Source organism: Nesoenas mayeri, assembly GCF_963082525.1.
Source record: "Nesoenas mayeri genome assembly, chromosome: 5".
Taxonomy (NCBI): domain Eukaryota; kingdom Metazoa; phylum Chordata; class Aves; order Columbiformes; family Columbidae; genus Nesoenas; species Nesoenas mayeri.
The window spans coordinates 50,310,320-50,418,507 of NC_137548.1; the positions used below are offsets into that span (position 1 = coordinate 50,310,320).

A 108,188-nucleotide genomic window follows, 5' to 3' on the forward strand; every position below is an offset into this window, starting at 1 on the left:
GATCAGCTACGCGTAGTTAGAGAGGGGAAAAAAATCACCCGCGATCTGTGCCGCTTTAAAGAGATATTTAGAAGTGATCCGTGTCCTCACGGACCGCACGATTTCCCTCCCGGAGAGCAGCGTCCGCCGACCTTCCCTGCGGCTTTCCCTGGTACGAAGGCAGCCCAGCCTTCAGCCTGAGGTGCCACCGCGGGGCACCGCCACCGCCCGCGCGGGCTGCCGAGCTGAGCTCCGTGAGCAGTGACCCATCTCCGGACACACGGGGCCGGGCGGGGCGCAGGCAGCCACGCGGGGCGCAGGCAGCCACGCGGGCCCAGCCCCCCCGCTGTCCTCGCGGCCTCGACACCTGCCCGGCTCGGTGGCCTTTGCGCCCCCTCCCCCCACCCCAAAGCCCGGGGCCACCGGCCGAAGGGACAGCGAGCCCTCTTGGGATATCAGGGCCCCTCTCAGGCCTGCCTCTGAGGGGCAACGAGGAGGCGCCGGTGGGAGACACACACCCCCATCCCCGCAGCCGCGCTGCGCTGCGCTGCCCGCTAGGTCTGAGCTCCCTCCTCTCAGGGCGGTGCGGCCCCGCCCTGCCGCGGCTCGCAGTGGTACAACCCGGTGCACCCCTCCTCCAATGGTTCACTCTTTCGGCCGCTCTCCCCCCTCCCGCGAATGGTTTATCCTGTTGCCTCTCCCCTTCCCGAGCGTCCCTGCCGACGTTCGCGTAGTGGTTCAGTCCTGCTGCCACCGGCGCTTTTGTGACCCGGAAGTGTGCCGGCAGCGCTGCCGGGGCAAGGGGGTTTCTGTCTAGGCAACCTGCTAAGGGGCCCGGTTATGTGAGCGCTGTGCCCTTCTCCTCACGTGAGTGCCCAGGGATGGGGCGGCTACCGGGGCCTGCTTGGTGGAGGGGGGCGGCGCCGGGCCGGGCCGGGCGGCGGCAGCGGTCCGAGGGCCCGAGTTGCGCGGAGCGGCCGTTCCCCGCCGCGGCAGGCTGCCAGCTCCGGAGGGAAACTGCCCCGCCGCGCTCGGGATTGTTTATACAGTTTTGTTGCTATAAACGTATTTATTCATTTATTCTCTGAGTAATCGCTGGCGGCAGCTGCCTGGCGGCTGTCGGGATGTGCGGCGGAGCGGCGCCGCTGCTGGGGGGGGCTGCCCCTGCCCGAGGAGTGTTCTGGGCCGTCTAGAACCGCGTTTCCCGGGACAGCGGCCTCGCGCCGGTACCGTTGCCGAGCGCGCGGAGGCGCCGTTGCCAAGCGCGCGGAGGCGTCTCTGTGCGCGCCGTTAACGGCGCCGGCCTGGGGAGCGATCCGGCGCCGGCCTGGGGAGCGATCCGGCGCCGGCCTGGGGAGCGATCCGGCGCGGCGGCGCAGGCAGCTTCATTTGCTTCGTCGTTCACCCCTCCTCCTGTTGTTTGCCGTGCACGGGTGAGCGCGTTAGAAGTTAAAAGCTATTTCGGCTTTCTTCAATGGGTCTTGGTGGCCGAGGGCTAACAAGTAGAAACGAGGTTTTCGTGCATTTTTTAACACCCATTAGCCTATTGCAAAAGCGTGTTTGGGCTTGAAAACTTCCTTGAGGGCCTTGTGCCTTCCTGACGGGTTTTTAAGCTGTGTAACAATGGGGTGGGTGTGCGTCTTCACAACAGAATAGAATGTCCTGAATTGGAAGGGACCCACAAAGACCATCGAGTCCCCTGCTGGTTGTTGCATGGATGCGTTGCTGATGCGTTGCAGAGGCCTCAGCTGTGTTATTTCCTTTAGGTCAGTAGATCTTGTTTCCTTTGTTATGCCCAGAAAAAAAGGTCGTTTAAGTAGGGGGGTTGTTTGGTTTTGTGACGGGTTTTTTTTGTGTTGTGGTGGTAGTTTTTGTTTGGTTCCGGTTGGGTTTAGTTGTGGCTTTGGGGTTTTTTGTTGTGTTTGTTATTGGGTTTTTTGTTTCGTTGGGGTTTTATTTGTTTGTTTGTTTCTTCCAGCTGTGCCCATAAACAGCAGGGAAAATGATACATTAAAGATGGGAATGGTGTTAAAGACTGATGCTGAACGGGAACTCACTAGTAAGGGTGACTCTTTCTAAGAAAATAACCCTGTTAGGAAAGAGGAGGATGTGCAGTGTTAAAGAGTGTTTGGTTCACAGCTGGAGATGGAGCCAGTGGTTTCAGGGAATTGCAGGCTGGGAGCTGCATAAAGCTTGGCTGCTGTTTTAAATACAGAGGTACACAACACTCAGCTGCTCCTCTGGGTAAGATGCCACACTTCAAGAGTGCCTTTGCAAAACGCATGTGTTGCTTTGTTTGTGTTACAAACTCCCTGATGGGTGCAGTGTCAGCTTCTGGAATGGCTTTGGTGGACAGTTTTGGGCCTGGAATTCAGGGTGGCTAAATTTAGAGCAGGACCAGGATGGGGGAATGGTAAGTACCCCCTTACCTACCCTGGGATTAATTTTCTGTGCCTTATTTGTTAAGTTCTTAGGCACTTCCATTATTTAAATAATTACATGGAGAGTTCTGATAGTGGTATGTAAGAATTAATATTTTTATAATTTAAACATGGGAAAGTTGGATCTAAATTCAGATTTGAGGGCTTTTTTACGGCTTCCTGTGCACACTAGATTTGCATTGTGTGACTTTAGGCTGTAGGAGCTTCTTGTAAATTTGAACACTTTTCTGACTAGTTCCTCTTTTACCTTTGGAATGTGGTGGTGGCAGATACTAGTCACACCATATTCAGATGCTCCAGGCCCCTAATAATCTTTGTAGCCCACTGCTGGACTCCCTCCAGTAATTCCTTGTCCTTCTTAAACTGGGGAGCCCAGAACTGGATGCAGTACTCCAGATGTGGCCTCACCATGGCAGAGTAGAGCAGGAGGAACATTACCCTGAATGTTACCCAAGCAGATTAAAATAAATGCCTTGTCTAGTAGCTCTCCTGTTTCTGAAAACTAGAAACTATGGTAAGAAGTTGGTGATGAAGGGAATCGGTGGTGGAAAGGTGTGTTTGGCTCAGAGTCACTCCCTGGTTTAGGTGGCTCTGTCAGCTTCATGTCAGAATGAGATGGAGCTTGAGTGTGTTTTGCAGACCATATCTCCTCTTTTGGTTAGAAACCTGCACTTCCCTTCTAGCTGGAACATACTCAAAATACATTAAAATACTGATTTGTGGTAATGCATAAAGATCTTGGTTCAAAAAAACTATGTGTTTACTGAAGAGCTTGTTTGATAAACACTTATTCTGGAGGAAATAATCATCTTTGTTCTTAAAGCCAACAGAAAACCCTATTGCTAATATAGCTTGAAGAAAGTATTTGTAATTGCTATTTGTACAATTAAAATTACTTAAGGCAGCTCGTTGCTATTAAGACAGATTACATTTTTACAAAGCCCAGGCTTACAATTTATATTGCAGCAGCAGCTGTGCTGCAGTAGGCACACAGCGCTCAGTGCAAATCCAGCTTGGCCCTTGTGAGGTTGTGCCCTTGCACAGGGAACCTAGGGCTGGGGAAAATGTGCTTGAACATGTAAAGTGATTGAACACCAGTCACATACTCATTGCTTATGTGGTTTGGTATTTTAGTAAAATATTGTGAGGTTCTTTTAAATGAGAATTTAAGAACAGACAGACATTAAGGAGTACGGTGTCTGCCTTTGGCAGACCTAGTATGCAACTTGTATTTCAAATACTGGATGTGCTGTGCGCAGACTACCAATGTGTAAATGATTCACCTGCTCAGGGAACTGAAATGGGCTTTGCTGTAAGCGGTGACACCTTTTGTTAGTGGTTTTGAGCCGAAAGACGAGATCTCCGGCCAGGTTACCCTGCATCTGCGTTTGGGAGCTGCCTGGTGGGGAAGCACCTTAATTACTCTGAATAGAGTCCTTTAAGTGGGGTGCAGAAGAGAGGATCAGCAGATGGAAGAGCCTCCACTGCCAAAGGGAGTTCTGCACATCACGGGATTTTCCAAGTGAGCAAGCGGAGAGGGGTTGGTTACAGTGGTGAGGGTAGGTCCTTGGTACCTCTGGAACAGGGATGACCAGTTGCTTTTCAGCAGTCTGGGCTTTTATGTTATGGAAGTGTGTAGTTAAGGTTTGCCTCAGAGGAATGACTACAGTCTCCTTCTAACCAAACTTCTTGGTTTACCTAATAGTAATAAAAATGCTTCCTATCTATTTTATCTGCTGGTTCTAGCTCGATAGGACTTAGAAAAATTCTGATGTGGTAAGTGCTGGAACAAAAGCTGGGCTTTTGTATAGGTAGGTGGGTGAGCTTTCTGAAGTTTATAATAAATGTGTTTGTGTTTTGCCTTCCATAAGGAAAAAAAAACCCAACCAAACAAAACAAACAAACAAACACAAACAAAAAACTTTGGAAATGCTGTTTATTGTTCTTAAAAAATAAGAGAAAAAGCTCTCATTAGGTCAACTTTGGTTTCCTTTTTTTTGTTGTTGTTGTTTGTTTTATTTGTTTTGTTTTTTAAGAGGAGCTGCCCAGTTTGGAAAAGGTTTTTCCTAAAGTAAGATTTATGATGTGCTTCAAATCTCAAATTCACTTCATTTTGCTTTCTTTCTCCTTGACTCTTTCCAACTGTCCTCAAAAGAGGCTTTTTTTTCAGTGACAGGATTTGAAAATTTGATTGTTTGCTGCAATACCAGATTTTCCTTAACTCTGATTTTTGCCTCCAAGCAAAGTAGAAGCCTGCATTTGCAGCATAAATATTTCAGTTTAGATTGTCACGTCACAAGTGGTGATTTGTTTGCCTCTGTGCTTAAACGATATCCTTCTGTGGGGTAGCAGGGCAAAAATAACATGAGTAGTTGTTTTATTCCACGGCAGTGAAGACATGCATGCTGTTTGCACAGCAGTGATTTAGTATAAGTTGTTCAGAACTGTGGTTTGTGGGAATCACTTGTAAAAATAAGCACAGTCGGGAAAGGATCTTTTTATTGCTTTGCTTTAAGGAGAACTAGGGAGCAGGGGAATTAAGGTCATTGTAGCAACAAAGTGGAGGCTCATCCCCGGTTTACCCCCACAGTGGCTGTGGTTGGCCTCAGAATGCTGTCTCTGGCTGGATGTGGCGGTGACAGCCGGGCAGGAACCCGCTCTGTTCCCACAGCCTGCCAGTGGAGAAGTGATACAGGCAGAGGTTCTGCATAAAATCTAAATACACTGTTTAAATTCCTGCTGTGTACATAATAGGCCTGCTGCTGCCCTGCTCTGGGCATGGTGCAGCCAGTCTCTGCCCTCATGTATCCTGCCTCTAATGTCACCACAAGTTTTGTGTGGTTAACTTAGCTTTTGGGAGGATATTATATAATTGAATTTGTTTGAATAATTCATACACATACACTGCTGAAACTTGAAAAATAGTGTTCTTCCTATTTTTTTTTTTCAGTTACCTCATGGAGTGATTGGCTTTTGATGAGTTTCTGTGTTTTCAGCCAACATAAAATGTTTTTAAACACAATACTGTTAACAGCCACAAATTTAGCTAAAGATTTAAACCTCTAGGCAAGATTCTTACTGAAGTTAGGAGAAATCTTTACCAAAAATTTGATAGTGTTGGGGCTGAATTGTTTTTTCTTCTTAGGTTTGTTTGTTTGTTTGTTTTTTTACCCTGAGCATTTAATGAAGACTCCATTTGCAGTCTAGTCTAGTTTAGCGAAACCTGCATATTTAAGGGTTTTAAGTGCAGAGCTGTGCTATATGGCTCAAAACCAGACCATGCAAGTAAAGGTACACATCAAGAGCACTTGAATAAAACCTGGTTTGTTCCAAAAATTCTCTTAATATGCAAGCTATATAATGTGGAGCAGGGAGAGTGGGATAAGAACGCCAGATTTTGGCATGCTTGTAGAATAATCCTTTTTTTTTTTTTTTTAATTGAGATATGCCATCTAGCTTTAAGTGTCAATTAATTACATTTTCCCATGAGTTGCTCATAGAAGTTTGCAGGGAACTCTTTCTTAATGCTTTGTAGTGTTATATATTATAAACTCTGGTTTGGTTGTCTTGAATTCCGCTCATGTATCTGTCAGTATCTGTCATTTTTATTGCCAGTCTGTGCTAATTCACAGTAATTAATGTGATTGCATAATTAATATGCACCAAATCAAGTCATCTCCTTCCTGTAGAATAATGGTGGTGAGTTCTGAGACTTCTCTATTTTGTGACAGAGCTGTGAAAAGGCCTTTTTTTCGAAAGACTTAAAATATGTAATGTTTCTTCTTTTTTCTTTTAAGGTGAGCAAGATAGAGTATTTTGATTTGAAACACATACTGTCATGCTGTTAGGCCTTGGTCAAAAGGTTTCGGTTGCCTTTCATTTTTGCATTTTATTGCTAGTCCACAGGATGGTTTTGGTTTTCTATTACTATTTTCAGTGGAGAGTTCTGGTTATATATTTTTGTGTCACCTAGGAGCCCAAGATAAAGCTGAATCTTTCACCTAAACAGAGTTTCACAAGCAGCTGGTTTCATCTAGCTCAACAGGGCTGTGAAACTTGAGGTAACGATAACTGCTTACCTGTAGACACCTCTGACTTGAAACTGAGAAAACTAATCGATGTGAGGATCCTTTGCTGTAGAACAATGTCCCTTCTACCATTTGCATCTCCACAGATGCATTAGATGCCCTTTGCCAGGCTGATGCCTGCTCTGCTTGTGTAGATGGTGCACTACCTCACTGAAGTCTGCCTTCTTGCAGGGAGGAGATTCCCAATGTCTTGCCATGGATGATGACAGCCAGGATGAACTGATCAACAAGAATGCTGCTCTAAGCAAGGGCAGAAGACCAAGTTTCGTGCTCCTCAGTGAAACAGGTAAATGCAGCCTCTCTGTGTGTGCACGCTTCTAGGTTGGGAGAACCTATTAGTTTAACTTCCAAAGAGAAGTAAAGATATATTTGTGACCATTTATTTCTTTTTCTCTGAGATTTTTTCTTTTTTTGTTTGCTTTATAAATTCTGCATCTCAGACTGCTGGCATGCTTCCCTGGAATTTCTTAGAACAGGCAGCTCTGATACCACTGAGATTTGGGCTTTCACTTCATATATAACATCCTGTGTAGGAATACTGGTGTGTCCTTCACTGTTCTGCTTGTCTATCTGCATCAAATGGATATTTTCCTCTTTTCTTTTTAAGAAAGCAGTAGTTCAGAAGATGATACCGGAAGTGAAGAGGAAGAAGATGACACTGAGGAAGAGGGAGGTGAGGACGACAATGGAGAAAGTGAAGATGAAGACCTAGGTAGGTCTGCTAATGTGCATTAACAGGCTTGCTTTTTTTTTTTTAATAGTTGGATGAAAGCTTTCCTCTAGAAATTAACTGTGAAGTGTAAATCCACAGATGCTGCAGTGTCAGGCCAGTGCCCAAATCCTACAGTAATAAACAAACAAGGAATATTTCCCAGTTTCTAGGTTTATAAATCATTTGTATTTTTGAAGACCATCTACTAGCCAAAGTGATGTAGTTATAGTCAGTAGGAGTGAACCTGCCCCAGCATGAGTGGAAGAAAAGTCAAAATCACAGCAATGGCTCATGCTGTTTTTTCACTTCAAAAAAGCATGTATGTTTGTTTGCTTTGGCATGGGGCTCTAAAATGAATGTTGTGATGGGGAATTTTGGAAATAAATCACTATTACTGTTAAGCCTAGGGAGGAGGGAAGAAGGTTTGATTGACTTTTCTTTGAAAAAGGAGTGTGGATGGTACTTGGATTTTTTTCATTTTACTGAAACCATACTCTGTAGATGCATGTACTTCTGAAACTGCTACACTCAAATTATTATTTGGATAGAAAAAAACCATTTTTTTGGTCACATCTCAAAGCTTGTTGGGAAGCCAAGAGCACAGTTTTCCAAGATTTGAACACAGACTAAAAGGTTGATACCAGGTGCCAAAAAGCTTTATTGATCCGTCATTTAGAGTATTCTCTGCTGTGTCCAAACAGGAGAATTCAACAGAAAAAACAAAAGACAAGGACCCCATTTTCATTATTAAAAAAAATAAAGCCTCCCTCCACCCCTCCAAAAATCAATCAAACAAAAAACCAAATAAGTGGGAGGTTTTCATAGGTGACTTTTCACTGCTTCTTGAAAATGTCAATGTATTTCACAGGTTTTAGGGAAAGACTAGGACGTTTCTATATTTTGTACCAAGAATAAAAACACCTTTCAGCAATGTGTGTTGAGTGTTTAAAATAATTTTACTCAAAACCAAGCTTATTTATGCAATCTTCAGCTGGGCACCCAAATCCCTTGATTATCAAAATAATTATTTACTATTGCTATCTCTAACCTGTTCTTCTGCAAGTGAGCATGTTGCTGCTGCTTGTTCTCTGGAGTGTCTATTGAAAAAAAATAAACAAACAAAACCAAACCAACCAAACAAGCAAAAAACTGGATACCTAATAGCTCTTGTATAACTTTATTTTTTTTACTTCTGTGGTAGCCTGACATATCCTACTCTCTTCTTGTTTTGTTAATCTGTTTGTTTTTCTGCTGTCTGTCCTTTAAATCTCTTGCAAGATTAGTCACATTATCAGGCTTTATTTTCTGTCAGAGTAGTCCATTGCTTTTGAGTGAAGGGATTTAGAAAAAAGAAAACGGCGAAAAATATTGCCTCAAATTGGGGAGGTTGTGCTTTGCCCTTGTAGACCCATAAAATAAGTTTACTTGGAATTTTCTGTGAACGTGGTACCCCATCCTGCCCACCCCCTCTGCCCTCGCTGCTGAAGCCGTGCAGCACACAAGAGCTGTTTGTCTCACTTTTTAAGATTTTGAAGATGATGATGAAGAAGAGGAGGAAGAAACTGAGGCCACTGTGAAGGGCTTGGCTGATTCTCAGAAATTAGAGACACATGTAAGGAGAGTGGGCGTTTCCTCAGATGAGGATGGTGAAACCTGCCCCATTTGCCTCAACACGTTTACGGATCAGGCTGTTGGGACTCCTGAGAACTGTTCCCATTTCTTCTGCTTGGACTGCATTGTGGAGTGGTCTAAGGTGAGCTGTTTTTGTCCCTGATGTCATGTGGCCTTCTGGTGTGCTTTGCTCTCTCCCCTCTGATCATGCTGTAATGAGAACTGTAATATTTATATTTGCTTGCTTAAGCTTTTTTACACAGACCTGGGTTACTGCTCTATTTGGTAGGACTCATGTTTGTGAAGTGTGGATCTGTTTTTCTTGTACCTGTTCTGATCTGTTCTGTTCTCTGAAAGCTGCAATGTCATAAGCAAGTGGTTTTCTCTGTGTATATATTTCTCTATATCTATGTTTGTCTTGTTGAGTTCTGTGTTGTGGCTGTTGGATGGGGGTCTGTTGTGACAGTGATCATTTGAACATGCCACAGTACCAGCAGTTAAATTGAAAAAAATATCACTCTTACTAAATATATTTGCCCAAAAGAAAGAAAATGCTATAAAACATGAGCACTATTTAAGGCAATGTTTGGAAGAACTTTGTTGCTTTGGCAATTGAATAATAATTAAATAACTGATATAATCACTTTTCTAAAAATGCATGTTTTCTCTGATACAAGGGGTTGTTTGTAAGCCACATAAATCAGATTTAAGTACTTAAAGTATCAAGACCAATAGCTGCTAAAATGATTACTGCATTAATGCTTATTACAGTAATAATTTAATATTTCCATTTAAAAATGAAATCAAGAGAGGTGTTAATTAACTGAATGGTGTGGGTGGTTTTTTTTTCTTTCTAGAATGCAAATTCCTGTCCAGTGGATCGAATCCGTTTTAACTACATTATCATTCGGGCACATTTTGGTGATAAAATCTTAGAAAAGGTAAGCTTTCTACTCTACCAAGCAACAAGGCCAATTAAAATTTAAAATACCCATTCGAAGGTTTATACTTCTAGCATGTTTATCTGATATTTGGCGTCTTGATGGATTATTTCTTAACTATTTTGAGATGGCCTTTTAAGGAACTGTTACAATTTTTCTTCCTCTTTAATCATGTTTCCTGTAGTATTGTGTGTGGATTGAAGTCTGCCATTGTTTCTGATGGCAAAAAGGTGGATTTCATAACTGCCTCTTTTGCATAGTGGATGTTTGACTCTAAGCTGTTCTGCATTTAAAAGCCTGTCCACATGGGGGAACTTGCCCTGTATACTGCATGTGCTGTTATAATAAGAATAGGAGTAATCAAGGTTATGCATTATCTCTTCCTTATGTCTTGCAATCAGCTACACTGTGTAGCAGTTGGGTTTGTAAGGGGAGAGAGATGCAAGGCAATAGTAGAGCTCTTGAAGGCACAGGTTGAGTGTGCCAGTAGTCTCTCACAAAAGAATATTGAAGAGCTGTCATTGCTTTTTATTAGTATCAGGAACATGTTGGTTTTCAGGGGACATCATGGAGTTTGATGCTCTGTTTTCATAAACTGATGGTTTATTTTTAAGTGTTTGCATTTTAAAAGAAGTGCAAATTATCATTTAAATCATATGTTTAGGTGGGGAAAAGTGCTAATTTTGCTCTCTTTTGTTTTCGGGGTTTTCTTTTTTGTCTGACTACTTTAGATCTTATTTTTGATTTAATTTTGGTTTCACTTTTTCTTAAAATGTAGCTCTCTGTAGTTGGTGTCTGAGAGTAGACAAGTTCAGTAGATATTGTCAAGCATTTGGTCCTTGATGTTCTGAAAGAACTAAATGAAGGCTCTGGTATTTAACAGCAAGTTTGGTTCATTCACTTTTAGATTTCGTTGCAAGTGCTGTTGATGTGACAATGGATTTTAGAAAGTGCCATGTTCTGTATAAAATGTGAATCCCTCTTATTTAGATTCCTACTCAGAACGCGAATACTCAGAGTTATGATGATGATGATGATGACGATGATCCAACCTACTGTGAGGTGTGTGGCAGAAGTGACCGTGAGGATCGCCTGCTGCTGTGTGATGGCTGTGATGCAGGGTAAGGAAGGTTGAAATGGATGCAGCACCTGAATCATTGCAGATGGCACTGTGGGGCTGGCCAGTGTTTGGTCCACAGGCACTATCTGGTCTGTAGGCTGCCCCTCACAGCTCTTTTCAGGTTCATCATGTGGCCAGATTTGTATCCATGTCCTTATAGTGCAGACATCCCTGTGATGTGATAGAACCTTTTCTGGTCACGTAGCAGCATCTGTGTGGAAGGTCCTGCACATGTCAGTGCTGCAGTCCACGGAACAGGTGATGAAGTTGTTTGTGCTCATCCATGCAACATCTGAGTGCAAGAAGGGTGAAAAGTATATACCCTTTATGTCTCCTTGAGAGGGTGCATGACTTGTCCAAAATGACTGAGCATTAGTACTGTGTGGAAGCAGTGCTTGTTTTGAGGTCTTTTCTTTATAGACAGAGCTATTAAATTATTCCCTTACTCTTGCTCATTTCTGTCTCTAACATATTTTTCCCCCTCTTAGATTAATAAAATAAGTGTTTAAGTAGAGGCATCAAGATACTTGAACACAACTTTGGGCCTACATTCTTCTGCTAGAATTTAAAGCTCTTTCACTGTTTAATCAGTCTTGCAGCATTGTCAGTTTGATGATGTCAAAAGTTACCCATTGAACAAAGAGGGATACTTGCCTGCAATAAATATGTAAAATGATCTTTCAAAAATTACTTCTAGCAAGCTAACTAGGCATCTGCTAAGTCTGGTTTTGTCTTTGTTCTGTAGTGTCCCTATACACTGATTTACCTTCTGGAGAAGAGACAAAATCAGGAACACTAAATATTGTTAAGCATGTCATCGGAAAACTAAGTTTAAAATACTTAACCAAAACCAGTGTTTCATAGGTCTTATCTGAAGTCATGTCTTTCAGTTTTCCTGAACTTTCATAAGCCTTATCTGAACTCAGGGTATTGCTTCAGATTTTCCCTTGTGGTCTCTCAGTAATTCCTCTGATATTTTTTTTTCCCCCAAGTCTGATACAGTTTTTTGATTTTTATTATAGCTTTCTAAAATAAGTTCTTTATAAATGTGTGACTTCTAGAGTTAGCACTTCCAGAAGAAACAACTTAGTCTTTACTGTCTCTCTGTGGCTGACGTTAACTCTAGAAAAATGTAGAATAGATTGCTTCAAATCCTAGTCTTATTCCTCTACATTTTCTCTGTCACCTGACACTAGGAGTGAAAATTTTCAGTTATTTTTGCCAACAATTCTTAAGTCAGTGGAGTCATCCTGTACTTCCATTTCTTTTAGCTAGACACAGTGTTTAAAATGTGTGGTATAATGCTATTATTTTATTACTTTAAGTTATAGTTTAAGTAATCAAATCTTTTTCCATTTAAACCATTTTCAGGTAAGACTTGTTGGAATGTGCCAAGATAACTGTCTGAACTGTGTAACAATAGCACTAAGTTTGGTATGAATACAAAAGTACGCATGTCTAGACACTTGAACAAACAGTAGAAAAACTGTTAATTGCATTAATGGCATGGCACATTAATGTGTCACTTCTTTCAGGTTATCAAATAGCAAGAAGAGAGTAACACTGATATACAGATAGGTGTCAAGAAGATGAAGAACGGGGATACATCCATTACCAAAATTCCTTAATTTCATAGCTCTAATTTCTCTCATTGTTTGTGAGGACTGAGACAAAATAATGAGGCAGAAGGTCCCCAAAAGTGTCCATTCATTCTTTAAAGGTACAAGAAAGAAGTCTGAAATCAGTTCTTCACTGCCAGTCACAGAGCCCAAGAGGTGTGCTGAGGACTTGATGGCCACTGTCTCTTGCGCTCTGCATTGCACACAAATAATCCTGGCCAGACTGCTTGGGCACACAGAGTCTTTGTGCTTATGTGTGGTTGGGTGCAAGAGTGCAGTTAAATGAACCTGGGAGAATAAGTGTTAATAAAATCAATTTACTCCCGAGTGTTTGAGGGCTTGGGGTTTTTTTGTTTTTTTTTTTTTTGTTTGCTTGGTTGGTTGGTTTGTTTTTGTGTGCGTGTGTGTGTAAAACAAGTATTACCTTATCCTTCTATAAGATATGGCATTGAGTTTTGTTATGATGATTTCCTGTGTGATGAATTTCTTTCCCTATCCAGGGGACTCTAGATAGCTGTTGCAATAGGCTCTCCAGTGTCCAAAGTTTTAGGGCTGAAAGTCTTTGCTTGTCAGGCAGGTCATAATGTGACTTCAGAACTGCCAGAGATAATTTGAACGGTATGTAGTGAAGTTCTTGCTACAAGTACTTTTGTTATGACTTTGGTCTGAAGCTAACAATATTACTTGTCAGGATACTGCTCTGAGGAAATTATCTCATTCCTGATAGCTAGCAGTTGAAGAATGAGCTCTTCTTTCCTGGCGAAGGAAAATACTTTGCTACTCTAATTTTAAAGTAATTATTTGTTACAAACATTGTTTTTCAACGTCTTACGTTTCTGAAAGAGCGTAAAGTCCCATCTACTGAGTGGTAATCTTTCATGCAAGAAGGACATGGTATTCTATTTTGTATTGACAATATATTTTAGTGTAAACATAATATTGGTGGATTTGACAGTTTAGCTGCAAATTTAGTTTATCACAGCATGGTTGGGAACAGGTTTGTAAGACACAATCTGAAGTTGGAGTGATGGGTGAAAGGTAAACTAACAGCTGTAGTCTCTGGGATTTTTTTGTATTGTTATAAAATGGGGATAGAGCATCAGATGGATGCTCCTTCCCTTTACTTACTCTGTGGCCAGGCACTGAGATGTATTATCAGGCAGTGAATTTTGGCTTGGGAAGGTGAAACAGAGAGCTTCGGTCTTTTTCTTTTACTTATTTCAGAGTTAAACACTGTACTACATCAGAAATCACAGTAGGGTTTCCCCTTTTAGAAGAACAACAGAATTGGTCATAGAAATGTTGCTAATTTGAAGCTGAAAACTTGAAGGCTGTGGTCTCCCTGTGTTCCTTGTCTAGAGATCTTGGTCTAAGTACTTAGTTTTCATGGAAAGCATCTCATTTACTTGGGAAATCTGTTTTAGTGTAACATGAACATGAGTTGCTTCAAAAATTCTGTGCTAGTAACATGTCACTTTGGCTGGGTTTTAATTGCTGAAAATGAAGCTGAATGAATTACGGAAACCAAGTTGGGTAATGCTGAAAGGCTTTCATGGGTAGCTTCTCTGTAAGTGGTTGGTGAGACTGTTCAGAATAGCTGCTCAGCCTCTTGGGTAGAGAACAGTTGAAGAGGCCTCCCTAAGGGAGCATCATGCTCTCTTCTTACCCTTTTGAGATTTGACACAGGCAAGCACAGTTCTCAGTCAGGTGGCGTTTGGAAGTCAAGTGTTGTTAGTCTCCAGTCCTGCAAGCAGCTCTATGGAGTCAGTGACTGACCAGTGCTCTGCAACCTACCTTGTGCAGTCATGCAGAAATCCTTACCACCAGTTGCCTTAATCAGGCCATGTATATGTGGGATGCAATGCATTTATTTGATGTAACAAGGCATTGTACTTGACCTGTGTCTAGTCATGCAAAATAAAATATTTGTGAGTGCCAGTAATGATAATACTATGTTGGTTTGCAGGAAGCTGATGTTTCTTGATTGCCTGTCTTCCCAGCACCTCAATACTTGTTTTCTTTCTCTTTGCCACCATCAGTTTTGGCTCTGCACATTTCTCACAGCCTGGGTTCAAATGGCAAGCAAAACACCACACAGCGAGGGAAAAACACTCACTTTTCTGAGCTTTTTTTGACCCTGAAGTGATGAAAATAGCATCTAGAATTGAAGACCCTTATATAGCTATCAGGTGGCATTGTCTTTCTGGAGATTAGTAGAAGCTGGTGCATAGGTCATAGTTTCAAGCTTAAGAAAATACATGCCTTAATGTAGCGTGTGGATAGAGGTAAAAGGCTCTCTTCCCTTTGTAAGGAGCATGTAGTTTGATTTTTTTTTTTTTTTTTTTTTTTTCCCCCCTCTTATTTTATCAAGGTATCACATGGAATGCCTTAATCCACCTCTGAGTGAAGTCCCTGTAGATGAATGGTTCTGTCCTGTCTGTGTCCCCATGGAAATCGGTATGGCTGCAGGTAAGGGTTTTGTGGTATCCAGTCAAAGTAAATATTTTTCTCCTGACTTATATGATGTGAAGCATGTGTCGTTTTGAAGAGATGTTTAACCCCTGGTTTTATCTGTTTTAAGTAATTGTTTTAATAGGCATTCTCTCTTGAACCTAAAGAGTTAACTTGAAGTCTTGACTGATAAGAGGATCTTGTTTATTAAGGTTTTCATCTACAGTTATAAGCTGTGGAGCTGCTTATTACAAGCATTCTTTAACCTTTCTGAGGCAAGCCCAGCACTTCAGTGTGACTGCATTGTATTACATTGGAAAGAATTTATTAGTATCCTGACCTCAGATTGCCAAGGTAGCAGAAATTCCTGTTATCTAGAAAATCATATTTCTGTGTAACAGTCTGAAGCAGTGGTTTCTGCTCATTTCCTTTTGAAAGGATAATGTCTGCCTTTGAAGGTGACTGGTTTAAGAAATGTAATACTGATTTTGTTGTTATTGTCCAAAATTCTTGAAATGCTTTCACCTATAAAAAGAAAAGTGACGTGGGCATGTTTTCTTTCAAGATACAGGTCACGTCAGTGAAGAGGAGGTTTCTGCCCTTGTGGAGGATGATGATGTTCCTACCACCAGTAGGCCACGCCCTCAAGTCCGAACCCGAGCTATAGCCAGAACTCGGCAGAGCGAACGAGTTAGAGAAACAGTGAACAGAAACCGGATAACAACAGCACAGCAAATTCAGGTATTTAGGAGTATTTGCTAATGAGACTCTTGAAGAACCTTGTAGAAGAGTTGCAATAAGTCCCCCCTTAAGTAGCTCAGATATCTCTGACTGTCCATAGCACAATGGTTAGCAGTTGTGGAGTTCTTTTAAATTAAGATGTAGAACATGTGCAAATTGAGTGCAGCACATGACCAAGACACTCTATTTTGAAATCTGTTTTAGCTTCTTCTCTTAATCTGCATTTTTATCACCTGAGCTGTGAGCAAAATTGTATTCCCAGTGGCTGTTAATGCACATTTATGCACAACTTCTGTTTTTTCAACATGCTTTTTTTCAGGGACATGGCATGTTTATTTGACATTTGTGTATTTGCTTGTTTGTCCTCCTGCCCGCCCCCCCTTCCCATAGCAGTAGAACCTGTTGGCCACCTTCAGCCGAACTGAAGAGAAAAATGTATTTTTAAGGTTTCCATGTTTGTGAAAATCGGCCTCTTATTTAAGAGAAAAAAACCCATATGCCACTGTTCTCAGTGACGTGGGACTGTGAGTTTAACCACATTAACAGGTACCAGAGAATCTGTGCGAGAAAATATCCCAAATACCCAGGGTCCCTCAAATACTTTACTCGTTGAACTGTTTACTAAAGGTGACTGCTAAGATATTTTGTGATGTTTCTGCTGGCTGGGATAATTATGATCCTTTAGGTAATAACTGGTATGCTTCAAACTGAGAGCTTTCAAACTTGGGAATCTCTTGCCTGCTTTGCCCTCTGGCTTTAGCCAGAGCACTCTGCCTGTTACTTGCATAATTATAAAGTCTTAAATTGCACAGGAGCATATAGTGACTTAGTGTGAAGGCAAAACCTGTAAATAACCTCCATGGGACTAGTAACAGGTTAATTGGTTCTTCTTGAGTGCTGCCGTTGAATTTGATAAAAATGTGTGAAATTCTACCACTTTTGAAAGGAAGATCTGCCTTGACAGAAGGAAAATAGTTACTACAAACTATACCTGGAAAGATTATTACAAACTATACCTAGAAAGCCACTATTACTTATTCCCTTTGTCTCTGAATAAAAGTGCATCTAAGATGCCCACTAGCTTGTACCTTGAGTTTACTGAAGTTTAATTCCAATGGTGAAGAAATATATAAGCTCTTGTCCTCAAAGCATAGAGAGATGCTGATTTCAGATGCTTAGAAGGCTTTAGTGTTCGGGGCGGGGGGGTGGGGCAGTTTGTCTTGTAATTCATCTGTTGTTCTCTAGGTGCCTAAACTAGTGGTAGTTAACTAAATGCACTGTTTTAGATCCTTCTAGAAAATAAATATGTTTAGACTAATGCTCAGGGCTTTGCTTACTCCATCCCGTTCTCTTACAAATCAGAGAACCTTACAAAGATTTATTGGAACCCATGATACTTAAAACAATGGTGTTCCAATAAAAATAGCTCAGTAATATAGTTTGGAGCATGTATTTGTGACACACAGAAACCTGGCAAAATTACTTCCGTAGTAAGATGAATTGACATGTATTTCTGTTGGTGTATTGTATTTTCAAACATTTTGTGGTTTGAAGCTTCTTTGCTGCTGCAAGATACTCTAAAGCCATTTTCCTCTAGTGTTTGTGCCACATATACATTTTGTAGATGTACAAGGATCTGATTAATATGCTCTGGTAGAATGTACATGTAGTGAATAATCTATAACGTCAGTGGCATCTTTGCATCTGCTACCCTCAAATGAAACTTTTATCAATTCTTGATGCATTGTAGTTCCTTGAAGAAAGGAGAGGGGATAAGGGAAGATGACCCTGCCTATGGCAGGGTTGTTGGACTAGGTACCATTAAAGGTTCCTTTCAACCTAAACCATTTTATGATTCTGTGACATTTTGGGAATATGGTTGGTGTGGCCATGGCCAACTTAACACGGCTGTTGAGAGAAATCTGCTCTTAACATCTATCTAACAGAAAGTCCGGCAAGAAGGCTTTGAGTTCATATTCTGAGGCTGCTGATTCAGAATCCAAATGCTTTAAATGTGCTTGACTCTTGAGTATAGAGAGGAAGATGAATTTGAATTTTGTAGGAGCAGCCCCTGCTTATCTTGGTGAAGTGAGGCTCTGGAGGAGAACTCACACCTGCCATTTCACTGAGTTCCCCGAGGTGTGCATTTGAAATGCTGTCTCTGGACATGTTTCACAGCATTAGGTAAATCTGACCTAAATAATAAGGAGTTTAAAACAGGGAATCTGTACTGTGTTGGCTTTTCAGTTTTTGCTCCTCGCATTTTGCTGCGTCATGAACCAGAGAACAGTTAGCTGGATTTGGGAAGGTTTTTAAGTTAACTTTTTCATTGAGGAAATGTCAGTCTTGGAAATTGTTCTTATTTAAATAATCAGAGTTAGGCTAGCCATGACTTGTAATACTGAGGGAGGCTGAAGAGCAAGGTCATGTTCTCTTTAATATGACAGTCAGTAGGTGAGATAAGTGACATAACTGCTTAACTGGCAGCTTGGTGACACGAGTGCGTCTCATTTGAATCTCAAATCCATTTTTCACCAAATGCTTTTATAGCTAACTTGTTGCGGATCTTTAGATATCATGTACCTTCTAATCCTCCATGCAGCACATGCCAGGGCACCTCATGCCCTCTCCTCTGGATGAAACGATTGAGGAAGTTGTAGCAGGCCTAAGCACAGCCGTCTACCAGCGTCCTGTTACACCACGAGCTCCTACGAGGCATGGAAGGAAAACAGGTAAGGGAATCGGACACATTCTGTGGTTCCCATCTGCAAGAATAAAAGCTTTGGGAAGATAAGTCTGAATCATACAAAATACTCTAAATTAGCTGTATGCTGCTACACCTGTGTAGCTACAGAAGTATACCACTTGCATTTTATTCTTTCCCTCTGCCATCTCTGCCCAGAAGTCTCTTAAAGGTTGCTTTTAAATAAATCCTAATCCTAATGATTTCACTTTTTCAGCTCTGCTGTTTTTGCTGTTTCAGCACTCTGTAGGTCTCTTTGAGCTGCTTTGTGTGCCGTGGGGGAATGAAAAGGGGAGAACAGGGTAAAATGCAGTGCCAGCACACAGCCAGATACTTGTCTTTTGTCCCATCAGGTAGGAGACGGAAAGTAGGAGGCAAAAAAAGAACTCGGTCAAGGTCTTCTGCTGGGAAGAAGAGTTCTGGGATACAGCTGAAGAGACGCAAGCATCTGATAAGGAAAAGACGCGGAAAAAAGATGAGAGTAAGACCACATGTGAGTTTCTGCCAGTGTCAGTATCTTGTCATTCTTCAGCCATCTGTAAAAGCATCATAACATGGCATTCAGTGGAAGAAATAGCATCTTACGATAGCAACTAACTTTTTTTTTTCTCATGGGAGTATGTGCAGGATGTGTACTCCAGAAAGATGCTGTATGTGGAAACGAGTTGCAACTTCCAGGCAGGCCTGCTGGGTTTGTTGACAAATCGCGTTACCCGAACTGCAGGCATTATACTTTAAAGCATGTCTTGCAGGCTTTCTGTTATGCCTTGCCATTCAGCTGTAGTGTTTATTTGATACTGATGCAAGCTCAGTTAAAATTGCCACCACCTATTCCTTTTAATAGGCTATGGATGTTTGTGCTGTTGCAAACCCAGGTAATCAGTCCTAAAGACTCTCGAAATCCCTCTCAGTTGTGGATAGGATTCACATGTGAACTGTACTGAGCGCTCTGCACCAGCTTGACTTTTCTCCTCAGCTACCTTAACTAGAGTTTACGTCCTACAGCTGTAACTGTCCCTCCAGCTTATAATAAAGAATTGACCATTTTGAATGACATTATTAGGGATTTTTAGAAACTTACCTGGTCACTTAAATCTGATATGTGTAGTCTCTGTATGAAGTGACATGTAGGCCATAGTTAGAAGTTTAATAAATGCTTTAAAACAAATATAGACAATAAATGCACACCACTTATACTACCAACAGTAGTAACCCGATGACTGTACTTAGCCAAAGTGAGGAAGTTAGGGCTTTAAACCCTGGATATATACTTGCCCTAACATAAAATAACCCAATCTCTTTATCTGTCCAGATGAAAAATGGGGCTACTACTCGCTCCCGTATTGCAAAAACTCTCGGTCTTAGTAAACCTGTGCGTGGGGCCTCACTGCCTTCTGTGTACAAACCAACGGAGCCCTCTCTTGGTGCACCTTCTCTGTCTGTGTTTGGAGATCCATATGCATTGGATCCTTATGAAAGGTAAGATATCTCTGGATTATTATCAGGGGCCTGGTAATTTTCATAATTGTTGGGTTGTTTGTACATATAACTTTTTGCATAGTGTAGAGCTCACACCTGAAGGCAGCTTCAGATACACAGCTTGTCATAAAATATTGTCCTGTTCTTTCTTTCCTTCTTGGTAGAGTTGCTGAGCTCTTAAAGAATCAGCCTTCTTTAAAGAGGTTTACTGAAATAATAAGCCTTGTGAAAACCTTTAATAAGATCTATGAGGTTATTGAAAGTCTAGAGTTTGAAGAAGTTGGATCCTAATCAGTCATTTTCTATTTAAGTGAAGATAGCTAGCATATTTGGTATACAATAGAGTGGCTTCATATAGAATTAAGTGGACCTGTGGAATCTTCCATGTTTCTCCTTTTCCCATCATCACTTTTCCAGACACATTAAATTAAGGAGGAATCTTACTATGCCATAGTTTGTGTCTCTCTTAAGCTTTGGATTTTGGGGAAGTGGCATCTGAAAGTATCGTTGGTGAAATTTAATTTTCTGCTGAATAAGTCTTGCTGATCCTTTAATAAAAGGAAATTACTCATTTAATATTTTAAAAATAAATCTCCATTTGAATCTCTGGTGGCTGTTCTATTTATGTAGCCACAGAAAATAAGTGTATTGCACAAATCTTTTTTATAATGTATCATAATAAAACAAGCGATGCTCCCTAACCATATGTGTCCTAGTAGTATTATCTACTTCATTTATTTGACATGAAAAACATTCAGACAATTTCAGGGTGTGTGTGTTTTACCCACAGTAACGAAGAGGTTTCAACAAATCCAGATTCACCAGTGAGTGCCAAAAGAAGAGTTCTTTCCCAGTCAGCACTGAGGTCTCACCGTCCTGTAGCTAGACCCATTTGTGTGGGATTGCCTAGGTAAAAATCTATCAAATTTTTTTTTTTTTTTTTAATTGTCTAATGAACCTAACAGAAGAGTGACCTAGGTGATCATCCTGGTTTAACTGTTTTCTTACCCTGTGTATTTTGAAAGTGTGTGTGTGTGTGTGTGCGCACATGCTTGCACATGTGTAGATAAATAATCACAGCATTTCATGCAAAAATCCCTGTCTCATTAACCTTTAAAAAAACCCACTTGCTTATTTGAGAGGGCTGGGAAATCTAACTACACATCCAGAGGAGATGAGGGATGTACCCATTTCACCCAATTCCTCTGCCATTTGTTGGAGCTCAGAAAACGTACAGAAAACATTGTTTGATCCAGCAATTTTTAACAGTTGCTTTGCTGTCTGACAGATGTCTCTGTGTGTGCAGATTGTGTGCCCCTGTGCCTGCCATGGCCAGGAAGTGTTACTGGGTGCTTCCCACTGGCAGCCACAGTGGGTTTTCAGGACTGGGGTCTAGGATAGGATGCAGTGCAGAGGGGTAGGACACAAGGAGCAGGAGCATAATGAGAAGAAAAGGGATGGGGAAAGTGACTGAGGCAGGTACCAACCAAGTCACAGAAAACTGCAAGGCTGAGAAAGCTGAAGACTAGAAGAAATAGACAGAGCTCAGCTTAAATTATTAAAGGTGTGAGAAGTTTACATACCTGTTCTCTAACCCACCTGCATTATGGCAGAGGTTGGTTTCTCAGGATTAAGGTAGTATATTTCTATAACTTGGAATATTTCTCTACCTTTCCCATCTCAGTCCTGAAGGAAACCTTTTAGGAAGCTTTTCTTGTCCTCTGAGTTATGCAAGTAGCACATCGTTTGGAAGGTAGAACCTTTTAACTGAAATTCAGCTTTTTTAAAGGCTTGTTTTGCCTGGACTGCAGTGAGTTTCCTGGTCTGGTCTGGGTGGCTAATTCTTCTATTCTTCCCATTTTGTCTTTCCGTTGTGTGTTATTGCAGGTTTTTGGTGTACATTGCTTTGTTCTCATACAGAAATGAAATGTAGCTCCCTCGAAGAGCTAGGTCTGTTGGTCCCTTTTGAGGTTGTTGGTTTTGTTTTGCTTTTTAAAAATCACACCAACACAAAAGCAAAGAAAGAAGACAAAAAAAGCCACAGCCCAGCACTAAAAAGACTCAAACTTTTTTGGCCCATATTTCAAGAACAGAGCGCTTATAATTAAACCATTTTCATATGATTGAGTAATGCAAAAAAAGGGAGTGTTTTTGTTGTCCCATGTGTGGAAGCATTGTTGGCTTTTTTCAGTGTAATTCTTTCTATGCCATGCTCTTAGCTACCCTGCAAGTAGCCGTTTACGTGTATTCTGACTGATGCTAAATACTGGTTCAAGCAGCATCAGTTTTTTCAGATAGCAGTGTCAGCCTGAAGAATACATCTGTGATTGTGATTTGGTGGGAGCAAGAGAGGTAGCTGGGACAGAAATACTTCTGAAGAGCTGAACAGTGGTTTATGCCTCAAAAGTGCCTCTAAAATGCACTGGAAAGTGGATCTTGATACACAACACAGTGAGCATGGCAAGGTCTCTGGTATGATTATGTGCTTTCCTATCCTGTTGTGTTCCTGTAGGAAGTCAGTAAAAGCTTCACATTCTCTTTGTCAGAGGGAGAATGGGGACTGACTTGCTCTCGTGAAAACAAAACTAAAGTGAACTTCCCTGGCTGACCTCTGTTTATGGCATTGATTTTGGTTTCTTTTTGATGTAATGTGTGTGTATAGAACAAGTGCTGTAAGAGTAAAGGAAATATAACCCCTCTGAACATGCAGAAGCAGTGTACCTGCCTTGAGTCCTGATCAAGAAGCAGAAGGTGCTCCTGTGCCTGATCTGTTGGGAAGTATCCTGTCTGGACAGAGCCTTCTCATGATGAGTAGTTCAGATGTGGTCATCAACAGAGATGGTTCGCTGATGGCAAAGGCAGCAGGTAAGGGTTTGGCACTTCACAGTGCAGGTAGTCTCTTTGTTTCCTCCATGTCTGCCCTGGTCCTACAAGCTGCATAGCTTCAAGCACAGAGATACTCTTATTGAGCATTTGAATATGTAGGACAGATACAGTTATTGCCAGCAGTAGTCCATCTAATCAAATTCTTACATATGCTCTGAAACAGTGTTACTTGTCTTTGTTCTAATTGCAGAGCCGAGATGTTACTGGAGGATTTTAGTTTTAACAGGCAGTTTTCTTCTTTCGAAAGTACTGCAGTGTAGTCTCATGCTTTGTTACAAAAAAATAGAGGATTGGATAGAGCAGAGATATCTTAGTATCCAGTTCTTCTGGTGTTTCTCATGTATTGCTGCCATGCCTGTGAACTGTATTTTGGTTTGAAAAGCAGTGATGAGGGCCTCAGCAAGAAGTTTCTTTGCAAAAGTAAAGCTCTTGAATATGTGCTAGCATCTTCAGCTGTCTTCCCTTGGTGTGGTATTATTTGGTAAGAATCTCTTCAAACTGAAATTTAGAGCTTTATTCTTAAAATAAGTATGTATAACGTCCTCTGTTATAGGCATTTTTAACAGTCAGTGGCTACAGGATAATAAATACAAATATGGTGATATCTGCAGAACAGAAAAATTTAGGTACATTTATCACTGTGTAGTATGTCTGTAAACTGAAGTGGAACTAAAAATAGTTAGCTCAGTATTTCTTTTAATGTTAGGGGAAAATGTCCACATATGTACTGAAAAGCTTAATTGTTTGGTTGTATGCCATAGCTCCACCTTACAGAAAATCAGCATGTGACTCAAGAGTGGATGATGGTTCAGAACACAACACCCAACTGAGTACAGTGCACTCAGGGACCACAGCAAGCAGCTCCATTGCTGGACCTTCAGTTTCCCCGGGGCTGAGTACTAGACCCTCCTCCTCAAGCATGTTTTCATCACCTTCACCCTCACTGAGCAGGATTGAGCCTGCAGCAAACCCTGCACAGAGTACATCAGAAGAGCCATCTGTAAAATCAGAATATTCAATGACACCTAGATCTGTTCAGACTCAGAATATAGCTGCTCTGAGCAGGCACACCTCCAATTTAGATGAAATGCCTAGATTTAATGGAAACTCTAAAAACTTTGCATCGACTGACTCACCTTCAAAGCCCCTGAGCTGTAACTTGAATTCTGGCTCAAAAGCTGTAGCTGTGTGGCAGCCATTACAACCACCTCCCAAGAGAATTGACATCTTTGAGCTTCCCAGGATACCAAAGATTAAAAAGGAAGCCAGCAGCAAGTGTGTGGAGCCAGAACCTGCAGGAAGCCAAAACTATAATATCCCCAGCTCCTGTATAACCCAGCTGACAGGCAAAGAGAGCACTCCTCAGCTGGGAAGGGGTAGCAAGGTAGAAAGTCAGAAGTCAAATGCCAAGGAATCTCAGCAATCTACTGCCAGTACAGGTGTGTATAGCAGTTCATCGCTGCTGGGCACTTCGAGGAGCAAAGGCCCAAGCTCTTTTGAGAGTTTTAAAATCAATATACCTGGAAATGCAGGGCATTCCAGCAGACTGTCTAACCCAGGATTTTGTAACACCTTCCGCCCTGTGGATGACAAAGCACAACAGAAAGAGAGTCCTTCACCTCTTCTCTTAGTTAAGAAAAAGCAAGTCAAAAGTGAAATGTATGATCCCTTTGAGCCAACAGGATCAGACTCGAGTTCAGCAAGCAGCAGTCCTGAAAGGCTTGGCTCAGGAATCCAGCTAACTAATATTACCAGGACTATTTCCATTGAAAATCCAAAAGTTCAAACGTTTCAAACTGTCCGTCGTTTTACCCCTTACATGGTAGGAAATGTATTTGGATCTGGAGCTGACTCTGATGTACCATCTAGTAACACAGAGTCTCATGATGACACGACAGTAGAAAGCAGGATTGTTGAACAGATCTCTGATACAGAGGAACGAGACAATATGGATGAGAAAGACTTTCTAAGCAGTCCTTGCACTTCATCTGCTGTTAAGCAAATTTCTAATGCAGAGTGCTTAAAGGAGGAAAGCAGAGAGAGCCCTGATGTGTTCTTTAATGCTGAAGAATTGATTAGACCTAATATTAATGTGAAACTAGAACCAGATGGTCCCTCAAAGAATTATGGGCAGCAGAACGTCCAAAAGGTAGAAGAAACAGAGAGGCAGTCACGTTCCAGATCCTCTTCAAACTCCAGCTCCCAAAGCAAGAAGATGAAAAAGAAGAAGGCACTTGTCAAACGGCACAAGAGATCCCAATCAGGGTCTAGGGATAGAGGACGCTCAAGGGACCGAAGCTCCAGATCTACATCTTGGTCAGGTGGAGAAGAGCATAGCAAAACACACACATTGAAACCCAAACGCAGGAGGTCTTCTACTGACCGTTCTAGCAGTCATGAACGATCTAAAAAAAAGAAAATGAAGGATAAAACCAAGGATAAAAAGGCAAAAACTTCTTGGCGTAGGGAGAGAAGGAAATCTAGGTCACGTTCAGGTAGTCCTGGAAGTACTTCCGAGTTTTATGAAAACAGGAAAAGGAAGAAACAGTCTCCATTGAGATCAAGATGGAGGGAACGTTCCCGATCAAGTAGCATTGAGAGAACTAAAAGGCAGAAACACAGGAGAGACAAAAGCTATGAGAGGTATGATAAAGATAGTAGCATAAGGTCAAGGGAGAGAAAAAGATCAAGATCCAGGTCTCGGGGTAGGAGAAGGTGGCGGTCTCGGTCTCAGTCTGCATCTGGGTCCCAGGAACGCAAAAGCAGCAAATCAAAGGAAAAAAGACCACGATCGAGATCACATTCCAAAGAAAGAAAATACAGATCAAGAGAGACCTCACTTCCTCCTCCATCAGAAAAGAATCAAAAACCTTCAGCTGAACATGTGTCCGGGTGTCTGGAGCAACCCCATTCCTTTAACCAAGAGCCAAAGGAGGAGCTAGTACTGGAAGAGCTTTCCATAGTCATCCAACCAAATGTCAAAGTTGAGGAAATACAGGCTGAGACCCCAGCTCAAATGGGAGAGGCCCAAGAAACAATAAAAGTAGAGCCCATCTGTCAGGAAGTGACCAGTGAAACTGCATTCCCTGTGCCAGAGATCACAAACATTTGTGTTCCAGTTGGCAATGTGGATTCTTTTGCTGAAACGGAATTAATGAATAATAGTGATCCAGCAGCACTTGGTAGCTGTAGCAATACAAACCTTGAGATTACAGTTAAAATAGAAAATTCTGCATTATGTCCATCTCTGATGGAACAGCCTTCAAAGGAAGAAGTTATCATGTACGCTCCGACTGAGGCTGCACCAATTCAGCGCTTGTCCAAAAGCGAAATAACAGATTGTGTGAAGGAAGTTAAACAAGAGTGCCTTGTGTCAAATGAGGAAACGAGTAATTTCAGTAAGCCTGAACTGGAGGTGGTACCTCAGGGTCCTGCATTGAAATCAAAAGCACCAGTGAAAAGAGTTACCTGGAATCTTCAGGAGGAAGAAAGCGACATGTTGTCTCCTGCAAAAGTTCCAAGTATGTATCTCTCTTGGAAAACAAACAGCAGTTAGAGCAGGTTGTATAAGGCTTAGGGTTTTGGTGCTTAGCTAAACCTGTTTGTAGTGTAACAGCTCTGTCATCTGAGCTGGGGTGATCCTGTGGTTTCCAATGAGAGCTAGCATTTTGCACTTGTTGAAATCATGAGGTGAGTTGTGTTAATGAATCAGAGAGGACATGCTGTCAGCACCACTTAGCCAGCCAACAGCAGCTTGTTCAGCCATGAAGTACATATTGCAACCCAATCTCTGAACTGGCAGCCTGCGTTCCACGCTTTCTGCTGTTAACTAGAATGGTTGCTTTGCCTTCAGAATTTATAAATATTACTCAGAACCAAGGAGCATGATAAATCTCCTGTGAGGTCTGCCAAGCCAAAGCTGCTAGAAACAGCCTGGCTTGGGACCCTGTGCTATGTGTGTTGACAGAGTTGCTTGTGTGGTTCATATTGGTTCTTATGAAAACCCAGTCAAAAGCAATTGCTGAAGGGGATGAGAAGTCCTCTATTATCAGAGGCTTTAAAATGTTGATGACTGCTAAACAAAATCCCTTTATAGCTAGTCTTGTTGTTAGATCCTTTTTATTTTTTTAAATATAATTGGCTTTGAATCTTTGGCCAGTTAGTTTTTTGTTCTTAAATCTTTTCTTTCTCTTGGTGAACCCAGGGATGCCGTTTTACAAACTTCAGCAACCAAAAGATGAGGACTGGAAAGCAGAGGACTCGAACCAAACATTAAATCAGGTGCAGTTAAATGAGCCTCCTCCAACCAATTATATGATTCCTGAGCCTATGTTTCCTGATCTAGATTCCTCTCAGGTTGGTTCCTATTCTGGCAGCTGAGTATCATGGAAGGCATCTCACCTCACCTGTGCCCTTGTTGTGCAACATCCTCTCATGGCAGAGTTTGCCTTCCTCTGTGTGTGGTACATTTCATATAGCATATACACCTCAGCAGTCTCCTAGTCATTTAATCTCTCAGGTGGTCCTTGCAGTTGAAGAAGCACATTTTCTTTCAGCTCTGCTGTATACATGCGGCTTTGTTTTCAGCAGTAATTTGTGGAAAGATGGTGCTGTTTGAGAAGCTGTGAGCTTCTCCCTGATTGTGATCAGGCTGTAAAAATTGGCCTGATGGCATTGATCTGTGCCATCAGTCTGTGCTGCCCACCAGTTGTGAGTGGGGCTGGTGCTAGCTCTTGGTGCGCAGAGACCTAGTTGAGGGCTGGGATGTTAGCCCCCCTCATTTGAACTAGTAATTGCTTGACTGTTTGAGTGGATAGAAGGTGCTCTGAAAATGCTAATATCTGTCTTGTAAGTGCAAGCATTTACAAAATTTTATCTGTTTTACAGGTGTACTGTCAAAATATACCTATGAGATCACTTCTGCCCTCAGTACTTACCACCTTGACGCCTTTCAACCTGTCCACGATTCAGTTTATCATGCAGAGTAGGCTTCCAGCACTTAGCTGCATGGCAGGACAGAGCCTGACTCCAGAGCCGGGTACCCTGGCCACTGCATCTGAACCAGGAATCCAAACTGCTTCTGTTGGCAACACAGAAGAAAAGATCAAAGCACCCAAACCTCCAGTGGATAAAATGAAAAATGAAGAAGTGAGTGAATGCTATCAAGTAGTAAATGCATAACATTAATGAGCTCTTTATTTGAACTTTTACAATTTGAGGGTATTTAACTTTCTCTGTACTGTATTCTCCCAACCCCTATTGTCAGTTCTTGTTTTGCTGACTTAATGTGCTATCCCAGGAGCAGCAGGCAATCCTTTCTTTGAACTCTTTTGGGATTGACTCCATTTGCTGGTTCCACTTTCTATTGCTTAGTTTCAATATCACAGGGAAGGATTAAAGCATCTAAAATACGTTCTTAAGGTTCTGAAACTTTCTTGCATGAATGTTTGGGACTTTCCAAATACCGTGATGTTAAAATTTCTCTGAACAACTGGTTTTCTCCTTTCCCCTCCAACTCTGAAATTCATGTCAATTCTCATAGCAGTCCTATAGAGAAGTAGGACTGTATCTTGCTGCTCATCAGCACTGAAAATGCTGAGATAGTTAAATACTTTGGAGATGTATTAATGGAGACATTAACACAAGAACAAAAACTTCTTAGCCAATTATTTTACTTTGTACCACAAAACAAAGCAGTAATATACTTTTCCCACTTAACCTCCATTTATAAGCAGCAGTTTTTATGAATTTGGTTTCATAGAGTATTTTCTGATGTCATCTGTAGTCCTTACTTTATAGGCAACTCCACAATTTTCAGAATGCCTTGAGAACTACCCGAAGCTTTATATTCACAGCTATGACTTGCTACTTTTAGAATCTGATGCCTTTTGATGGATGTATGTTTACTTCAGAGCTGTTGGAATGGAAGGAGGAGACCAAAATTTATAAGTGGACATTGTAATCACTTGGTTAAAACATATTCTGTAAAATATAGAATAAGCGTTACATAAAACAAGGGTTCCTTGTACTGCCACCTGTTATTTGTTTCAAGACTGCAATTTACAATAAAGGATCTCACTTTCAGGCTAGCTCTCACTTGGGCCATTGTGTAATGAGCTTTTTCATTGTTAGAGCATTTCTAAGAAAAATAGACTTAGAAACCTTTCCCAAGAGAGCACAAGGTAATGAACTTCTTTTTGCTGTGCAGTACATGAAGAAGCTTCACATGCAGGAAAGGGCTGTGGAAGAAGTGAAACTTGCTATTAAGCCTTTTTACCAGAAGAGGGAGATTACAAAGGAAGAGTACAAGAACATTGTTCGAAAAGCAGTGCAAAAGGTAAGTGACAGTGAAATGAAGATGAGGAGCTGGGCAGATCATGAAATAAGTGGCAGTACTTTGGATTGCACTTACTTACCATCTTCAGCAATTACATGCTATAACTGAACAGCAGATCTTTGAACTCTGATTCATACTGTGCAGTCTTGTGGTGAAGCAGTAGTTGCTATAAGCAGGACTGAGTGGTGCCACTGATGAGAATGGTCACACCATTCCTTTTAGAAGATCATGTTTTCAGTGGTCTGGAATATTGCTAAAGTAAGCTGCCTGAGCTGAAATGTTCATGCCTTGGGTGAGGATGGTCAAATCTCTCTCATTAAGAACTTTAGCCCAAATCATCAAGCTGTTTCTGATAAAGTGAGAAAACACTTTGTGCAGTAACTCCTTGAGCACCTTTGGTGTCTGGGAACTTTGGAAGAGGGCTTTGCAATTTGACTGATGTTGACTTTTATCTCAAATCTTAGTGCTGACCAGATCGTGGCTAAAAAAACCACCTGATTGGCAAGTGTTGTCTTGGGGAAGTAATGCCCTTGCGGTCAAGGCAGTCAAATGGTACTCTGGGGAACTGTATTCTCTCCCTGCTCTGCATTCTTGCTGTTACTGAGTAATTCCATTATAAATCAAAATTCCCTAGATAATGGCTGCAATTTCACATCTTCTATGTGATCCATATGAACCTCATGTGTGGTTTGTAGGAGAGTTGAGCAACACAAATTGCTGCTGAAGTCACATGAACTATTCTCTGAACACTGATAAAGTTATTTGTAGTGTCCATTCTCTCTCCTGCATCTCAAAATGGGCCCTCAAAACTCCCAGATTCTTTTAATCTTAGAATTGCTTCCTGAAAATTATCAGAAAAATGGGAAATTAACACTTCCTTTGTTAGTATGTATTGTGCAAAGCTGGATGGAAAGGCCTGTAGTAAAAATGAATAATTCTGCTTTCAGAGGTCCTTCTGCATTCAGTTAGTGCTCAGTAGATAAGCCACAGGCCATTTCTGGAATACTTGAAGTAGAATACTACTCTTACCCTGTTGAGTTTTCTGCTTTATGTATCCTGCTATGAGACTCAAGGGCCTATGCAGGAATCAATTCTCCTGGGAAGCTTAGTGCTTCTCTGTCATTTGTCAATTGCCTGCCTGAAGTGCTGTAATACTGTTAACTGACCAAATGCCTTTTCTAATCCCTTGTAGATTTGCCATAGCAAAAGTGGAGAGATCAACCCTATGAAGGTAGCTAATCTGGTGAAGGCATACGTGGAAAAATACAAACATATGAGGAAACATAAGAAATCTGATGGTGACGATATACGTGAAGTGGAAAACTGAAAGCAAGCCACAACCTGCATGACTTGGACTGGACTTATTTTGACTATGAACACTATGTTAGAGGGAATAATAGATCTGCAGTTGCATCTCATCGAAAATGAAGTGCAGAGAAGCAAGAGTATAATAGGACGTATTTGCAGAACCTTCTTCTGAATTTTTACCATATGGGAATGAACTTGAGCTTTTTTGGATTACCTACAGATGTAGAACTAAATAACAATCAAATGCCTCAGACCAGCAGAGTAATTTGAGGGGAAATGCTGTAGAGATTAATATTTGGGACTCCCAGGTTGCTACAGTTTTCAGGGTTACTTTGATCACATTTTTGGGCTGTGCACCTGTGTTGCTGAAAGTTTGAAACTGGACACCACTTTTCATATGCAGTATGTTGAGAGCTGTATATTGTTTCCCTTGTGTTTATTTATCGAAATATAGATTGTCTTTAGAAACTTCTGATTTAATACTTGAAACATTGTAATTTTAGCCCATTTGATGGTGAGCGAAGCTTTACTCACTGTCATTTGGGGATTGCAGAAATGAGCTAACCTTTATAAATTGACTTCAGAAACACTGCTCAAGCTGTGGTGTTTATTTGCATTCTGTTGGAAGTACCTTGTTAGTGAAAAGTTTAATTTTGGGGTGGGAGACTCTGTTGCACTTCTGTAAATAATGCACTGATGGCTGGTTTTGTCTGCCTTTCAGGCAAAAAAAACACCCAAAAAGCAAGCATTGTGAATTCCCAGTAACAAGCTGGGGGTATACGGTTGAACTGATGTACAAAGCAGAAATGTGACAGAATTTATAAAGTTATTTTGAATGGTTTTAGTCCTAAAACTGGTGTCATTTGTTTGTCTTACAGCTGCTTTTTGCTCTGGCTACTCTGTATAAACCTGCACACTTGGCTCTTGTGTAAGGAGTACTGTGTTTCTAGAAGAGGGTTGGAGTTTAATAATTAATTTTTCCTCCTCCTCTGTAGGAGGACTATTTTTCCTATCAAGAAGCAAGGGAGTCCAGCACACATGCTGATGTCATCTTGCTTTCGTTAAAAGCATTCATTGTTCACATGTACTGCAGAGCAACCAGTCTTTTAAGTGATCATCTGAAAGTCAGCTACAAATATATTTAGCACCCTTGGACCTGACAAAAAGCATCATTCCCCATCTGTTCATGATAGGGAGAAGACATTTAACAGAGAAGCTGAAGAGAAGACCAGTAAGTTACAACTTAGAAACTGACTTTCCCTTCAATGGGAACTGAATGTACATGTTGGACCAGATGGCAGCAATGCATCTTATTGAGGGCTTTCCTAACCTCTCAGAGTGCACTTGGAAACTGCCCTCTTTGTAGCCAAGCAATAAGACTGCCTTCAAAGAGAAAACAGGCTCTCTGGGATGAGTTTTATAAAGCAAGTAACTGCATCTCTTTTTCCTGGTGACCATAGGCAAACTCGCAGATAACAAGCTCATTGATCTCTTGGTGATGTTCCTAACTTCTCAGTGAACTCTAATTTTGATCATAAGATTTTGAGCTGCATACTGTAATTTTAGCTGGTTTGGGGACTGTTATTTTTAAACAAGCCCATATACCAGTACTGTCTGGACTGTTCCACTCCTATCATTCACTATCCTACAGAAGTGGTTATGGGTAAGCCCTGAGCATTTTGGAGTTGATCTTCCTTGTCTCTGCTTGCTTCCGATATGAAAGTGCAGCCTGGATGGAGTATCAGGGACTGATAACTTTGGCCTTTCTTTGAAGATTTTTGGAACAAAGGCTCACTAAGACTGCAAAAGAATAGCTGGAAGAGAAGCTTTAGTTTAAGAGCTGAACTTGTAGCTAGAGTATATACCTAGCAGATGGGTGTGGGGTTGTAAATGTGAACACTGCTGATAGATTTCTTAAAGAATAAAGTTCAGAAACTTACGGCACTATTGGCACAAGAACAAGATAACGTGATCTAGTTGTGAATACACCTAGGCTAGGAATTGGACACCTTTGGAGGTATCAGAGGAACAATTCTGGAATAAGCTGCTTGCATGAGTGAAAAAGGGTAGGTGGTGTGAAAAACAAAGCTTGACCAAATAATAGAAGTGACTGCACTGTTGACCAGGAAGACAATGTCAATCTGTCAATTTTGTTCCTCTGACTGTTTCACTGCTTTAAATTTTTGGCTGGTGTTAGCTGTAAATGAGCAGTAAATGTAACAAACAGCCTGTTGCAAGGTATCTTAGGAGTGCATGTACTGCAAGGACAGTTAATTCTCAGTTACCTCTGTACCTGCTCTTGCCTGGAGGAGTGATGAAGCTGAAGACAATAACTTCTGCACCTGCCTTCCCCTGAAGTTACATGAACAAGAATCCTGGTTCTTTTCATTCTGTCTACCATTAAAAAAATAATCCATCGAATTGTAAGCTGCCCCTTGGGAGAGGCAGTGACAAGCATACCTAAAAATGCCTCTTCTGGCATGTTCTAGGAAGCAGTTTTTCTAGTATACTGTGTGTACTACTTGTCATTTTGTTGTTGTTTTTCATTCTGATTGACCCTCTGGGATCAGATGCTGCCACCTGTTTAAAGGTAAGAAATTTTATTTATTCAACAGGTGCAGTAGTTTGGTACTAGAATAACTTCTTGTTAGTGTCCTTTTCCTCCTCTGCAACAGTGGTAACCCCAAAAGCTCCTTTATCAAAGACAGGGATGCTGCTGTAAGAAGTTGACTCAGGAGCTATTCTGCCACCTTGTCTCATAGGTGACCTCCAGAGCTGCTTTTGGGACATGCCTGTGGCCCTTGTATCTCATCAAAGGTGCCTGGGTTGTTGAGAGCTGCTCTGAGGTGGATGAAGAGAGGGTGGGGTTCCTGGGCAGAGCTTGGGGAGGTGGAGAGCAGAAAGACAGGAGGAAGTGAAAGGGGGAGGCTGAGCTACCAGGAGGATCCAGCTGGTGCCTCGCTGCAGGGCCATGACCCAGCCCAGAGCCTGTGAGTAGCTGCCCCAGCTCTTTGCTGCTCTGAATGAGAGTGGTGGTGGGAGCCCTTTGGTTTGTCTCTCTGATGGTGCTGGAAGAGACCAGGCATGTGCGGGAGGGTGAAAGCTTTCCTGCTGGGCTCATGCATGTCCCAGGTTTAGGTGGTGACGCTGAGAACTGATGATGAGTTGGTCCTGAGCAGGGTGGCTTGCACAAGGGAATGTTGCACTTGGTGGTGTCTGGTGAGGAAGTGAAATGAGGGAAAGGAAAGCAAATCTGACCATGTTTTTTTCTAGTATTGTGTGATCCCCATCCCACATCCTCCTGGTGTTCTTCTTGCCTGCGAACCTCTCTGCTCTAAACACCCTTCTTTTGGGGATGTTCTTGGCCATCACCAAGTACCTCCTTGTGTGCCCTGTTCTGCAAGGGATCCCACTGCCCCCGCATTATTCCCCACGTCTTCTGAGGTTGGGAACTTCTCTGTGGGAACTGCAGTGTCCATCTGGAGATGGGGGAGGATGTGAGAGAGGAAGTGTCTGAACTCAGTAGCCCTGGTCTCAACACATCTCCCTAGCTGTGGTCGAGAGCTGAGAGCAGGCTAGACAAGTTATTTGGAGAGCAGTACTCCTCCTAACATGGGCTCTGCCCTGCCAGCCCACTGCTGGGATTAGAAATCTGCCAGTTTCCAAGGAGATGCATCTGTGGCTGGAGCTCTTGCAGTGCTTTAAGGGGAAAAAAGCTGTTAATGGGGTGCTTGGGCAACATCTGGTGGGCACCATTTCTTCCTGTGTCTTCAGGCCCAGCGAAGATCCTTATGTCCTTCCTCTCTTGAGAGGGCACAGGATCTGCTCAAGCAGCAGCTGTGGTCGTGCTGTTCAACCAGCTCCTGTGTTTTGCATCTGCTTTTCCTTGCTGGCTGAAATGATCCCAAAGTCATGCTGAGCTCAAGGGAAAAAATGGTCTGCAATCCAAAGATTGAAAGTGTCTCTTAAACACCTTCCCTGTCCCATGCGACCAGGTCAGGAGCAGGACAACAATTTGCGTGACGTGACTCTCTCTACCCAGAGGCTGCGTGTGCTGCCTTCAGCAGTCCTGAGCAACCCCGCACTGGAGAGCCTTGACCTCGACAGAAACAAGCTCAGGAGCATCACTGGCATCTCTAAACTTTGCAATCTGAAGAAGCTGATGCTCTCCAAGAATGAGATTGTGGACTTTCCCAGTGAAATCCAGAGCCTTGTCTGTTTAGAGAAGCTTGAGCTCAATCAGAACCAAATCCGAGTCATCCCAGAGGGAGTTTTTGCCCATCTCCCCAGGCTTAAACACTTGCGGCTGAACAACAACCGTCTCAGTGCCCTCCCCAGCGACCTGGCAGCTTGTCAAGGTAGCCTCCAGTACCTCAACATCTCCAACAACCTGTTCCGGACCTTCCCCCAGCCTGTTCTGCAGCTGGGACACTTACAAGAGCTCTATGTTCAGAATAATGCCCTTCGTCAGCTCCCCAAGGAGTTCTTCCAGGGGCAATCACTGAAAATGTTCAAGGCAAATGGGAACCCCCTCCGGGAGCCGCCTAGTGAAGTTTGTGCTGGTGGCATTCAGCAGATCCGTAATTACTTCAGACAGCTTCAATACAGTTCTGGGCAGGAGGACAAGAGGGTCAAGGCCATGTTCCTGGGGGCCTCGCTGGCAGGGAAGTCCACTATCTGCAAAAGCCTGAAGCAAGGGCAAACCAAACTAGTGCCCAAGGAAGAGCGAACAGTTGGTATAGAGATTAGCGAGTTCCAGATTGAGGACTTCACATTTCTCTTCTGGGACTTTGCTGGCCAGCTAGAGTACTACATGACTCACCATGTGTTCATAACCCCACAGGCACTTGTCATCCTTGTCATCAATCTCCACATGTAAGTACTGAGCTGGTTTTGATTCAAAGTGGAGTGAAAGAAGAAAAAAGAGGGTGATGAAGCCCCATGTGGGTCCACACCATTTCCATTGGACTTCAATGCCTGATCTTCTCATCACTGGAGTAGCTAGCTCTCCCTCTCTCCCTTTTTGAGGATCACTCTTCTAATTAAGCCACTAGATCTGTCATCACCTTACCAAAGTCCTTTGTTTTGGGGGGTTAGATGAACATTAACTCCTTACATGACAAACAGCTTTCCTTTTTGCCTTGGAAACACCTCTGTGAGCCCTCCTGTATTCTGTGGTGCTCCCTAAATGTGGAGGGATCATCAGGTTTGGGCTTTGTGGTAAAAAGGGATGCTCCCACCCACAGCAGACACACTCCACTGCACCCCATACCTTTAACTGGCTTAGGTTAAGTAAGGATGGGAAACTTAAATATGAGATTGGCTATGGTCCATGATGGCTTAAGAGATCTGAGCTCCTCCCCAGTAAGCCCCTGGGACAGCATGCGGTGCATGATCAGGCATGTGCTGGTGGAAGCTGGCTGCAGATCTGGAGGGTTAGACATGAATTTGGGATTGTCTTTCTCTCCCTCCCCAGGTACCAAACTAATGAGAAGACTTTTAAGGAGCTCGTTGGTTTCTGGATCAACAACCTGTCCATGAGAGTTCCAAACTCAGTGGTGCTTCCTGTGGGAACCCATGTGGACTGCTGTGAGGAGGAGGAGGTGGAGGAGAAAAGGCACGACATCATGACCAAGATCTCGGCCATGCTGGCGGAGAGAAAAAGGAACCTTGCTCACTTCATCTATAATCTGGAGGGCAGTGAGGAGCCTGAGTTTTATGTGGACCAGTGGGAGAAGCTGAAGGAGATGGAGAGCTGTACATTAACGGTAAGACTGAGATTATCATGGTTCTTTGCTGTTTGTGGCCACTGTGTTGTCTCTGGTGGCCCAGTGTGCCACTGGTGATGATGACCTGGTGCTAATGCATCTGGCTGCTGCTGCAGCTGCTCCCCAGGGCTGGGGTGGACATGATAACCTCTGGCTGTGACCTGCTGGGTCCTTGTCCCTGCTCGGTGATGGGCATTTCCTCCTGTGGTTTGCAGCAAGTACCTGGGGAGGAGTGGGGGGAGATAATTTACCATTCACAGGTGATTTTCCAGGAACTGCTGGAAGAGCAAAGGTGTGAGGGAAACACCCTCTAAAGCTGAGCCAGCAGTGCACCCCATCCTTGGTGACCTCCTTGGCATTATGTCTGCCCTTTACGTCACAGGGTAAAAGATTCTTCTGGATGTGATTTTAGCAGGTGTGTGCTTTCTGTCTTCCAGGTCTTAAACTTAGTTGCTGTCAACTGCATGAACCACTATGATATGAGAAAGCTCAAGGCCACTATTCTGGAGCATGTGAAGAATGAAGAGCTCTTCCCTGAGGTTGTCCGAGTGCTGCCGCCTATCTACAGGCAGGTGGAAGCTGCCATCATAGATATCACACAGAGTGAGGAAATGGCAAACCATGGTGAGTGATCCATCACCCCTGCTGCACCTTCCTGGGAGGACCTGCTGCCCTGTGGTTGGGACAGGCTTCCCAGTGCTTGCTGCACCTTCTGGCCCTGCTCATGTGGTGTTCAGGGTCACTGCTGAAGACCTTCCAGTGCTACTGCTGGACCATTTACTGCTACTACCCAGCTCTGTTATTACAAGCATCTGGGCTCAAGGCAGGTGCTTATGGAAAAGCATAGGAAAAGCCCAGGTGCGTCTTCACCAGGAGGCTTTGCCAACATTTTCCAGCCAATGGCTGGAGGTACCCTGAGCTGGCCACATTGTCTGGTTTGTTTCTTTCCAGTAACGTTTTTCTTTTCTCCCCTTTGCTCTATACAAGCAATTAAAAAATCTTGCAGGAAGGAGCTCCCCATCTTTAATGCTTCTGTGTGTTTTCCAAATGTTTGTCCTGCTAACTTAATTTGATGGCCCCTACCCTAGCTAGCCTCTCCCTGTGTCTCCTGTGACTTTAGCAGGACAAGCAGGCAGGCCTGGCCCCTTGTTTATGTAGCTAAAGCGGGTGGACTAGATGATCTCCAGACATCCCTTCCAAACCCAACCATTCTGGGATCCCTTTGGCCTGCTTAGGTCAGCTGTCCTGGCTGTGTCTCCTTCCCAGCTTCTTGTGCATCTCCAGCCTCCTCACTGAAAAGTCCTTGACTTGGTATAAATGTTGTTTAGCAACAACCAAGACATCAGTGTATCATCAACCTTCTTCTCATACTAAATCCAAACCACAGCACTATACCAGCTACTAGGAAGAACATTAACTCTGTCCCAGCTGAAACCAGGACAATGATAATCTGAGGTTTTCTGGATGGAAACAAACCTGGTCTCAAACAATGAAGAAAACAAACAAACACACAGAGTATTAGCTTTGTTTTTCAGCTGCTCCATTGAGGTCCTGGCAGGCTGCTGATATCGCTGAGGCAAAGGAAGACTATGGGAGCTGCACGGTGGCAGCGGGACAGCTGAGGATGGGAAAAGCATTTTTGGCCACAGCCACTGAGCACTGTGCTGGTCCCAACTGCTTCCCCAGGAATGGCACGGGTGAAGCTGGGTGCTGCTTGTGTTTATTGGCTCTCTGAGGTATCTGCTTTGGAATGCTGGTGTGTGAGAGATGTGCGCTGAGCTCCCACATCTCCCTCTAGGTATGATGGACCTCCAGTACCTGCTCAGCAAACTCTCCCAGTGTAAGCACCTGGCCAGCCTGGGCAGAGAGCTTCTTCAGGACATCTTGCGGTACCTCCACCGCATTGGGCTTGTTGTGTGGTACGAGGAAATCAAGCACCTGGAAAGCACTGTTTTTCTCCAGCCTACCTTCCTAATAACTGTGTTCAAGGTGAGCGTACAGATCAGGATGATTTTCTCTGCAGGACCCAAGCTCTGCAGCTTTACTGGGCTACTCTCTTTGCTGTCTTGTCTCTCCTTCTCTTCCCATCCAGCTCCTTGTGAGGTACTGCCTAGCTCAGCAGCTTGAGAGCATCCCTGTGGACACGCTGATTGAGGAACATGCCACCATCAGAGACAGGTCCAACTGGGTGTGGACCTTCAAGTCAAAGGCAATGCTGTGCCACCGGGCTGTGCGTGCCTTGGTGAAGCACCAGCTCTCTTCAGAAGGGATGCGGGATGTCTTTGAGGAAATAATGGGATACAAGCCCCACAGAGGGGGAGGGAAGCTCTTCAGCCTCCTTGAGCACTTTGAGCTCTGCCTGGAGGTAAGGCACGCCGAAGTTCTCAACCCACATGCCATTGAGTTTGTTCCTGGAAAGCCATGGGAGACAACACGAGGCCAAGGAGAGTCCTGGTACTTGTTCCCAACCTATCTGAACCAGACCGAAGAGGTCTCCGAGGTGTGGGGAGGAGATCACCCTGAGGACCTCCACATCCGTGCCTACTTCTCACCTGAAATACCTGAGGGTTTCTTCCAGAGGTAAGTGGTGGTTTCCAGCCCTCAATGATGTTGTGTGGTTCAGGGTGTGCTCAGTGCAATGCCAGTATGACTATCAGCAAGCCCTTGGCTGTTGAGAGCATACCAGCTGAGGCATGAAGCTGGGACTCAGGAGACCAGGGCAGCTTCTCAGCTCTGCCACAGACGTGTGAAGCCCTGAATGAGCCATTTCAATGTTCACTGCCTGGACCTGAGCAAGGACCATGCTCCTTCTGGTTCACCTTTCATCTGGGGTGGTTTTTGGCTAGTCCATACCCATCCAGGCAGTCAGAGGCCTCCCAGTCCCACCCGAGGATCGTCCAGTTTCTACAAGTTCCAGTTTCTGGAATGTATCCCATCCTTGTGGGTTTCTCAACTTACATGAAGTTTTAACTGATGGCCAACTCCAGAAGCAGCTTTTGGCTTAAGAGGCAGCTCCTGCTGCTTGAGCTTTTAGTAGGGCAGGGTCCTCATTTAGTGTCTGCCTCTGTTTCTACTGAAATTTGGTTCATATTTTTCAAGTCTACCTGGTGCCACACTTTCTCCCAGCGTTAAGAGATAAGCAGGCAAGATGGTGGTGAAAGCTGCGGGCACTCTCCTTTCAGGCTCTTGGTGAAAGCTTGCTCCTTTTACTCCACACACTGGGTGGCCAAGGTGACCTGCTTACTCATATCCAACGGCAAACCTCTGCTGATCAAAGAGAACAACCAGAGGGCCTACAGCTACCTGGAGCTTCGCTGCAGAAAGCCAGCAGAAAGGATGGGTATGGATCCCTGATCCTTATTTCATGACTCTCAATCACGTCTCTCCTTAGCTCCCCTGTCACACCTACTCCTCTGAGCAGAGCATCCCAGAAGCCTCTGACATATGTCCTGGTCCAGCCAGGGTCCTCCAGCAGTTCAGGCTTCCTCTCAAGGAAAGAGAAAGTCATGAAAGAGAAAAGTCAAGTTTTCAGCCTTCTCATGGAGCAAATGGGTCATCTTTTCCCATAAGGTCCTAGCAGAGTACAGTCTCAGGCTGGGTCTCCAAGTGACAGGCAGAAAGGCCTTCCAAGTTGTGGACCTCACTTATCTTTTAATTCTTTTCGGAGGCCAGTGAGCTTTCAGAAATGGAGCTGGTCCAACCATTCTGGCTGTGGTCTGGTGGGCTGGAAGTGATGCGTCACCATAGCATCTCCTGGGCTGCCACAGTCAGGTGGTTGTGAGTAAGCAAGACGTTCTTCTTTTGCCTGGAAGGTTTCCAGGTTGCCTGGGACTTCCTCATGGCAGTTGTGTTCATCATCCGGAAGCTTGCCGAGGAGTGGCCAGGGCTGCATGTGTGCATGAAGAGCCCGTGCCGAACAGCTGGCTGTCCTGCGGAGCTCATCTGGCCAGACATGGATGGCACAAATGCCGTGTATGTATATGTCATGCCCCTCCAAGGACTGGAGCTGGGTGGTGCTACTGTAATGCTGGTGGGGCTGGCCAGCTTCTAAAAGCCATGTGAAATTAGTTGTGAAACTTGCTGGTCACCATGTTTCCTTTCTACTGACAACAGCAGCCCTTGTCCCACAGGGTGTTAGCATTTAATTGTGTGGGAAATGTGAGCATGGAAAGAAAGGTGAAAAAAAAAGTTGAAACTCAGGGATAGGTATGTGATATCCATTCTGGCAATGTACCCATATGTTCCCTATCTCATATGCTCAGGTGCTCAGGCACCAGGGAAGGCAGCAGCTGTCCCACTAATGGCAGGACCTCATGTCAGGGTGGAAAGAGTCTTCTGTCATCTTGGTATTATCTTCCATGGGAAGTGCTGAGGGCAGCTCCTGCTCCTTCTATTTCTCAGGGCTTTTTCCTCCACAGGACAAAGGAAGATGTTAAAACCTGTGGGACATGCAGGCACCGCTTTGGCACAGAGCTGCTCCTGCCCAAAGGTTAGCCCAATGGTCCTGGGTTTATGCTGCAACAGTGCTCAGGGTGGGAAAAGGGCTAAGAGTTTCATGGGGCTGAGGTGCTGATGATGTCATCCCATCCCCCCAGTACCCAGGAAGCTGGAGGAGCCCCCAGTGCAGACTTCTGCTCATTATTATGTGACAAGCTATGGGACCACAACATTTGGGCACAGCAGCATCCACGTCAATCAGCAGGTAAGGAGGCTGCCACCTCCCCTTGCCCAGGGTGCAACACTGGTGGCCAGGCTCATCCTCTCCCCTTGTTCCTGAAATGAGGGAGGGCAGCTACCTCCAGCCTGGAGAGGGACACCCCATCTTTCAGCAAAGCTTTAGTTACCATGCTCCTCCCTGAGATACCACTACCTCTGTGGCCCAGAGCCAAGCTCTGGGTCATTCATATTGTAGCTCCTGCCTTATTTTTCCAGAACATTTCAAGTGAGTAACTCTGGGCCAGTGGGGAAGCACTTGCTGAAGAAAGAAGAATTATTTTTGCTTAGCCAAAGCCTAGCTGTCCTCAACACGCTTTGCTTGCATGTTTATAGCCTTAAGGCACAGAAATAAATACATCCCTTCATGCATGGCTAGTCACCTATTTACACAAATGTAAGGGGAGAAATGTGCTGATGAGTGCTCTGGTACAAGCCTGCTGCCAGCAGGGGTTTTGCTGGGACACATCCCCAAGGTTCTGGGGGATGGGGGTGTGAATGGTGAATGTCTTGGACGTGGGAGCAGATGTCCAGGCAACATCAGCAAGCAGGAAGCACCTTTCTATACATATATATATATTTAAACTTAGAAAACTTAAGAAAATAAATCTGTAGAATGACTGCATTCCCAAACCCACCTTAGCAGCTGATGGAGAGAAAAAGCAATGTGTGAGCTCCTGGACCAGAAGGTGGAGGTGCAGGGAGCCAGGAAGGAAAGGTCTCCACTATCAGCATCCCACAACAGTGTTGCTGGGGGGATGCCAGTTTGCACAGCCCCCAGTGCCCAGTGGTTCCCTGCAAGCTGGTGCAGCCACAGGGAGCGGGGGGGGTGGGGGGCTCAGTCCATCTGCATGTTGTACTGCTCGATGAGCTCGAAGAGGCTGAAGGAGTCAGAGAGCTGCAGGCTGATGGTGCCACTGTCAAGGGATGAGGCTCCCTCCCGCAGCACCTGCTCACACCAGTACTCGCAGAACTTGGGCACCAGCTGTGGCAGCAAACCACAGGGGACAGCAGGGTTAGGGACAGCTGCTTGATGTGACTGCAATGCCTGCACAGCCCCATCCTCCTGGAGCGAAGGAAGTGTGTATGGCACCCTGTACCTCTCCCAGCCCCTGAGGGTCCCCATCCCTGGGCAGCTGCCTCTCACCCCACTCTGTCTCCTCACCCAGGCACCTGCTCCCTGCCTAAGCTGGCCCTTCCTGGACTCCTGTCCCCCAAGGGTCTCCTCCCCAGGCACCTGCCCCTCCCTATTCCCTTACTCCCCAAGAGTTCCCCTCTCTTGGCACCCAGCCCCTCCCACATCCCCAAGCCACTCAGGGTCCTGCTCCTTTGGCACCCAGCCCCTGCCATCTCCCCTGTCTCTCAGTTCTTTCATTTCTTCCAGACCCCAAAGTATCCCCTCCTTGGGTATCCAGATCCCCATGTCCCTGGACACACAGGGTTCCCCTCCTTGGGCTACCAGACACACATCTTCCCCTGGCCCGCAAGGATCCACCCCTCCTGATGTACCCAGGCCCCCTATCTCTCTCAGACCCTGACGGACCACTCCCCCACCCCACCTTGAGTACTCAGATCCTTATCTCCCCTGGCCCCCTAAAGTCTGCCCCTCCTTGGGCAGCAGTGGTGAGTGTTGATTCCTGCACCTTGACCAAGATGAGCTTGGACTCCTTGGGCTTGGCATTACAGAAGGACTGCCCAAAGCAGAGGTAGATGGTGAAGTCAGGGGACCGCTTCCTTTGTCTGTTGCGGAAGTCCCTCAGCTCTGCAAGGGGAGACAGGGCTCAGTTTTGGGGTGAGCCTGGGAGACTTCAGATGCTTGTGAGGGACTCCCCCTGTCCTCCCCCACGCCCTTGCCTACCTGTGCAAAACGTATTGAAATCAAAGATGGGGGTTTCCTGGTCCCGGCAGAGCAGGTTGGGTGAGGGTTCCTCGGTGCCCTCGAGCTGCCGGGACAGCGCCCAGAAGACCTTGCACTTCTTCAGGCGGGTGGCAAAGAGCTTACAAGCACGTTGCTCCAGCTGCAGTCCCACGCCATCCAGCAGCTCCTCAGTGTAATGCCGCTGCCGGCCATCAGCCAGCTCGGCGGGGCTGGGAAAGTGCACCAGGTGCCCGGGGCACCCAGCCACCGCTGGGTCAAAGGGCTGGTACACCAGCAGGCACCGGCTGTTCACGACCTCCTCCTGGTGGAAGAGCCTTCCCCGGTAGTAGATGCTGACATCGAGGTTGGGGATGATACCACCTGTGCCAGGTAGTGATCAGCAGCTGCATTCCCCAAACCCAAATGCTCCCCCTTCCCACCCCCCCCCAAGCATTAGTAACTATTAACAATTATATATAGTAATTATAATTTATAGCTATTACTAATAACACTCACCTGAGTTATCCTCCAGTGGTGGCAGTGCAGTGGGGGGGAAGAGCATCACCTCCCCTGGGGATGGCACAGGGACCGTGACCTCTGGCACGTGACATGGTGGTGGCATGGCCCCTGTGGCAGGAGACAGGCAGCATCAGCATTGTGATTCGGGGGGGGTGCAGTGGGGCGTTGCTTTGGCATGGGGTGCACGTGGCAGCACCCCAGACTCTTTCCACTCCGTTACGGCACTCGCACACCTGGGGCTGGATCCTGCCCCACAGCACTCACCTTGCTCACCCAGCAACATGGAGCCTGGGAGGCTGTAGGTGGCCAAGAAAGGCTGCTCTGCCATGGGCACCCATTGCTGAAATGTTGGTGGGGCAACGCAGTTGTTTTGGCTGGGCTCTGGGTGAGGCTGGAGCAGGGTGTCCCGGTGCCGGGCTTCCTCTGCAGAGAAATCACTGGTGGGAAAAGACTGGGGTCTCCCACCCATACTGTCAGTCTCACCTGAAGGTATCCAAGATGGGTTCAGAGGGCCCAGGTTGTGGGAAGAGATGGCGCACTGTTTCAGCACCCACTCCAGGTCCTCCATCATCGAGGGCTGTGTTGGGTCAGTGCCGCCTGAGAAGGGGCACAGCAGGTAGGAGGTCTCACAACCTCAAAAGCAGCCCTGCCTGAGCCTACTGGGGTACCTCTTCCAAAACCATTGGGGGACAAGTATTTACCTGGGGGGGCAATTTCTGGAGCCATGTCTTGGGGGTTGAGCTGTGAAGGGAAGCAGGATGAGGGGGAGACTTACCACTGTGGATGAGAGACACCTAACCTCCACTTGCCCTGTGTTTCAGCCAGGTGCGGAGGTCCAGCTTGGGTGCACCCCAAGGACATAGGGGATGATTGCATTGCCTGAGCAGTGCAAGTGGGGACTCCCCTATTCTGCTGTGCCCAATCCTTACCTGCACCTGCTGTTCCACCACAGGGTCAGGGCTGCCAAAATCTCCCTCCTCCCTTGGACAGTGGGTGCCTGGAAGGAGAGCCATGTGAGCGGGGTGAGCGGTGTGAGTGGGGGAATCTCGGTGCCCTGGGATCACCCACACCACCCCCAACACCATTCCCCATGGGGCCAGGCTTACCTGGGGCGATGGCATAGACCTTGTGTGGGTCATCACCACACTTGGAGTGGTCCTCCAGCAGCACAAACATGCGGGTGCTTGTCAGGGCACAGCGGAAGTTGGTCTTCCACTTGGCTGGGTCTTCCGGGTCCTCATACCGACCACTCGCCTGTGCCCAGGCCTGAAGGGGTGTGTGTGGGTGTGTGTGTCGGGGAAGGGGGGGGGCGGGCAGTGGTGAACATGGAGACCCTGGCTCCATGAACACGGAGGTTTCAGGGTTGCCTGGTATCCCCACCCTCCCCAGTTCCCCCATCCCACCCACCTTGAAGACCTCCAGGTCGCTGCTGGTGACATCTTTCCTGGCATTGTGCTTCCAGGGGATACGGAAGGCCTTGCGGGCCGGATCGATCCAGCGCAGTCCCTGGTACCTCCCGCTGCTGACGGCGTTCACCAGCCAGGGTCCGAACCGCAGCTTCTGGGCCTCCCTGCGGGCGCGGGGCCGTCAGCGGGGGGCAAGCCGAGGCCACACTGCACGGAGACCCGGGAATGGCCGGGGCATGCCGGAGTGCCGCTTACCCTTCGCTCTGCGGCGCTGCCATGGTGCCGCGGCGTCCCCAGCCCTGCAGGTCTCGGGTGGGTGGGTGATCGGCTCGGGGCGCGCCGCCTCCCGCCCGGCCCTTTTATCCGCCCCCTCCACTCGCGCCCAGTTTCCTGGAAATCACGTGACCCTTCCGAAAGTGAAAGTGTTACCGGCGGCCACCCGCGCCGCGGGGGATCGCACGCAGCGGTCCCCGCCCAGTCCCACTGGCGTGCCCGAGTGGGTGCTCTGGCCGTAGCCTGAGCCACCCCTCGGGGATGCTGACTGCGGAGCCCCGCGCAGCCCCCTCCCCCTACTCATAGTAAGTAAAAACAGTGCAGATGTAAACCTGGCCCTGCACTGGCGAGGGACACAGACCTTGGTGGGCAACGGGCAGGATCAGCCTCTGGCCAAATCGCCCATGACCCCACACTCGGGTTGCTCCCCACGGGCTGTTGTGGCCCCAAAAGTGCTGGTGCAGGATGGCTGCACCCTGAAATTAAACAATGCAGGTTTGCAACAAGCAAAGGGCAGGCAGGTGTAGGGACACTCTGAAACACTTGGCCTTGGCCCAAAAGCAGCTGCACCCACCGCCACTGGCGTTTTCCAGGCAGCACCCACAGAACAGCGCAGGCACACAGGTCTTAGCCTTGGAGCTGGAAACTCCCGTGCCTTTTCTATTTATTTATTTATTTCAATTTATTTTAATTCTTCTTCTTTCAGGCTGCCTTAGTTTCCACACCAAAGGTTTGCATAAACAAAGTTAAAAATACTAGCAAAATCCAGGAGGGCAGCAGGCGCTGGCTGTGCTTCCTGCATCCGAGAAACAGTTTCCCAGCGCACCCTTTTCCCGTAAAGCCAAGCACTCCCGTGGGCCTGGCCCTGCTGCCTGGCACTGCACCTGGTTGAACACCTGCAAAGGCGGGCAGCAGAGCACCTAGCTGTCCTGGACCGCAGCAGGAGAGGGGCTGGGAGCCACTGCACATGGTTTCTGTGCCTTGCACCTGCCTTGGCAGGACCTGGGGGCTCCTGGGGATGTTAATGGGCATCCCAAGCACCTCTGGCTGGTGCTGCTGCCCAGTGTGGCAGCATCATGGTTTTATGCAAAAAAAAGGAGGAAAAAAAAGAAGGAAAATCAATGCTGGGGTTGTGCACTGGCCCCGAATGTGTGTTTCAGGGCCAGCACCACCCTTGCACAGGGATGAACCCTGTGGGGGTTGCCACCAGCCATGCCACGGCCCCAAAGAAAGGGGAGAGAGAGGCGGGAGCAGGGTCCCGTGGCCACTGCCCAGCGGCAGCACATCCCCTCACCCCAGAAAGGGGAAGCAGCTCGCAGCCAGGGCTACAGCTGGTTTCCAGTAACCTGGGTCCAGACACAGCTGCCCGTGATAGAAAATGGTCACCCCATGCCCTGGACCATTGTGGGGCGGGTTATGTGGAGTTTTGCATTAAATTAGAACAAAATTAGTGAATAACCATTACATCAGGCAGGTCATGTAGCCCAAGTGCTGCCCCTCATCGCTCTTTCTTGACCCCATTTGAATATTTCCCCCTTTGCTTTTGAGGAATTCCCCCCAAGTGCTCTCAAGGAAATTCCTACACTGTCTTGCAATAAATTTTCCCTTCATTTTCCAGGATATTTTACTGTAACTTTCTAGGATGGTTTCACTTTGCTTTCTGGAAATCCCCCTATTGGTTTCCATTAATCTTCCCTTTTGCTTTGTAGGAACTTTCCCCAGGCTTTTAGGAAATTTTCTCATTGCCTTCCAGGAAACTGAACCAGCCAAAACCAACACACCCACCTGAACCTGTGAAAGGGGTGTACATCACTTCCACCAAAAAAAAATTGTATTTAAGGTCAGTAAACACCACAAAACCCAAACAAACTGGAGCCACGAGAGCCACAGTGAGGACAGGAGGGACAGGGCTACATGGGACAAGGTATGACTGAAAAGGGCCTGGGATGGGGGAGGACTCTATGGCAGAGGGACGAGGTAGGATGCACAAGGAGCTGACCCCATGCTGGCTCTTGTCCCCTGCTCCTGAGACTAGTGTCACCCACAGGGAGGGGAGCAGAAGTGTGTTTCTCTAAGTGTATTTATTTACTTTTATTCCTCAATACTGCAATCCGTATTTCTGTCGATCAGTGATTAATTTATAGGAATTCTGTTTCAAACTCTTACTTTTTTTTTGGCCAGCAGCATCCTGCCTGTTTGGGGGGCGGTCCTGCAGGGCCATGGTCACTATCCCCTCCTACCTCCTCCCATCTTCTTGACTCAGGGACATGTCCAAGCAGCCAAAAAGCAGCCCCATTCATGCCACCAGCTCCAACATGGTGGAAGAAGAGCTGGAGACTTCAGGAGGAAAAGTCAGTTTTACAAAGAAGTTTTTAAAAGCATCCAAAAAGACAAGGAGAGCCATTGACTGCACCAAATTCTTCTCCAGATGCAACCCCACGCTACCAACCTGCATCTGCAAGCTACCCAGTTTCAGGGGGCAATTCCTGCAGGCAGAAGGGCAAGCAGAAACCCCACTACTTTTATTGGCAAGGTTGGTTTTGGAGACCCTCCTTGTACATCACAAAGCAGCAAGGAATGGGGCACCTTAAAAAAAAAAGTCTGTTTTAATCCACCCAAGGGAAATCCAGACCAAGAGCAGCATCACAGCACTACGCACAGCACAGACATCTATCATCATCTTTGCACGTATTCCTTCCCAGATTCACAGAGAAGTCATTAAGAAAAAAAGAAAAATAAAGAAAATTATTCACATATGCAAATAACAAGTAACAAACCAACCACAGAACAATGTTTTTGAAGAGAAAAAGGATGCATCAGAGAAGAAGGTCCTCAACATACAGGTTTTGCAAAAACCTAACCCAAGAACATTACAACAGAGGTGGTTCTCTTTTAAACATTAAAAACAGGGAAAATTTTAAAAATTAATTTAAATATACTTTTGAAACACAAACAGCAAGGAAGCACCTGGAGAACAAAGCAAAAAGAAGGAATGAAAAGTGAATTTGACCAGTTTAATTTAAACACCAAAGTTGGGTGGATTGCACCAAATGGAATAAATAATGAAGAAGATCGTGCTGGGTTGCCAGATCTCACACTTCAGATCACTTAAACTAGAATTAATTACACAGCCCAAGAGAGTACTGAACAAGGAAGTCCTCTGACAAGCGATGTTAGCTGGGGCAGTGTCCCTTTGACAGTGGGTCGTAGGTGTGAATTTGCCCCCTGCTACCCAACAATGATCACCACCCCAGAGGAGAGCGGAATGATGAGGTTTTGTGCTCCAGAGGACTCTACCTCGTAACCATGTACATGGAAACACGTCCTCACACGGGGCGGGAACTCTTTGCCTCTTAAACACCGGCTGGCTCACAAACACACCCAAGTCAAAAAGTCAAACATCTAAGCACAACTCGACATTGTGTTTTCACCTTGCAAGGCAAGCACACAGGGGTAGTATTTCTAGCGTGGCTCCCTGAGGTTGGGCACTGCAGAAGTGGAGCAGGCACCTCCTTTCATGCACCTCGGGCCAGGCTAGAGAGGGAAAAAAAAAAAGAGAAAAAAAAAATATTGGCTAAACTACACCTGCAAGCACCGCTTTATCATCCCAGTGGTGGGCAGGCTGAAGGAATGTAAGTGGGTTTTTGTTGATTGGTTTTCCCTTCCCACAACCTCTGTATTTTTAAAAAAACCCAACAAACAAACAAAACCACAAAATAAAAACACACAAAAAAAACCCCACCATCAAACAATAACACAAAACCAACCAACCAAACCCTGAACAAAAATAACTTGATCCCAAGTTCCTCTCCTTCTCCTGCCTGTCACCAAGCAGTGAAGCGCTTTTGGACATCCATGTGATCCCACAGACATGTTCCCTATAGAGCAGACATCTTGTCTCTGCACCTCACCTGCATGTGCCTGTGACACCTGGTTAGAAGTGACATCCCTTTGCTTTAATTACAAAATCAATAGTAACGATCTCCTTTCCCTTCCTCTGATCTCCAAGTTGTCCATTTAAGCCCAACTCATTTTTGAGAAAGTGAGAAGGGAGGGGTGAAGGTTTCCACGCCAAGGAACTTGCCAGATCCAGCATCCCCTCTGTTATGTCTCCAGCAGCGATGACATGAGGCCCCTTTACACAGTGCCTGCTCTCAACCTGAGGCCAGCAGAACCAAGGAGGGGCTGAGAGGACACAGCTTCCCCTCCATCTCCTCCTCAGACAGCTAGCAACTCCAGGAAGAAAGAGGGAGACTGCAGTGGATGAGGATTCAGGTTATTTCCTTCCCATCCTCCTTCTTCCCCAGGGGTGGGAGGAGACTTCTGGGTCTGCAAGCCCAGTCTGTGCTTACCAGTCCCTAAGAATGACAATCTAAAAACAAACCAAAACCAAACAAACAAAAAAAACCCACCCCCCCCAAGGAAAAGAAAAAAGAAAAAAAGGGCAAAATCAGGTGTCATCCATGGAAGGAGTAGGAGGGGACAGGTTCCAGACTGAGACAGAAAAGGGACTCTCTCCCTCTCTGCATTTGCTTGTCTGTAGATCACATCCCCATGGAGTCCCTATGCAAACCCTTTGTGCTGTTGCTCTGACATCTATTGACACAGATGACAAACACAGGGATGAATTCAGTGCTGCAGAGGGTGGGAGCGTGCACACAGGTGCACCAGGGCTAGGCCCGGTGCTTGGGGAGCATGTCCAGCAGGAACTCTGCAATGCCAATGAAGTAGACGACTTGAGCGATGCCGAAGAGAGGAGCGATGACCAGGGCTCGGCAGTAGGCCCCTTTCAGGAAGGCCATGGGCCCTTCCTTCTGCCAGATCTTCCTGGAGAGAAATGGCACAGACAGGTAAGTGTCCATTCCACCCCTCCACCATGCCAGGAGAACCTCTGGCCATGCCCTGGCTTTCTGCCTCACTACAGAGACTAAATCCAGGCAAGCACTGTCACCTGGCACAGCCTCCACAGCAGATCATCCACCATCCCCCATGTACTCTGCGAATGGCCATGCAGGAACATGCCCCATCGCTATGTCTGGCCTGGATCTGGATGTACAGCTAAGATGACACCATGCTTGCATCAAGATGTCCCCCCATTCGAAAGTTGGGGCCAACTCCACCCTCAGTATAGGGCAGATCCAGTTGACAAGAGACTCTGGCCACAACAGCGATACAAAAGTGCTTGTGTTTTGAAATGCAGCTAGACCACAGTTTAGCAAAGGGTCAGAGGAGAGAGCAGGTAGGGACAGCCCATCTCTGACAGCACTCCCACAGTCGCTGTTCAGAGCAGTCCTGGGAGGAATATGAGACTTAATGCTGTAGGATTTTCAGGCAACAGGGCCCTGGGAGAAACAACCACAGCATTGCCTCCCTTTGCATAAATCAAATCTCAGTGTTTTGACTGCTGCGGTTTGGACAGAAGCATCTAAATATAAATGTTATCTTTATCTTGCTCAAAGTAGGAAGTTGTTCTCTTTTACATAGCTATATATACGAACAGTATATATCTGGTCATATATCTATGTATCTATCCATATAGACAGGTAGATAAAAGCACGGGTTCGGAGAGAACCTGCAACAGAGAAGCTACTGGTTGTGTCTAGAAGCTGCACTGACTGGCTGGCAGTGGACAGCAGTAGATGCCGTACATCTGACGTGGTGCCTGCTTCACAAGGAGCCTTACTTGGTGCAGTCCAGGATTCCTGAGTAGGTGTCCTCATTCACTCCTCTCTGCAAGGACTGCAGCCGTGTTTTGATCACTGGGAAGAAAGAGAGAGACAGTGGTGAGCACTGGGAATGTAGCATGTTCTTCAGCAGGCAGAAAACACCTTGAGAGTAACGTCTTTGAAACACAGTCGAAACAAGATCACCAAGAACACAGACAATTTTCTTACATTTAATCAGCAAAATGGGAAAACAAATCTATTCCTTTAAAAAATAATAAAAGAAAAAGAGAGCCACCCAAAAAACAACCTCTTTCCCCCACTGTGACCACCATTTCCAAGGCTGACTTAAGCTTTAAACGCTTTCAAATTCAGATATCTTTCGGCAAAGTAGAAACTGATTTTCAAATACTCAGCTCCTTCTGGAACAAGTATCTAAAATACATAGTGCTGGTCTTATACTTCTTCACACCTTGGAGCATGTGCAATATTTGGGAGAGAGAAGTTACTTTCTGGTGTTTTTCAAAGCAGAGAAACCAAGGTGGTATTTTAGGTGGGTGCTGTGGAGCACAATAAAAGGCCCAGATATCACTCCACATGGTAACGTGCCTTTCCAGGGGAATATTCATAGTCATTCCTGTGAAGAATGACTGAAATGAATTATGCCCTCCTCCTGACTTACCTAGTGAGTACTGCAAACCTCCGTGTAAGCTGTGGCCAAAGGTCAGCTGAAGGAAATATCACCTAAACTGGCAGCAGCTCAGACAGCAGAGCTCTCCCACTGTGTGCTCATGCTGTGAAGAGGCCACCACTGTCACCCTCCTCCTCACCTAGCCCACTTGTGGGCCTCTGACTCCTGCCACTTGGCAGCAGGCCACCAGCACAGGCTACTCGGGACTCACCATCGCAAGGATTGACAGCCACCGCAGCCGTACTGCCAGCCACACATCCGGAGAGGAAGGACACATAGAATGGAGCCTTGACATTAGGGTCTTTCTGGCCCAGCTTGTTCAGGTTTGCAAACAGCGGGAAGTAAACAATGGAGAACGGGACATCCCTGCAGTGGGGAGGAATGAAGGGGAAGAAAGAAGAACAAGGATGAGCCAAGCCAGAGTGCGACACCAGCAAACTGAGCAAAGCAATGGCTGCCAGCATTACACAGTGGCAGCACAGCCCCAGGTGCAATGCAAATATTCCAGTTCTGTGATTGCAATGCACACATGAGCTGAAACTCAGCAGGGGCAAAACTGACTGCACAAAGTACAATGGGTCCACAGGGGGCATGCAGCCCTGCAGAGTCAGTGGCTTCCCCCTCATTTTTCAACGTGCAAACTGAAGACCCCAGCACATTCAGAGGTCAATCTTTTGTCCACTTTTGTTAATTACAAGAGGTTTGTGTCTTGCCCCCACATGTCACCGGGCATTGCTTTAGCTCTGCCTTTGTTAAAGATAGAGGAGAGTCACTCTCTGAAACCCCAGATAAAGTGTGTCAGAGCAGGCACTGGTCCTTGCATCCAATGTGCTCCATGGCCCAGAACCCCTTTCACACTCTGGAGACTCAGGCTGACAGTTTTGCTTTGCTAGCTCACAAGGACTTCTCTACAGCATTAAAATACGGATCACTAGGGAGACAAAAATCTTCCATAGAAAGAAGCAGAATTAAATCTTTCCGTGACAATAACGTAGCCTTCCTTGCTTCCCTGACCTTCCCTTCTTCAATGCATAAAACCTGTGCATGTAAACCAAACCAAAACAAACCCACACACCCCAAAGCCAACACCACCTTTGCAGACCCATTTCCTGGATGGCTGGTGCTTTAGATTCAAGATTTGGAACACTGGTGCCCTGCACTCAAGCCCATGCCACCTTACCTTAGTAGCGTGGCTCCCAGGCCCTTGTAGAGTCCTGTGATGCCTTTGGTCCTCAGCAGCTCCCTTGTTATCTGTGTTGCTGTGGTGCGCGTTTCCACCACTGGCTCCGCTGACTCCGCCGCAGAGGAAGAGGAGAGCTGGGTCTGTGCTGCCATCAGCTTCTTCTGTGCCGCTGGGGAGGAGCAGAGAGAGCACTGGTCTGCAGGACGCTCAACTAAAGTCTCTTGCTGCCTGGTGCCACAGGACAAGGAGGAAGAGGCAGATCTCCAGGTGCATTGAAACATACAGACTAAGGCCAGCCAGGTGCCCTGCAAGCTGTTGCTTCCAGTCTGTCCATCTCCCTCAGCCTGAGACAACCCAGCTTATCCCAGTCTCAGAGCTGGCAGCTGCCACACCACAACACTGTCTGCTGAACTCTCCTACTGAGTGGTTTTACCTAAGCAGGAGCAGCCTGCGGTGCAGAGAGAAGGAGCTACCGTGAGCAGGCAGGTGACGTGCCTGCTTCCAGCTCCATCCCTGAGCTGCCCGTAGGACAAGCTAAAGATATTCATATATGAAAGAGGTTCAACAGTTCTGTTCTTTGTTTCTTTCCATTGAAAGCAATCATTAAACTGGGGAGTTCCTCAGTCACATTTACAAATGCCACCTGGTTTCCCCCAACCTTTCCAAACTGATGTATTTCTGCTCTTTGGCCAGAAGATGGAGGCAATCCTCTGGCTGCTACCGGCACACCATAGGTCTCTTGCCACACAGAGAACAGGCTGTTCAGAGCAGCAAAAACCTCTTCTGAACCCTCAAACCATAGCTTAATTCCTTCAAACATTTTAAAATAATACGCACAAAGAGGATAAAATCTGCATTAAAAACAATAAACAGAGGAAAGCAAAAGTAAATCTGTGATTATTCAGGAATGCCACATCAAAGGAGAGATTACAGAACCAATCAGTCCACATTCCACGAAGGGCCATAAACATAGTATCTAACAGTGTCATGCCGGCTCCCGGGGAATGAGACCATACCTGGGGCTGACCTCTGGAAGAGATTAAGGTGACAGGAAACTGCTCTTTCCCTCCATGACAGACTCTGGTGTCCATTCTTACCAGATATGCCCCACAGTGTTTCAGACAAAAGGCTCACACTCCCTCCTGCTTCTGCTTGCCAGCTCCTGCACACAGTCCCAAAAGCCTGACCCCAAACCTCTTCCAAATCCAGCAGGCTGGGAGAATTTTATCTACTGTTTCAGCCAAGACAACTGCTGCTTTTATCAGGAGGCAAAAAAAGGGAGAGTAAGAAGGGAGATAAGTCATTTGGAAAGGACATATCCCCTTGAGAAGCTTTTAGGGAGATGCTACAGGCAGGTAGAAGAGAGAGAATAGGTATCAGAAAACACAGAGATGGAGGAAGCACCACAGAAGAGCACTGAAGGATGCCAATTCCTTCTTGGGTGTGCAGTAACTAACAAGTTTTAATCATGCTCAAGTTGACCATGCAGTCATCTTTCCTGTCTCTCTCTGTCCACGAGCAGCATTTCCTATTTCACTTGCCAAGCCTATTGCTTTGAGCAAAAAAAATCATCACCTTTTGCAGCTGCAAGGGCCTCTGCAACATGTTGTGGTTTAACCTCGCCTGGCAACTAAGCACCATGAAGCCACTCACTCAACACGCCCTCTCCCACAGTGGGATGAGGATGGAAAAAAAGTAAAACTCGTAAGTTGAGATAAAGACAGTTTAACAGGACATCAAGGAAAGAGAAATTATTAGGAAAAAAAAAAAAAATTCTATCCTATCCAAAACCAGAACAAAAGCCAGGTGAGGGTGGGGGAAAATGAGCTAGGAAGAAGAGGAGAAACTTCTGCTACATCCTGAGATACCTCTGACCTGGGAGAGCAGGGAGAAGAAAAAGGGTTTTCTCTGTTCATTCCTTCCCCCTCTGCCTTGATAGCCCAGACCTAGCCCTTTCCCCTCTGCCTGCACAGGGAAGAGAAAACCACATACCAATTCGCCCCGCATCCTGTAGCTGGATTTTGAGCATCTCCATGGGAGTGGTGACAATGACCTGGCAGGTACCTGCGCCGCAGCCTGCCAGCATCTCCCTCAGCAGTGTCAGCTTTTTCCTGCCCGAAGAAAAGAGGGAAAGAGTCAGTCAGAGGAGATGGCCTGAAGTAACTCCGGGACAGCCAGGTGAAGGGGACATGGGGCACACCTCTGACCTTGGGGGTTACAGGAGAGGCAGCTCAGGGGATGGGGAAAACCTGCTAGGCTTGACAGTTTAGCATATCCGAGGCTTGGCACCAGTGCCAGCATCACCTGATCTGGAGGGAAAGACCCATTTTGGCCCCAGAAACAGAATATTCAGAAAAAGCCGCAAGCCCAGCCAGAATAGCCCCAGCCAGGAACACACAACCCTATTCATCCCAAAACAGAGAGCTGCAGCTCTCTTCCAGCCTGGCATTGCCCCCAGTCAGGGGGCTATAGCTTCAGAGGGCAGCAGAGGACCTGAGCATTAAGAGGTATAAGCTGCTTTCCTTCTGCCAGCCTAGTCCTTGAGACACTGTCAACGTCCCCACAAACAAAAAAAGAGAGACAACAGAGTAAAAATCAAGGGAGGAAAACATTTGAGTTGCTGCTTTGGAGTTCTCTGACAAAAGCAAAATAAATAAACAGCAAATGTGAGAGTCAAGGAGGCAGCTTCCCTGTGGTTAGGTGATTCTTCACCTCACCAGCCTTTCCAAACCTTAAAAAGTAGCTTTGGCACTAAACTGGTCCTGCCTGAGGGACAAGGGATGGGATGGACCCCCAGAGCAACGCAGCTTTGTACATCCTCTGCACTAGAGAGCAGGAATTATCAGTGACATGTTCTTGCCTAATGAAATGCAGGATTTCATAGCTCCCCCCATCCCAAAGCCATGAAACAGCCCAGCTAAGACTAAAAAGAGGAACTTAGGATGCAAATGCTTGAAAAGCCTCTATTTTCAGAAACCAAGGGGTTTTCACTCTGCAGTATATTTCAACCCTGTGCACCAGAAAACACTGACTTGATTAAAAATAAAAGTGCCTTTGATCTGCTATTTTCCAAAAGGATGGGGAAAAGAAGCATTTATAAATCACACATCTAGAGGGAAACAGCCTCCTCTTTTTTCTGTTTGAAATACAAGTATTATTTTTACTCCCCTCATCCCTGCTCCTGCAGCAATACCTCATCTTAACCTATTCAAGGCAAGTTCCCAGGCCATGGCAAAAGCAGTCCCACAATTATATACCCCATTCCCTTGGAAAACCAACCCATGCTCCCTTACCAGGGTTTTTATATGCACACACACATAGCACAGCTGTGGCACTGTGGGCCAGTGAAGAAATTTCAATGCCAGCCCTACAGGAAAGGGAGGGGAGATGTGCCGTAATCCTGCCAGCCCACCATGTCAGCTGTGCTGATTTCACCACCTCTCATCTTCTCCAGGGAGGATATGAGAGCAGGGGATTAGAGGCACAGAGCCACAAAAGAGATTACCAGTGACTAAATATAGAGCTCTCCCATGAGGCTAAACAGAGGAACATTTTACAGTCTCCCTTTTCCAAATTCCTCCATAGATGAGAAGCTGCAAAAAACAATCCCTCCTGTGGAATTACCCACATGGGCACTGAAGTGTGCACAGCAAGCTTTCCTGGAGGCATGCAGGTATCAGCGTGTGCAAATCCAGAGGTCCGCCCAGCGCTGAGGCCTGGAGGTGGCCCACTTGCATGTCCTGGGCAGCCTGATGCACAGTGCCAGTCCCTGCACAGCTCAATACAGTCAGCAGCAAGCCTGCACAATTCCTAGCCCAGCCGTGGAAGGAAGCTCATCACCCAAAGGAGCTGGCTGCCAGTGCCCCTCTACGGCACAGCAGAGCATTTCCCACTTCAGCAAGAGCCCTGGAGCATCCCTGAAGTACATCTCCCAGCTTTTATTTGGGGCGACCACTTTGATACCCAGTTCAAAAGATCAGAAAGATTTGACCTACATGTTTATCTGTGGACTATTATCCAAGACAACAAAAGTCAGTCTGGCTTGCTTGAAGTCCATGGAGCTACGTCAGTGTGACCCAGCAAAGGATTTATATGTGTGGTTGTATTTTAGAGATGTCAAACAGGTACATCAAAAGCACCTAGAACAAGAACTTTTAGCTTGTATTTTGCATATCCTGGGAACTGGGGAGAGTCCAATAAAAAATAGCCGAAGATAAGCAACTCTTTTGTCAGGTTTAAAATTTGCCATAAAGGGGTCAAACTCCCTTTGCAAAATCTCACTAGTCTTCATGTAAGACGAGTTTGAAAACAGTTCATCTCTAAATGACAAAGGGGGTTAAATATTTAAGGCACCACATGCCTTATCCTCAGTGGTTTAAAAACTGGCACATCTCAACTAACTTCAAAAGCTGCAACACCAGCAAGGATCTGGTCCTATAAAAGCAGAAACCATCTTTTATCACAGCAAGAGGGTGTTAAATATAACATATACACAACAGCCTCAAATTCTGTACTGGCAGAAATCAGTTGTTCCACTTTTTTAACTGACATGAAATTTATTAGTGACAAATGAACAGTGTCAAATGGGAAGGGGAGACGATTCATGCTCAATCAAAATTAAACTTTAAAACTAGAGCTGAAAAGTAAGAAAATAAAAAAGCAGGAATTAGAGGTTTATGGAGGGCTTTTCAAGAGCAATGCATCAGTCCAAAATCAGAATCTCTGAAAGCATCGGTATCTTGATGTCACATGGGAGCAGAATAGGATTTTTTCCAAGTTTCTGAAAAATTTCAACCATGTACGAATTGACTGTGCTTGGGCAGGGACCAAAACCAGTCATTCTGGAATAAGAATGACAAGATTTCCAAAGATGGGAAATCTTTGAACTATGAAAACATCCATACAAAGTCACGTTTCTATTTGCTACCCAAGAAGCTACTGTCACCAGCTTGCTTGTCACCTTCCTCACACATAAAATAACTTCTGCCTTCAGTCTGTCAACCCAACAGATCGTAGAAAGCTCCCCAAGAGTTTCAAACCAGAGTCAGCTGCTTTCAAACAATTTAAATAGTGGGTCTGCGATATGGATCAGGGGATCAATATACAGAAGCCATCCTTCAAAGGGAGGGCAAGCTGTATGCCACAGCCACACAGGGACATGCACACAAACTGCCAGTCAGTCCCTTTAACTCAACCCCTGATCTTCCAAGAGAGAACTGCAATCACACTTCAGAAAAGCAGGAGCTATGATGCTGGGAAATATAAAAGAAAGAAAGTTCCCATTACAAACTCCCTCTCACTTCTAGTGCCAGCTCAAAAATGCCTCAGACAAGCAAAACAAAGCACTCACGTAAGCCAGATCCACCTCAAAGTAGATTAAACATTGCTCTGGCAGACATTACTGCAGATACGGTACAATCTACCTCTGGCTGCAGGAGCTCTGTGTTGCACATTTTGACTAAATCATGAGGATGGTGACTCTGTGAGGGCACATATTACATCAGGTTTGCCTTGGCATGAGATCCTAAGTGTTTTGTTTCAACACAAATGTCTGAGGAAGTGAACAATGGACAGGGCAACAGCACAGCATTCTCATAGTTAAACTGAGGAAGTGTGGTCTGGATGATCGGGTAGTGAGGTGGACTGCGAACTGGCTGAAGGAAAGAAGCCAGAGAGTCGTGGTCAATGGGGCAGAGTCTGGTTGGAGGCCAGTATCTAGTGGAGTGCCTCGAGAGTCGGTGCTGGGGCCAGTACTGTTCAATATATTAATCAATGACTTGGATGAGGGACTAGAGTGTACTATCAGCAAGTTTGCTGATGACACCAAGCTGGGAGGAGTGGCTGACACTCCAGAAGGCTGTGCTGCCATCCAGCGGGACCTGGACAGGCTGGAGAGCTGGGCGGGGAAAAATTTAATTAAATATAACAAGGGCAAATGTAGAGTATTGCATCTGGGCAGGAACAACTCCAGGTTCCAGTATAAGTTGGGGAACGATCCATTAGAGAGCAGTGTAGGGGAGATGGACCTGGGGGTCCTGGTGGACAGCAGGATGACCATGAGCCAGCACTGTGCCCTTGTGGCCAGGAAGGCCAATGGCATCCTGGGGTGTATTAGAAAGGGGGTGGTTAGTAGGTCGAGAGAGGTTCTCCTTCCCCTCTACTCTGCCTTGGTGAGACCACATCTTGAATATTGTGTCCAGTTCTGGGCTCTTCAGTTCAAGAAGGACAGGGAACTGCTGGAGAGAGTCCAGCATAGGGCAACAAAGATGATGAAGGGAGTGGAGCATCTCCGTTATGAGGAAAGGCTGAGGGAGCTGGGTATCTTTAGTTTGGAGAAGAGAAGACTGAGGAGTGACCTTATTAATGTTTACAAATATACAAAGGGTGAGTGTCACGAGGATGGAGCCAGGCTCTTCTCGGTGACAAACAATGGTAGGAAAAGGGGTAATGGGTTTAAGCTGGAACATTAGAGGTTCCACTTAAACTTGAGAAGAAACTTCTTCTCAGTAAGGGTGACAGAACACTGGAACAGGCTGCCCAGGGAGGTTGTGGAGTCTCCTACTCTGGAGACATTCAAAACCCGTCTGGACACGTTCCTATGTAGCCTCATCTAGGTATTTCTGCTCCGGCAGGGGGATTGGACTAGATGATCTTTCAAGGTCCCTTCCAATCTCTCGCATTCTGTGATTCTATGAAACAGCCCATCTCTAGCTCCCTTTAGATTAACGGCTGGAAGAGCATTTACTTTCCAGCTGAACTTTGATGTCTACAACTTCAACCCACTGCAGTTCCCTGAGCCTTTGTGTGCTAAACAGAAGCACCCCCTCCCAACAGCTACCTCTGCATGAGCACAGTGAGATTATCAACTCTTAGCTGGCTCTTTCTCTAGCGGAAGGGCTGGATTGACCTACAAGTACCAGTGGGCTGGATGAGGGTTATCTGCATTAAGTGTGTGGACATCCAGTAGACAGCTACAGGAGAGGATGCCTTGGCCCACAAAGGTTCCTGTCAAGTGAATGACCAAAGTACACCAGGTGACACAAGGTGACACAGCAGCTCAGCACCAGGACTAGCAGTAGCATTCCTCCTTCCTAAATCCAGAGCACCACTTTACAGCTTGTTTATGAGCATTTTGCAGCTCAAGGATCAACCAGGCCATGCAATAACAACTTAAAAAAATTCCACAGATGAGATGGTCCAAGTATTTTAGGAGAGTCTGAAAGAGGAGTAGATGACGGAAGGAGCCCTGGGGAGACACATCAGCTGAGAAGGCAATGGAGAACAAGCTCCAGTCTCCCCATCTGCATGGGAGAGAAAGATAAGTGCCTTGCTTGTCTCAGGATTTCAGTTGGCTATTTCTCTTCTTTGAGCAAAGCTATTAGGTTGGTGCAAAAGTAATTGCAGTTTTTGCGTTGTTGAAATTTGCTGTTTCATATTAGATAGATATAACCATATACATGGTTATGTTACACATAATTTTTACAGTTTATTTTTTTTTGCTAATGATTACTTGCTGTTTATTTTATATTTACTTTAGACTTTGGAAATAATGGTAGGCAAAAAACAAACTCAAGTGTTTTTCTTATGAGAGTTTGTAAAGCAGCGGAGATAACTTGCAACATCAGCAACGCGTTTGGCCCAGGAACTGCTGATGAACATACAGTCAGTGATGGTTCAACAAGTTTCACAAAGGAGACCAGAGCCTTGAAGATGAGGAGTGTAGTGGCAGCCATCAGAAGTTCACAGTGACCAACTGAGAGCAATCATCAAAGCTGATCCTCTTACAACTACACAAGAAGTTGCCAAAGAACTCAACATCAACCATTCTACGGTCGTTTGGCAGTTGAAGCAAATTGGAAAGGTGAAAAAGCTCAGTAAGTGGGTCCCTCCGGAGCTGACCAAAAATCAAAGAAATCGTCATTTTGAAGTGTCGTCTTCTCTTCTGTGCAACAACAGCAAACCATTTCTCAATCAGATTGTGGCATGCGATGAAAAGTGGATTGTATACGACAACCAGCAATGACCAGCTCAGTGGCTGTACCGAGAAGAACCTCCAAAGCACTTCCCAAAGCCAAATTTGCACCGAAAAAAGGTCATGGACACTGTTTTGGTGGTCTGCTGCTGGTCTGATCCACTCCAGCTTTCTGAATCCCAGCAAAACCGTTACATCTGAGAAGTCTGCTCAGCAAATCGATGAGATACAGCAAAAACTGCAACACCTGCAACCAGCATTGGTCAACAGAAAGGGGTCAATTCTACTCCACAACACCACCCAACCACATGTTGCACAACCAACGCTTCAAAAGTTGAACAAATTTGGCTACAAAGTTTTGCCTCATCTGCCATATTCACCTGACCTCTTGCCAACTGACTACCACTTCTTCAAGCATATCGACAACTTTTTGCAGGGAAAATGCTTCCACAACCAGCAGGATGAAGAAAATTAATTCTAAGAGTTCGTCAAATCCCAAACCACAGATTTTTATGCTACAGGAATAAACAAACTTATTTCTTGTTGGCAAAAATATGTTGATTGTAATGGTTCCTATTTTAATTAATAAATATGTGTCTGAGCTTAGTTATAATGATTTAAAATTCACAGTCTGAAACTGCAATTACTTTTCCACCAACCTAATACAAGGAAGGAGGAAGCAAAAAGGAAGAACATTTGCTGACATCAGCAAGGACACAGTTAATGCAATCTTGCTGGTCTTCCCAGTAATCTGAGCTTCTAAGTCAGCAAATTGCCAGTCTTTGCTCCAGAACAGCAAACAAAACAAAGGTCAAGACTAAAGAGGACAGAACATGTATAAGAATAACACCTCTTTGAGAAGAACAGCCGGATAATCATCTAGGGACACTGCGGAGTTTTTATGAGCAAGGAATCGCTTTTGTAAGAAGCCATGAGACACCTTCTACCACAGCCAAGGCAGAGTATTTAACCAAGAACCTGAAAAATAAACAATGGAACCTGGCAAACATATGCCAAACACAACAGCTGTCTGTCTGGCACTCAGCACTTTGGAGATAAACATGAAACCCTGTAAGACACTTTAAAGGGACTGTTTTTTAATAAGTGTTTAACATCCACACTCAAAGAGGACATAAAAAGCAGGCAACACATCTATCAAAGAGACTTCACACACTGAGCATCCAAAAATCAACAATGTACTTTAAATGCACACTAGTGTACTACTGATTTAGGTTACCTTCATAACCAAGTGCTTTACTTAGCCCTAGTAACTTCTCACATTATCTGCTCTGGACAATGAAGCTGCTGCTATTTTAACAGCAGCTGTGAGCTTACGGGTCTCTCAACACATCCAGCTTCAGAAATCCAGAGGAAAAAGAAAATCTCATCAGTTTGCAGCAGCCTGAAGGCTGGAACTTTCCCCTCTTTCTTTTGTCCTGCCTTCCCAGCCATGTGGTCCAGCCAGCACAAAGTGTCACAGGAACAAGGACCTGCCTGAAGACTCTTCTGTTGGTCAACTCTTCTCCTGGGAAACACAGAGGCCCTCAGGTCAAAATCATCACAGGACAATATTTGACTCTTATTGCCTTTCTCAATCAGGAACATGGGGTGCTCTTCAGGTTTTTCAGTGTCTTTGTTTTCCTCCTTTCCTCCACAGCATACTAAGGGGGTTTCCAGCACTCATGCAATTCACCCAAGCCCCCCCTTATTGGTGAATGCCCAGGACAGCTTGGGAAGACCAACACAGTTTTGTTTCCTCATGAAACAAGAAGTTGTAGCAGTAGGCCCTCATTACAGTCTCAACATCAGAATAGAAACAGGCAAAGAAGCAGAAATCAAGTCCCCTAGTCTGTGAGCACACATCCTTCCTGCACCAAAATGACGGGGAAATCATCATGGGGGACAGAGTGCCCCCTTGAGCTAGTCCCAGGGTGGAGAAGGCTGCAGGAACAGACAACTTCAGGCCCAAGGATATGGGTGCACCAACAAGAGCACGAGGTCCCACATGAGGTCCTGCTGACCCAATGCACTTCCTCCAGCAACATCCAAGAGCACAGCCACTTTTTTTTTTTTTTCCTAGCAGTTTGTCCAGGTTTGGGCCAAGATAGAGTAAATTTTCTTTCTAGTAGCTGTGTTTTGGATTTAGTACCAGAACAATGTTGGCTTCCCATGATCTACCAGGTGCACAAAAAACTGAGAGGGAGCATAGCCAGGACAGTTGATTGAAGCTGGCCAAGAGGATGTTTCATACCATATGATGTCATATTTGGTATATAAACTGGAGTTGGTTGGAAGGGAAATACTGCTGCTCAGGAACGTATGGGCTATTGATGTTACAGGCAGTGAGCAAATGAATTGTGCACATTTGTTTTGTATATTCTGTTATTATTATTATAATTATTATTATCATTTTCTCTTTGTTTGCTGTCCTATTAAACTGTTTTTATCTCAACCTATGAGTTTTTTTCTTTTCCCTTTCCAATTCTCTCCCCAGTCCCACTTGGCAGCAATGGGCAGAGCAGGGTCTGTGAGCAAGCAGCTGCGCGATCCTAGCTGATGGCTGGGGTTAAACCATGACACAGTTGAAAAGCAAGTTCATGTCAACACTAAGTTTTTCAAAGGATAAAAAATAATAAATGCACACTAAAAGTTGTGCAACTTTAGGCTATTTTGGGTCATGCTAGATTTGCCACACCCTCGCTGGTCTACACATGCTTCTCCCACTTGCACATGGAGAACACACTGAGCATATTTTAATCAGCAAATACTGATAGAACATGCACATTTTATCACAGAAGGATCTCCAATTCATGCAACACATTTCAAGAAAGACAACTGCTAGAAGCTTAGCAACAAAGGCATTAAATGTCCAACAGGTCTGGAAGACTTTTGCAGCTCTGAGGCAGAACAGCACCAGAGATACCTTTGGGATGCTGGTGTAAGAACACAGCATACTATGAATGTACAGCAGATAGTCTGGCTTGTGCAAAGAAGGACCTTAGTGGAGCTGAATGAAGATCTTGGTGGCTCACCATGAAAAACTAACCCCCAGGCTTATGTTGAGCCTGACTCCCTCAGCTGCGCTTTACACTATGTAACACCTTGACTGTTGCAACTACATATCCAGAAATGAAACCACATTGACATTCCAGGCAGCTTCAATCTTCACCTTTCTAACCCTGGGCTATTTTTTTGTTCATACCTAGGCTTTGACTGGAGTTGTGAAACAGGTGGCCCAGCCTTGCAATTGCTAGCAGTTATGTACCTTGTTTTGCCCTGGGTAGGACCGGTGTATGGACTCCAGCACTGCTAATCCTGTTTTACAAAAACAACTGGGGAGGAGGGCACAGAAGCATCTCAAGTGAGAAACCTGCAGACTGCAAACAGGTTGGAAAGAGGGAGCAAGATCAAGGCAAACCCTTGGGGGACGCGCAGCTTTGTGAGTCAATGAAATGGCCCCTGACCATCACTCCTATTTGCCACATGTACTGCATGTGGGAAAAGATCCTGTGAACTGCCAAAGGCAAGGTACCATGCAATGACTACAGCACAGCCAGGTACAACCCCTCTGGCAGGTTACATATTCCATCCTCAGGCCTCAGATTTCCCTAGCATGAAGGAAAAGTATCCCACAATAAGCAGCTGCCCTGCAGTTTCTAAGGGCCCTTATCCTCACTGGTAATATCATGGCCTTTTCCATCACCCTCTGATCCCCATGTACTAGGCAAGGTCACAGCACACACCAGACCTTTCAGCTAGATCCCAGGTTCACAGCCTATACCAGCCACAGCCAATCTGCAAGTCACTTTCTTTCTCATCTATCTTGGAGTGACTTTTATAGTCAGAAACAATTTAAACCATCTATCACAGCAGTACTAAGGCTCTGCCTCTCTAATTGATGCTGGCTATGCTTATGAGCAGAGCTAACCAGATTTCATTAATCCAGGACCCCATGGTGGTCAAATGAGTTAAGTGACACTGATTCCACATGCTGCCAAGCTCTCGTCATCTAACTGTGGCCCAAGCTTTCTCTAAGGGAATTAAAAATGCTTTGTGTCAAGACAAAGGTTCCCCACTACCTGAGTGATATCATACTCCTGCTTCAGGTCATTGTAGTGTCAGTCCAATCAATGCATATGTTTTAGGACAACAGACTGTCTTCTTTTGGCAAAACTCTCTAGCTCCTTTATTCTGAATCAAGCACAGCATATCATCCACATCATGTGTGGATCAGGCAGAACCCAGAAGTCAAGCTGGAAGAGGTCTGGGTGACAACCTCAGCAGCTCATGGAAACAGCTGCATCCCACCTACCCAAATACCTGATCAAAGCCTGCCTCAGCCGTTAGAGGCAGATACACACATTTATCCTGGTGCAGGACATTTACTGACAGGTATACCATGTTTTAACAGCTGAAACATCACAGCAGTGATTACTCTCACAGAACAACAAATATGTTGCAATGCTGGTCTGATTTCTTCCACGGGCCACTCTCTCAGTGACAGTACAAGGCACGGCAGCTTGGCACCCCTTCGTCTTCCCTGTATGACTTACTAAGCCCTCACTTTGTAGGTGGTGGCAGAGAGCTAGCTGTGCTCCTGTCTACTGCAGTACGCCACGACCTGCTGCGTTGTCTGCTGCGGGGATCAGACCCACTGCTTGGCAGAAGCAAGGAGCAAGGAAGACATCATTACCTCCTACTGTCTGAGCACTATTTAAAGAGACAGGAAATCACAGCTGCGAGACGATGAATCACACAAGCATTTGTTAGTTGCTACTTTAAAAGACTCCAGAACAAAAAAATTAGATACATAAAAAAAACTAGATCCTCAACCTGTTTCAGTCCACAATCTCTGAAGTTGTTGAGCTGCTGATCTGCAGCAGCCGAGACTGATGTGGTACTTTATGGGAAGTTGTTAAACCAAATAATCGTGGTAGATCTTTGCATTTTCAGTGAGCCTTCACCACATCACACCACTGCTGAGGGTATAAATCAGGATCATATCACAAGCAGCCTGTTTTCTAACTACTGTCACTGAGGACTGGGGACAGTGCCCTTCACTGGCTGTCTCTGGAGAAAGGTCTCAGTCTGAAGGGAGACACAAGTGTTCTCTGAACTGCAAGTGCTGGTGAAAACAGCATTAAATATTCAGGGTCCAGCCCCTCTCAACTGATCAGCTAGCATCTTTACTTACATTCAATTCATATGAACCAACCCCCACTCGCCAGCTAAACAGATAATTTTATTCCTTCAGCATTTATTTGCAGGGCAGCTGCTGGGCAAGACTGCAAGTGTCTTTTGTCAATTCAGATTCACCACCTGTTTAAAACACTTTTCAAACTACAAAAGTACAAGAGGGATGCTAAGTTTGGGGGCTACAGAACTTGATTTGCCATGTGTTCAAGCCAGAAAAAGCATAACAGCATCCAACAGGATGCTGAGAACAAGGGTCTTCTCAGCAGTTGTTTGAGCAGTGAGCAGTGGCATTTGGGTCCTCTCAGATATTTTGCCTGCAAATTCTGGATCTGCTAATCTTGGCTTAGATCTCAGACTATTTTTAGAAGCTTGAATAAAAAGCAGTCATGCAGTGGAGTGTTTTTTACTTCTCATTTTAGACATTACATCATTAGCTCAAATGTAATCACTGTTGAGCTGTTCAAGGTAAACTTGTATTTCAGTCATTACAGCACCACATTCCACCTTTGCTCTGACATCTCTCCAGACTCAGCCCAAGAGCTGGTGTCTTTTAAGTTGAATGCAAAAGGTCTGCACCCCCTACTCACCCATCTTTGGAGAGGTGATGCCGGAAGAAGTCATTGGCTGCCAGTTTGATAGCCTTTTCTGGTGTCACTAGAGTCAGGTTCACTGCAGCCCCTGGACAAGGAAAAGAGGAAAAGGACATTGCAGAATAAGAATAAAGGAACTGTTAACTGGATCTTTCAGGAATGTGTTATAACTCCTGATCAAAACCAAGGACTGATGAAGAAGAGCTCCCAGTGCAAAAAAGGGGTTTAGAAACATGAAACACAACTGGAAATTAATAGGATTTCTTCGTCCCAACATCTTGGGATTTTTAAAACATCCCCTGATGTGTTTCTACACCATTTGCAATGTTTTTTTGCAATTTCTTTAGCTCCACTACTACCTCCCACCATGCATACATACATCCTCTTCTCTTACCCAAGGATGTACCGCTATGAATCCAGAAGGATGCAGATCACACCCTCAAGATAGAAGTACAAGTTGGATTAATAACCAGTCCCAACTCCTTTGCAAATATTATGTGATGCTGAGAAGCAAAAGTCCCCTGCCCACCTTCTTGCTAGTAACCCCTTCAAAGACCCGGAGGCTGGCTGAAATCAACTGGCTCATCTGCACAGAACTCAGCCAGCTCTAGGCCAACCCTGGGAGTTAATTGGCCACACTTGTGTATCGCCACTGGATGTCACTCTCAGAACAGCCACCGTTGAAGAGTCTTTTTGTCCACCACAAGCTGCAGGATGCAGAAATTCCCTTCTGAGCACCGTGGCAAGGCTTGCTAGGAGACCTGGGGCGTAAACAAGCCTTGACTGCCCCACAACCTGCTGGATTGCCCTTTTGTCAGGAGCAAATAGCAAATCCTTGTATTGTGCCTGCCACAGGGAAAGGTCTGAGTGGCCCAGCTGGCTGGTGTGGGCCACCGGCACCAGCATTAGTGCAATACAGCAGCCTGGAGGCAGCTTTCAAGCTGTCCTGGGGGAAATGGAGTGAGGGGAGGGCCAGTCCCTTCTGAGTATATTGGGTTTGCACCATTAATGCTCTAGAATATTCTCTTCCCTTTAAATCTTATAGCTCAGAAAGTCCTCCAGCAGATGACTGCAAGCTCTTTCTGCCTGCACTGAAGCCTACTGAGCCCAGGCCCTCCAGAGGAGCTTCACTTGAGACTTGCTAACAGCTCGCAAGGACAACACAAACACTAGGGTATACCTTTTGCATTTATGCTTGCTGTAGAGATTAAACAATTTGTCCCAAAGCTCAATTTTCCAAAAAGAAGCAGACATAAAAGCCTGCACTCATGCTACGCTCTGAAGATGTGGCAGGGTTAATTTTCAGGTTTGAACACAAGTTGACGGGATCTGTAAGGGCTCAACACAGCTAAAGAGAGGCAACTCAATCTTCTGTTCCTCAGGATGGACTCCAATCCCTCCAAAAATTATTAAAGAATTCTTAAATTAGACACAGAAAGACATAGGTTTAGGGGGACTTCCCTCAGATTAGGAAGCAAAGTCATAACTGGGACTTCTAGGGCCAAGACACAGGAATCCTTGGCTCCACATCCTCTGCTCAGAGGACACATGTCCATTATGTGGGAAATCACAGCAAGAAAACAGACAGCCTTTGCTGGGCAGGGCTGGGTAGCCCAACACGTTTTCCCCCCATTCCAACTGCCATGTTCAGATTTTGCAGAAAATACAGAGTAATGCTGAACTGCAAGCAGCAAACTAAGCCAATGCATTCATTCCACACTGGCCATGACATCCAACAAATGCCATCATCTTTTACAGAAGTCAAATTAACTAGCCAGGCAGAAGGGCAGCCTTCTCATACTCTTGGGTTTTTGCAAACTTCTAAGTGTACCAGTAATTGCTCTTCTCCAGTTTGATGTGCTTCCTAAACATCATGTCTCCCTGCCATGGCTCTTGCATGTGATGAGAAGTCACATGGACATGAATCTCCTGCTCTACCGCTACTGTTTAATGTCATTCATAACAGGATCTACAAAGCAAATCCACACAGCCTTATTTTTTAGTGAAGTGGCTACCCATGAAGTGTTTTCTTGAATGCCAAGTTGAAAACAGCTTAAACCCCACTCCTAACAGCTGGAAAGTAAAACACTTGCACATTACTGACATGCAGCATGAATAACCATTTCCTTGGAAAAACAAGTAGAGAAAGAAAAGATAAACCTGCTACTCTAACGCCAGTGCAAAGAATATACTGAAAGAAAGAAAAACTCCAAACCATCAAGTAAGAAAGGTGTGCTGAGCTCCTCCAGGAACCAAGACGCTTTCACAGCAATTCCTCCTTCAATCGCCAATAAAGTAAAGGGTAAAACCACAAAATATACAGAAAAAAGGTAACTAACCTGGGTTTTCTCCTACATCTTTTATATTTTCAGTAAAGCTGCTTAGCAGAGAGGGTATAATCCCTGTCCTCAATAATCTGTAACAGCATCAATCCAATGGAGCAGGAGAAATCAGATACTTCAACTGCTGGCTGTTTGCTTTCCACAGAGTTTTCTATTTTTTTACAAAATCTTCAATTCTAGCTACGCCAATATTCTACGCCAATCTGTTTCCTAAATTAACCCTAACATTGGCCTACAGATAATGCTACATGTACCAGAAGCAATGACAGACAAACAGAATGCAAAAACAAATTGCAACCATTAAAAACAGAATTCTGAAAATAAGTACAGAAGCACTATAAAGAACAAAATCGAGCAGAGGCAAAACCAGTTGTTTGCCAACTGAACTTGTAAGCAACCTCTTGTCACTGACAGAAGCCCTTATACATCACCAGCACATAGGACATAATAGGAAGATTGAGTCACCCCCAGTGCAGCACTGGTGCATATGGCAGGTATTACCAGCAGAGCCCAGGGAATACTGCCACACTACTGCAGCTAAACTGCAGCTACCATCCAAACATCATTAACAGCAAAGGGCATTTCCCCAGTCTGATCTAAGTCTTTGGCTCCCACCAGCTTGGCCAAATGGCTGGTCTGTAAACAGCTTTGGAACTTCCCAGTACACATGCTGCGATCTACAGGTGGCTTCTGGATAGATTGTAGCAGGGAGCAGAGAGAGCACCTTTCCAAGGTCCCCTTCCACTGGTGTCCACATGCTCCAGGAGCCTACAGGTACCATGGATTCATTCACTTGACATCATGGCTGAAGGTAGCACACCGTCATGCCTTGAGCACAGACAGGGCTAGACAGCACCACACAGCTTTGAGGCACTGCTGCTACCTAAATCTTACAGAAAATAAACATGAGAAAATAACCTCCTGTTCTTCCTCCCCCAAACAAACCCAAGAATCCCTGTAACTTTTGGGGAAGAACTCCCAAGAAATGTTGGGATTGCCTTACACATCACACAATTCACTACGGGCTACTCATACAGAACAAGGACTGCCCACATGCACTCCTTTAAGAGATGATTTGTAGAAATGCACCCTACAAGTTCAAGCCTCTCTTCTGTCTGCACTGAGGAGCTATGACTCACACATTAAGGAAACCTGAAGTCACACAGTAGGAATGGCTGCACCCAAGCAGAACCTTTCTGTTCTCCGACAGAAGCGAAGTGCCCTGCAGGGATGACTGATGTGATTCTGGCTCCTCCATGGGGCACAGCAGCTGCCACTTTAGCATAGTAACATATAATCCTCCAAATTTCACCTTAAAGGCTGAAAATAAAAAGCTTGTGAGTCATACAGCAGCTTCTGCTGTGTAACTGGGACAGATGGAGGGAGCAGGAACAAATCCCACCATCTGATTTCCATCTTCCCCTGTCTGCAAGGCCGAGCAATCTCTTTACCTTCTTCCCAGAAAAGTACTTACGTTCTTCACGAATCTTGTGATGTATTTTACCTGCTCATCCTTTCCCTGAGGGGGAGGGGCTGCTAGTGTCAGCTCACAGAACTGAGGCACAGAAACCAGGACTTGGAGGACTCACTTTTGCACCCTAGCCATGCTGAAATATCTACAAATTTCTGGAAGGAGCTGAAGCTATTCACAAAAGCCCCCTCCAAACCCAGCTTCTCATTTAATAGTCAGAGATGACAAGTAAATTCAAGCCACTATCAGTTCCCTGAACAGAGCGGGTAGAAAGTTAGCGGGACATGGACCAAGCTGACTAAACTCACTATGGCTGAGAAAAGCAAGAACTATGCAAAACCCTCTACACCCTTTGAGATTTCTGCTTGAGAGTGAAAAGTGGCATGGAGATACACACCCTCCCTACCACCCTAAGCCTCACAGCACTGAGCTGTCTCTCCCAAAAGCCCTGACAGGTCCTAGAGTCTCCCCTGTATGTTTCCAGGAGCAGCTTCTTCCTTTTGCTCCCCAACAATCAGCCTGCCACTGCATAGTTACAGACAAAGCTAATGCAGGCTCCGTTCCCGGCTAGGCACACAGAAGCAGCCAGCTCTTGGGAAAAATCAAGGGGAAACACATCACTGCAAGCACTGAAGATGGAGCTTGCCAGGGTTCTCAGGGTTATTTGTCCTGTTGCCTGCTCCCTTTCCCAGGAGCTGGCGCAAAGCAGCCAATCCATCCGCAGCATCCACCGCACTCCCCCGGAACGCCCACCAGCAAGTTGGGCAAGAGACACTGCCTCAACAGCCAGTGCCTGCTCCCACGACGGCTGGCTGCAGCCTCTGTGTTTCCTTAGGGGGTACAGAAGAAGCAGCAAGAGATGCTACTGCTGCCAACAGCAAGGTGCCAGCATCTCCGGACTCGTGCTTGAAAAAACAAAGAGCAAGGATTCACTTAAAGTAGTACTTTAATCAGGCTTTACCAGTGAATGAGTGCCACAAAGAATGCTGTCTGAATGCCTCAGATAAAAACTGCATATTCAGGCAGTTAAATACCAGTATATAAAATGAATTGGAGTTCACTGTCCACTAAGCCAGTTGGAGTGTCCTGAAAGCCAGGAAGGCATTCCACATTTTCTTCTGCTAGGAGTTAAGTCAGAATTTGGTCTGCTGTTCCTCTCTCCTCAAAATCTTTAAAAACTTTCAAGGATTTTGTGTTTAAACTAGAAAAGGTACAGTGACAACTGAGGAAGTCACTGCTGCAACAGAGAGTCTAAGGCACAGAGCCAGGGGATTTCTAGCAGGTTAGCATGTAACAGCCAAACAGCTGAACCTCCACCTCTGACCGTCTTACCATCCCAAGGGAGTTTCTTCTGCGGGCAGGTTATTTTTTTTTAATTGCATCTTGTCTTAATACTTGAACTCTGGTAAGTTTCAGAGACGGCTAGTTTTGGAGACAAGCTACCATTTAGATGGGACAGCAGGCCTGATCATGTTGGTGATGGGCTTTGACATAAATTCAATCATCAACCCCAAAGTAAGGCACTTCAAGAGGTTTTCTACTGCCCCCCATGATGATAGTTACCATGCCCAAGCTGGGAAATGTACACATAAAGTCCTGAAACAAAGTTCAGCAGCTTCACTTAAACTCCTAGTAAAGATGAACTTCAGTAAACGGTGAGGTTTAACACCAAAACAGCCACAGGGATGATTCACGCCCTCAATGGTGGAGAGCTGAGCAGACATCTGATGTGCAGGAATTTATTTTCAGAAACAGCTGCACCTTTTAACTTCTTAAGGTATTGCTAGGTTATCCATTTATAAGCCAGAGAACATGGGCTTTTCCTCCCACTTACGCACCAGTGCTTCCAGTGCAAAAGCTGTGTTGTGCTTGACTCAGCTTTACTTACCTCTGTACATGCCAAAGTAGCCTTCCGACCGAATTGTTTTAATGAGGCAGTCAGACCTGCAAACACAGAGAGATAAGCCACAAAAGCTCAAAGGTGAGTCAGAACAGAGAAAAACAAATCAAATCTTTTGCAGTGGTTTTCATTTACAATCTGTCAGCAAAATCCTGAGCTGAGAAGGGAACTGCGCCAGCCACTGAATGTGCCATTGTTCAGGACTGAGTCCAATTTCAGCCCCTAATTCACAGGGGCTTTGAAACCCCCAGCTCACCCCGCATATGCTGTCTGCTTTCTGGAAACACAAAAGGGAGAAGTGTCACTGCAAGGGTTGTTTATCCAGGCTCCCCTGTGGCAAATATACATGAGATGCCCTAGCAAGCAGATCCCCAGGCACATGTTTTTAAATCCAGATCTGGAAGGGAAATAAGCGGGGTCAAAACCCCCAGCACTGACTTGCTTGACTTATTGCATGAAATTTGACACAAGGCATACAAACACTAGATGACGTGAACAATCAATCATCTGTGACCTCCCACACAGGTTAAAGCACACACTTTTAACACATCGGGTCCCACAGCAGACAGGGAGCACTCAGGCTCCTGCCCTGGGGAGAGCATGGCAGGGAGCCACAAAGGTCCACTCCAAGCAGAAATCTGTTGCCTCCTTTATTTCAACTACGTTTACTGCAAATGGGAAAACTGTACAGAGTGCCAGAATGGCTTAAAGCCTTTGAAAGGCACAGACACACACCTAACAAATCCAGATGTGCAGTTCAGGAAGGCAGTGTACAGATCCCCTGGCAGTCTCCCACTTTGGACCACAGCTGCCTGAAGCCTGGGCGCTGGGGTCTTTGGGAAGGGACTGGCACTTCCACGGCCATAGGGGGAGAGAGGTGCACATGCATGCATGTGTACGTAACTAAGGAACAAAAGGCTCTTAGTAATAAGGGAAGTGTAACTGATGAAAACAAGAACATATTTCTAAGGGATTTGGCAACACAAGAAGTAAACTTCGTCTCCACTCTGTAGTAGTGCTGAAGTAAGAGAGAAGGAAATGCAGAGTTTCCTCAAGGGCTTTATGGCCCGACCTGGGACAAGACTGCTCTAGGCTACCTTGCGTTATTTGTGAGGAGCCCATCTTGCATTGCTGCCAGTCAAGGCAATGAGTTTCTCCTCTCTGCTGGGACTCCCCACATCCTTTCGGACCCCATCTCTCACACACCTCACCTCAGCTCCTGCAGCTTGCACATGCCCATTTCCTTGGGAGCAGTGCCCCCATTTGCAAGTCCCAGAAATCTTGGGCATTTTTCTCCTATCCTACCGCAATGCTGGAGACAAGGTGTTTTCCCCAAGTCAGTGGCACTGCTTTGAACAAGATGCAGCAGAGAGGGGAGCAGGAAGAGTTTCTCCCCACCATGCTCATGCAGCCCTGCTGCCTAACCATAAGGCTTGCACATCACTCCCAGCCCCTCAAGCTGCAGCAGAGTGAGATGGAGCCAGAGCCAGGTCCAGCTCCTTTCTCATCCTGGAAAAAGGGAGCCAACAGCCAACTAAAATAATACATAACATACCTGGGGCAGGACATCCCCAAAGCCCAGATCTCTCTAGTATAGCTTGTTTCAAGATTGTTCCCTGGCTTTTCAGGGGACCGCCCAGTTCCTAGAAAGGCTGAACTCACCTGAAAGAGGTAACAAAGTGGAAGGATTCCCTGCCAAAAAACCCAGGGGATGCTGCCCATGTGGGTGGTACTCACATGCTGGTGTACATTCGCTGGCCATTCTGCTGGTTTTGCAGGCGAGTTTTTGCCAGGTCGATGGGAAATACACAGGTGACCCCAATCAGCCCAGCTATCCCTCCATTGATCAGCTTGGCAGGTAAACTGTAAGGCAATGAGATGCAGAGAAACAGATGTCTTAGCACTGGGATAACATCAGAGGACAGAAAGAGGAAAGAATGGACCTGTTTTGCAGGAACTGAGTCAACACATCACTGTGCAACAAGGCTGTTCCCCACAGCATGAAGGCAGCTCTGCCTCAAGGCAAAACTTTGCCCTTGCTGCACATACTAGGGAGGAGGGGAAAGCAGCTCATAGAATCAAGACAAACTGTTGATGAGTGGAGCCAAACAGCTAAGCCACATGTCACTAAGAGCAAGAAAAAACCCTGTTCGCCAGGACCCAAACATTTCTGTTGTCCTTAGAGGAGAGCAGACAGAGTGCTGGACTCTGTCCATCTACAACGTGGACAGACTTCATTTAGGGCCTGATGGCATCCAAGCCAGCAGGTTGACTGGCAAATGCTTTTCAGCACCACAATCAGATATGAATCTAATGAGAGGTTCGTGACACGTCAGCTGCTACCATCATGTGGGAACAAGCCCAGCAGAAGCGTCCAGCTGGCAGCCAAGGAACAGACGGCTGCAGCTCCAGGAAACTGTTTCCAGACCCACTGCCTGGGGCAAGGGGAACACACACAAACCAATAGCCCAGCAAAACCACTGGACTGGCAGCCTGCAGGACCACAGATTAAGAGACGTGAGCTCATGCCTCTCAGAGAAATAAAAACCTAGCTGGCAGCATGTGCTTCCGAAGTGTGGGGCTTTTTCTGCTCACCCTTGTGCTCCACACGGAGAATTTCGGCAAGTGGTGCTGAGTGAAAGCCAGATGAGCTAAATATGAGTTCCCTGCAAATTCAATTATGAGAAATGTCCAGCACTTATATGCTCAATAAACCACTACACACAGAGACAAAGGAAGTCTGTTTGAGTCAGCTCCCTCCAATATCGCCCAGAATATGGCTCCCTGAATCACAGAATCACAGAATGCGAGAGATTGGAAGGGACCTTGAAAGATCATCTAGTCCAATCCCCCTGCTGGAGCAGGAACACCCAGATGAGGCTACACAGGAAGGCATCCAGGCGGGTTTTGAAACAAACCCCCTGGGCAGCCTGTTTCAGTGTTCTGATAACCTTACTGAGAAGTTTCTTCTCAAGTTTAAGTGGAACCTCTTATGTTCCAGCTTAAACCCATTACCCCTTGTCCTACCATTGTTTGTCACCGAGAAGAGCCTGGCTCCCTTTGTATATTTGTAAACATTAATAAGGTCACTCCTCAGTCTTCTCTTCTCCAAACTAAAGAGACCCAGCTCCCTCAGCCTTTCCTTCATAACGGAGATGCTCCACTCCCTTCATCATCTTTGTTGCCCTACGTTGGACCCTCTCCAGCAGTTCCCTGTCCTTCTTGAACTGAGAGGCCCAGAACTGGACACAATATTCAAGATGTGGTCTCACCAGGGCAGAGTAGAGGGGAAGGAGGACCTCTCTCGACCTACTAACCACCCTTCTTCTAACACACCCCAGGATGCTACTGGCCCTCTTGGCCACAAGGGCACAGTGCTGGCTCATGGTCATCCTATTGTCCACCAGGACCCCCAGGTCCCTTTCCCCTACACTGCTCTCTAATAGGTCATTCCCCAATTTATAATGGAAGCTGGGGTTGTTCCTACCCAGATGTAAGACTCTGCACTTGCCCTTGTTATATTTAATTAAATTTCTCCCCACCCAACTCTCCAGCCTGTCCAGGTCTCACTGGATGGCAGCACAGCCTTCTGGAGTGTCAGCCACTCCTCCCAGCTTGGTGTCATCAGCAAACTTGCTGACAGTGCACTCTATTACCTCATCCAAATCATTGATTAATATATTGAACAGTACTGAACCATACAAAAGCATGTCAAGATGGAGGCATCACTGGGAAGGAGGGTTTTTCAAGACAGGATCACATCAGCCTCCCCAAATTCAGCTCCAAAGTCACTGCTGGCAGGTCACAGACTGCAAGGCACAACCACTGCCCCTTTCCAGCCTCAGCACTGTCATCACCTCTCTAAGTGTCCCTGAAACACCCAGGGCAGGCAGACACTTGCCTCTTGAAATCTGCTCCAACACTGAAATCATCATAGGTTTACATCAGGTGGGAGAGAGACACAGACAAGAAGCAACCATCTTGCCTGCTGGCACTGTAAATGCAAAAGATTTCAGCACAGATGCCAGCAATAAAGGGGAACAGTCTGATATGCCTGGGCAAGTAAAAAATTTGGGAAACATGGGCTGCAGAGAACCCCTCTCTCTGTGGGTGAGAAACCCTTGTTCAACACCCCCGTCACACCTGAATCCAATCATCCAGGTTCCCCCATGTGCACCCTGGAGGGATACCAGTAAGAATGGACTATGCAGCAGTATCTGGTGAGATGCTGAGATCAAGTTTCACGTGCACTGCTGCATAAATGCAATGCCCTTGATTGCACCTTGGCACAAACCACTGCTGTGGATTTTAGCCTTTTGGTATCAATCTTGTTTTGCTAAGGGATGGCAGATGCACGCTACAGGGGAAGAGCGGTTTGGTAGATCCTTCAAGCTTAAACAGATCTCACTGGCTTGGCTGCCTGTGATCACTGCAGACTTGTGGTTGCATAGATGGGGGAGATGACCTAAGGAGGAGAGGTGAGGGATTTGGACCACAGAGAACAACCTGAGACAGAGGGCACTGCATCTGAATCAAAAGCTTTTTGCCTTGTGACTAAGCCATCCCACTTTTCACCTCAGTGCTCTCTGCCCTCTCATGGGATAAGAATCCACTGTGCCAAGTTTCTCTGTCCTATTTTGCTTCTGCACAGCTATAGCCTCTCACTGCCTAGGTGTGCAACACTCAGTGAAACGGGGATGCCATAGGCTAGCATACAAATAAAGCCATTTACTCAGTTTAACAGGGGAAGAGAAAGGTATCCCAGTCAGAGGGGCTAGGGAAGATCTTGGAGGATGCATCTGCCCTTCCTTCAAAATCCTAAGCTTCAAATGGCCACAGACGTCTGGTTCTTTTGCCCTGCTGAAACTATGAGGGACATACACTCATCAGGCTCCATGGAGGTGAATCTCAGTGTTCCCTTCAGGGGTGTAAGTAGTGCCAAGTGCTCTCCAAACTGCGTAACTGATGACAGGCAAATCTAGGCACATAAACACTTCACAATGCTGTCTTGTTATCAGTGCAGCTCAGGACTGTTTTCATTTGCAGAAGGTAGGCTCAGAGGAAGATATCCTAATCTCTGCAAATGCTAAGAATGGGCAGCCTTCTTGTCTGCAGCATTCATGCATTGCCAAGTCCTGGTCCTCTGTCACCATGTCTCATTCACTCACTCACCCTCCTGTCCTGAACTGGTAACCTGGAAAAGAAAATGTTAGAAGAGAACCACAAAAAAACTCCACAAGAATCCCATGGCATGTAGGAGTCATTTATCTGGGGCAACTTTACAAGCAGCAGAAAGGTAAACCCATGCGCAGGACTGTGCAGATCCACCTGACACAGTTCTTAAGAAGCTAAAGGGTACAGCTCTATCTTTCCAGAAAATGTATCCCCATTCATTTCTGGGAAGGACTCAAATCCAGCTTTTCCATATGCCAGGACTAATGCTCTTAAATTCCTGCTGTGCAGTTAAGTGTCACTCTTGTTGGTACTTCATATTCCTGTGATCACTCAAGTGTTGACTGGCTTTAGAAGAAGGGCACAAGGCTGCATCATGTAGATGCATGTAGGACTTTGTAATTACAAGCACTGCATCCTACGCTGGTCAAGGATCTGGCTTTGCTCCCTTGGTGTCAGCAAGCTGAAGTCAGCAGGTCAAGCTGACCTTTGAAAGAGGAAGCAAAAAGGAACAGACATACAGGGGTAAAAAACAGAAAGCAGAAAGAAAAAGGCAGTGAGAAAAAAGAACTGCAGAAAGCAGAGATATGACAACATGGCAAAGACAGAAAACAGGAGAAGTTTGAGAAAAAGCAGGTAAGAAAGGAACAGAAAAAGAATCAGAACTGTGTAAGGCCAGAAGAGACAATCAGGTGATTTCTTCCAACCTCCTGTATCACAAAAGGGATTAAGTTTGAAAGACTTTAAAATAAAAATCTCAAGTACAACCAAAAACTCAAAAATTTTCGAAACAGTTACCTGATCTGTTTATCAGCCATTTAATTCAAATTTGATCTTGTTAAGAAATGAACCTGTTCCTTCAAACCGTTCCTTAATTTCTTTTTCAGTCACTTCTTTTTCACTTCAGTTTCTTCCTAGAAAAGGAGAGAAAGACACCAAGGAGACAAAGTTGAGACACACACACTCTTCCTGAAGCTCAGACCCTACTGAGCAGGCTGCAGGGTTAGGCCAGCTGAGGAACAAGTGATTTAAGGGAGCACCTTGTCTCCTCAGACAGGAGACTGAGCTCCAGAGGGAGCCTTATAAATGTGTGTGTGTATATAAATACACCAGCATATATGGAGGGAAAAGCTGCCAGAGTCATCAGGCTCCAGCAGCACATGAGGAAGGGCAGCATCCAGGACAGCAGTACCCATCACAGCTCTCTTGAACTCCAAGGAGCATTTCATACTGCACTATGTGGACCTCCAACCTTCTGCAGGTTCACCCAGCGACTCCAAGACAATCATGTGCTATCACAAGACCTGTTCGGCACTTCCCTTCAACACATGCATGCTGTTTCTGAAGGACAGTCTTCAAAAACCTGCTCCTCCAGTGGTTACAATCCTTCTTCTATTTCCCAGCCCAAATGGAGAGCCCATGCTCAGTCTTGTGCCAACATTGTCTTTTAAGTAGTGCCTCTCCCTCCCCAAGCTATTGATGTGACTCTGCCCTTCAGACCACTCCTACTGGCACAGCACTGAAGGTTCAAGTCTGAAGGAATTGGTTCTTAGAGGACTCCTAATTGCTACTGTTTGATGAGAGCTGGCAGACGTCACAACACAAAGAAATCTGGATGCTGCAGAAAATTCCATAAGTGGCCACAACCTTCAGCTTTCTGTAGGTGCCTTTTCCTCCTGCTTCCCTCCAACCTAGGAATCAGGTTACCCATGCTTTCAGCAGGCATCTCAGCAGTACTCAGCCACCCTCCTCCTTCTCCCCTTCCAGCTGCCACCTGTGTAGCAAGCCAGAAGCAGAGGAGATACCTTTGCCCATTTCCTCTGGAATGAAATTTGACCCTTAACTGCAAATTTCCTAAGTCACATAGAATCTCACATCCAACAAAGTGGCTTTCAGGCTAACATTTCTGTTCTGGAGATACAACCTGAGGGCCAGAGGCACTCTTGAGAATAAAAGGTCCCTGAACGCACAAAGAACTGGTGATAGTACAAACAGTAGGGGAAGGAGAGGGGGTGAGGTTACACGCAGTTCAGCACTACCCTGCTCCCCTCCTTGGACAAGGACAAGGCACTACAAAAGCACTCACACAGTCCCACACTTGGACAATATGAGGCTAAAACCACCTTTTCTGAAGTCCCACATTCAGCCAAAACCATGAGAGACCAGCACATGGAGCACACTACGGAAAAGGGCTCCTCTCCAAAACTCTGCCATGAACCTCATCCACTACACTAGACTATTACACCTTCCATGATCCCTCTTCAGACAGTTTACCTGATCTTGACTAATCCATGGAAGCAGACCTTGAAAATCTCCAGATCAACTATGTCTGCACTTTCTGAGTGAAAATTGCTTACACCTTTTGCTGCATGTGCTTTCACATGCATGTTCACAAGAGTAGTTTCTTTCAAGTTAATCTAATTCTTTATCAATTTAACCAGAATAAGACCAAAATATATTAAAAAAAAAGCAAAACAGGGAGAATAGCTGCTGAAAGCCCATGACCCTGGCATAAAAAAAGCCCTGAACCATGAAAACTTACTCAATAACGTCTATACTCTCAACAGGATGTTTCTGTTTGAGGCAGCAGCTCTGACAAAATACATGCACCAAGCAGTCCTTACACCCCACTCCAAGCTCTGGCAAACTCCCCCTTCTTGCCTCTGCTGCACCCTTCCCTGCAGAGGGGCACCCAGGGGGACTGGCACCACTGCAAACGGCAACACAAGAGAAGACAGCAAGGCTACTCATATGCACCAGTGACAGGCAGCCAAAAGAGTGAGAGACTGAGACAGACAGACAAATGTATCACAAGGTTGTTCCTTACCTGCTGATACAAGTAAGATGATGGGGGTTGGAGAAGATGCTGCTGCACCAAGAGAGATTTGGGACAGTTGGATTTAGCTCTCTCTTCTTTTCTTTTGACTTTTGGCTTCAGCTCCCCACCTGCCCAGTAACTGCAGAGCCCTCCCCAGCTGTCTGACCCAGCTGGAAAACTGCTGCTGCTTCCCACCAGGGTATAGATACTACTGCTGCAGCTGCACAGCAGGAAGGAATTTAAAAATAAATAAATCAATCAATCTTCCTGGGTTTAAAACTGGGCAAAGTTACAGGTTTCCTTAGTGCTGGCTGTATGGCCAGCAAATGCCAGGACTAGTATCATCTCTCCTAACAAAAGCTACTCAACTCACAGACAAGCAAGGGGAAGTGAACAATGTGATCATTTACAGCAGACACCAGCACTTGATAACTGTTTACACAGCATCTGGCACAGCAGAGGCCTGAATGTCTGTGGCTGGGGATTTTAATGCATTAAGGGATTTTAATGCACTGAAGTGGAAAGCTTATTTGAGCTCTCGTTAAACAGAACTCCAGCAGATGACCAATTGCAAAACAAACCCAAAGTCACTGCAAAATCCACCTGAGCACTTTGCCGTAATCTACAGAACTTTGAGTCTCTTAGAAAATGGTGAATGATGAAGCCTCCAGTGTCCTGGCCATGGAGCCAGACCCCAGTCCCTCTGAGGGCAGGAAAATAGCTCCTGCAGTCTGGGAGGAGGAAAAACACTGGCTGCGAAGAGAACGCTGGTAATTCTATAGGATATTTAAAAAACAAATCCAGAACAACATTATACATTTCACCTAGAAAGGAAAGAGATTAAGAAAGGACCTAAGTATCCCTGCAGGAACACGGTGCTCTCAGGAGCCTAAAAATGCAAATAAAGGCAGGCAAGCAAAACTTCTGCAGCCAAGCAGGGTATAGCTCCAGGGCTTCCTATGGGAGCAGGGTCAGGGAGCAGGGCTTGCATCTTCCCAGGAAACCTCCATCAGCACCTGCACCAGGGCAGCAGACAAGCGAGCAGCACCAAAAAGATGCCGATGCCAGTGCGTCAGAAAGCCTTTGTGTGGTTAAGATCCATGGCCTGGCGGGCAACAGCACTGTTGGAACTGGGAACCTGCATGGAATGAGCAGCAAAGAGGAAATGAGAGCTGCCAGACACCCACCTCAAAGTTGAAAAGGCTGAGCAGACCTCATGGAAGGGGAGTCCTAAATCGAACATCCCATAATTAAGAAAGTGAGAGCTGCATGGGCAATGCATTATGTGGAGTTAATTCCTTCCTAGAATGCTGTTAACACAGCTAGGCATGGATTAATGCCCCATTACTCACACACCAGGATTTCCCTTCTACATTTATTAAAATCATCAAGCAAATTAGTTTCAGAGCAACTCACACACCGCAGCATGGGGAATCACCTCTGTGCTAGGTGGATAAACAGTGTGAATGGCCTGAATCTCATGTTGCTGCACACAGACAGCCCAGGAGCTTCCTCAACCTAGCCTCTCTCTTTTCCCAGCTACCAAGATCCATCATCAGAAAGCAACAGAACAGAACAGACTGGGGGTACCACAATGCAAACCTAGCCAGCTGTGGATGTATCTGGTCGTCACAGCCCAAGCCCTTGGCAAAATGGGGCTATTTTGCTCCCCTGCCTTACCACACATCACAGACAGTCATCCAGCTACATGATCCAGTCAGTAAGGTTTTCTCCAGGATGGCCAGCCTTCGCCTCCTGCAGACCTGCCTACTCCTGATCAGCCTGAGGCACAAGGCTGGACTAACAACCTTTGGTTCTCGCCTTATCACCTGAAGGAAAAGTGCTTACCAGAGAATCACAGCCCAGCCTGGGGCATGGAGAGGAGCACACAGTCTCATCACATGCCCTGTGTGCTGCTGGCAAGCTTGAATGGATATACAGGCACCTAACATCTCCACACAAGAAGACATCACAGAAGAAGGAACTAGTTAAGCTTACCCACACCCCTTTGACCTTGCACATCACATTTATTGCCACTGCACTGCCAAAGGCTGTGGGTTGCCACCTCTACCCCTGGATGCCACTGCTCAGCCTGCAGTCTGACCCTGGGGGTCCCCAGAGCTCAGCACACTTCTCTTCCTGCTCTCCCTCTGCCAGAGGCACCACTGGCACCCTCCAAGCTAGCCACGGGCTGCCAGTCCACTAGTTCCCTCAAATCCTGCCAGCAGCCCCACCACAGAGGCCATCTCTTTGCTTTTGCTCTCTGCCAGCCTTCCCATTTCCAGGCTCTCCCCTCCCCAGCAGCCCCACTCTGCAGCTGAGCACAGCCTCTTGGGTGCAGACCTTCAGACACGCCAATTTATCTGAACACACGCAGGCTGCCGTTTTGACATAAGACCTTTAGCCAACATCAGCTGGCACTGCGGCCAAAGGAAGCAATCCCATCCTCTCCGTACATCCAAACATGTGCTCCCATCCCTGCTTTCGTGCCAGTGCAAACATCTGTGCAGAGTGGTCACGCAGAGATGAGACAGAACTGGAGGCCAACACATGCTGGAGCTGTCACTGAAAGCAAACATTCAAACTACAACCTTGATTTGAAAATAAACAGCAGAAGGAAAAGACAGTATTCCCTTCCACATATTTCCATTTGTCTTGAGAGAGTCAGAGAAGTGGAGGGGTGGGCAAGGGGAGAAGCAATCAGCAACTAGGACCTGTTGGGATCAGCACACCGCTTTTCTTCACAGTGTAAACACATTTGAAGGTGTGCACACCTTGCCAAGTTTTGCTAAGGACTGAGGCAAAGCTGCCATCGCAACAATGAGGTTTAAGGAGAGCAAACTGAACCAAAATTTTTCCTAAGAAAAGCTGCTTTCTAGATGTGTGTGTGCTGGTCACAAAGCACCCTAGAGAGTCAGCACCAGGACATCTCATCCAGGGACAAGCCATAGACTTGGCTCTCTCCTGCTCAGAACATTTCAGGACAGAGGGGATGGAGGGAATCAGTGGGAGGTTAATCTCTGCAGCTTGCTTGCCTTTAGGTTCTCAAAAGCAGGAACTGCTATGAATTTCCTTGTACCACCAGGCAGGGCATTAGTTCTCAATAAACCAAAGTAGCTCTCAAACACACTGGCGGACACTCCTCCACCACCACAAAGCATTACCTCTCCGGGTGCACAAAAGGACAGCATGGCCTCTTTGTACCATTCTGCCATCAGGCAGAAGCCCTGGGGCTGCAGACACAAACTCAACTGCTTCACGGTCAGTGTCTGACTGTCCCCATATGACACTGGGCTTTGAAAGCACCAAACCCAGGGCAGGTCTCCCCCTTGCCTCAGGTGGAAAAAGGCCCAAGTCTCACTGAGGAGGTGCTACACCACCTGCCTGCACCACCTGCTGCTCGCAGCCCCATGGGGTCAGGCTCCATGGCACAGTGCCTACTCAACTTGTAAGCCACTGGGAACACTGAGCCCCAGCATGCAGGGCACTCGTTCCTCCTTCCCAACAGCCCCTTGCAAGAGCTCTCAGCTCCTGCAGGCCCCTCCATCCTCCATGACTCACCTTTGCCTTGTGTAGCTTCCTGCTGGCTGCTCAGGATGGGTGTTTCCTCCAACACTCTCCTATCTACAGCCAAAAATGCCAGAGCACATTCACAGTGACAACAGTTGGGCTGGCACCCTTGCAAAACAGCAGGCAAACTTTGCTCTTGTATCTGCAAACTGGCTCAGTCTGCGGATCCTTAACTCTCCATGTTGTGAGACCTTGTGATAATAGAAGAAAGCCTCAAAACCTCTCCCTCATGCCACAAATAAGCAAGATCTCTGGAGGTGCAGGATTGTCCCCAGGCTGAGGACACGTTATAGAGGCACTTGGCTTCGCAAACACATGTGGTGCCAGTATAGATTTACCTATATGCCCACAGAGGGGAAAAAAGAGGACCAAAACTCCTGATTAGCAGCAAAGGCTCCTCAGCTCTCATTCCAGCTTTGTCACCCACTTGCTCTTCACCTTCAGACAGGATTTCCAGCCACAACTGGCAGTCTGAGGAACACCCACACCCTCCCACTACAACATTCCAGCTTAGGAAAAAACAAGACATGAACATAAGTCCCACATCTTAGCAGCGGTACTTGTCCACCACATCCTTTACCTATCCAGACCACTGTATTTACCCATAATATTGTGACAGGAGCAGAGACACAACAGGGCCATGGTGGAAGTGTCACAAAGGGGCAATCCTGCATCCCCTGGGACTACAGCAACGTCCTATATTCTGCTACTGCATGCACGTGTTGCATCTGTATTTTCCAAGATTTATTTGAGACTACAGGAAATTCAGAGACCTCATTTACCTTCAGAAGCAGCAGTCAAGAAAACAAAAGAGAGACAGCAGATACTGACCTTGGAAATGTCACCTCCACCACTTCCCAAGGATGGGGAGACCTCCATGGGCAACTACTCATGCTCAAAGGTAAACGCAGTCTTGGCTCTTCATGGCTTCTACAGAAACATGGACCAAGAGGTATTGGAGCCAGAGGGCCAAAAACTCAGAAATTCCATATGTCTCTTATAAAATCTTCAGCGATGCAGTGTATGAGGTCACAAAATGGCCGTAGCAGAAATTCAGGCCCAGCATTTTGCTTGAAAAAAGCAGTGGGCTTCAGTCTTTGGTCTATACTGACCTGGAAGTCCCTGCACCAATTGAAAAAGATCTGTAAAACCTAGCTACAGAACAATTAATCCATATGCAAATACAATAAACTACATATATGTGCCAGGTTCTAGAGAAAATGCTTATTTAAATTAAGTTTATAATGGCCTACATTATTTTGCAGCTGAAGAGCCAGTGAAAGCACAGGCTAACTGACAGATAGTAAAACTGCCCAGACATGATCATGCTGGTGTACAAGCAAGTTTGCAGCTTGGACATCTTTGCTCAACATAAGTGGGTGCTTATCGTCAATGATGCCCCTTTCCAAATGTCACTTAAGAAATCATATAGTCACACATTGAACTGACGTGATGCTATTTTTAAACCCACCTTCTTCTGGATCAGTTCTCCATACCAGTCTTTATGAAATTATAGTTTCAGAGACATGCAGCACTAGCTGGAGAAAGAAGCTGGAGTCTGGCAGATGGGAGACAGAGCTGGGAAAACAAACGAGAACTTATATACAGTATTTCGTCTTCAACAACCTGTGGTGGCCAAGAAAAGGCAGAGCCAACTGATGCTGACAGACAGACCAACCCTTTGATCTGGAAGGACTTACCACCAAGAAAACGAATGGTGCAAATTCCTCACTCTGGTGCTCTGCCAAGAGACGGGCAGAGTAGAAAAAAGGTTCCCCCCTCCCAATTTAAAATAATCACCACATATAAAGCAGTAATTAAAACCAGCCAACTGAGAAACCCAAGAGAAAGCAATGGTTGGATTCTAGTTCACTTGGCAGGAATGAGACAGAGCACTGAGCTGAGGTCTTGGGGCATGAAAGTGACCATTCATTCCCCAGCAGCAACAAAACCAGGGCTCCTGGCTCTCAGCAGACCAATCTCCTCTGAAAGAAAGGAGTGGCAGTGGCCCTGCTGTTAGGAATAAGCAACTTTTTTAGGCCAAATTGCAACAGTACCTCACCAGAGCAACACCCAAACACCCACAGAGCTGTTCCTGTTAGATGCCTTGAAGTGAGTCCTCCTGGGATGGTGCTGGCTTGCTGCAGCCAAATCTGATGCTGCAGAGGAAAAGGACTGCCAGCACAGGTCAGTGCTGTGCCCACTGTGAGCCCCTGATGGGAGCTGGTCATCCTGCCCCGGGGCTAGCATGGGGCACACAAGATGGACATGATGCAATTCAAGGTCTCCAGGACCCTGGTGATGGCCCAAGTCAGAGAGTTTGGCAGCAGCTGGGTCAAGGACCAACTGTTATGGATGACCACCACCTTCACGTCACAAGATGAGTACGTTTTTTCTCAGAATGTTGCCTACAGCCCTAGAAAAGGCTTTTTCTCTCTGAAAGGAGGGGGAGGGAAATACAAACTGTTCTTTTGAAAAGAAAAACAACCCACAAATCCAAGTTTGATTCCGCCATATCATGCTCCTTCAGGCAGATGGAGAACAAGACACACACCAGAACAGCACGAGGGAAGACCAGTGAAATAGTTGGGTTAAGCTCCACCACATCAAAGCTGCTCCTTCCTTCTCCAAAGTCGTCCAAGCCAGTGAGCAGAAGATGATAATAGAGAGGAAAAAAAAAAAGGCCTCAATGGCTAAAAAACCTGGCCTGGAAAATGCCCTGTCTTGCTGGGTGCCAAGCAGCCCACAGCTCTGAGCCAGCAGGCTGCTGTGATTCAGCACACAAAGCCTCCTACCCAATGCCAAGCAGCATCCCTCCCTGCCTCTGAAACAGGAAGAAAAGAAAAAAAAAAAAAAAAAGAGGAAAAAACAGACAAACAAAACCACCAAAAAACAAATCCCCACCTCCAGCAAGCATCTGAGGTGCCTCAGCAACCATTTCTCTTCCCATCTTCCCATAGACTTTTTTTATTCCCCCTTCCCAGTACAATATGTATCATTGCAGCTCCTCACTTCACTAACCACTCGCAGTTCCTTCATCCAAGCATTGGGCTGTCCCAGGAACAGGCTCTAAGGAAGAAGAAATAAATTTATCTGTTCCAACCTGCTGCAGACCGACTTATGTGCATCCCCTGTCACTCCATGGAGATGTCACAGAGACTTTTCCTGCCATGCCTCCAGGAGGGACAGGTCCTCAGCAGATACAAGCCAGAAGAGCTCATTGTCTCTGGTGGAGCCTCTCTGACTTGTTCCCCACCAGCTGCAGTGATAGGGTGCATTATTACACACACATACACACTTCTGTCCAATTTCACAGGGTTTCTTTGCCTATCTGCCTGTAATAGCCTCTTCTTCTCAATGACATTCCTGCACAAACTCATGATGACGAGGAACAGTTCAGGCCCTAACAGCCCAAGCTTATTTGGCAAGGAGGAGAAAGAGCAAATGAGAAAAGTAAAATGAGGAAGGGGCACCAGGCAGGATACCCGTATCTCACTCCAACGGCTACCTGTAGAAAACCTGACCAAAACTGTGCAATCACATCAGCTGCTTTCCAGCACTACTCTTCCTGCTCCTCTGTCCAGCTCATGCTCAATGCAAAGAGCATGACCTATGATTATTACAGGAAGGGGGAGAAGAAAAGCAGGAAGCCTCCTTTGCATACGTAGTGATCTTGGCTGAAAAAAGCCCCCGAAATGCATAACTCACTAGTTTTAGAAGCAGTGCATGACCTTACTATCCCAGGTGCAGGACTACAGGAAGAGACACACTACCATCCTGGACTCACAGGCTGCCCCATTCCAGGGTGGTGGAGCACAAACTGGCATTTACCCCCATAACCTGCATCTTCTGAAAAGAAAAAAAGAAAATGCAACAACAACAAAAAACATACCACACACACAAAAGCCCACAAAATAAAACATCAAACCAAACAAAAAACAACAAAACAAAACCAAACAACAAAAAAAACAACCAAACAAAAACCAAACACCACCACACACACAAACAAACAAAACCCAAAAAAGCCACAACAAAAACAAAAGAAACCACTCCCCCCACACACAAAAAAACCCCAAACCACAACCACACCTGGTGGCAAGCATCCTGGCAGCATCCCTGTGCATGGCAAGAACCAGACCAGCAAAAAGGACTGAGGATCATAGCACAGCAGAGAATGAAACTGCTTGCAACTGTTTCAAGTCCTTTCAATGAGAACTTCGCAGTCTCAGTCATAAGCAGCACCTGAATACAGCACCACTTCCTCTGTCCCAGGATTCACTGAGGGGAAACAGGGTAGACAACTAAACAAAACTATAATCAGTACCTAGTTCATAAGCCAATTGGAGCAGAGTTCAAGCACAGGTTCCTAAAGTTAATTTCTGTATATTTCTGCCTCCCAGTCTGTGTCATATCACACATTATATAGATCCTTTTCTACAGATAGTGTAGAGCACAGGAAATATCCAGGGCTGGCTATTTAGCAAACCTGCCCTGAAAGCTTCCTTCTGTCTACTGCGCCTGTTGCTAATTCTCTTCACAGCTCTGCTCATTAATAAAAATACAACACAATAAAAGAGAACCGCACACATATATACACCTTGCCCATATTCCCTCCATACTGGCTGATCCTGAGTCACCACCAGTGATTAACTGTTGCTGTGCACTGAGGAGGACACAGTTATTAAGTTAATAGGAGCTGCTTAACCTGGCTACAAATATACATGAGTTCTTTGTGCCTTAGTGAGCTAATAAGGCATGTGCTAATTACATTAATTCAAACAAGCCCAGCATGCCCTGAGGGCAAAGGGAGAGAAGGGTGCAGCAAACCCTGGCTCTTTCATAATAGCTGTGTGAGAGTGGAAAGTACTTGCCTTGACAGGGCTTTCAGAGAAGTACACAAGCACTGCAGCTTTTACCCCACAGCTCGCCTCAGCCTCGCTGCCTGGTTAACGTGCAAAAAGCTTTGCTCATTCACCTAGAGCTTGGTGTAATGACAGACACGGGATCTCCTCTCCAAAGGGCTAGCTGGCTTGTCCCTTCCCACCTCCATGGTCCAGAGCACATCACAGGCCTTGGGATGACATCCTGGTGCTTAGTGACCATGAGCCTGGGACCCCGCTGGCACCCCCTTTCCCAACTGGGATGACATGGCACTGGCAGCCTCCAGCCACAGAGCAGCACCAGGGGCTGCAAGTCACACAGCATCCTGCCACACACCACTCCTCACATGGACCTGTCTCCTCCACATCCACAAAGTCAGCCAGGGACAGCTCGGCCGGACAGGCAGTACGTGGAACCTGCAGTGTGAGCTCAACCAAGTTAGGAAATCCCAACTGGCTCCATATACCTACCTGGCAATGGAGGCAGGCAGGTAGGACCATGAGCACTTCCCATGTCAAAATGAGAACTGAGCCTTCAGAAACAGGAAGGGACAGACTGTGGCAAGGAAAAGCAAAAGAATAGCAGGAAAAGAGAGACACACAACTCCACCATTGTTCAGATACATTCAGAGAGGAGCCTCCCATCTCTCCAGCTCAAGAGTAACCAGATCCCTCACCTCTGCCACCGCTGGCAAGGAGCCTTCCTCGGCATCAGCTGTGCTCACAATAAGGGCATCTGCTACGCACTGCCACCGCCTCCTGGCGGCATGCAAGGGAGAGAGAGGAAGAGGAAGAGGAGAGGAAGTCGGTTGTATTTCTTTGCATCTCCAAGGACACGTGCTCACCAAGCACTCTCTGCAGCATGCACTTGTTCCTGTGAACACTAGGGGACTGTGCCAGAGCAAAGAAAAGGCATGGGTTTTTTTCCACTCTGTTTTCACTTCTTCCCATACTGCAATGCAACTGGCAATACACAGGGTCATCCTTAGGCAGCCTGAAAAGCAACCACCTTTCCCTGGCAGCAAGGACTATCCCATGTGAATTGCAGGGTGTTTTAAAGACATGAGGCTGACTCTCTCACTCAAAAATCAGGCACCAGGCAAGACCGCAGGTTGCAGAATGGTAGTACAATGCAGTTTGTCCTGCACAAAGAGGCACTAGTACAGGCTCAATGCAGTCTTGACAGTGGGTTGGCAGAGAAGATGCAAATATTTTCATGAAGAAAACCATATTAGGGATTTTTAGCTCCTGGAAACTGCACCTCTCTTAAGACATACGATTCTGTTTCCCAGCAGAGGCTGTGGTTACTTAACCACTAGTCCAGCATAATTTCAGGCTACTGCCAAAAAGGAGGGAGTTTTTCCTTTCCACAGCAACTACAGGAACTTACTTTGGACCAGGCCTATTCCCAGGTCAATGCATAGCTGTGAACACACAAATGCTTTGGCCAGCACAAGGAGAGGTGGGAGTGAGAAGCAGGGCTGCCACTCTCAGCAGCAGCCTGTAGCCTGACTGCCATGGGCGCTGGAAAAACAAAACAAAACAAACAATGAACAATGATAAAATAGAACAAGAATCCCTCCAGGGATGCCTGGGAGATAACGGCTTCTAGGCCCTGAACAAACAACTTTAAAGACCTGGCAATCCAGAGCCCTGTGAGGCTGTACGTCAACTGATAGCTGTCACTTGGAGTCCCAAAGATGGACTGCACAAGCCCAGCTGGAACACCAATGCAACCCCCCACCCTACCCCTGTAGCAAAGGCATGGTGTCTCAAGAGAGCCAGCTGCCAATGTGGGTGCTAACGTTAAAATATTGCAGGTTAATGAAACAGAACCCCAGCGTCTGAAAGATGTAAGAAGATGTAAACCTGCCTGTGTATCCTCTGGAGTTAGGAGCTGGGTTTCACCTAAGGCAATGTGACAGAGAAGTATCAAGAAGAAGCCACCATGTAAGCGTGCAATCGCTGGTGTACAGGCTGCAAACTCAACTGCTTGCTACACCCAAGACTCTATTTCAGGTGTCTCTGTACAAGAGACCAGACAGGAAGAGTAGGACATCTCCCAGCCTCCCAAACACTTTGCAAGAGCAGGTAGAGACCTTTCCAAGGAAGGAAGCTTATCTCATTACTTCCCACTGCTGAAGGCAAAATTTGACTAATGCTTCCAGTACACTAGAGGAAATGCCAGTTAAATGTCATGTTAATCAATATTCCTTGCCTCTCAGCAATAGGAATGGTGACACAGGACACTGCTGCTGCCAGTCCCTTTGCCGTGGGAGTACATGAATGTACCTGCTCTGCTCCTGCATCACAAACAGCATTTCTCTCCTCCCAGCTCAGCTGTTTGCTTATGCCAAAGCTGTTCAGATCACAGCAAAATGGTTCTTTGCTAAACAGACGTCAGCGCCCCCACATGGGTCATGTTACTGCCAAAGAAGGTAGCAGCTCCTCGAGGGAAACTCATACGTGCCCTGTGACAAGCGGAAAAATTTTCAAGGGGACTGAAACCACCGTCTGATGGCTTGGGAGTCTGTGGCGTAATCCATCCACCCGCTCCTGCTCACCCAGAGTGCTGTGAATCAGTGGGCTGCAAGGCAGGTAAGGCACTCTCAGCAGGAAAACAATATATTTAGGAGGCTACAGGCAAATGAAATCACATGCAGTCCTGCTCACCGAAACATAGCAAAAGGAGATGGATAACACAAGAAAGGAAAAAGAGAGGAAAAAACTGAAATAAGTCAAATTTGGAAAGTCATTCTCCGGACACTAAATGTCTTACCTGGCTTCTCTGCATACACAATGCAATGCTGGTACCTACCAGATGGATCTGCAAGAATTTACCTGACACATTAAGCATCCTCAGAAAAGCAATTCGTATTGCATTGCTTAAGAATTTGACCTGTTTTCAGAAAGTTCTCAAAAAAAAAAAATCACTCCTGAATAATAATCACACCTCACAGCCCTGCTCTAACTACCAACCAACACTGTTTTGCCAGAGAGTGTATGGCAGGAATGGCAAATAGCATTAAAGACAACAAATTGTCATGCCAGCAAGCAGTGTAACAGGTGCTTTGTGTTGGGAGACTAACAATGGTTTGGCAACGCAGGAACCAGACACACTGCTCTGTTCCAGAGATCCTCTGGATCCTGAGCCACCCACTCCAATCCACCATCCATTTGAGTCAGCTGTGGCTACTGAGATGAGAACCTGCTTGTCTAGCAGCAAAGCCCACACAAGAGGTCTTGCAGCACTCTGTTGCTGTCACGGTTGATGTCGGGACCCCAGGTCTGGTATCAGCTGGGGAAACAATGTTCTCCTTACCCTGCAAGAGCAGTAACCTCATAAGTGGAGGGGAAGAGGGAAGGCTGGCCACAGCAGGCAGCTCTGCCAGAGTTCATCAGGGTCCCTGACCATGACATGTATATCCTCTCCCATCCCATGTCTTTTCAGGCTACCAGCATGTTTGTTACCTCATGTATACGCACAGGTGTGTCCAAATAGCACATGCCCTTTGCCATGGCTGATCTGTTTGCTTCCAGTTTCAGACTACCTCAGTTTGCACTGCCCCAGGTCCAGGTAACTGTACCAGCATGAGAGACAACCCGGTGTTAGATCATGCCAGGGCACTCCCACAATCTCACCAATGTGCCAAGCAACATCTCACAAGCTGCACACCCACAAGCTGACCCTGCACCTCTGCAAACTGGCCACAGCTCATCTCCACCAGAATAGCCCAACAAGCAGGCACAGTTGAACCTCACCACAGGGGAAGTGGGAGCTCATTCCATGCCAGGGACCTGGCAGAGCTGCAGAGACTGAGTCAGCGGCGCACAGATGCCTCCTGAGCATGCAGAGGCAGCGGGAGCAGCCTGCTCAGCTTCCTCAGGAGCGTGCTGGCAGGCAGCACACTACACAGTGCACTTGGGCACATGCCTACACACAGCTCAGCAGCAGCCAAGCATTTCTTCCCCCCTTCCCAAAATAAAATTTAGACCATTTGTGGAAGTATTTCTACAAATCACTCCTCTTTCAGGAAGGGCCGGGGGCTGAGTTTAGTTGTTTATATAGCGTCTGGCATTTCTGTAGTTTTAGTATCCAAGATATTTCCTTCAAGTTCTCCATTAGTTTTGAAGAACCAGAGTGGGACACCAATGAACATTCACTCTAAGTTTCAGGAAAAAAAAAAAAGGAGGGGGGGCATAAAAAAGAAAACAGCTGCTCAGTTCATGTACACAGCTGCTAACAAAGGCAATGGGACAGCTCAGGAGAAGGGGATCAGGCCAACACAATGTGTTTTATATCCTTTAAAAGAAATACTACCCTTAGAAAATAGCCTTCATGAACAACAGCTGCTCCCAAAGGATGAGATGAACCAACAGTACTACTGTTGCCTTACAGAGAAGAGCTCAGCTTACCCAGAGCATGGAAGAGAAAGCTAACCTCATCCTTGAGAAAGCCAACATGAAATGAAAAAGGAAAATGAAGCCCCCAGAAGGAGAGACCATTTACTACATTAGATCACACCTTCTGCAACAGCTGCTATTGTGTACATGTGGGAAAACCCTGGAAATGCTGCTGCCCCTATTTAGCTGTAAGGGACAGGGTCAGAAACAGACATTTTACTGCTTATCCAAGATCATGTTCTGAATCTGTGGCATAGGAGAAAGCAGCACCCAAATTCACAGTTAGCCCTGACATATCCTGACCCTAAAACATGCACCCTTTCTTTTTTATTTTCATATAAATCCCTAACAATAATAGAGCAAAGAGCACAGCACTTAACAGGGCACCAAACAAGCTCCCAGTCTGCACATGGCCTTGGAGAAGGCATTTCCATCGCCTCCTACCCAGGAGGCAACAGGGAACTGCCCTGTCTCCTTTGTCAACACGCACAGGCAGCACAGCTGTTAAAGGCAGGAAGGGGTCAGACACATCAATGACAAGGACACACTACTCAGTAGCAACAGAATGACAGATGTCCTTGTCCAGACTAAGCACACCACATGCTACCACCTCCTTCCACACATTTTCCGTGCAAAGCCAGCGTTCACCCTGGCGAGGAGCTTTCACATCACATAGCACAGCCCCTTATTGAAGCAAAAAGGATTCACTGGAAGCTGCAGCTGAATTCAGAAATGAAGGATCATGGCTACTGGACTGGCTTCTGGCTTGATCCAAACTAAGAGCTCACCTGCACAGCATCTCTCTCCTACTAAAATGACTTGCTGCAAGTACCGTATCTTTGTCCTCTAGTAGAAAAGCACACACCTTCTCTCTTCCTAATGGCCTTCTCCAAGACGTGCAGCAGCACCACTGTCCTGTATAAGAGGGCAAGTTTTTCTTCTCCTTCCTCCTCTCCACTGTGTCCATTAAGTTCCTCATAGCTGGGACAGCCTTTAAATTGAGAGCATGAACCCCAACCTTGGAGCCAAACTCCAGGTGGGACACGCAGAGTCTTTGATGGGACTTCAGTCATCTCTAGTTGCTCAAATTCATGCTGTTTTGCGAAAATCAGCTGGATCAAGATTAATGTCTCTCCTCCTTGCCTCTGGACAAAGGTTGCAGACCCAGGAAAAAAAAAAAATCCAAACAGCTCTCTTGATATACCACACACTAGCATCAGCACCAAAGGAAGGAGCAGGGCACATGGAGGTTTGACAGCACATAGCCACCCACACACAACAGCGCCACCAAAATGAGAACAAGAACCAGTTATGAAAAGGTTTAACAAAATAAATATAAGACTGCATTCCTGTGAGCAGCTCACCACAGGAGCAACTGGAGTTCAATCAGGAGCAACAGAGACATCACAAATTAAAAAAATGGTACCCCATCACATTTCTCCTGATACAGAACAAGCATTGCTGCTCAGGTGCCTTTCCCTTCCCCAAGCAAATAATCTCCATGAGGGTAGCCCTCCTAAGACAGTAAGCATTCAAAGCTTTTACATTTGCAGATATGTAAGAGGAAACTGCCAGACAGAAATTCAAACCACCCAGAGTGACAAGGTCTTTTCATTGGGTTTCTGTAGTGTTTTGCCTTGTTTTCTAAAGTTTTTGCACCCCCTGTTGCTTTATCTTCACAACTGGAACTACCCAGCAATCAATACTGTAAGGTTAAAGCAACACCGAGTTTTGCATTGGACAGCTCCGTCCACCCCTCCTTCCTGCTATTGCTGCACTGGAAGGCAAACAGAAGAGGACATGAAAAAATTATTTATCTGCTGTTAGGATTAGTTGGAGCAACACAGCGCTGGCTCTAGCAACCCGCCATGCTGTTAGCTGCATATGGCCAAATGACAATCCTCACTCCAATCAGGCACAGGCCAGAGGACTCAGCCTTGCAGGAAAAGGCAGGCTTCATCAAATCACAGTGCCAGGGAAGCCAAAACACACTGTCCTGTTAGACCTCAGGCACTTCTTCAGCAGCGGAGAAGAAATGCTTGCAGTCACGTCTCGCTGTCTCACTACAGGCAGACAAGGCAACTGGCTCCAGCAAGGCTGGAGTCCATCATACACCCATTTATGAGAAATGCACAATGAAACATCACACAATGTGTGTGATATGTTCAAAAGGAAAAAAATAAAAGCAATGCACTGGCTTGCTTAGGCAGTATCCACAGCTCATTTGCCATGATAAGTAATTGGTAATTCAACTCTCCTAACTTTCTGGTAGTGCAGCTGTTTGGGTACTTCTAAGAATGCCCAAGTGTGCAAATGTGGCCATCAAAGCAGGCTTTTGCATTTCCTGAAAACACAGTTAAGGATTTAGATTAACATATACACAGATGCAAAAGGAATAATAACCAGTCCTTACATACCTGCAGTAGCAGAAGGCAGGATACTGTGACTAGGCAGATCCTTCCCCATTCTGCATTGCTGCTGAAGGAGCAACACAGGTACTTGTCCTTACACAGTACTGTAGGTTTAAACAATGGAGCAGAGGCAGCTGGGAGATAAGTGTGTCCAACTGGAAGCCTAACACGATGTTAACAAACTTGAAAGTGACAAGCTAAAAGGCTGTGTGCCCAGGCTCTTCCTGTAGCTCGAGGGCTCCCACATGATGGCCCAGCCTCAGCTGGTGCAAACCAAATTTGCTCTGCAGAGCTACATCAGCTTACTTCAGCCAAGGGCCAAGGTGCACAGCTCTGGGGTACTGCTGACCTGCCAGCAGCTGTCTAGAAACTTCATTGTGGGGAAAAACAAATCAAACAAACAAAAAAAAACCCACAAAAACAAAACAAAAAGACATAGGAGAAAGATCCACTCTGAAAAAGAACAGCCAAGGACAAGGAAGGCTTAGAAGAAATGCCTCTCTGTTCTAAAATAGCCTAGAAAACATGAAATTGTAGAAACACCCTTCATACAGCATTAGCATCCTACTGTAATACACATGAACTGCAGCACCCAGGATCACAAGGAAACTAATTTGTCCCAGCCATTCCAAACCTGATTTGACTGCACATCATCTCCCCAATGCAGAATCTCCTAACAATCAAACAAAAATATTTTGCATTTTCCCACCCTTTTCTTTCCCCCTTGGGGCCTAGTTTCAAGGTCTTTTATGGGAGCATAATATGTTATGGCAGCATAATATGATTTTAGGCAGATAGAAACAGCTCATTATGAGATATATCCCATATAAGGCATCTTGTTGGCACTGGAAAGTTTACATGGCAAAACACTGGCATTTCCCTGCCCCGAGGCGAGCCCAGGAATCAAGTGACAAAGAAAAGCATCATGCTGAAAGAAGGCAGATGTGTTGCAAGAGCACCAAAAGACATGTGTCCATTCACATCTGCTTTCAACACAGCTGAATTTTCTTCTTGCCACACAAGCCTTTCACCTCACAGATTTCACAAGGACATACCACTTTCCAGCAGCTAAGGCGAATTTGGCAATTGTCATCCAAGAGCACTTTCTTTTCACAGCAGGGTGAAAGAGAATCCAAAGGTTTGCCAACAAATGTAAAACAAGTAACCCTCAGCCCAGCACAAAACCCAAAGCCCAGGACTGGTGAGGACTGGAGACAGGGATGATACACCATACTTAGGTATTCCTTGCCAAGGAAGAAGGAGCATCTCCATCAATCACTTGTCTTACAGCCTCCTGGCTGCAGGTTATTCAGCTAAAAACTAGAGTGCCAGGGATAAGTAACTATTTTCACAGCATTGCACGGTCATCATATATGCTGCAATGAGGGTGTTTCCTAGATCGAGCTTTACCACTCACGGAAAAGCTATTCTTAGGGCCGCTGGTGAGGGATGCTGGATCTAGATGTGTTTTACTCTAGCTAAACACAGCACAATGCTTTCCCACCTGAAAATGCTGCTGCCCTACTCCAGAAAATCTCTCCCTCCTACTATTTCACAATTCTCAATATAACAACAGTTATGCAAGAATGACAGTATAGTCACATGGAATGCTTACAGTTCCTAAGTGAGACTTTGCATATTATAATAACCTCATCAGTGCACAGCTCCAAATCCTCACAGCTCCCAGGCTGTGAGACACACCAAATCCCAGTCACTGCATCTCAGTCCCTTTTCTCCACCACACCTTTGCCCTGCTAGAGACCTACAACACAAAACATGACACCCAAGAGAGTGCAGGGGCTGCTTCCACGTGTGTATCCTGCTGTCACCCTGGCCAGCCAGGTTGAGATTTCCCCCTGTCTTGCCCACTAATTTAAATCTTGGCAGGAAAAGGGGAGCAAATGGCTCTGACAAGCTGACACTGATATCTAACTCCAGTAACTCAATACAGCACACTACTCTTCTTAAAATGGCAGCAGGAGGATCTGCTATGGTCTTGGCATCTTAGTAAGACATTAACAAGATTGCTGGGCATCAAACAAGACTAGAGACTTTCTTCCAGAGCAATGCTGAGCTCCAACTTATGACACAGATTTGCTCTTCCAACTTGGCCATCCATCTCTGCCACCAGTCACCATTGCCTTCAAAACATAACACTCCTTACTACAACAGGCGCTCAGTGAATAAACGAGCCCAAGGGCACGACACCAGGAGAAACACTGTACCTGTGTGCATGACAAGTAGTAGCACACAGTTAAAAATCCTACAGGCAAGACATTCAAAAGGGTAAATCCTCATTAAATACTGGTGTTTATATTTTGGTGAAGAGGTTAGTGTAACTCCTCATCTATACCTTTATTTAGAACAGCCTAGTAAGCAAAACACAAGGCAAGGACAAGACAATCACCATCCAAGTCACACACAATACATTGTTATCAGTACCACTCCAGTTCAATTGCCTTCTGCTAGCCCTTGCCAAGAAGTGAGTTCTTGAGAGGCAAAGCCACAGTGACTTGCAGTGATCAAAGTCACTGCAGATACAAACCCAACAGCAGCAGCTGCATCACGAGAGGTCAGATCAGAATGGCAGCAAGACTCTCAGAGATTACATGCTATGGTAAAAACACCCAGTCTTTAACTGTAAACATCTAATATTGAAAAGATACAAGGCCAAATACATATAGCTGGGATCGCACTCTGACATTTATTACTCTGACAGCGTGGCAAGGTGTACAAACTAAAAGCTGAGAAGCCCTGCAGGAAGGAGGCCCAGGACACTAGAAAATTCGATTTCCACAGCTGCACTCTCACCCAGCAGGAGCCCAGCAGCCCCAGAGGGTGCAGCAAGAGCTGAGAGGACGCTTCAGGTTCAATTCCCAGGGTGACCTTGAGGAAATCCCACAGCCTGTGCACAGTTCCACGTTCCCCATCCCAGGGAGAAAGAGTACATTAACCTTGACCTACCTCAAAGAGGCGAAGATCTGGCTTAGGAGAGCCTGGAAGGAGCTCTAAAGGGTTTAGATGCAGGATCCTGCCCTGTAACTGGGGCACCTGGAGGCCAAAATCCTACAAATCACCCCAGAAATTAGAAACCCCCGAGCAAGGTAAAAATCACTTTTGCTATCCAAAGCAGCAGCTCCGGGAGACTAAGGGGCACGTCTGAAACAGGACATGTGTCACTGCAATTTCCCCAGCACGGGCAGGCGGAGGAAAAGCAACGCTGCTACGGTCCCTCATGCCCGGCAAGGGCAACCCCAACACCGCGGGGAACACGGGGTCATCTCCCTCAGGCTCGGCTTTGACACACGGGCAGCTGCGCCTTCAGCCCCAAATCCGGGCAGGGGAACTCTCACCCCCTGGGAATACAGGAGCGGCTGGGGGAACCAGCACTTCCAGGGGTGAGCGGGCAGGCGGGGTGCCGGGATGGCTTACAACCCCTAGGGCGGGAAGTGGGAAAGCAGGGGAGCCTGCTCCCGGGGTGGGGAGGATACACGGCGGGGGGGGGGGGGGGGGCAGAGGAGCCCGCTGCCCCCGGGGTAAGGGGCTGGCCCCCAAGAACCAGCGGTGCACGAAGGGGGCCCGGCGACACCCTGGGATGAGGGGTCGGTCCGAGAGAGAAAGAGGCCGATGCAAAAGGGGCTAGGCCGGGAGAGGCGAGGCGAGCCGTGGCCCGGCAGCAGGAGGCGTGCTGGGCCCCCCGGCGGCGCCCCTGAAGGCCGGGGAGGAGCCGCGCCCGCACTTACCGGTCCGGGGCGGCGGCGGGTTCCCTCCGGGCCGGAGGCCGGCGCGGCGCAGGGTGAGAAGCTCTCGGCGCGGCGCGGCGCGGCCCGGCTCAGCTCTGCCCCCTCTGGCCGCGCTCGGTGCAGGAACAGCTGCCACCGAGCCCACCCCTCCGGGCGGCCGCCGTGTCGCTGTGGCAACGCGGGCGGGGGTGGCCGGGCCTCGCCGCGGCCTTTCCCGGCCTGGGCCACAGCCGCGGTGAAGCGTCCGCGGGCGCCGAGAGCCACGGCGGAACGGGATGGAGTCCCGCTGTGCCCACAGTCCTGCCCTCCTCTCCGAAAGGGCGAGATGCGCTCTCCCTCACCCCACCTGTCAGCCATCTTGCAGCCACCTGGAGAGGCAGCACACGGGTTGGGAGGGAACAACAGAACAAGTGAAAATGGGGTAAAAATAATAAATCATAGAATAGTTTGAGTTGGAAGGGACCTTCAAAGGTCATCTAGCCCAACCCCCTGCAATGAGAGGAGCATCTTCAGCTAGATCAAGTTGCTCAGAGCCCTGTCCAGCCTGGCCCAAAATGTTTCCAGGGCAACCTGTTGCAGTGTTTCACCATCCTCACTGTAAAAAAAATTATTACTCATGTCTAGCCTGAATCTCCCATCCTTTAGTTTAAAACCATTAACTCTTGTTCTTTCATAACACACCCTTCTAAAATGTCTGTCCCTGTTCTTATTATAGGTCTCTGTACTGAAAGGCTGCAAGGCTCTCTGGAGCCTTCTCCAGGCTGAACAACCCCAACTCTCTCAGCCTGTGCTCACAGGAGAGCTGTTGCAGCACTCTGATCATTTTCATGTCCCTCCTCTGGCCCTGCTCCAACAGGTCCATGTCTTCCCTGTGCTGAGGACTCTCTGGATGCAGCACCCCAGGTGGGGTCTCACCAGAGCAGAGTAGAGGGGCAGAATCACCTCCCTCGACCTGCTGGCCATGCTCCTTTCGATGCAGCCCAAGATACGATTGACCACCTGGGCGGCAAGTGCACAAACATGTCATTCCCTTCAAAATAAAGGCAAAGCTGGTTGTGGTAGGTTGGGTCATCATGTGTTGCCTGCTGCTCCACTGGATAGCCTCCAGGCCACAGGTGGCCATTGCTTTTGTGTTGGATAGGCTGTCGTGGTTTCAGGTGCATAACAGCATCCAAGTCCTAGCACAAAAGCAGCCATGGAGACCATTTCAGTGAGCTTTGGAAGCTAAGCAAGAAGGTGAGGAGGACAGCACCTCTTGGGAAAACACCCACAGGTGTGACACCACCAAGGAAAAAGGGAAAGGTCTCCAAGGGAATACATCTATAAGAGCATCTCTCACCGTTCACATGCACCAGGCACTACACTATAACAGACACAGCGAGCGGTTACCAGCTCTGCACCAAAGGCTCACAGGAGCCAGCAGAGCATGAATGCACCAAGCCTGTGCAATGAATCAGAGATGATCAGAGAAGAGCTTCTACAAGGATGGTGGAGTGTGTCATTAGAACATTGTGTGCACGGGAGCAACAATTACATGGAGTCATGATGAGCAGCCCAGAAACATCAGAGTTGTGCATGCACCTGAAAACAAGAGGAACTTGTTATCACAGTCAGGGACCCTTAACCCAAGGTGAGAAAATGTAAACCAGAGGTCAGTAAAGCATCAGGAGGCAATGCTGATGAGTTGGATGTAGGTCAAAAAGGGCTTGTGCACTTTCATCCTGGGCTGGGCAAAGCATGAGAAAATACAGCACAGGAGGTAACAAATCTCACTCCAGAAAGGTGGTGACTGACCAAGGAAGGAGACATCTGCACCACAGCCATTTTCTTGTCTCTACCACATCCTTGGGAAGATGCTGGTGGGCACTGACATGGGGCTGCCCCAGTTTGGGGAACAGGGAAACAGAGCACATGGGAGCTGTGGTCACCCCTTCCCACTCCCTAGCTGTGAAACTCCTTCCCACCCCCTTCCTTGGTGGTGGCAGGTCGCTGCTCTGCCTGATGTTGCCAAGGCTTTGGTGAGTTTTACTGCACTGATAAGGTGCCATCCCATAGATGTGCCAGTAGGACAGTACTGTCCCCTGCCAATGAAGAGGTTAATGCTATCCAACTTTGCACTGAGTTTTATGAGGACTGTGATCACCTGCTTTTATTTTTGCTTCAACTGCACAAAAACAACTGCTCTTTGTAACTTACATGGTGCAAAGGATCCATTTCTGCTGCCAGCCTTTAAAAGAGGGGATTAAAAAAAAGCAGAGGAAGCAAGTTTGCATTCAGAGAGTGCCAGGTTGTCAAGGTTTCCTCTGCTCTCAGACATGATTTTTTTTTCTTCTGACAGACACAAGATGGATTTAAAACCATTCAGTACAAAATGGAGCTTCAAAAGCAGCAATGTCTGCATCTAACACAAGTTGAAGAGCAGAGCTCAGGACCTACGAGGCAATGTTGTCATCATCATGGTACACATTCGAGCATTACACCAGGTTTGTGCTCAGCTTGTCACAAAGCTCCCCCTGCAAGAGCTTCAAAATCCTGGGCTGCTTTCAGCCTGGCTACCAGAGGGGCTGTGGGCTGATCTAGCCCTGCCAAGGACACAGGTCAAGTTCAGTCTGCTGGCAAAGAAAGAGGCTTTCACAAAGCTGCGTTTTTCAGCTTCCTTCCCTGTGGATGTGTTTCTATTAGATGGAGGTTTGTTATTGAACTAGCCAGGCCCAAAGGCCACCTCAGAAAGCTGAAAGCAGAATCTGCTGTGGAAGTAAAACAGTTCAACAGCAATACGATGTAAATCAACAGACCTATTAACAGTGAGACTCAGGCACGTGGACAACTCGTGAACATAGATGATGTCCAATCAGTTAATGCATGCTTGGAGTATCGAAACATGATCAGGAAATAACTGCATATATAAGGAGGCTTGTTTCTGTAATAAATGGCTTTGTGTGATTCACATTGAATCGGAATGCTGAGTCCTTTATTTGCTCCAACACTTCCCCATTTGCATTACTTTCTCTTTTAATAAATCGTGAAGTGCCAATGAAATCCCTGAGTGCCTGATGAGTGTGGATATTAAACCTGCTCTCCAGCCATTTTTCTCCGTCAAAAACAGAGAAATCAAGGCTCAGCAATGTTAGTCTCTGAAGAAAGAAAAAAAAAAAAAGCTTTCAGGCTTCCATCATTGATTATCAAAAGCCAAAAAGACATAAAAATACCATTTTCTTCCTTTTGTAAATGACTTTTAGAGCTACAGGAGTGCTAACAGGTAATATGTAATGAGCTGGCTTGCAAAATGACCCAGCTCATGCAACATGCCCCACAGGGCTGGCAAGCTCCTGTAGCATTCATCTTACCATGCCTAGCACCCATGGGGCTCCAGCCTCAGGGCTGCCCAGCCTCCAGCAGCCCCTCTTCCTGTGTGCCCATCTGCAGCGTGTCACACAGCAGGGGTGCCCTGGGTCCTTTGGCAGCCAACACAGGCTCCCACGCTCGGCACAGAAAGTGGAAGGGAAAGCAATCTCATGCCCTGTGTGCTTATCTCCCAGATGAAAAAGCAAGGCACTTCTCTTTATCGAGTCCTGATGAATGGTGCTGTCTTAGCTGTGAGATTGGCCTCCAGATCCCACTTAAGGCACAGCTGCTGGTGTGGAGCCTGCAGCTGCAGCCACCACAGGAGCCTTTTGGCAGGCCTTATCCCCTCATACCAGGGAGAAACTACCCCACAGCATCCCACCATCCACATCTGCCTTCATAGAGAGGTGGCATCGTATTTATGGGACATTGCAGGACAGGGAGCACCACTCCTTCCCTGGAGTATGCGGTTGAGCAATACCAAACAGTGCCATTTGCTCCAGGATTTTAGAGTGTTCCCCACTCTCCACAGCTCCTTTGTTCATCTGGCCTTACAGCACTGGCAAACAACTAAGGGAAATCTGCAGCCACGTTAACTTGCTTTGCTGCTTCTCAGGAGCAGAAAGGTGAGATGGCTCCATGCCGCCAGGCTGGAGGGTGGAGTGGACACCGAGGGCAATGCCATCCTGCTATGGGTGAAAATGAAACGTCATGACTCACAGGGAGAGTCACAACTTCCCAGGGTCACTGCTTCACCAAAAGCTGCTGCCAGCTCCTTCAGGGCCATGTTATTTTGGGACTGCAAAAAGGTGATGGATCCATTTGTGACTGCTTCTGCCCTCCAGCCATCATTGATGCACAGCAGTTGTCACAAAATAGTCTGTTTAAGGAGCAGGATCTTCTTTTCCCTGTCTGGGGTGTGACCAAATCATCTCATGTAAGGGATTTTTGAGGGGGAGACACTGTTTTCTCACTCTTCTCAATGCACCAGGATGAAAGCCTCACTGGGATTGTCACTCAGCTGGATGCTCCTACAGCACATGAAGGACGTGCCAGGCCCCAGGAGCCAGTAACCTGCAGTCTTGGGAGGGAGCATCTACAACCAGCATTACAATCCGTGCTTGTTCTCAGCTCTGGCCTTGGGAAGAAGCTAAGAAGCACAGGGATCTCCTTTTCCTCCAAAGTGGAAGGAAGAAAACTGAAAACATTTGTCTCGAGCCGTTGCTGCTTCCAGAAGGAGTAAAATCCTCTGAGGACTGGGCTGAAGAAGCAGCAAGGTGAAGATTCATACCTAAGATCATGTCCTCCCCCAGCTATCCTGTTACTGCCTTCCCTCAGCCAGCTCTCCTGTCCTACTTCTCACTGTAATCTAAAGCTTCTCTTCATGAGCCCAGCAAAGCATAATTAGCAGCCTAACCACCCAGGTTCATCAGCCAGGTCCTTTCTTGACATGGTGGGGAGAAATGGGCATCTCCATAGGGGATACAGCCACCCCCTGCATGAGCATCGCTCTCTGCTGGACATGCAGATTTGCTGTTTCAAAACCTGGTGATGCTAAACACCTCCAGAAGACAAGGTCTGGCCCATGGCAGAGACCTGTCAGAGCTGGCTTGGCTGGGACACATCTGTGGTTACTGAGATCACTGTGTATTGCCATCTCTTTTTCATACCCAAAGTTCTGAGCTCTTGGTGCTTGCCTTGGAGCCATCCCACGGGTGGACCTGCAGCACTCTGGTACCTTTTTTATCAGGAAAAAAGGTTTTCTGCATTAGGAAGGAAGAAAACTTAGAAATTTCTCAAGCTATTTGTGTTTTTATTAGAAATACCAAGGTTTACTCTTGCTGGTTCAAGCAGAGGGCTGATGGAATGGTGAAAGCATGGAAACTTATGGCAGCTTGAGCAACTAAAAGATAAGAAATATCAACTTGCTGTTTTCCCATGTCAGTCACTGTCACTAAATGTCTGCAGACAGCATCCCCCAAGCTCTCATGTCCTGTTAGCTACATCAGACTTTCCCAACTTCTCCATGACATGTGAAGCTGTCCCGTATCCTCTGTGACAAACCTAATTCCCTGGTGGCCTCCTGCGACCCAGCATCTGATGGGCACACAAGGCCTTCCCCAAGATGCCCCTGGTGACCCAGTGCATGAGAACAGTGCCCCAGTACCTGGGACTTCTTGTGCCCAGCTAGGAGGTGCCCAGAGATACCTCCAGCTGCAGCTCCCTGCTGAGATGCAGTGAAATCAAGGCAGAGCAGAATTTTTCAAACTTTACATATCCTAGGTAGAAATCCCATCTCTTCCTTTGGGCCGTGCTGCCTAGTTTGTTACGGGTCACCACCAAAATTCTCAGTCCAGGAGCAAAACTTCACATATGGCTCCAAGGAAGGGTTCAGGCAACAGCCACCCCCACCCATGCAAGCAAGACTTGCAACTTCATTGCTTTTCTAAAGAAAGCAAGTAGAGTTGTCTGATCTGCCTCCTCTGCTTTATTTCTCCACATAGTCTGTTGCTGACATCTTACCTCCTACTTGAGAAAGGCAGCCCCAATCTCTCACTCCTTCCATGTGGGAATGCATTCAGCTTTCTATATTAATTTGCTTTTTAGAAGATCTTTTTCTCACCAATTTAATCAATTACTTTCTGAATGCAGCACAGATCTCACAGCAACGAGCCAGTGTTAGAACTATGTCAGTGGGAAAAAAGTAATTCCTTTTTCTTATTTGCAGATGATGTTGGATTATTTCATATGGTGCCACCTAGTTGAGAAACAGTGGATGGCAAACATCTATTCACAGTCTTCATCTTTTCCCAGGAGATATAATACTCTGCTGTAAAAAGGTAGTGGCTAAATTTTCCATCATCATGGCGCCTACCTGGTTTCCATATATCCCAAAGTCAACAAATTCCTTCAAGGTAGCTGAGAAGTGGAACAAGCCCCAAACTCTCCCTGTGGATTTTCAAGCCACACAGATTCACAGAAGAACAGTGCTTTAAGAACATACAATTTCTTTCTGCAGAGTTCAGGAAATGGACACACACTCAATTGTAGCAAAGGCTGGTTTTTTTCATTTTAACAACTGATAGGCAGGGTGGGCTTTTACTTTGCAGCAGCCCTGGGCTGGGGTTCTGATGTACTGGCATCTGGAAACCAGCCCCACACCTTTCCCAGTGAAAACAGCTCTTGGCTTTCACAGTATCACAGTATGTTTGGGATTGGAAGGGACCTCAAAAGATCATCTAGTCCAATCCCTCTGCTGGAGCAGGAACGCCTAGGTGAGGTCGCACAGGAACATGTCCAGGCGGGTTTTGAATGTCTCCAGAGAAGGAGACTCCACAACCCCCCTGGGCAGCCTGTTCCAGTGTCTGTCACCCTTACTGAGAAGAAGTTTTTTCTCAAATTTAAGTGGAACCTCTTGTGTTCCAGCTTGATCCCATTACCCCTTGTCCTAGCATTGTTTGCCACCGAGAAGAGCCTGGCTCCATCCTCATGGCACTCACCCTTTATATATTTATAAACATTAATAAGGTCACCCCTCAGTCTCCTCTTCTCCAAACTAAAGAGACCCAGCTCCCTCAGCCTTTCTTCATAAGGGAGGTGCTCCACTCCCTTAATCATCTTTGTTGCCCTACGCTGGACCCTCTCCAGCAGTTCCCTGTCCTTCTTGAAATGAGGGGCCCAGAACTGGACACAATATTCTAGATGAGGTCTCACCAGGGCGGAGTAGAGGGGAAGGAGGATCTCTCTCTATCTACTAACCACCCCCCTTGTAATACACCCGAGGGTGCCATTGGACTTCCTGGCCACAAGGGCACAGTGCTGGCTCATGGTCATCCTATTGTCCACCAGGACCCCCAGGTCCCTTTCCCCTACACTGCTCTCTAATATGTAATTTCCCAACCTATACTGGAACCTGGGGTTTTTCCTGCCCAGATGCAGGACTCTACACTTTCCCTTGTTAAATTTCATTAGGTTATTCCCCGCCCAACTCTCCAGCCTGTCCAGGTCCCGCTGGATGGCAGCACAGCCTTCTGGCGTGCCAGCCACTCCTCCCAGCTTAGTGTCGTCAGCAAACTTGCTGATAGTACACTCTATTCCCTCGTCTAAATCGTTAATGAATATATTGAATAATATTGGCCCCAGTACTGACCCCTGAGGCACTCCACTAGATACTGGCCTCCAACTAGACTCTGCACCATTGACTACCACTCTCTGGCTTCTCTCCTTAAGCCAGTTTGCAACCCACCTCACTACTCTATTGTCTAGACCTCCTCAACTTAGCTGTGAGGATGCTGTGGGAGACTGTGTCAAAGGCTTTACTGAAGTCAAGGTAGACCACATCCACCGCTCTGCCATCATCCACCCACCTTGTTACATTCTCATAAAAGGCTATGAAATTGGTCAAGCATGACCTACCCTTGGTAAAACCATGCTGACTGCCCCTAATAACCCTCTTATCCTTGATATGCCTTGAGATGGCACCAAGGATAAGCTGTTCCATTACTTTCCCAGGGACAGAGGTGAGGCTGACCAGTCGAAAGTATGCTTTGATCCTCCTTTTGGAGGAAAACAGTGAATTTAAGGACCACCAGATTTCCTTTCCCTTTTAAAAGCTACAGCAGCATGACATTGTCAAGTACAGACACTGTAGGGTACTAAACCAGCAGAAAATCTTCTGAATTGGCAGGGTATCTTCCAATGCTCCCTCAGTTTTGTATCCAGTTTGATAGGTTATATTTGCCATGTTGTGTGGTTTTTTGCTGCTTCAACCATCTACTGCAACTGTAATCAGTGTTTCCTGGCCATAGCAACTACAGGCTTACAAAGGAGTTACTGTGCCTCAAAGAGTTTATTGATAAAGATAACACACCTGAAAAATAATATGCTTTCCATTGACTCTCATCCAGCTCAGATATTTGCTGCCAAGTCAGCTGAAGGAAAAAGCGGTCATGTTGTTGCTCTGATTGCCCACCAGCACCACTGTAACCTCAGCTGGGTGCTTGCTCTGATGTCACTGCAAGGAGAAAAACAGATGCCAGAAAGGCAGCCCAGCCCAGTGGCTGGCACTAGGCAGTGAAAGACTGAAGATAACAATACTTGTCTGTGGTAGTTACTTAACTTTCTTTAAGTTATCAGCCCAAATCCTGAAGAACTGTTCTAATGATGATGCTGTCTAGGGTTTGGCATGTCCTGTCACCTGCCCTGATTGTAGCCCATACCTAGACTAAGCTAAACAACTTAGTACTAGCCTCCCTGTCTCCTAGTCCAGTCTGTTATCTGGAAGAGCTGTAGCTCTGCTGGTACCTGGATGAGCCTTCCATGGAGTCCAGCCCACGAACCCTTATTTCGGCATTGCCTAACTCAGCTGTTGTGTGGCCATCACAAACAGAAAACTAAGTGCAGCTTAGCTTCATTCTGTTGTAGCTGTGGATGCTACCTTATGCTACCTGCAGACTTCCTTAGCCTAGCTAAAAGCCTCCTGCACCTTTGCCGGGGGCCAAACTAAGCCTATGTATTGTCACCTCTAGACTAACCTTGTTGCTCCCTAGACCTACACCACCTGACATCTACTCACACACTCAGCTAGTCAAACCCATGCCCAAATGTTGAGTTTCCCATCTTAGCCCTACTGTAGCAAAGCCAAGCTACAGGGATATAAACTCAGCTGCAATCTGTCCTGTGCTTTGCAGTCAGCAGTACCGAAACATTTCCCATTTCTGTGCAGCATGGCCAAGTTCACATATGTCTTTCTGCCAGCAGGTTTAAAGGGACCTGTCTCTGTTTAACACTTCAAGGCATTTATGGATTAGCAGACTATGCTGTGAAACAGTTAAGTGCTTATTT

At 46.3% G+C, this 108,188-nt stretch overlaps 4 protein-coding genes across 5 annotated transcripts; 2 read left to right on the top strand and 2 right to left on the bottom strand.

Annotated features, from left to right (window-relative positions):
• The first annotated feature begins 748 nt into the window (after nucleotides 1-748).
• PHRF1 (PHD and ring finger domains 1) lies at nucleotides 749-31,303 on the top strand. 2 transcript variants are annotated; one of them, XM_080345116.1, is made up of 18 exons: nucleotides 749-846; nucleotides 6,680-6,794; nucleotides 7,116-7,220; nucleotides 8,747-8,973; nucleotides 9,689-9,772; nucleotides 10,763-10,893; nucleotides 14,883-14,980; nucleotides 15,528-15,703; nucleotides 18,306-18,435; nucleotides 18,800-18,939; nucleotides 19,759-19,925; nucleotides 20,716-20,835; nucleotides 22,636-22,790; nucleotides 23,573-26,332; nucleotides 27,016-27,092; nucleotides 27,699-27,959; nucleotides 29,020-29,148; nucleotides 30,341-31,303. In XM_080345116.1, exons 2-18 carry the CDS (start codon nucleotides 6,704-6,706, stop codon nucleotides 30,473-30,475), a joined length of 4,986 nt encoding a protein of 1,661 aa, XP_080201242.1. In that variant the 5' UTR covers nucleotides 749-846; nucleotides 6,680-6,703; the 3' UTR covers nucleotides 30,476-31,303. The 2 variants fall into 2 exon arrangements, with proteins under 2 accessions (XP_080201242.1, XP_080201241.1); XM_080345115.1 differs by lacking the exon at nucleotides 749-846 and adding an exon at nucleotides 1,307-1,412.
• A 1,205-nt stretch (nucleotides 31,304-32,508) lies between these two features.
• On the top strand, nucleotides 32,509-41,279 carry LOC308040893 (malignant fibrous histiocytoma-amplified sequence 1 homolog; the record flags this gene model as incomplete). Its single annotated transcript, XM_080345273.1, is given in 13 exon segments — nucleotides 32,509-32,522; nucleotides 33,313-33,385; nucleotides 33,389-33,446; nucleotides 34,452-35,331; nucleotides 35,933-36,224; nucleotides 36,662-36,848; nucleotides 38,023-38,213; nucleotides 38,317-38,804; nucleotides 39,407-39,564; nucleotides 40,037-40,196; nucleotides 40,643-40,713; nucleotides 40,820-40,926; nucleotides 41,274-41,279. Coding segments are annotated over 13 exon segments (2,685 nt in total).
• Nucleotides 41,280-41,506: 227 nt separating this feature from the next.
• IRF7 (interferon regulatory factor 7) lies at nucleotides 41,507-45,086 on the bottom strand. Its single transcript, XM_080345451.1, has 10 exons — nucleotides 44,976-45,086; nucleotides 44,722-44,884; nucleotides 44,421-44,580; nucleotides 44,244-44,311; nucleotides 44,016-44,055; nucleotides 43,579-43,911; nucleotides 43,312-43,422; nucleotides 42,796-43,176; nucleotides 42,581-42,699; nucleotides 41,507-41,922 (listed from the first exon to the last, which is right to left on the bottom strand). The coding sequence occupies exons 1-10, from the start codon at nucleotides 44,996-44,998 to the stop codon at nucleotides 41,776-41,778; spliced, it is 1,545 nt and encodes a 514-aa protein (XP_080201577.1). The 5' UTR covers nucleotides 44,999-45,086; the 3' UTR covers nucleotides 41,507-41,775.
• A 4,580-nt stretch (nucleotides 45,087-49,666) lies between these two features.
• On the bottom strand, nucleotides 49,667-77,991 carry SLC25A22 (solute carrier family 25 member 22; the record flags this gene model as incomplete). The annotated part of the gene is made up of 9 exons (XM_080345743.1): nucleotides 49,667-49,820; nucleotides 50,677-50,752; nucleotides 51,559-51,713; nucleotides 52,528-52,699; nucleotides 54,523-54,641; nucleotides 66,286-66,376; nucleotides 71,990-72,045; nucleotides 73,739-73,864; nucleotides 77,972-77,991. The coding sequence occupies 9 exons, from the start codon at nucleotides 77,989-77,991 to the stop codon at nucleotides 49,667-49,669; spliced, it is 969 nt and encodes a 322-aa protein (XP_080201869.1).
• Between the last annotated feature and the right edge of the window lie 30,197 nt (nucleotides 77,992-108,188).

Excerpts from the sequence above, each read along its gene's own strand:
- PHRF1 (XM_080345116.1), top strand. The coding sequence starts at position 6,704 with ATGGATGATGACAGCCAGGATGAACTGATCAACAAGAATGCTGCTCTA. Across the intron at positions 9,773-10,762 it reads GTGATAAAATCTTAGAAAAG|ATTCCTACTCAGAACGCGAA; the intron begins GTAAGCTTTCTA and ends CCTCTTATTTAG. Across the intron at positions 15,704-18,305 it reads CAACAGCACAGCAAATTCAG|CACATGCCAGGGCACCTCAT; the intron begins GTATTTAGGAGT and ends TCCTCCATGCAG.
- IRF7 (XM_080345451.1), bottom strand. The coding sequence starts at position 44,998 with ATGGCAGCGCCGCAGAGCGAAGG. Across the intron at positions 44,581-44,721 it reads GCGACCTGGAGGTCTTCAAG|GCCTGGGCACAGGCGAGTGG; the intron begins GTGGGTGGGATG and ends ACACCCCTTCAG. Across the intron at positions 44,056-44,243 it reads TGGTGGAACAGCAGGTGCAG|CTCAACCCCCAAGACATGGC; the intron begins GTAAGGATTGGG and ends TTCCCTTCACAG.